This window comes from Solanum stenotomum, chromosome 9, assembly GCF_019186545.1.
Source record: "Solanum stenotomum isolate F172 chromosome 9, ASM1918654v1, whole genome shotgun sequence".
Lineage (NCBI taxonomy): Eukaryota > Viridiplantae > Streptophyta > Magnoliopsida > Solanales > Solanaceae > Solanum > Solanum stenotomum.
In genome coordinates this window covers 7,075,461-7,219,639 of record NC_064290.1, presented here as the reverse complement: position 1 = coordinate 7,219,639, position 144,179 = coordinate 7,075,461, and the positions used below count along the sequence as shown (strand labels likewise).

Here is a 144,179-nt window from a genome sequence, read left to right as displayed (position 1 = left end):
CTTCTCCTTATTCAACGTGTTTTGTATAGTTGCATTAAATAGCTAAGATCTTGCAAGACCCAAGACGTACAGAATTAGCTAATTTGGCAGCAGCAATACAGCCAAATTAGCTAATTCTTTGTTGATTGAAGAAGTTATGGCAATGCTAAGAATGTTGATGAGCTTGGCTGCTATAGCCATGCTGCTTGGTTCAGCCATGGCAACAAATTACACAGTGGGAGGTCCTAATGGTGGATGGGACCAATCTACTGATGCTCAAGCATGGGCTGCATCGAAAACTTTCTTCGTCGGAGATAATCTGAGTAAGCCATCTAAAAGATAGGCTATCTTTTTAGAACTTGTTGGCATCCATCCATCTAATGCCTTGTTTTGTGTTTTCTTGACAGTTTTTTCATATGCTCTAAGCCATTCTGTGCTAGAAGTCACAAAGGCTGGTTTTGAGACCTGCCAGATTACAGATCCTATTGCAATTTATACTGGAGGGATGACAGTAATCACTCTAGCTTCTGTAGGCAAGAGATACTTCATCTGTGGAACTGGTGGACATTGTAATGTAGGAGGAATGAAACTCGAAATCAACACTCTTCCCAAGGCTACCCCACCCCCACCAGCCAAACCGGCTACTCCACCAACACCAACCCCCAAAGCTCCACCACCATCAACTCCGTCAACTCCACCACCATCAACACCCAAAACTCCACCACCAACTCCCATGACTAAACCCCCAGTTGCTTCCCCTCCCTCTTCATCACCATCTCCCAAGTCTTCATCAGCACCCTCACCCAGAAACGTACATAAAATTTCCCCTGCAATGTCACCTTCCAAGTCCTCCCATGCTCACAGCCCAGCCATGCCTCCTACTGGCGTTCCAACATCCCCTTCTGTTGAAGCCCCGGGATTGCCACCTTCTGCTGAGGCCCCTGGTGCTTCTGCACCTGCCACATCTTCCCCATCATCGGCTGATAAAATCAGTGTCGTTGCTGGTTCTACTGTGGGATTTGGCTTTGTTGTTATGATGATGTTCCTTCTGTAAGCCTTCAAACAATATTTTGAAGATGTTGTCATTTTTTCGTTTTATGTTTCATTTAATTCTATTTTGTACCTGATTTTCCTCAGTCTTGGTTGTTTCTTCAACATTCCATCTTATGAATGTGCAAATTATTGACAGATATATAATGGAAAACATTGAGATTTTCTACCCTAAAGCATGAATACTTTCTTGATTCAGTAGAATCAGTAGAGGCAATAAATGTGGAGTCTTACACAGCCTATGCTGATGTCTAACAAAAGGTTCAAAGAAACTTAACTGTTGAAATTTCCTCAACATATTGCTTGTCACAGTGCAAATAGTCTGAAAATATGTGCTTCACAGAGTTTAGAAGCCCTAGATGTGAATTTCGGAACCACATAAATCGAACAGAGGTTGACCTCTTTCCTAACAAGTATACAGAGCAAACAAAGTATAATCTAGTACAAGCACCAGGGTATCAAGAAAACACGGAATAGTTAATCCTAGTGCAAGGAAAAGAATTCTGGTAGTGAGTGCAGAAAGTAACCAAAATGGCCTCTCAAGCAAAATAAGCCAAGTCTTCAGAGTCAATTCAGATGAGAATATACTACTGACTGCAGAAGCGCTTAGCTAAAACAGTGTATAATGTGCATACAACCAAGTTTAATTATTTCAGAAGGAATCCCATCTAGGGAATCATAATACGTAACTGTTTTTCGGGTGAGTATATACCCGTCATATACATGATTTAGCAAACCATCAAGACTGATTCATACATAAAAGCTAGACATATAGATACAACCAGCAAATTGTCTCAGTTGTTTGTCACCTTTAGCACTCACAGGAGCAACAAAAAGAACAAAGCTCCAGTAGCAAGTCACCTGGCAAATTCAGTTTAAGCAACTGGAGGACGGAGCACATGATCTTGAGATGTGTCAACAACAGCAGGTTGCATGAATTGCCACATTGCAACACTGGGATAACCAATGAAAGGCATCAATTTGTTGCCTGCAGCGACTTGTCCTTGTGCAGTAAATGAAGCTCCCATGGCAGAAGGATGGGAGAGAAACCCTGGTTTAGAGGCTAAGCTTTTAACCTGCTGCTCCAAATTCTCCTTTTCTTCCTTTAGCCTTTGCTTTTCATCACGGAGCTCATTCTTCTCTGCCTGAAGATACATAAGTTTTTCTTTTAGAAGTGCCTCAACAGAGAGCTAAAGAAAACTAGCACGAATGGAAGTTTAGAGAGTACAACTGACATTCAGTGGCACTATAATTAAAACTACACCTTAAGTTCTTTTATCTTCTCTTGCAGCTCCTTATTTGACTCCTTCAGCTTCTGGGTTTCAGTTCGCAGCTCAATCAGCATCCTTTGAGCATCACTCAGAATTGCAACTTTCTCAGTTTTTGGTGGCCTTCCAGGATCAAGGACAGAGCTCAATTCGAGGAACCTATATGATGTCAGATTTGGATGTGAGAATTCATAAGAAAGCCAATATATCACAAGAAAGAGATCTAGAGGGAGAGATCATGCCTCTCATTCAGTCTGTCCCTCCGCAATTTCTCTCGGCATGCCTTAGATCTCGGAGAGCTGCACCATTCACTTTTTAACCTGTACGTACAGTTAAGTAGATATACAAGCAAGAAATGAATGATACCAGTTCAAATGACATTTTTCTTTGATTAGAAAATGCTTTCTGAAACAACCAGTTTTAACATAAAAACTTTCTGTCTTTTTCTTTTTCATTTTTTTGTTTACTGGGGATGCAGGGAAGGGCTATAAGCTATTAGGAACTCACTTTAATGGCAAACCTTTTGAAGAATATTTTCATTGGAAAAAGTGACACTGGAAAAGGATATAAACAAGGATGGCTAGCAAGAGTACAGCCATGACCAATAGGAATCCTATGCGAAATTTATGTGATACACAACTCTAAAATTAAGAAAATTATGTTCAGGTCAACACTGTGAAAGTGAATTCATTCATTTCTCATTTTGATGGTGTACGTAGGTATAGAAGAACAAGAATCACATGTACAGTCATTCTAAAGTTGCTAAAACTATCTGTCTACTTTGAGCCCATAGCGAAAGGAAAATTACTCTGGAAACTTAATAAGCTGTATCCATCTTAGAAGCGCCAACAAAATGAATCAATTGAAAAAAGGTGTAATGTTAGAATCCCAATAGATAGGATGCAGTGTATTGAAGCTAAAATTTTATAACTGCCTATTGGAAAGGATGCATATTAATTGAAGATATCTATAAAGTTCCGTCAAATGTTAATGTTTCTTTTTAGCAATTAGATAGATTGGACTGTGAAACCTGAAACAGAGATTTCAACATAGACAGTTCAAATTTGAGATGATAGTCCTTCAAATGGAAATTATCAATTATAATAGTAAAACCCTTATACAGCCTTGAAACAAGAAAACACCAATCCACACCAGATTGGTACTCTAAATGGATTCTCCACAAAATAGGAAACTGAATGTAAAATTTTTCAATAAGTCACAGTATCTGAAATTCATGCCTGAGCTCAATAGAGATGATTAGCAAGAGAACCGGGATGAAAGATACTGCATAGAAACCCTATTTTGTAATAATTATACTGAGATCATTAATAAATTATCCTACTCTCAGCAACAAGAAGCAACAATAGTTTCTTCGTAAAAAAGGAAAAAAGAAGAAGTATAAAGAAACTAGCCAGCTGTGTTGTCTAATGTTTGTTATATCAGGATATCATTGTGCTGAAAAAGTTACTAGACTACAACCAGGAACCTCACAAGGAAAATAGGTTTCTTGAGTAATCAATAAACTTCTCTCAGTGAAAGACAAACATAAAACTTAAAGGAGTGATTGGGAGGAAGAGCCTTTAACTCTACCTATATGAGCTTTTGCTCATATGGCCGGTCTCGAGCCCATATAAAGGAGGAGGGTTGTGGTGTGCAGTGTTATCAAAAGCAAAAAGCACAAAAAATCTCTAAGATCAGTTGGGGTTTTTAAGCACAAAGCGCAAATAAAACGTGGACTTCAATTATTCTAGAACCAAGAGTTGAAGACAAGGTTGTAGAGGGAAAGCGTGGTGAGGATAGGGTTATCTCATTAAGTCTTGCATACGAAAATGAAACAATGATATCATTACTGCCTAGAACCAAGAGTTAAAGACAAGGTTGTAGAGGGAATAAAGTGTGGACTTCAATTATTCTAGAACCAAGAGTTAAAGACAAGGTTGTAGAGGGGAAGCGTGGTGAGGATAGGGTAATCTCATTAAGTCTTGCATACGAAAATGGAACAATGATATCATTACTGTCTATTCTCCCTAAATAGGACTACATGTGGAAACAAAAACTAAATATTTGGAAGATACGGGCACCTTGGTTCAAGGTATTCCAGGCGACCAACAGTTTTTTATTTGTGGAGATCTAAATGGTCATGTAGGTAAAGATAACGACATTTTGACCCAATACATGGGGGATATGGTTATGACTTATGATATTAGGAATAATGAAGGAACGCTATTCTAGACTTCGTTTTAGCCTATGACATAGTTGTAGCTAACACATATTTAGAAAGAAAAATTCTTAAATGAGTACATTTAAGAGTGGACAACCATAGTCAAATAGACTTTCTCCTTACTAGAACATAGGATATATAAACAGATCCAGATCTCTAAAACAAGAAGAATGTAATAAAAAGAGTTCACCAAACCTAACAAACCACAATATAAAAGAAATGGATGATTTATTTACCTCTTTCGTGAGCTTGCCTCCTTACTGACTTCTGAATCCGCAAATGTGTAATCTGTTTCAGCACTGAAAGAGATAGGTGACCATCAGAATATGGAGATGGTAAAAGCAAAACAACAGCTTCAGTAAAATGCTGATGTCCCACCACTTAGTGTCATCCTTTCAAGACATTAAACATGTACGTGCCCATAAGATTAGACACACATCTATCGTAGTTGTTACTTACAATTTCCTTGGTGGAAAAGCTGATGGTTATAAATCATACTAAACATAATTTCAGTCTTTCTATAACTTAAAGTAATGTAATCTAGAGAGGAATCTATAACCTCAACACAAACTGATAGCCGATAGACAGTTTCCTCATGCTCGAAACTAACAACTTTTCAAACTACAGGCTGGCTGAAGTGACACGTCCTTGTTGAAGCTACCCCTACCCCATACCACAACCTTCCTCCTTTATCTCGATTGCAAGGGTAGACCGATGCACTAAGCTCCCGCTATGCACAGGATCCGGGGAAGGGCTAGATCACAACACAAGAGTCTATTATACACAGCCTTACCCTGCATTTCTACAAGAGGCTAGCTGTTTCCACAACTCAAACTAACTTTACCAGTTATCTCAATTGCAACAGATTATAATATGCAAAGCTCACATGCTTGAAGTTATAAAGGAAGTTGTAATACCAATTCAGAGCGAACTCATAAAATTCACTTTATGAGTCCTTAGATCCAAAAAAAAAAAAAAAAAAGCGGAAGAGCAGACCCACATGAGATTAGAGGAAGCATAGATTGTTTGAGCAGGCCAGCTGAAATCAATAGTAGCCGGAGACTGAAAATCAGCGACGGTAACAGATGCAGCAGAAGTAATATCCGTCATCAACTCATAATCAAATAACCAATTAGGATTCCCACTAGAATCAACCTCCATGACCTAATTCCCTTTTTCAATTTCTCCCTTCCCTTTTGCTCTGCACACTACAAAACCACAAGTATAAACAATCATCTACTACACTAGCAAATAGCGCAATACAATAGTAGCAGTTGAAATAGCAACATCATATATATATAAAAAACAAAGTTTATTTTTGTGGATATGGATGGAGGAGAATTGACGGCAGCATCAATGGAAGAATTAACAAAGTTGGATTTCGTCATTACTGCATTTTTTAACTCAAAAAGTAAACGCTGTTTTGGATGGACAAGGAAGAGCAGCATGATTTGTGCTGTTTTTCACTGAACAAGTAGCTATCATTCATCAATCATCGTTTTCATTGGTATTATACTATTTGTTGCTGAGGAGGAAACTGCAACTAGAGTGGAACAACTACTGTAACTTTCTATTTGGAGGTTTCTCAAACTGCAACTACCTGTTTTAATATTCTGCACATATAGTATGGGCATAATAAAATGAAATACTTTGGCATCTTTAGTATTTTGATATTCAAACAACTACACCCTCTCTCCTTAATTACTTGTCCATATTTTTTTTTTAGTTATCACTTATCCATTTTGACAAATAAAAAAAAAAATTCTCAATTAATTACTTTGGAAAAGGTAGAATTTCTTGAAAATATTAAGTTTTTAATTCATCCGCTTCATAATTAATAGGAGTAAAACGATAAATTCACTATGTCAATTATTCATCTCTTAATAGGTGTGTCAATTCAAAAGTGGACAAGTAATTAGGGACAAATGGAATAGTTTTTACCTAGAATTCAAATATATAAATTTAATTTATAAAATTTGAAGATCTCATGTCAACATAAATTTATTAATTCTTGAAATTTGAACAATTCTGTATAAATTGAGACAAAGAAAGTAATATATAATACACATTAAAATTTGATCAAAACACTCTAATTTTGAGTTTGCATACACCTTGTTTGGATGGTTATTACCCGTTGTATTGTATTGTTAGTTTAAATTCAATTTTTGTTTTGATTGTTACTTAAATTCTATTGTATCGTATAGTTTAAATCCATTATTAGGTAACGACGAAAAAACTCATTTTATGTAACGGCCGATTTGGTGTAATGGTGTTGTTGCCTTAATATTTTGTTCTCATTTTATCTTTATTTATTATTTAATAATCATATTTCATCTTTTATCCTGCCTTTTCATAATAACTCTACCCCGTATCCTACTTTTTTTATAAGTTTATCTCTCAATTTATGAATATGTGACATTATGTAACGACACAGAATGATACAATCAATTCAAACATTGTATTCATTAAAATAATACAGTACGATACAATATAACACAATACAATACAATACACTATGAACAATACACAACAACTATCCAAATAAAGTGTAAAGACACCTTGATTCATTGCTAATATCTATTGAACACTTCAAATTTACAAAATAGTCAACTAGATACCGCCGAAATTTATAAATCACCTTAGTATATGATGTCCACATAATATTAAAAAAAATTAAAATATCTAATTATCAGTTAAAATCAAATTAATATAACTAGACATGCATTCTCAAAATAAAAATACTTATCAAATTAAGAACAAATTTAAATCTTATGTCTACTAAAATTTGTGCATGATTATAGAAAGATAGGTGCTCTGACTTGTAAAACGTTTGGGCGAAAAGGTTAATAAAATGATCTCACATAAACCATAACAATTTGAATTAAAAGAAAGAACATTGGCTAAATCTACCTAGACAGTTTTTAAATTTTTTCAGGAAACTTTATTTAAAAATTTGAGTGAATATTTATTTTAAATATTTAAACACATAACAAAGTACTTCTATTATACATTTTCAATTCAATTTGAAAAAAAGTAAAATTACACATATTCTCAAATATTTATGTATTATATAGATTATTATCGTCAATGTTTGGACAGGCCAACTAACCATATTTCGACTTTGCTTCGAGTACCAGTAATTAGAGTTATTCATGATTTGACTTGTCTTTCATCAAAATGAAAAAATAAGTAGGTGTTTGGTCATAAAGTTTAGGAGTAAATATCTTTTACTTTCCGAATCGAAAAATTATATATATAAATTTTATAATTATTTATATATTAATCATAAATAAAATATAAATATTTTGTTAAATTATAATTAACTTAAGTCGTTAAGTTTACCATTTTCTCAAGCCAACACTTAAATTTTAGCCCAACTATTACAATCATAAATCCAAGTCAATTAAAATCCATTACTTTAGTTTTTATCTACCCTACCTCACATAAGATACACACTTTCTCATAATTGAATCACTTTGTTCGGGTAATAATAACTTTCTCATAATTGAATCACTTTGTTCGGGTAATAATAACTTTCTCTTAATTGAATCACTTTGTTCGGGTAATAATAACTCTCATATTGCTTAATTAAATACACAATAGCTTTCCATTTTCTCAAGCCAACACTTAAATTTTAGCCCAACTATTACAATCATAAGTCCAAGTCGATTAAAATCCATTACTTTAGTCTTTACCTACTCTACCTCACATAAGATGCACATTTTCTCTTAATTGAATCACTTTATTTGGGTAATAATAACTCTAGTATTACTTAATTAAATTCACAATAGGTTTCCAGTGAATTGTTCATGTATTAGGTATCTGTGTCTATCGAGTTACGTATGTCCTCAAAAATATTATAACTTACAAATCGAAAAAACAAAATAAAATCGAACCAAACCGACAATTATTTTTTCATTTGGTTTGATTTTAGAAATTAAAAACTGATAAATTAATTTAATTTTAATTTTAACCAGTAATCGATCCAAACCAAACCACGAACACCGAAGAGCACAAAGCCAAGAAAAAAGTATACTAGAGGCGGGTAGGGGGAAGCTATGCTTGCAACTTAGTGAGTGACATCAAGAAAGTATTTTAAAGGATTTCAAGTCATACTTAACTCCTTTCAAGTTCTGTTACTTAAGAAGCCTCAATCTTATTGTTACTTAATATTTAATCTAAATATAAAATTTATAAGAAAAATAGGCAAAGAATAAAGTTTCTTCGACTCAGATCAACTCAAAAGAAAGATAAAAGAATTGGAGTGTGAAAATTCAGTCTAGAGTGAACAAAAATATGCATTCACCGCCCACCTAATCAAGTATAACCTTTTTTTAAAAGTATATTTTTTAAACACAATTTTTTAAAAATATTTGATATCCGTCAATTTAAAGAAGTACAATCACACATTTCCATAAACTGAATGTTTAATATGCTTAACCAAATAACACACGGATCAAAATCAAAATAAGGTAACAACACATGGATCAAAAATGCTATTTCCCCTTTTTAAATTGCTTTCCACTATAAATGTAAACAGTTTATCATTATATTTGTTATCTTGATAATGTTGCTACGTATTTGTACTATTTTTTTTTAAAATAGGCCAGTTGTGTTTTTTTCCCTAGAATGAATCACATATTGCTAGAAGTGCCATCAATTCAATTCATAGTTGTTACAAAAAAGGTCAAGAAACGTATATTTCAAAACTTCTATTTTATGTGTTTTGTAGTATCAATGTTGGAATTTGGTATTTCTACGTTGGATATGGGTATACAAGAATCAAATGTATGTTTCATAACTTGTTATGCTATTTCAAGTTGAGATCTTGATAATAGAGTAAATGTTATTTTAAGCTGATTTGAAGTTTTGATGATGTAGCAAACTTCCAAATCTAACGAGGGATCTGGTTGAGGACAAACTGCGTACATGAAAAAGTCAAAAGATAGATGTCTAAAAGTTGTCACATCTGACATGGTTGGTGCACAACTTTTCAGAATAGCAGGCTCTCAGCCAATGGCCTTGTCCGAAAGGTTTGTGTCCATTTGAAAATAGTCGCTTCTCCAAAGACACAACTCAAGATTTGGCAAACAAAGTTTTGAATTTCTGAAAATTCATAAACTCAAAAAGAAAAGGCCATCTTCAAGGAAGAACACTGTTCATGCTCAACAAGGGACCAAATGGAGTGCTGAACCGTCTTGTTGTATTTGAGCTTTGTGTCTTATGTGCTTATATTGTAAATCTACTCCTAAGTTATAAAGGATAGTAGATCGGTTGCTTGTCAAAGTCTTTAGTTTGAGTCGTATTAACTAGAGTTAGTTAGTCGAATCATCTATGTTTTAGTCAAGCCTTTTTTACATCATTGCTTTGATGTTCTCTTGGGTAGAGTTGCCTAGAAGTGTCAACTAGCTAGAGTTAGTTGATGTGTGGTGCAATAGAGTTGTTGCTTGTTTATGCTCTTATCGTCGAGATCAGAGTTGATGGCGAGAGTTAGCCTTGGTGAGTTCTTGAAGTCTAGATCAACTAAAGTTAGTTGGTTTAGTGGGCAATAGAGTAATTGTTTTGTTTCCCTTTGTAGTAGAGTTGCTACAGTAAGGGGGAAGGGATTAAGAGTTTAATTCCTAGGTTGCAAGAGTTTGTAATCTGAAACTTTGCTCCATTTGAGTGAAATGGAGTTTGGGTTGAAATTTTGTGAGTACAGATTGTGGTTTTCACCGCCTTTAAGCAAGGGAGTTTCCATATAAAATCCTTGTGCCTGATTTACTTTGAGCTATTTATTTTCTGCACTATTATTCTGTCTGGGGACCTGGACCTGTTCCTCAGAGGTGAAATTTTTCTCTCTGTGTCGCAGAGAAAACGCGGACTCCACTGTTTCAAAAATTATTTCGACCAAACATTAGAATTCATCTCCGCGTCGCGGACTTGCTCCCCAGGCATTGTTTTTCAACCGTTTCTCATGATTAACTATCTAAAACACTTTTAATCATCACGATATATTTCGTATCACAAATCATAACCTTGAATTCATAATTCAAATTCAAGGTAGAGCTAAGAGTTAAGTCTTGAGAGTTCTTTCGAACATTTTGAGAAAGTTCCTTCGAGTCTTTTGAGGAGTCTTCTACAATTTCAAATAACTTGTTTCAAGACTCGAGCAAGTGAGTATGAGAATGAGGAGAGTGTATTCATGAGTCTACATTATCATCACGAGATCCTTCATAACATGAATCATAACTCTTGAATTCATAATTCAAATTCAAGAAAGAGTTAAAAGTAAAGTTCAAGAAAGCCTTTGAGTTCAATTGTGAACTCCTTTGAGATCAACTATTGATTTGAGCTAGGTTTTGAGGAAGTAAGTATGAGAATGAGAAGAGTCGTGTACATGAGTTCCATATTGTTATGTAGACCCCCGAGTTGAGTCGTTCATGCCCATAAATTCCGCATGAACTTCATAAATTGAGCATATTTGAGAGTAGTAGTATCTTCAAGTTCTAAGTCTTGAGTAAGGAGTTTCTAACCCTTTTGAGATTATATTCCTAATCATGGGGCTATTATAGGTTACCTATGAAGTCCTTGAGTTGAGTTGTTCATGCCCATAATTTCGCATGAACCATATGAGTCAAACATTCTTGAGATGAAGTAGTACCATGAAGTCCTTGAGTTGAGATTGTTCATTCCCATGATTCCACATGAACCCTATGAGTTAAGTATTCTTGAAATGAGTATTACCATTGAAGTTCTTGAGTTCTGAGTTGTTGAGTCTTGAGTATTGAGTTCTATGTATGGTTATTGAAAATCTTGAATTAAGTCGTTCACGTCCATAATTCGTCTTGAATTTTATTCTGAGAAGTATTTTACAAATTTTTGTAAACTTGTTTTAAGACTTGAGCACTTGAGTTGAGAAAGAGTAGAGTCGAGTTCATTTTCTTTAAAATAATATATGAGAACTAAGTATTTCCAAAAGTAAATATTTTCACATTTAAAAAAGGAGGAAACTGAGATTTCCAAAAGAGTTTTGAGCAGTTTGAGTAACATCTCTTTTTAGAGAAAGATTTTGAGTAATAATCTCAAACCACAGAAAGAGTTATGTTTTTAAACATATGAGCTGAGTATATTTTTGAGAGTAGTATTGTGCACCGATATGGGGACGAGTTCAGATAACTCAAGTCTCCATAAATCATGTAGCCAACGTGGGTAGAAAGGGTCATACTTTTTAGATGATTCCTAAGTACTTTTTAGCATAGACTAGTGGATCCACTTAGTTGAGAGGTTTTATACCCCGGCAAAGTATATGACAGTTTTGGCAGCGTGGGCAAGACGATGTATCATCACATAGCTCATAGTGATAGTTGTCGGTTAGAGAATCTCCCACAAAGTTATATTATATTTTATTAGATACAAATTTAGTTGTTATTGTATTCTTCAATACATTGAGTTGCTATCTACTATTTTAAAAGCTTTCCATATATTGCATATTTTATTGTTGCTTTATTCTTGAGTATCTTGAGTTGAATTGTGCTTCATTGAGTCGAGTACCTTATTGTTGAGTTTAGCCCCATTTCACTGAGTTCAGAACCTTATTACTGAGTTGAGTATCTTATCCTTGAGTACTTCTGAATTGAGTAAGTTTGAGTAGTTTTGAGTATCATTGAGTATTCCCTGAGTTGAGTATGTTTGAGAAGAGGTAAGTATGTTTCTTTTCTACTAGTTCAAGCTTATGTTTTATGCTTTAGATTTCCCCTTACATGCTCATACATTCCATGTACTGAGTCATTTGGCCTGCATCGTTTCATGATGCAGATACATGTACTTAGGATCATCAACAGGCGTTTCGTTGATACCACATGCAGTTCGAGTTTGCTATGGTGAGCCTCCTTGCTTCCGGAGGGTTCCACTTGTACTTTCAGTTATATCAGTTGTTAGGATGTCGTGGGTCTTGTCCCGACTTCCATCTTTGTCAGTTAGAGGCTTCATAGATAGACAGTGGAGTTTCAGAAGTTTGTTCATTTATTTTGTTAAATGTTTTAAAGACTTAAATTGCCTATTTTATGGCGAGTTGAATATATTATTTTATTCAGAGTTATTCATTTGAGTTAAAGATTTGTAACAGAGTTCAATGTTTTTTATTCAGTTTTTAAGCTTTGTATGCTTGAGTTAGTCTTCCGTTTGTAGTCAGTCAGGATGAGGGTTCGCTTGGGGACCATCAATGGTTCTCGAGTGCCGGCCACGTCCAGAGTGTAGGCTCGGATCGTGACAAAATCACTCAACCAAATTTTTCAATAAAAAAATATTAACATAAATTAATTCTTATGCCATGTAAATATAAACCCCGCAAATAAAATTAGAATCACTGCCCACTAAAAAAGTTGTATGAATTTAATCATATTAAAACTAAAATCTGTCTGGACAACTAAGTCTGAATTTAATTAAAATCACAGCCTGCAAATGTATCTGGTTGAACGTCTAAGGAGTAAAAAATCACTGCCTTTTTTTGTACCATTTAGTTTCTCCGTTTAGCATTTAATATTTTTTTATTTGAATAGAGATAAGATATAATTGTTCTTTTTTAAAAAAAAAATCAACTTCTTATACTCAAACACATACTTTTAATTAAAATCGATGGGAGGTTGATTCTTTTAACACCAAAAACAAAACAAAATGCAAACCAATTTTCGGAAGTTAATTTGTTTTTGCTTTTCCGCAAAAATAAATAAATTTAAAGCGTATTGCAAAAACCCATGAATTTCCAAATTTATAATTTTGAGAATTGTGAAATTGTTGGTGGGTTGGGTTTAAGATATGAGTCTTCTTTAATTTTGTTTTATTTGTGGGGTCCATATATACATGACATAAAATTTAATTTATTTTTTTAATGATAAATTTGGTTGAGTAATTTTATTAAAGAAAATCTCTAAGTTGAGTGATTTTATTTAAAAAAATCTCTAAATAATTCTTCAAAATTGAGTGACCTTTACAAAAATTAATCCTGTATAATATAACTAGGACAAAAGATAAATTTCGAATGTTGAAATCTCAATAGGGTAATTTAGGCCAAAAAATAAGTTTTAAATGTTAAAATCTCAATGAGACAATTAGGACAAAAGATAAGTTTTGAAATGTTGGGTTATCGATGAGTTAACTATCACAAAAGATAAGTTTTGAAATGTTTGAAATATATTGACGAGATAATGAGGACAAAAGATAAATTTTTGTAGGGTGTTAAAAGAAGGAGTTGAATCGAAGATGAGAAAGAACTCAAATACTACCCAAGTTTCATTAAAGATATTGCAAAGGAAATAGACTTTCAAAAACTAAGCAAAAATAATAAAAATCACAAAAGATATGAAATATAAGTTACTTTAATTTTATTTAAGACCGGTAGGGTTTATATTTTTTTTAAAATAATTTATGGATTTGAAATGATATTTTTTCTGCTACAGTTGTTTGTAATCCTGCCCGTGTTGATATTAAATTCAGTTCTTTTCTTTTCGGTTCATATCGGCAATGGCTGATGAATTCGTTACCGGTTAGTTTTATACATGCATAATTCTGTTAAAAAGAAAAACAGATCTAATAAGAATCATGTTTGAAGATCCATATTCTGCACAAAAAAACTAACAAAAAGGATACCTCATTCAACTTTTTTAGGAATTAAATTATCATATAAACACATCGATAAAGATTGATTTTCTGAAACCATTAATTTATCTTGAATGCTAATTAGTATCTCTAAAATTTAGTTCGACTAATCATGTTGGGTAGACATAATCTATAGTATTGATAGTAAATTGTATAGTTAGTCATGAGTACGTATTTATAGTTATACGAAAAAGTCGTCTTATTATATAACTTAACAAAGATTGCCTTAACTTAATAAAATATTAGTCATTTTTTTGCAATATAAATCGTTGGTTCTTGTTCGAAAAAACGTTATTTGTAGATAATAAATTCTAAGTACTTTAATTCAAAATTTTAAATATTAGACAAAATTTTACAATCATTTAACTACAAATTTAAAATCTTGAAAAGAAAATTTATGACATTCCTAATGTGATCATATCATCACATATTTATAAGTGAAAAGCCCCAAAAGAAAAAATCGAATAACCAAATTACTCTTTAAAATTGAACACTATTTTACCTTTTTACTTGAAAACTCTTCGTATATTATTTATTTTGATCTATTCAATTTTCGAATTACGTTTATCTTCTACTACACTACAAATATACATTTAATAGATTATCTTAAGAATGTGCTATTGATTTTTTTTTTCTTTCACCTTCCCTCTCTAATTGTAAATTTATCAATTAGATAAATATTTATTGGATCAAAATTTCTTATCCAAAATTATAATGTTTGTTTATCATTAAAAATGACCATTCATCTTTGTTATTGCAGGTAGGGGTGTACATGATCGGGTTGATTCGGGGTTTTCAAATATCAAACCAAATCATTTGTATCAATTTTTAAATTTATAAACCAAACTAAACTAATAAAACTTGGGTTTTTTTCAACCTCGGGTTGGTTCGGGTTTTTCAAATACTAAATCAAACCATTTGTGCCAAATTTTTAAATCAAACCAAACTAATAAACCTCGATTTTTTTGGGGGGTTTTGGATTTTTCCGTTAAAATATTCACACAATTATATACCTCCAAATATTTTTTTAGTCGAACCAAAATACAACTATCTAAGGTGTTTCTTAAGAAAATAACACAAAATATGAAATGAGTGATGCCACTAAAATATTTCATAAAAAATAATAATGAAATCACATAAAATAAATATTGCAAATTGATAAGTCATAATGAGAATGACCACAATTTAAAAGTACTAAATCATGCTAAAATAAGTCTAATAAGTATTAATTATATGATTAAACATTAAAAAAATAATTAAAATTAGGTTATGTATTTAAATGTCTAAACCAATGTAAAACTAAAGAACAAATATTTAACATTATTATCATTCTTAGTGTTGAATTAATTTATTTTGTTAGTATTGGTATGGATTTGATTGAATTGAACTTTATTAGAGTTACTAATATCTATGAACTATATAACCATTATTGGACCATTCAAAATTCTAACTCTAAAAAAAACTCGAAACAATATGTTAAAAGATAAAAATTATGAAAACGTATGAGTAATATTTAGAAATTACATCAATGTAAATACTTTTATGTGTAAAATAAAATTTAAAAATTATATATATAATGTCGAGTTGGTTTGGTCTCTGGTTAAATGTTTTTTAGTTAAAACCAAACCAATTCAAGTATAATTGGATTGCTTTTTCAACACCAAACCAAGTCAAACCAAATCATTAATCGATTTTTTTTCCGGTTTAACTCAATTTGTGATTTAATTTGATTTTTGATTTAATTTTGTACACCCTTAATTGCAGGTGAAGTGCATCTTTGCACTGCTTCTCACTTCCTCTTCTCTTATTTTCTTCTTCTCCCACTCATGCTTCTCCTTCTCTTCATGCTTGTTCGATGCTTTTATCTATTATAATTTCTTCAAAACTCATTTTTAAAATATAAATATATCAAAAGATTCGATATACTAAGGGGAGCTCATATTTAAAATTTGGAACTGTCTAGAGGAGATTTAAGTTAGTTGGAATTGAAAGACTTGATTAGCCATTAGAGATTCTGCATAGCTCAATTTTAAGTTTGACTTGATGCAAACATGAACCATTTCGAGTGAATAGATATCAAAAGATTTGAAACATCGAAATGATCTCATATTTAAAAATTGGGACAATTTAATTAGAGGAGATTTGAGTTGATTGGGATTGAAATGCAAGGTATAGATATCATATAAAAACATATATGAATATATATATATATATATATATCTCTGATACATAATTATACATTATATGAACACATTATACACTCCATCAAACGACCCTTAGTATTTTTCCGTTCCTACCGCCTAATTTTGCAGTATTTTGTAGACGACAATTTTTTATTAAAAAAAATTGCAAAAGAAAAATGGGAAGCCCCTAAATGTAAAGATAGTTTATTAGTATACCCTTCAAAAGTTGAAGCACCAAATTAGCCTGTATCGAAAAATAAAATTACCTTAAACAATTTATTACTTAGAATCTGCTTGACATTGCTGCTAAAAACATCTTATTTTTAGAAATATTTTTTTAAAAATGAATCTTTAATTTATTTTTAAAAAAAACTTTTTAAAAATGACTTCTTTAGAAAAGTGCTTTCGAAAAAAGCAATTTGTGTTTGACTAATCTTTTTTGAAAAAATATTTTTAAGAGTCAAATTACAAAAAAAGACAACTATTAATGTACTTCTAATATTAAAGTTATTTTTATAGAGAAACTATTTTAAATATCTATTATAAAAAAGTTAATTAAATTTTTATTTTTTAAAATTAAAATTTACATGTTTAAATTTTTAATAAATATTATACCTTTTTGGGAGGCTGAAATCTTTAATTGTTATTTTTTTTCTTTTTTCTAATCTCGTAAAAATATTATTGTTACCTTTTTTCTAATTTTACAAAATAATACGCAAAATAATTATAACATATAAAATAATAATATATAAATGTAAAATAAATTATAAGATTTATTATATAAAAACAATAAAATTCTTAAATGAAATTTGACCAAATTTATGAAATATGCTATTTAATTAATAAGAAATATATTGGTAAGTATGTATATATGAAAAATGATATTTTAGTCTTGAGAAAAATAATTTTTGTTTATGCCTTTCTTTAAAAAACAGAAATTTTTAGTTTTTTCCAGCAGCAGAAAAGTTGCTTTTGCTTCCATTTAAAAACACTTTTATTGATTTGCCAAACACTTAATTTTTCAACAAAAGTGTTTTTTTCCTCAAAATAATTATTTCTAGCCTCCCAACAGCAATGCCAAATATGCTCTTAATAAAAAAGTTTTTGTTATGAAATAATTAGTTAGTGTGAATGTTTACTATTCTAGAAATAAACCATCCACTAATTCTAGTTCCAACCTCATATTCATATGAATGAATTGGAATCCAATCCATTTTTAGTTCATCCAAATTCAATATAATCCGTTCATTTGCTTTTTTGCGAAAAAAATATGATATTATGTGCCTAAATTTTCAAAACAAAAATAGTTGAGGATAGAGATGAAAAGGGATGTTGGAGATGCAAAAGAAATTTTGTGGCAAGGAAAAAAAATGATTCATCACTAAATAGAAGACACTTTCATAAGGCTGGGCACCGGAACGGGTTGTACCGGTACCATTCCGGTCCGTTCCGGTACCATTCCGGTTCGTTCCGGTCCGGTAGTATTCGGGACGGGATGGGATACGTTGAACCGGTACACGGAACGGAACGGTACCATGATTTGGTATCGATATACCGGTACCGGTTCATCCCGGTTCATTCCGGTTCCGTTCCGGTCCGTTCCGGTCCCGGTATATCATTTTTAATTAAAATAAAAAATAATATTTTTTTCATTATTTACTTTTATTAGCATTTATTTTTTGTTTATTTAATTTTTAAAAAATTACAAACTTAAGTTATTTAACTTACAAGTTATAAGTATAACTTAATAACTTATAAACTTCAAAAGATTCAAATCTTTAAAACTTATAACATAACTACATAAGCTCAAAAACTAAAAAAAAAAACTTTATTAAACTTAACTTACAAACTTATATACGTAAAAATTAAAAAAAATATCTTTAAAATAAACTTAAGTAAAATTATTATAAATTTTAAAACTTAATTACTATAAACGAATATAACTTAGAAAAATAAAAAAAACATTCGTATTTTCGTAATTCAAAATAACTCAAAAAAAATTATTATTTTTTGAAATAGCTATATGTGCCGTCCCGTTTATCCCATCCCGTTCCGTTCCGGTCCATTCCGGTCCGTCCCGGTTCTATCCCGGTATATAGTGGGACGGGACGGAACTGAGCCTCCATCTCGGTAGTTCCGGTCCGGTTCATCCCGGTACTGGTCAACAACCCGGTCAAACCGTCCCGTTCCGGTCCGGTACCGGTTCGTTCCGGTCCGGTGGTCCCATTCCGGTCCGGTGCCCAGCACTTTCATTGGATTCTCAACTTTGGCTTTCAACTGTTAGTACTTAAATCCAATTGAAGGACCATCAACCAACGCATCACATTTTTATTTAATTTTTTTTGTTTTTGGTCATCATTTTGAGGAAAATATATCCACATTTTCGTTTTTTTAAAAAAATTAAAAAAATTCTTGGAGTACAATTTTCTATGAAGGCATGAACCATATCATCCTTTTGAGTTTGATTATTACGACCCTTTGCTCCTCTATTTAATTTGATTAATAATGAGATTGACCTCTTCTAATTCTTCTTGATTATCATTATTATTAGTCCAAATAGAAACCATCCACACAAAACCACTTGATCATTTTTTTTTTTTTGGTTTGTGAATTTTAAAATTATAAGGTGGAGAATCAATCGTAAATGTTTTGATAGTCAAGCAATCGAGTTACTAAAATTTTCTCGGAGGAATTTATACAATAATTTTGTGAAGTAATCGAATGAAGAAGAACCAATGCTAACCCCAAATTCAATTCCATAAAAAGAATACTATTTTTGTCATCCCCAAATTCTCTCTTTTCCCCAATTAGAATAAGGAAAATTATAATCTTTGTTAATGTAAGAAAATTGTTCAATGGCTTAGCAGAATAAACAAGAATCAGATTCATGATACTAAAAATTACAATGGAAGACAAAATTGTCTGAAAAAAAAAATCAAATCTGCTACCAAAAACCAGTAGCAGCGAGATGCCAAATTTTTCTATACAAAACACTAAAATGTTAATCGAAATTAAGGGTAACAGATGAGAAGATCAGAAAAATCTAAGATTGCACTGGACCTGGCGACACCGTCACGGGGCTGGGAGGGCTCAATGTTGGCGGCGGAGTTAATGAGACAGCTGGCGGCGGAAGCGGCGGCGGAGTGGAGACCACGGTGTCTGGAGGCGGCGGTGGTGTTAAATTAGGAGTTTCAGGGGTAGGATTATCTGGTGGTGGTGGTGGGGGTGGGGGTGGGGGTAAGTTAGGATTTGGAGTATTAGGCTGTGAAGGAGTAGAAATTGGCAATGGTGAAATTGGGTTATTGGTGTTAGTGGAGGTAGTGGGGGGTGGGTAAACGATGGGGCTTTGGTACTGATTTTGGTCACAAGAATCACCAGAACATTTGTTTTCCCCCTTCTGATTGTGATGCCTAAGTAACCCAAATCCCAATATAAGACCAGTAACAACTAGAACAGTGACAATGAAGATGAAGATCTTGGTTGCTTTCCCTACATAACACATTTTCTTCTCTTTTTTTCACTTTTCTGGGTTTGGCTAAAGAAAATGATGAGTTACTGAGTAGTTGTTGTATATATGAGCTAACCTAGGCTGTTATTAGTAGTATTGTAACTTTTAGTTCTGCTTTTTCAATCTGTTGGCAGGTGAAACAGAGAGGGTCTGTTCCCTTGGCTTTTTTCACCTTTTGTATATTGTTTATTATACTACTCTATACTTCTTTTCCTTCTTGTCATAGTCTTTTGGGTAGTTGGGACCAATTTGGACTACATTTTGAGTGAGCTGTGACTTGTGAGCACTTGGGATGCAACAAATGTATAGGAATGAAGATTTTGAGCTGGGGTGGATGCACTATCGATATATGGATTCATTCAAATTCAATATTTTTAACATGAAATGTCGATTTATAAGTGCAAGAAGTAATTTCGGAAATACAATAGGATTGTGTACGCCTAACCCTTCAAGTGTACTGTTGATTTATCATACTTTCGTTCCCTATGTGCACCTAACAATGCATTTTCTTGAAGGATCTAGCACCAGTATTAAAGAGTCCAAACGACTTAAATTTGAATTATAATTTTAAAAATAGAGTGAGTTTAATACTAAAAAGTTTTAAAATTAAACCCATCAAATTAAGAGGTAAAGGTGGCAGTATGGCATGTGATGCCAATTAGGAGAGAAATCATTGTTTAATGTTAGTTTTGTTTTGATTGTTACATTTCACTTAATAATTAGCTGTTATGGCGCAATGAAGTGAATGTTAGTTGGTATGAGAATAATCGGATACCGATGGAAAAAAATGGGGCTGGTCTTTCTTGGTCAATTTCAGAACATTTTGTCTTCATCAACTGTTCTTAATTAGGACAAAATTCTCTTCAGTTATCCTTATTATTAGATTTTTTTGAGAATTGTACAAAAAAAATTTATTTCTTGTCTTGAATTTATAAAGTAAAAATATTTTGGGGATATTTTTTTAAATTAATGATACTTATTTTAAGATGGATGAGTATTAGTTTATTCCCAATCTCGTTAAGGAGGAGTTAATATCACAAAAGGTCACTCAACTTTGAGAATTTATCTAGTGAAGGCATTAAACTTTATTTTGTAGCAATAACATCATTCAACTTAGGTATTTGTATCAATAAAATTATTTAACTAAATTTATCATTAATTAAATATATGATATTCTTTTTTACCAAACAAAGTTTAATGAATTCTTAAAGTTGAGTGACCTTTTGGGATATTAATTCCGTTAAGGAGAGAGGGTGAGGATCTCTAAATTGATTTTTTTAGAAAGAGATATGATTAGTTTAATGCACTACAATACCATTATATATAATTTTAATTTTGATTGAAGATAGTTGACATATAGAAGTAGTGAAAATTAAATATTTCACCATAATGGCTTCTCACTTCTCTAATTAGATATAGATACAGACAGTGAGTACATATCTTAATCAGTGTTAAAAGTTAGAGGTGAGGCAGAGCATTTTACTTAGCATAGGATGAGGGGTAAGTCGAGATATGGGGTATTAAGTCTTATGAATCTTTAAAATCTTAATTTATAATATAGTATAATAATATAATAATAAAAAATTACAAAAACACATCAATTGGAAATAATCACAAACATGATTAAAAAAACTCATAGAAAATAAAATTTCTAACATGATTATATCAGTACAAATAATCTAATATATAAACTTTCTAATAGTAAAAGAATCATTATTTCTAAAAATATATTATTATCATACTATACAATTTAACCCCTAAAAGAAAATAATCAATAAAACTTATTAGTATTATAATAAAAACATCACTCCATCATAAATAAGAAAAAAATTACTTTCAAATAGTTAAATAAAATATGATAATTTTAATACATAAAATAAAATCACCCTAACTAAGATCCGCACTTGCAAAGGCGGAGCCATGATTAAGAGGTTGGGGAAACTAAATTTCTTTTTTTTTTAAAAAAGAGGGGGTTCGAACCCACAACTCTAGCGTGAAAAGTATTTCCACGTTCACTTTTTTACTCTGAATCATCAATCAATTTTGTTAGGAATTCACAAATTAATATACTTATATTTATTTAATTTTCTAGTACAACTATAGAGTAAAACTATTATATTCGTCTAAAATTACGAATCCCCACCTAACTTCACCTTTGCACACTTAAATCTTAGGGGATTTTGCTAGAGCCCCACTCTGAAACGACTCCCAATAAAGTCTTTTATAACACTGATCCTAATCCCTTATTAATAAACTAGACATCGAACCCCGTGCTAGCACGGGCCCAATGTGTATCATTTTTTGTTTCAATTTATGTGACAAAGACAAAATTAAAAAGTTAATCAAACTTTAATATTAATTTAAAATAGTTTAAATTTTTAATTATTGTTAACTATGGTAAAAATTTTTTTATGTCTTTTAACATTCTAAATTGCTAATTATTGTTGTATGATTTGTAATATCTTTTACGCAATTTTGAAATAATAAAGGTTATTTCTTCTTTCTCAATTTATGTGGTACTAATAAAAATTTCGAGATTCAATCAATTTTTTTTTGTCTTTAAAATATTCTATTGTTAATTACTGTAAATTATTGTACTTTCTAAGTAATTTTCAAATAATATATATTATTTCATTTGTCCAATTTATGTGTCACCGATAAAATTTGAAGAGTTAATCAGATCTTTTACATATTTTTATATCTTTTGAATATTTAAGTAAATAATTATTGTGATTTATAATATTTTATACAATTATTTTAAAAAAATTAAACAACAAACAAAACGAATTCATCATAGGAAAATTACCAAAGCATCCTTGAATACATCAATAATGGGTCCCACTTTTTGTTTAAAAAAATATGCATATTGGGAGGATATTTTTGTCCAAAGTGGAAATAGAATAAGTATAAAGCATTAAAGTCTTTTAAAATTTTAAATTGTTAATTCTTATTGTATGATTTGTAATACTTTTACGCCATTTTCAAATAATAGAGGTCATTTCTTCTTTCTCAATTTATGTAGTACTAAAAAAATTTTGAGATTCAATCAATTTTTTTTGTCTTTGAAATATTTCTAGCTGTTAATTACTGTAATTTATAGTACTTTCTAAGAAATTTTCAAATAATATATATTATTTCATTTGTCCCAATTTATGTGTCACCGGTAAAATTTGAAGAGTCAATCAGATCTTTTATATATTTTTATATCTTTTAAATATTTAAGTAATTAATTATCGTGATTCATAATATTTTATACAATTATTTAGTATAGTAAAATAAATTTAAAAGAAACAAACAAAACGAATTCATCATAGGAAATTACCAAAGCATCCTTCAATACATCAATAATGGGTCCGACTTTTTGTTTTTAAGAAATTGCACATTCGAAGGATATTTTTGTCCAAAGTGGAAATATTGTGTAAAAAATGTGTATTTATTGTGATTTTGAATGTTTTGTGGGGTAATAGGACGCACGCAAAGTTAAGGTCTTTTTTTGAAAATCTGGGACAACTTCAAGTATCACTTAATGTTTTTTCTCAACTTTCGTAAACTATGTGTCAGATCAAAATCAGATTAACAAATTCAAAAGGAATAATTAATAAATATATATAGAAATGACATATTTATTATTTTGTTAACTAAATAATAAATATGTAACTAAATATCTTGTTAACTTTTGATTGAAAGCTAACAAGATAGTTACATTCATAGTTGCATTGTGGCTTATTATATATAGAATTTCTATTTCTATTTCTATTTTAAAAACCTTTGATTAAGATGAGGTAGAAGATGTACATGTGCTCCATGTCTTACTCATGCTTTGACAACTACACCTCACTACCCACCCACCCCTAACCAAGACCCCAATCCAACCCAACCCATACAAGGAAAAGAAGAAAAGTTCAAAAAATTGCATATTGGCTAAAGTTACTTTTCACAAATTTCAACCCTCAACCATTAAACAAATAAAAATCTCACCCATTGTTGACAGCCTTAAACTCAACCTCTTCCATAGGCTCCACTCATACCTAAGTCTATTAATGCCCATACTCCAAAGCAGACCGTCTTTCCCCATGTTTTACTTCTTACCATCAATGGTTTTGTTCCTTGTCCATTTTTTCATTTTTAGTTGTTCTTAATTATTTATTTATTTTGACAAATCAAGAAAATATAAAATATTTTTACCTATTATACCCTCAATTAATTATTTTAAAAAAGGTAGAACTTCTTGAAAATCTTAAGTTTTTAATTCATGAACTTCATAATTAATAGGGATAAAATGGTAAATTCACTATGTCAATAATTGTTTACTTAATAGGTGTGTCAATTCAAAAGTGAACAAGTAATTAAGGACATAGGGAGTAATAACTTGGACAGTTGGACCGATACTAGTTCCGCATCTTGTCTCAATTTGTTTATTTTATTTTAATTTAATATAAAATTTAAGTAATATTTTTTTTGGAATTATATGATTATAAACTAAAGATATTTCAAACGTGCCAAAATGTCAAAATATTATGATCATAAACATATCATCTGAAAAGTTAAGAATAAAAGATTGCCAAAAAAAGGAGACATTTTTTATGAAATACAGTAAATTAAAATGGAAGAAGTACTAGAAATGTGATCAACAATGAATAATCTTTTCTATTTCTCATTCCGTGCTTGATATATTCTTCAAAATTCTAATTAACTTGAATTCATAACCTAAGACCCATAAAAAATAAAGCTCTCAAATAAAACTCGAAACTTATAATTAAAATCACTAATACAATTCATTTATCTCATTTTTTCTTCCATGAATGCGTAGGTGCGAATAAATGTGGAGGTGTTAGTAGGAGGATATTTGGGAAAACCAGCGTACCAGTATTGCCTGCCATGTCACCCTTAAATGAAGCTGGCAATGTCAGTGCCTTTTGGTCTTTTTCTTCATTGACCTCTTAATTTACATCAACGTCCTTAATATTTCCATAAACTAACAAAAATGCCCCCATTTCTTCTCTTTCTCTCTTTTCCCCCCTTCATCTCTATTGACTTTTCATTTTTCACCTTGTAACTTTGCGTCTTCGAGCCGATATGATTCACGGGAGTCCTGCTGCAGTTTGCCACATCACAAGTTGCAAGCGTGGCACCAACTCACTTGTTTGTCAATTAGTATCTCTTTTTAAATAGTTATAATCTAAAGGGATAAGAGTCTGAAAAATACTTCAACTTTGGTCGGATTTGTTGTTGCGATACTAAACTTTCATGAAAAATACGGTATTAAATAGTCTAGGGAGGTAATAAGTCCTTATGAAAGTTTAGTATCGCAACAGCAAATCCGACCAAAGTTGAAGTATTTTTCAGACCCTTATCCCTAATCTAAAAGTTACCTTTATAACTTTAAAAAATAATTTAACCATGCTTTATTATTATACTAGATACAGGACCCCGTGCCAGCACGAGGCCCAATTATTAATATTTTTTGTCTCAATTTATGTGATTTCATGGAACTTGAGAAGTTATTAAAAAATTTATACTCCTATAATTTTTAAAAATATTATAAGTTGTTAATTATTATAATTTATAATACTTTGTTTGTTTCGATTTATGTGGCATATATAGGATTTCAAAAATTAACCATTTTTTATGTCCTTTAAATATATTAAATTGTTAATTATTGTAATTTATAGCACATTTTTAATTTTCAAATAGTATATTACTTCCATGGCCCAATTTATGTGGCATTGATAGATTTTTTGGAGTCAAGTGATTTTCTTATATGTATTTTATTTTTTTCTAAATTGTTAATTATTGTGATTAATTGTACTTTTTATGTCAATATAAAATAATATATGTTTATCATTTAACCCATTTTATGTAGTACCAATAGAATGTCACGAGTCAGTCAATTTTTTTTTATATAACTTTTAAATATTTTCGTCGATTTCAAATAATATATGTTTATCATCTAATCCATTTTATGTGGTACCAATAGAATATAAGAGTCAATCAATTTTTTTATATAATTTTTAAATATTTATATTGTTACTTATTGTGATTTATAATATTATTTATATAATTTTTAAATCTATAACCAATAAAAAAGAATAAGAGATATAAATGTAATATAATGAAAAGACTAAATAGAAATATTACTATTCCTATTAAAGGAAAAACGGAATGAGGAGCCGACATAGTATTGTGAGCCCATCAGTTCAGCCCACACAGTTCAATAAAAGAAGAGTAACTTTCACATGTAGCAAACACAAAATTCATATTTGTATGTTATATCAAAGTTTACATAATTGCGCTTCATAACAAACATAGATATGTATATTTCGCTATACATATACAAAAGAAAACAGTTGTATAATCTGTTTTGGTATACATATACAAAAATATCAATTGTATAAAGTGAGAGAGGCGAGTGAGCAAACGAGATCTGGGAGAGGGGAGAGAGAGGAACGAAAATATATGTATATATACAATTTTCACGCATTTTATATATTTGCGTTTTTGTATAAAGTTAGAGAGGCGACTGAGAGAGCGAGATCTGGGAGGGGAGAGAGGGGAACGAAAATATATGTATATAAACAATTTTCTCCCGCTTTATACAAACACAAACACATTTTATACAATTTGCATTTTTTGTATAAAGTGAGAGAGGCGAGTGAGGGAGCGAGATCTGGGAGAGGGGAGAGAAGGGAACGAAAATATATGTATATATACAATTTTCTCTCGCTTTATACAAACACAAATGCACTTTATACACTTGCGTTTGTATAAAAAAACGAGAGAGGCGAGGGAGAGAACGAGAGTAGCGAGCGAGATTCACCAGGAGAGAGGTGAAATAGCAACAGTTTGCTATGAGGTACAATTAAATCAAACTATATTTATAACATTTAATTTGAATTAATAGTTTGTTATTATATACAATTTTCTCATAAAAGAATAACTTTTTGATTGGAAATATGAGTTATTAGGTAAATGTTGATTGTTTTTTTGGTCTAATAAAGAAAAAGTACATCCTTAAAGCAAGAGATTACAAAGAGTTAAAAGAAGGAAAAAGTAGAAAGTGCCGAAAATAGCCTTTGTCATACAAGCAGGCATGTTGACGAAGACATGCCTACTTGTAGACTCTTCTACTAAGTAGTAAGAAGAGTTTTAAGTTAAAATTTTAAAATTTGATTTATCGTAAATACGAATTATTTTAAATAAATATTATATCAAAAGAATTAAAATATTGAGAGGAGTTCATATCTAATATTTGGTCTGTTTAGAGGAAGATTTTGAGCTGATGTTCACTGAAATCCGTTATTGAAAAGATTTAAAGCTCAAATTTTAAATCTAGACCTATTGCAAAGGTGAACAATTTCGAGTGAATAATAAATGAAAAGACTTAAAACATCAAGAGCGATTCATATCTAAAATTTTGGACTATTTAGAGAAGATTCGAGTTGGTCTGGATTGAAAACAAAAAATTCAACACAAGTGCTCAATGAGAAAGATGAACTGCTGCAATATATAAATATTATTGTATAACAGTGTATATGAATGTATATACATTTCCGATACATAATTAAATAGCATATACACTATTTGTACAATATAGATATATTACATATATATTACGTATACATGTGATTATTTAATTGATTTTTTTTTATCGATGGTATATTTATGTAAAGAAGACCTATTAATTATATATGCTACAGTTAGTGTAGAATCAGAATATATGCCTTAAAGTGCATGCAGATTTGGAATTGAAACTCATCTATGTTGGATCTGCTGAGGATGATACATATGACCAACAACTAGAAAGTGTGTTTGTTGGCCCTATTTATCCATTTTTCTTTCCTTAATTAATTAATATATTTATGACAATTTTATAAAATATTGAATTTGATGAATATTAATTTTGTCTCAAACAAATGTATTAAAGTTTTTTAATGAATACAAACTAATATATAACAATGTAAAATTATCTAAATTTGTAAATGAATTTTGTTGTTTGCATTCTAAAGTTGTAATACAAACAAATGTATATCTATTTATTAGATCAATACAAACCAATGTATATCAATAAATACCAATTTTGATCTAAACAAATGCATATAAATTTGTTAGGTGAATACACATTAATGTATACCTACATAAAATTAGAAAGACACTAATACAAACAAATGTATATGTAACGATATGATTCTGTCGTTAGTAAAAATCCAATGGGAAAAGAATTGGGGCCAGAAAACTTTTGAGTAGTAACTTGAAATTTCCTAGCCTAGTCCAGATTTTGACAAAATCGGAGTCAGGCGAGTCTAGAGAAATCTGGTAACAATTAGGTGATCTAATTATGATTTTGATCACATGTGTAGATAACTAAGACGTTAAGAAACCCGTATGACTTTACGAAATTGAATTTGGGTGAGTAGAACTCCCATAAATGATCTTAGTGTGAAAGAGTGGTTTTTGAATGTCAAGGGTTGAAGGTGTGTTGTGAAATGAGGATTGGAATTCAAAAATTCCAGCATTCTGTCTCTGTGCATGCCGCTGTAGCGGGACAGACGCGACTTAAGTTGGAAATAAAACCCCAAAAATGTTTTATTCTGCACTTTTTGGCTTTGAAAGCTAGGAGACGACCCCAGACGAGTTCTTGAGGCTAAAGGTAAGATTTTAGCTCCCCGAATCCGTGTTTCGATCCGTAGAACTTAGTTTCTTGGGTAATTATCGATGAGGGAGGGTTTTGATTTGTGATTTATGGTGGGAAAAAGCCCTAAATTGGGTATTAGGATCTTGGGTTTGGTCTAGGGTTATTGGGTTTGTTATAATCCAGATAATTAGACCTTTGATTGTTGATCTTTGCGTTAAATGTATATTTTTAGACCACGAACAAGCGAGAAGAATCCGGAAAGGAAGATTCAAGTGCCTTAGGGGATTCAAGCTTGAATTCGAGGTTGTGATGATTGTGATTTCATATTGTGTGATGTATGTTTGTTCTTGATTCATTATAATACGTGTATGTATGTGAATGTTGCATAATTGATCACACTAATGTAATTGAGTATAAATGAATGATTGTAGCTATGAACCAACACTTGATTGCATGATTATGAGAATGTACATTGTGATTGTGATTGTGACTTGTTGAATGAATCAGGTGTTGCGTTCTGACACATTAACTTGGATCGGTTGCCACGTTCCGGCATAAACATTGGATCAGGTACCACGTTCCGGTATGCTAACAGTTTGGATTTGGGTTCCATGAGAGGACCATTGACTTATCGTAACTGTGTAATTGAGAAATGTGAAACTGCACCTTGTTCGTAAAGGATGATAATATTGTGTATGTTCGGTGTATGCATGTTATTATTATGTCGGAATAACTTATGTATGTTGCACTTAGTGGGATAGCCGTGTGATCCTACCATTACACGTGGTTGTGTACTGATACTACACTTGCTTGTTCTTTGTTGAGTACAGGGCATCTTCAGACAGCTATTAATAGACCTCAACTAGGTGACTATTGAGCGTGACCGGATTCAAGGGTGAGTCAGTTCTTTCAGGCTGCCATGGATCTTTCTCATTTAAGTCCACTCTTTTCAGACTCAGACTATTTGTTAAGGTGTTTGTTTAGTTTCGGGGTTGTACCCCTTGTTCTTAGACTTGTCATTAGTAGAGTTTTGGTACAATGACTTTCAGGTGTAGGGGTTGAATTTCTGCATTAGTTGGTTAGTTATTTGTTAAAACCTTGGAGTTTATGGGGACTTCATTTTTTTATTGTCATTTAAACCTGCTTCCGTATCTTCAAATGCCTTAGTTTTCATAAAATTTGTTAGTTTGGGTTGTAGTAATGGTTCTCCCACCGGAAGGTTAGTGTGAGTGCCAATCACGACGGTCTGGATCGTGACAGTATACCAATTTATTAATGATTACAAATGTATCCAATGCAAATGTATAACTATGTAAAATTAGAAAGATAATAATGCAAAATAATTTGTAGATAGTGGACTTCGTAGGAATAAAAGGAAAGATTAGTCATAATCAAATATCTTTGGCTAATTTTAAGGAGAGAGATAATTCCAAATAACCTTTTGCTAATTTTAAGGAGAAATGATTGGAAGTAGAATAGAGAGATGATAAATATCTTTTATTATTTTTAAAAAAAAATTGAAGAAAGATGAGTGTGAATAGAAATTCCTCTCCTATATTTGTGCAAAATACATCTTATCACTATTAATTACCAATTCTTTTAAGACATTCATTTGCTAAATGATTACTCTATTTAGCTAAAACATGTCAATTTAATCTAAGAGTTATATGTATGTATCAATTCCTAAACATATAATTTTGAAAAATTCCCCTTTTTTTTATACATAAAAAAAACTTGATATAATTTTGAAAAAGTTGCCCTTTTTATACATGAAAAAAAAAACTTGTGAAGTATATATATAGAGAGAGTATGTACATTAGTTGCTTGTATATTGGTTTAGCTAATAAAATGTCCTGCTAGCACGTGTTGTTAAAAGATGACAGAGTAGCAGTAGTCGAAAATCTCCTTCTGATATTATTATTTTTTTTGATCAGAAAGAAATTTATTTTATTTTTATATAAAATACTCTGATCACTCATTAGGGTATGATGAAATTTGTTCACTTCTACAATTCACGTGAACATGATTAGTGCAAAAGCTGAAAAAAGGGCAACTAGGAAAACGACACAAAGCAAAAAAAAACACGATTCAATGAAAAAGATGTACCTGCCTACTCCTTCCGTCCGTTTTAAATTAATTGTCATGTTTTTCTTTGGTATTTAACTCGAAACTAAATTGAATTAAATCATTTCGAACACGATTTGATGCCAAAAAAAAAAAGTATGTACGTGCATGAAACGAAACTCTATGCTACAGTTGTTTCGTTTTCAATGTTTTTGTGGTAATAGCTAGAACTAGAAGAATCCATTTTTTTTCAAAATCAAATTTTAGGATCCACACATACAAAAACATTGCAGTCCACAAAAAAGTGTTCCATAAGGATTATTTGATTCTGTGTGATGAATGTCTTTACACTAGATATTTTTAACATTTTTCTTTTGCAGTGCTATAAATTAATATTGTTCTGAATTTTTAAGCCAGAAACAGGAAGAAATTTGTTGATATTTTAGATGAATATCAGCATGGCTAGCGTTGGAACTTCAAATTTAGGTGTTTTGCCTGAGGTAATGGGATTTCCACACCAAGAATTGTCTCTTGTTATGATTAAGAAATTCAATCTGGCAAGAAAACAAGTTTTGCGGCAAAATGTCACATTTTCTTGTAATCGAAAGACTGGAATTACTCGTGCCATTGCACCAGAAGCAACAAAGGTAACAAATTTTTCCTCTGTTCTTTCAATTTTGAGTCTTTTGTGTGCCTGTTTTGTTGAGAGGTGATTAAACGGCACACGACACACCTATCCAAGGATATGACCTAGATAGGAGGTTTTGGATGTCGAAGATTAGGTAAAATGATTAGTAGCTAGTTGAGCATCGTCTAGTTTACCTTCTATGTATTGTTATTATTGCTTTCTTATTATTTTACTCTTCGATTGTAGTATTACCTGTTGTTGTCTTTGATTTGATTGTTATATTATTTGTTGTTGCTACTTCTCTTTTCTTCATTGTTTTTGTACCTGTTTTGAGTCGAGGATCTATTGAAAATAGTCTCTCTAGCTATCTTGACAAGGTAGGAGTAATGTTATGTATACTCTGTCTTCCAAGACGTTACTTGTGGGATTAGATTGTGTATGTTGTTGTTGTGTGCATAGACTGTGAATGAGAAGTGATTTATGTGCGCATTGAATGATTTTTGGCACTGATCGTCTACCCTTATGATATGTGTCTATGGTAGTTGTTTAAGAAACTGATAGCTTTTGCTAATTTAGGAGTAGCATTATCAATAGTAAAACACTTTCCTTCAATGGTGGCTTTGCAGTTTGAAGATGTTCTGTCATCGTCGAGGGGTTTATTGTTATGTTTTCTTAATCTAATCTTTATTTGGAGTAAATTCTGTTTGATAGTAATTCCTAGATAGTCCATTGTGGGCAAGTAGATATTTTGACTAGGCCAATCTTTCTGAAGATATCCAGTGAGGTAGAGAAACAATTATGCATATAGTTCACAAAACAGAACGGAGATAGAATACCAACCTGCAGCATCTACATTGTCTTTAGAGAATTCGATATTTCATAGAAGAATGACTTCTCTGAGTTTCTCTTTTTATGCAGGTTACGGGTCCAACATTGAGTAGTGTCCCTTTAGCTAACTATGTGCCTGTTTATGTAATGCTTCCAGTAAGTCATAAACCTTGTCATTGATCATGAAACTACATTGATGCAGATGCTAGTTTTAACATTGTCCGCTTCTTCTTTTCTGCTGGTGACAAACAGTTAGATGTTATTTCAATTGACAATGTTTTTCGGGACCAAGTTAAGTGTGAGAAGCAGTTCAAGGAGCTGAGAGAAGCCGGTGTTGATGGGATCATGGTGGATGTCTGGTGGGGAATTGTAGAGTCCAATGGCCCCGGGCAATATGATTGGTCTGCGTATAGGAGTTTGTTCCAACTTGTTCAAAAGATTGGCCTCAAAATACAAGCTATTATGTCATTCCATCAATGTGGTGGCAATATAGGAGACGATGTTTTCATTCCTATACCCAAATGGGTACTAGCTATCGGAGAAAACAACCCTGATATTTTCTATACTAATCGGACTGGTACAAGGAACAAGGAATGCCTCTCACTTGCTGTGGATAACCAACCTCTGTTTGAAGGTCGAACTGCTATCCAGGTAATTCTCAGAAGGATCAATCCAACTCTTATGCTCAGATATGGATAAACGTATTGATTTATGAGCTTAGGCTCTACTTAAAATTCCTGATGCATTTAGATTTACAGCGACTACATGAGGAACTTTAGAGAGAACATGTCTGACTTCTTAGAAGCTGGAAGCATAGTAGACATAGAGGTAGGACTTGGTCCTGCTGGTGAGCTTAGATATCCGTCGTACACTCAGTCTCAAGGATGGAAATTCCCCGGCGTTGGAGAATTTCAGGTCAGACTTGGCTCAAGCGGCTACTTAAAGATCAACCACTTTGTGACTCAAGATTCATAACTTCTTATTCATTTTGCTACTTTCGAGGGTGTTTGTCTAAGCTTATAAACTGGTCAGACTGGCTTATAAGCATTATTTTTATGCGATTGGCAAATACTCAAAGTGCTTATAAGTTGGTCACCCCCAACTCATGTTTTTTCAGCTTATAAGCACTTTTAGTTTGACCAAAATATTTACTGTTTTATCCTTATAATCCGCTAATCCAAATGGGCTCTAAATGTTGCAGTGCTACGACAAGTACATGAGAACAGATTTCAAGGAGGCAGCAACAAAGGCAGGCCACTCAGAGTGGGATCTTCCAGATGATGCAGGAACATATAATAATGTACCCGCTGAAACAGGATTCTTTGGATCAAATGGTACATACCTTACCGAGAAAGGGAAGTTTTTCTTGACCTGGTACTCTAGCAAGCTACTGCTTCACGGAGATCAGATCCTTGATGAAGCAAACAAAGCTTTCCTGGGATGCAAAGTGAAGCTATCAGCTAAAGCAAGTCTTCATCCACCTGGAAATTCTTTAGTCTTGGCATTATTGATCCCTTTCGAGTTTTGACAGCACAAGTTAACAGAATTTTCCCTTCTGTCAATTTTGCTCGAGCAGGTAGCTGGAATTCACTGGTGGTACAAAGATGCCAGCCATGCTGCAGAGCTAACAGCAGGATTTTATAATTTGGATGATCGAGATGGTTATAGACCAATAGCAAGGATGTTATCGAGGCACTATGGTACCTTTAATTTCACGTGCCTTGAGATGAGGAATTCAGAACAACCAGCTTATGCTAAGTCTGGCCCTCAAGAGCTAGTTCAACAGGTTAGAAAAGAGAGTTGCATGTTTTATGCCACTTTAACATCCAGTGTAGATCTTGGACAAACTGTGACTTAACGTTATACTCCCTCCGTCCCAATTTAAGTGTCCTAGTTTAACTGTGCACTAAGTTTATGAAAGGGGAGACACTGAATCTTGTGGTCTTAAATTAAAGATGCATGTGTGTAGTCCTTAAAATCTCATGGTCTTAATCTTGCCATGTAGAACGTTGGAATTGGAAAGCTTACTAAATATAGAAAGAGACACTCGTTTTGGGACAGATCAAAAAGGAAAGTAAGACCACTTAAACTGGGACGGAGGGAGTACCAGTTCTGAGAGACCTAATTTTACAGAGGAAAGACTTAACATTTTTTCGCGAACAACTAGCTAAGGACTGCTATTAACCAAGACTTTACCTGATTATGTACAGGTTTTGAGTGTTGGCTGGAAAGAGAACATTGATGTAGCAGGTGAGAATGCACTTGCAAGATATGACGGCTATGCCTACAACCAAATCCTTCTCAACGCTAGACCAAATGGTATCAACAAAAATGGTCCACCAAAACTAAAAATGGCTGGGCTGACTTACCTTCGATTATCTGAAAAACTCCTTCAAAGTAGGAACTTCAGAACCTTTAAAACATTTGTCAAGAAAATGCATGCTGATCTGGTAAGTAGCCTCTTAACTTTTCAGTGTTACTGTTAGAAAAGCGTTGAGTTTATAATTCCTGCGATTGGTGTCTTTTACAGGATTACTGTCCTGAATACGAAAAACCAGCTCCCCTGGGCAGATCAAAAGGGGAGATTTCAATGGATGAACTTCTTGAAGCAACTCAACGAACAAAACCATTCCCGTGGGATGAACAGACAGATGCAAGAATTGGCGGTATATTGGCTGAATACTGGGATAGGCTGCTTAACAAGTTCTTTCTATCTAACTGATGCTTACTTTGCCTTGAACTCACAAGCAGGGGAAGTCATATTATGCATCTGCATTTATATGTAAATTTGAATGAAAAGATATATAGGAGACTTTTATGTCCATATTACAATACTCATACATGCTGCTATGAAAATCTAAATGTCCGTCTTATATTAGTCAAAATACTAGGTGATGTCTTCCCATTTGTCATAGCCTTAGTGGACATAGTTACATGATATTCTGTAAAATTACTCGAGCCATGTGCAAACTAGCCCTCGAGGTATTTTTTCTTAAAAATATAAGGAAAAATACCTCTTTTTAAGCAGTAACATATATTGATTTTTCATAAGCTGAAAGAAGAATTACCTTAAATACTTTTCAAATCTTGATTAAATGCAAATTAATGTTCTATTATTTAAAAAAAAAATTTAATCGATTAACCAAACATAAACAACTAATTATTTAAAATGTATCAGGTTGCCCTGCTGGCTGCTATTATTGAACTCTCACTATAAAGTTTGAATTTTAGGCCCCAAACTTGTTGAAATGAAACAAAAATGTAGCAGCTTGTCCTGTAGGATGCTATTATTGAATTCTCGCTATAAAGTTTGAATTTAGGCTCACAAACTTGTTGAAATGAAACAAAAATGTATCAGTTTGCCCTGTTAGCTGCTATTATTGAATTCTCACTATAAAATTTGAATTTAGGCCCCCAAACTTGTTGAAATGAAACAAAAATGTATCAGCTTGCGCTATTGGCTGCTATTATTGAATTCTCACTATAAAGTTTGAATTTAGACCCCCAAACTTGTTGAAACGAAACAAAAATGTATCAGCTTGCCCTCCCACCCTTTTCTCATCTCATCCTCATTATTTTTTTTTCTTTTTTCTTATACAAAACTGAAGATCATCGAACTTAGCTTTATCATTATTGTTCCCAAATTGAAGTTAATTTCCTTCAACAATGGCAGTCAAAAGTAAAATTGAAGCTAATTTTTTTCAAAAATGGCAACCAAAAATTGAAGCTAATCCCTTTTAATGATGACATCTATAGCTATACCCTCAAGCTCCACATCTTTTATCAACAAGGTTTGTGCCTACATTAAAAGTAAAATTTTGATGCAATTTTCTTGAATTTTGGGTGATTCATTGTTTGATGTTTCATAATTGTGGGGCAAAAAAATATCTTTCAATAATAATAAAAAGAAAAAAAATAACTATTATTTTTTACGTGGCTCTGATGTAGGGTTGATGTGCCACTAATGTGGCGCTAACGAGAGACGTGTGTAATTCACTTTCCATTGTGAGTCTAGTATTGTAGTGTTAGAGTGAGATTAAATTCACTTGAAAGTTGTTAAGGTGTATTTAAATACCCTTATTTTTGAAGTGGTAAAGTAATTTTTCTACATAATTTGACATTCACGTGCAATGTACGTGTATCAAAACAAGTTTGAAATAAATAGAATTTTGGAGAATTTGACGAAAAAGACTATTATGTTGTAAAACTTGAGAACAAAAGAACAATATAAAGAGGAAGAGAAGAAGAATATAAGACAAGAGGAACAATATAAACTAACTTTCTTTCTTTCAAGTGTATTCAACATTATTCTCAACATCAGTATTTATAGGATTACATTGAGGAATACCAAAGGGTGTCATAAACATTACATTAAACATTGAGAATTACTACCCATTAAGGAGGAAATAAACCTAGGAGTTATGGTCATCCAATTAACCATATTATCAACAACATTACTACCAATAAAGGATGAAATTAACCTAAGAGTTATGGTCATCCATTTGACCACATTATCAACGACATTACTACTCATAAAGGAGGGAAATTAACCAAGGAGTTATGGTCATGCATTTAACCACCAAAATGATTTACAACACTCCCCCTTGGATGACCATTGATAGATAATATGCCTCGTTAAAACCTTACTAAGAAAGATCCCTGTGGGGAAAAAATCTTAGTGTAGGACAAAAGAGTACACATATCTTGTAATACGCTTTGTTTGCTGCCACGTTAAAAACCTTGCTAGGAAAACCTATTGGGATAAAACCTAGGTCAAGGGAAAAAGAGTGCAATGCGTAGTTTACTCCCCCTGTTGCGAACATCATTTAATTTCTTGGAGACGACGCATTCCAATCTTGAATATCAACTTTTCAAATGTTGAGGTTGGTAATGCTTTAGTGAACAGATCCGCTAAATTATCAACTGAGCGAATTTGTTAAACATTTATTTCACCTTTCTTCTCAAGATCATGAGTGAAAAAGAATTTTGGTGAAATCTGTTTTGTTCTATCTCCTTTAATATATCATCCCTTCAGCTGAGCTATACATGCATCATTGTCTTCGTACAATGTAGTTGGAATATCTTTTTCCATAGAAAAACCACATATTTCTGGAATATGCTGAGTCATTGATCTCAACCAAACACATTTCCGACTTGCTTTATGGATGACTATTATATCTACATGATTTGAAGAAGTAACAACTAATGTTTGCTTCATTGAACGCCAAGATATAGCTGTGCCTGATTATGCAAATAAATAGCATGTCTGAGATCAAGCTTTATGTGGATCAGACAAATATCCAGCATCTGCATAACCAATCATTTCTGACTTGAATTTATTAGAATAAAATAATCCTGAAGATATCTGAATATATGTTTGACTCTATTTCAATGTCTCTTTGTTGGGGACGAGCTGAATCTTGCCAATAAACTTACTGCAAAACAAATATCTGGTCGAGTATTATTAGCAAGATACATAAGCTCCCCAATGGCACTAAGATATAGAGTTTCATTGCCAAAAAGCTCTTCATCATTTTCTTGAGGTCGAAATGGATCTTTATGTATGTCAAGTGATCTCACAACCATTAGGGTACTCAATGGATGTGATTTATCCATGTAAAATCGCTTCAAAACCTTTTTTGTGTATGCTGATTGATGGACAAATATTTCATTTTTCAAATGCTCAATTTGTAGGCCAAGACAAAACTTTGTCTACCAAGATCTTTCATTTCAAATTCTTTCGTTAAACACTCAACAACTTTTCAAAGCTCTTTAGGAGTGCCAACGATATTTAAATCATCAACATACACATCTATTATAACAAAATCAGATCCAGACCTTTTTATAAAAACGCAATGACAAATAGGGTCATTTTTGTACACTTCCTTTAGCAAAAATTGGCTAAGACTATTGTACCATATTTCCCCTGATTGTTTCAATCTATATAAGGATTTCTGAAGCCTTATCGAACAATTTTCTTGCGAATTTTTATATGCTTCAGGCATATTGTATGCTTCAGGAACTTTCATGAAAATATCGTGGTCCAATGAGCCATATAAATAGGCTGTGACAACATCCATTAGATTCATTTCAAGCTTTTCATGAACTGCCAGATTTATTAGATATTTGAAGGTAATTGCATCTACCACAGGAGAATATGTTTCCACATAATCAATGTCAGGCCTTTGCGAAAAACCTTGTGCCACAAGTCGTGCTTTATATCTTACGACTTCACCTTTTTCATTTCATTTTCGCACAAAAACCCATTTGTACCCCACTGGTTTGACACCTTCAGGTGTTCGGACTATTGGTCCAAAAACTTCACGTTTTTCAAGTGAAGTCAATTCCGCTTGAATTGCTTCCTTTTATTTTGGCCAATCATTTCTCTGTCTGCATTCATTGACAAATTTTGGTTCAAATTGTTGCATTATTTCAACAACAACATTATAAGCAAAAATATTGTCTACCACAATACTATTTCGATTCCACCTTTTTCTCGTTGAGACATAACTTATTGAAATTTCTTCATTCTCATTATTTTCAGTTAGTTAGACCTTATTTGTGGTCTTATAATTTGTTATGTCTCAGAGCTCTTCTTGACCAATTTCCTCCATGGTATGATCTGCATGATCATTTGTTTCTTTTCTTTTTTGAGGATTTTTATCCTTTGAACCAATTGGCCTACCACATTTTAAACGTGGTTTAGACTCATTTGCTTTAACAATTTGTCCTATCGGGACATCAACTCAAACTGGAGCATTTACAGCTGGAATATAAGATTTAGTAACCCTTGGAAGGTTAGTAAATGCATCTGGCAGTTGATTTGCAAAATTTTGCAAATAAATCATCTTTTTAACATCTTGCTTACATTGATTTGTTCGAAGATCTAAATGATATAGAGATAATGAATTCCAATCTATCTCTTTTTTCAACTGCTTATGTTCTCCCCCTAATGTTGGGTATACTGATTCATCAAAATGACAATCAGCAAACCCTGCCGTAAATATATCTCCTGTCATAGGTTCCAAATATTTGATAATAGAAGGAGATTCATACCCAACATACACCCCCAACCTTCTTTGGGGACCCATCTTTGTGTGTAGCGGTGGGGTAATCGGAACGTATACCGCACACCCAAAAATTCTAAGATGGGAAATATTTGGCTCATGACCAAAAACCAATTGTAATGGAGAGAATTCATGATAACTAGTTAGCCTTATGCACACCAATGTTGCTGCATGCAAAATAGCATGCCCCTATATTGAAACAAACAATTTTGTCCTCATTAACAATGATCTAGCTATTAATTGGAGACACTTAATCAAAGATTCCGCTAGACCATTTTGAGTGTGAACATGAGCAACTGGATGTTCAATTGTTATCCCAGTGGACAAACAATAATCATTAAAGGCTTGCGATGTAAATTCACCAGCATTATCAAGACGAATTGTCTTTATTGCATAATCTGGAAATTGTGCTCTTAATCTTATTATTTGAGCCAACAACCTCGCAAAAGCCGTATTGCGAGTTGATAATAAGCACACATGTGACCATCTTGTAGATGCATCTATCAAGACCATATAATATTTAAATGACCCACATGAAGGGTGAATTGACCCACATATATCACCTTGTATACGTTCCAGAAATGAAGGGGATTCAATCCTAACCTTAGCTGCTGATGGTTTAATAACCAACTTTCCTTGAGAACAAGTAGCACAAAAGAATTTCTTTAATTGAAGAATTTTCTGATTTCTTCAAAGTATGCCCATGTGAATTCTCAATAATTTTGTGCATCATATTATAACCGGAATGGCCTAACCGGTCATGCCAAATGATAAAATCATTAGGATTAGTAAATCTTTTGTTTACTATGGCATATGATTCAACCATACTGATACTTTTATGGTACAATCTAGAAGAAAATGCAGGTAATTTTTCTTGTACATATTTTTGCCCCAATTTTACTGTAGTAATATAAAGGTATTCAACCTTTCCTTCATTGGCAGTCTCAACATGATAGCTATTTTGGCGAATAATCTTGAAACTTAAAAAGTTTCTTTGAGACTTACTACAGTACAATGCATTTTCAATAGTTAATATTGTTTCCCCAGGTAGTAGTAAGGTCGCTCTTCCAGAGCCCTCAATTAATTTTGCACTACCAGATATTGTATTAACATAAGCCTTTTTCACAATCAAATTAGAGAAATATTTCTTTTCTTTTAAAATAGTGTGAGTTGTAGCACTATCAAGAAGACACATATCTCCATTACTCATCTTGAACCAATTGTGAAGGGGGCATTGGGGTTAGACTCATGAGTGATATTTGTTAATCTTTCCAATACAAACAGTGGTGAATTTTTAGGTCCAAGCAAACTTTATGGGTGATTTCCTAAGGGCTAAATATTGTCAAAGATCTAACCCTGTGAGCAAAAAAAAGGGTTGTCAAGACTCCCATGCTAGGAGGCTAATGACAAGGAATACACACAAGGTGGAGACTCACATACGATGGAAAATCAGGTTTGGTTCATGCTCATTCTGGTGGGATAATTGGTTAGGGGTTGGCCCATTGGCTCAGTTCACTAAAGACAACAACATATTCAACAATGACACTGTCTCAGAATTTATTGAAGAGGGACAATGGAATATAAACAAGATCATTCAGCTAGCTCCTCTAACTCAGCACAACATCCTTGCTACTCAACTTCAACTTCAACAAGGTATTCCAGATCAGCCGGTGTGAAACCTTAACTGTAATGGTTTGTTCACTTGTACTTTTGCCTAGAACTCCATCAGAGAACAAAGAACCAAAACTAAAATTAACACTCACACTTGGCATAAAAATATTCCTTTCAAGTGCTCTTTTCTATTATGGAGAGCATTAAGAGGCAGGCTTCCTACAAATGAGAAACTCTCCAGTTTTGGCATAGAACCTGCATACTGTTTATGCTGTCATCCAACAGGAGTGGATACCATTGATCACATTTTTAATGCTGGAATATTTGCCAAAAAGGTTTGGAAATTCTTTGCTGACTCTCTGGGCATCCAAACTGATTATATTCCTCTTAGATATATGATTATGAGATGGTGGGAAAATAACTACAAAAATGAGTCCCATAAACTTATTTTTCAATCCACTCCAATATTTATTTGTTGGAACTTGTGAAAGAATATGTGTGCAATAAAATATGGGGGCAAGCAATCTAACATTACTAGGGTCAAGTTCTTGGTGCTTAAGGATACTTTCAAGTTACTATATACTTATTTTCCTTACATCACTTGACCATCAAGCTGGATGGAAACTGTCAGCCTTATTAAGAAATGCTTTCATGAAACCAAGATCACTCTTGTCCAATGGATGAAACCACCAGATGTGTGGTTTAAACTCAACACAGATGGAAGTGCATTGGATAATCCGGGCAACATAGGAGCATGAGGTATTCTCAGAAACTCCAATGGAGACTTAATATTTGCTTATTCTGTTCCTTTGGGGCATGTCACCAATAATTAAACAGAAGTGGAGGCAACTGTATTTAGCTTATTATGGTGTGTTCAGTTGAATTATCAAAAAGTGATACTGGAAGTTGACTCACAAATGCTGATGGACTGGCTTTTGAACAAATCAGCCCCTCCTTGGAACATCTCATCACAAATGCAACAACTTCACACCCTTACCACTCACTTCTCACACTTCAAATGCATTCACACACTCAGGGAAGCCAACTTTGTGGCAGATTCACTCTCCAAACACAACCATCAAGTCACCAGCCCCAACTATACTTCACCAGCCAACAAATTCCAAAAGAGGCAGCAACTTATCTTCAGCAGGACAAGGCAGGCATGGCAAGTTTCAGAAGAAAGAAAATGAAAAAAATTAAGAAACCCCCTTAACTTACTCAACAACATGGTGGACATATGAAGGAGCTTGAACTCCAAATGGTCCTTTTTGGTGATCTACCAGTCATCTTCACATAGCTATCTCTTTTTAAGTTATAGCTTTTATGAAAAGATTTTCTTTTTCTTGTAAAGGGAGAGTCTCCCTCATTTATGCTTTCCTAGATTCTCTGTATCAAGAAGAGTCCTCTCACATAGGTGCTTAGATGATAGGCTTCATTTCTAGTATGGGGAAGAGTTGGAGGACCTTAGTAGGCTACCAACTCTTGAACCACCATAGGATGGAGGTAAGGTCTATGCCCCTCTCCCTGTATTTTGCCTTGTTTATCTATGATAATGCCTTGGGGTGTTGCTTAGCCCTTGACCCAAAAAAAAAAAAAACCAATTGAAGATTGGAGAATTTTATTTATCTTCATAAAATAAAAGCACATCATAAGAAATATGAAAAATCAACAACTTTGCAAGAAAATAAAAGTACTTTTTTTCTGAATATAAAAAGCATAAGGAAAAACATAATAATAAAAAACACATAAATAAAACAACATAATTATTTTCCCCAATCAAATGATCAAACATTAGTTTTGATCTCCAAAGAAGTCTTCAACTTCCAAATGAGTAATATCATCAAGGTCATCAAAATCATCATCTTTTAAAGCCAAATTTGCTTCAATATTGTCATCATATTTTTGTGAAGGCCTAGCCTCGGCATCATTTTTATAAGTCAAGTGTGACTGCACCCGAGCATTAGAAGAAGATGCACCATTTTTATTTCCTTTTCTTTTCAAGGAATCTTGATAAAGCCTAACAAAATGCTCAGTTGCTCTACATTCATTCTTCCAATGCCCTTTCATGCCACAACGATGACAGTTGCCTCTTGAAGTATTGCTTTGAGAACCCATATTGTTCTCCCTTTTGTGGCGACCACCACCACGATGATTATTATATCGTCCCCTGCCATTTCCACGTTCGCGCACATTATTTTGGCCTTGATTTTTATTTTGTCTTCTCTCAGACTGGCCATGTGCTTCAACCTCATTTGCTTTTGGTAACGGAGCAGTTCTCGTGGGACGGACCTCATGGTTTTTGAATAAAAGAGTATTATGTTGCTCAGCCACAAGAAGGCATGAGATCAACTCAGAATACTTTTTGAATCCCCTTTCACGGTATTGCTGCTGTAATACCAAATTTGAGGCATGAAAAATTGTGAGAGTCTTTTCCAACATATCCTCATCTTTTATATCTTCCCCACATAATTTCAATTGGGAAGTAATTTTGTATACAACAGAATTATATTCACATATAGTTTTAAAATCTTGTAACCGTAAGTGAATCCATTCATAACGAGCCATTGTCAATACCGTTGCCTTAAGGTGGTCATATCTTTCCTTCAAAACAGTCCACAATTCAAGTAGATCTTTCACCGTAAGGTATTCAACCTTCAATCCTTCATCCAGATGATGACAAAGGAAAATCATTGCCTTTGCTTTATCCTGACTCGACGTCGTATTACCATTGGTAATAGTGGCACCAAGACCTTTAGCGTCAAGGTGAATTTCAGTGTCGAGTACCCATGACAAGTAATTATTTCCAGAAATGTCAAGTGCCACGAACTCAAGCTTTGATAAATTCGACATGATAAAACTATCATAGAAAATAATTAAATTAGACTAAAATAAATAGTGAGTACATATGTAATTAACAAAACTTTTTTTTATCAATGATAATAACGTGACACATGTTATTGTACAAAGTAACATCAATTAGTAAATTAATGTGTTAGTATCAAACTTCCGAGCAATTTAAATGAACATTCTGCCTAACATATTACTTAAATAATTTCTAGCAAAATTGCTAGACAAAATTAAAATTTAACTAATTTAAAATAGCATAATTCACTTGATGATTAGGTGAGAACATAAACTTTTTGGACTTATATATATTCCATTGTTTAACTACCAAAAATATACACACACTGTTTAACACCTAACCATTTCCTAATATGTAGTATATTATATTAGAGTGATTAATAATGAGAATTAAGTATATGAATACATACCAGAAGCTTAACTTGGAAAAATCGAAATGATATTAGAGTTTCGTGCTGATAACGTTTTGTAAAACTTAAGAACAAAAGAACAATATAAATAGGAAGAGAAGAAGAGTACAAGACAAGAGGAACAATATAAACTAACTTTCTTTCTTTCAAGTGTATTCAACATTATTCTCAACACCACTATTTATAGGATTACATTGAGGAATACCAAAGGGTGTCATAAACATTACATTAAACCTTGAGAATTACTACCCATTAAGGAGGAAATAAACCTAGGAGTTATGATCATCCAATTAACCATATTTTCAACAACATTACTACCAATAAAGGATGGAATTAACCTAGGAGTTATGGTCATCCATTTGACCACATTATCAACAACATTACTACTCATAAAGGAGGAAAATTAACCAAGGAGTTATGGTCATCTATTTAACCACCAAAATGATTTACAACATATTACTTCTATAATTGATTTTTTTCAAAATAGTCATTAATTATTACACCTCACTTTTAAGTTTATTTAACTCTCCTGTTAAATTATACTAGTATACGTTCTCGCGCGTTGCGCGGTTAGTTGATAAATGTTATCATAAATATTGATTTATTGAAAATTTCTAATTTTTATTTATCATAAGATAATATAGTAAATTTTATTTGAGAGAATGTTATTCAAAATTAGGGAAAATGCATAAGTACCCCCCAACCTATGCCCGAAATCTCAGAGGCACACTTATACTATACTAAGGTCCTATTACCCCCCCCCCCTCCCCCCCGAACTTATTTTATAAATAATTTTCTACCCCTTTTCGGCCTACGTGGCACTATCAACCAGATAGCTTGAAAAATTGTCAACACACGTTGGCCCCACAAAATAGTGCCACATAGGCCGAAAAGGGATAGAAAATTATTTATAAAATAAGTTCGATGGGGTAATAGGACCTTAGTATAGTATAAGTGTGCCTCTGAGATTTCGGGCATATATTGGGGGGATACTTATGCATTTTCCCTCAAAATTATTCAAAATCATACATAACCTATTCATATTATCGTCTTGTTAGAATAATAAAGATATAAGAAAATTTAATCGTTGCATTAAAACAAAATATAACTAAGAAAAGTCCTATCATCGTGATAATGTTAAGCATAAAACTAAAAAAGTTTTAATCACTTGAATATCAAATTGTAGGCATCTTATTCAATTTTTTAATTTTTATCTTTGAATTTTTCTAAATGTCATATACCAATTATATGATATTTTTTTTTTTATATATATAATTATATGCGATATTTTAGTACAATATGATGCTTACAACTGAATGATATTTTCATAAATCTGTATCAATTTCGGATAATACATTGAATGGATAAAGATATATAAGAAAGATAATCCTATAACGTTCAATTTTTATTACAATAAAAATTCATTAAGAAGATGGGTAAAATAGGTGTGTAAAAGAGTTGTTGCATATGAATCATTTATCAAAATTTTAAAAATTATTTTTTTATTTTATTCAGAATTAAAAGATAGCCACAATACGCTGAACAAATCCTGCAAAAAGAAAAAAACTTAAAATCATTAAAAATTATATAAAAAAGGAAAAATAATCAACAAAAGCGAACAATTTGCAATAATTACTAATCACTATATAAAATGCATACACAAATCTCATTGATAGTGTTAATATTCAAGTAAAAACTAAACTCAAACACCCAAATAAATAATAATATCTACATATGAAATTGATTATAGTGACTTTGTCTGAACAACTACAAAACATTTGAAGAAAAAAGAAAAAGTTAAATCGTCAAAAGAATTTATGAAGTTGATTGTATTCATTTTAAATAAGAATATGTGAATTTGATTATATTCCATTTATTTATGACAACTAAAAAAAAATTCACTAAAAAGTTTGAGTTTAGGCCCCCAAACTTGTTGAAATGAAACAAAAATGTATCAGCTTGCTCTGGTTGCTATTATTGAATTCTCACTATAAAGTTTGAATTTAGACCCCCCCAAACTTGTTCAAATGAAACAAAAATGTATTAGCTTTCCCTCCCACCCTTTTCTCATCTCATCCTCATTATTTTTTTAAAAATTTAAATTTAATTTTTTTCTTATACAAAACTGAAGATCATCGAACTTAGCTTTATCATTGTTGTTTCCAAATTGAAGTTAATTTCCTTCAACAATGGCAGTCACAAGTAATTGAAGCTAATCTTTTTCAACAATGACAACCAAAGATTGAAGCTAATCCCTTTTAATGATGACATCTTCAGCTATACCCTCAAGCTCCACATGTTTTATCAACAAGGTTTGTGCCTACATTGACAAGTAAAATTTTGATGAAATTTTCTTGAATTTTGGGTGATTCATTGTTTGATGTTTCATAATTGTGGGGCAAAAAATTGTCTTTCAATAATAATAAAAAGAAGAAAAAAAATTAACTATTATTTTTACGTGGCTCTGATGTAGGGTTGATGTGCCACTAATGTGGCGCTGACGAGACACGTGTGTAATTCACTTCGCATTGTGAGTCTAGTATTGTAGTTTTAAGAGTGAGATTAAGTTCATTTGAAAGTTGTTAAGGGGTTTTTTAAATACCCGTATATTTGAAGTGGTAAAGTAATTTTTGCTACATAATTTGACATTCATGTGCAATGTATGTGTATCAAAACAACTTTGAAATAAATAGACTTTTGGAGACTTTGATGTTAAATTAGATTTTAAGTCTATTTAACTCCCCTGTTAAATTAGATTAGAAAGTGGACAAACAAAGAATGTCAAATTTTGCCTCTTTGATCTTTATGACTCTCATCTATTTAATTTTTCCTTCTCAATTATGTATTCCTAATTTTCAGTAATTTCATTGCCATTGTTGGATCAACTGCTCTGCCAGGTATGCTTTTGTACTTCCCCTCTTCCTATTTTAATGGCTATTTGCATAGTTAATTAGTATTAATTTGTTACTTGAAATCAATTAGTAGTATTGTTATGTGTTGTTACCTCAAATATATATGTGTTTTCGAGTATAATGTTTTTGGAAACGCATCCAAGAGTGTAGTTTAGTGGTCAATGAACGTCTCAGGTTCAAATTCTACTTGAGAAGAAAAAACCCTAAGTGATTCTTGACGAAGGCTTATTAAACAAGTTCTAGTCTTCAGGTTTTTCCTGAATAATTAGTGGAACTAGTTGAATTGCATGAAAGCTGACCCAGAGACCTTGGGTATCAAAAAAAGGCTTTGGAAACTTTCTCCTTTAGTCAAAAACGACTCAGCAGACAGCAATGTCTCTTTCTAAGAGAGTGAGACTTTTGATTAGAATACTTGGTAAATAGAAAGACTTTTGTAGTGGCGGAACCAGAAATTTTAACAAAGGGATTCAAAAATATTGCAAATACTCCACAAATGGGTTCAAAATTGTGATGTAAATCATTTTTTGAACTACCCTTGGCACTATAAAGAGAGATTCTTTTAGGTCGAGAGGATTCAAAATTTATTTATGTACAAATACGACTTGTTATTGTCCTATTTCCTCTATATAACTCGAGGAAGTGGATACAATTAAACCCCTTTCATTTGTTGTGGCTCCCAACTGGTGAATACTAGCCATGGAGTGTTTTTGGTCCTATTCACTATCATTTTCATTACAACAACAAATGTGCATCAATTCAAACAAGTCGGGGCTGGCTATATTGACCTTCACTGACCATGTTTATCCAATCAAATTCTTCTCAATTCTCAAACCAATGTTATATAAAATGAAAAATATAAAAATAAGAAGTATTAGAAGTTATCTATACTTCCTACTTGCGTAAAAACATGTAATAGGACTATAAGACTCCTAGAAAACATACACCTAAACTACTAACATGACCAGAAAATGTTCCAAACATAATGATATCACCTGTATAGATCTTTTTTTCCATTGTGCCTTATCTTTCACTAAGTCAGCATAGATTCCAAGAGATTGTAGGTGTTTTGAGACACACTCGCTCTCCTTGTACATCCATCTATGATGGGTGCAAATATAGAAACCTGACAACAAATAGACAAGGGAATGGATGCATATTACACCTATATTTGTTGGGTTTTAGAGTTGAGTTTGTGTGAATAATGAGAAATGATGGGAGCTCTTTGAAATTTTGAGAAGTACCTGGGGTGGGTGGAGTACGTATACATAGGACGAATGCAGAAAAGAGAGAAAACCACACACACAAAAAAAGAATCTAAGCAAGTAAAGAATTTGTCGATGATAATAGAAAGTGATTGGAGCTCTTTGAAACATAGGAAAGTATTCGGGGAAATTTAATGTGTGGAGTAAGGCGAATGCAGAAAACAGAGAGGAAGAAACAAAAAAAGAAAGAATCAAATAAAAAAAAAAAGAAACTTCTTGATGATAATGGGAAGTGAACATTGAATGTTGCGAAGTATTAGGGGCAAATCTAATGTGTGGAGAATGACAAATGTGGGAAAGAAAAATCAAAGCATAGAAGAATCTTGTTGATGATAACCGAAAGTGATGGGAGCTCTTTGAAGCCTTGGGAAGTATCCTGGGAAATTTAATGTGTCTGAGTAAGACAAATGCGGAAAAGAGAGAGAAAGAACAAACAAGAAACTTGCTGATGATAAAGGAAATTAAAGTAACATGAGTCTTTAAGCCTTGGGAAGTATACAGGACAATTTAACACATGGAGTAATACTAATATGGATATATAGGATAGTGAAAGAGTTCCGATTTCGTTTTTAATCTCGAAAAGAGCACGCACAGTACGTATAAACTTTCCTTGAATTTGAGAATGTTTTCAGGTAGATTAGCTGTTAAACTATTACCAAGAAATGGAGTTGCTCTGTCAAAGCATTTATTGCCATATGGGAAAGGGTCGATGGCCTTGATGCCAACTAGCTTTACAACAATCCACAAATACTCGAGAAGATGGTGGCTTTGATGGCCAAGAATGGATCTAGTGCCATGCCACACGACGACAAGTATGCTACGGTGGGAAGACAAATTTGAGTTATTCCAATGCAAATGATCATTGCTTTTCACAAGGGGCTTACATAACTTTATTTGAACAAAGATCCAATTATTTTTTTGAGGTGCTCACCGCATCAGGTAGTTGAGTGTGAGGTTTTGAAAGCTGACCTTTTCTGGCTTATATGATGTCACTTCACATTCACTGTTCGAAAGTTCAATAATTCAACCTATGGACTCTATGAACCTCTATGCTTGTTGTTTTCATAAACGGCCAGTTAAAAGTGAAGAATTCTGGGTTTTCAACATTCCTTTTGGTATATAACCAATTATTTGCTTGCACCAAATGCATGTGTTTACATGCTGTGGAAGGCAGTGGCGGAGCCACATGAAGTTGAGGGGTGTCGACCGACACCCCTTCGTCGGAAAATTACATTGTGTAGTTAGACTAAAAATATTTTTTTATGTATATATATTACATATTGACACTCCTTGACTTCTACGCGATTTTACTTCTTTATAATTTGACATCCCTTTGTCAAAGTTCTGGCTCCGCCATTGGCGGAAGGTGAAGCTTCAAATAAGTAAACTTGGTCATGACAGTTAGTATTATTCTTTGCTTGTACATTCATATCTATGTGGTTTCCAGATACTAAAGAACAAATCATGTATGTAGGTAGGTAGGTAACCTAAGTTTGACAGAGAAATCAATTCGATATGTGTGTCTAAGAAGAAACCTGTTGTTGAGAATGTAAAATAATAGGAGCTCTTTAAAATCTTAGTAAGAATCTGGAGTAATTTAAATATTTAATGCATGGTGTAAAAGAAATGCCAAAAAGAGAGACAATTTAAAAAATAATAAAATTGTAAAACAAAAGACAATGTTTGCGACAAATATAACTTCCATAGAAGTTGTGGAAGTGTTTCAGGTAGATCAAGTGTTTAACTATTGTCAAGCAAGTGGAATTACAATATAGAAACATTTGAAAAAGAGTCAAAGGAAAGACATCTTCCTGCAGCCAATTGGCTTGACAACGATGCACGAATGCATGCCTAAGAAAATGCTAGTTTTGACGGCAACCTGCTATATGATAAGTGGGAAGACATGTTTGTGTTACTTCAATTCTAAAGACAATTGTTTTAAGAAGGGAGTTAACGTAGAATTATTTGGGCAATGATGATAGATGTTTGCATCTTGAGTAGTGAGTTTGTGAAGGTTGAGGTTTGCTGGCTTTTATGACTTTCTTAGTTCACATTCAATAATCTAAAGCTTGTCCGTTTCACTCATAAGTTCACCATTCAGTATGAGCTGATATTTGATTATATGGTATCAGGATCAAAGGGGGCCATGCTAAAGTCTTGAGCTATAATTTAAAGAGGTATATGAAGAACTCAATGTATGAATTGCCTCTGGGGGTTTGGTATAGTGGTCGGAGCACGTCATGTTATGAGTTGAGCGCACGATTCGAGTTTGAACCCTACCACATAAAAGGTCTGGTATTCAAAAGAGAAGGGATCCCAGGAGTCTCTAACTATGTGTCATTGACCCTTGCGGATTTCTCAGTTATTAAAAAAAAGAACGGAATATATGGACATCAATTTTTAATTTGAAGCTGTGAACATATATTTTATTGTTAGGTCAAGGGTAAAGCTGATAGACGAGAGGGGAGGAAGTCACTCAACCAAATGATATTACCTATTTTTCATTATACTATTTTATAGGTGTAGCATTATTAAGTATCATGTTTCATCATTAGTTGGGCGGATCTATGCCATAAGTTATGGGTCCGACAGTACCCAGTAGCTTTGTTTCAAACTCTATATTTGTGTCAAAAAATCCACGTGCCTTATCTTTCACTAAGTCAGCATATATTCCAAGAGATTGTAGGTGTTTTGAGACACACTCGTTCTTGTTCATAATATTAGTTTATTCCTTCCTGACAACAAATAGACAAGGGAATGGATGCACTACACCTATGTTTGTTGGGTTTTGGCATTGAGGTTGTGTGAATAATGAGAAATGATGGGAGCTCTTTGAAATTTTGAGAAGTACCCAGGGGTGAGGCTGGGGGCTGGTGGAGTAAGTATACGACGACTGCAGAAAAGAGAGAAAACCACACACACACAAAAAAGAATCTAAGCAAGTAAGGAACTTGTCAAGGATAATAGAAAGTGATTGGAGATCTTTGAAACATAGGAAAGTATTCGGGGCAATTTAATGCGTGGAGTAAGGCGAATGCGGAAATCAGAGAGGAAGAAACAAAAAGGAAAGTGAACATTGAATGTTGCGAAGTATAAATGCGGGAAAGAGAAAATCAAAGCATAGAAGAATCTTGTTGATGATAACAAAAAGTGATGGGAGATCTTCGAAGCCTTGGGAAGTATCCTGGGAAATTTAATGTGTTGAGTTAGACGAATGTGGAAAAGAGAGAGAAAGAACAAACAAGAAACTTGCTGATGATAAAGGACAGTAATAAGAGCTCTTTAAGCCTTGGGAAGTATACAGGACAATTTAACACATGGATTAATACGAATATGTATAGGATAGTGAAAGCGTTCCGATTTCGTTTTTAATCTCGAAAAGAACTCGCACAATACATATAAACTTCCTTGAATTGAGAATGTTTTCAAGTAGATTAACTGTTAAATTATTACCAAGAAATTGAGTTGCCCTGTCGAAGTATTTATTGCCATATGGGAAAGGGTCGATGGAAAGGGAAGACTTGATGCCAACTAGCTTGACAACAAATCCACAAATACTCGAGAAGATGGTGGCTTTGATGGCCAATAATGGATCTAGTGCCATGCCACACGACGACAAGTATGCTACGGTGGGAAGACAAATTTGAGTTATTCCAATGCAAATGATCATTGCTTTTCACAAGGGGCTTACATAACTTTATTTGAACAAAGATCCAAATATTTTTTTGAGGTGCTCACCGCATCAGGTAGTTGAGTGTGAGGTTTTGAAAGTTGACCTTTTCTGGCTTATATGATGTCACTTCACATTCACTGTTCGAAAGTTCAATAATTCAACCTATGGACTCTATGGACCTCTATGCTTGTTGTTTTCATAAACAGCCAGTTAAAAGTGAAGAATTCTGGGTTTTCAACATTCCTTTTGGTACATAACCAATTATTTGCTTGCACCAAATGCATGAGTTTACATGCTGCGGAAGGTGAAGCTTCAAATAAGTAAACTTGGTCATGACAGTTAGTATTATTCTTTGCTTGTACATTCATATCTATGTGGTTTCCAGATCCTAAAGAACAAATCATGTATGTAGGTAGGTAGGTAACCTATGTTTGACAGAGAAATCAATTCGATATGTGTGTCTAAGAAGAAACCTGTTGTTGAGAATGTAAAATAATAGGAGCTCTTTAAAATCTTAGTAAGAATCTGGAGTAATTTAAATATTTAATGCATGGAGTAAAAGGAATGCCAAAAAGAGAGACAATTTTTTGAAAAAAATAATGTAAAACAAAAGACAATGTTTCCGACAAATACAACTTCCATAGAAGTTGTGGAAGTGTTTCAGGTAGATCAAGTGTTTAACTATTGTCAAGCAAGTGGAATTACAATATAGAAAAATTTGAAAAGGAATCAAAGGAAAGACATCTTCCTGCAATCAATTGGCTTGACAACGATGCACGAATGCATGCTTGGGAAAATGCCAGTTTTGATGGCAACCTGCTATATGATAAGTGGGAAGACAATTCAAAGGACAATTGTTTTAAGAAGAGAGGTAACTTAGAATTATTTGGGCAATGATGATAGATGTTGGCATCTTGAGTAGTGAGTTTGTGAAGGTTGAGGTTTGCTGGGCTTTTATGACTTTCTTAGTTCACATTCAATAATCTAAAGCTTGTCTGTGTCACTCATAAGTTCACCATTTAGTATGAGCTGATATTTGATTATATTGTAGCAGGATCAAAGGGGGTCATGATGAAGTCTTGAGCTATAATTTGAATAGGTATATGAAGAACTCAATGTGTGAATTGCCTCATCCGGGGGTTTGGTATAGTGGTCGGAGCACATCATGTTATGAGTTGAGCACATGATTCGAGTTTGAACCCTACCACAAAAAAGGCCTGGTATTAAAAAGAGAAGGGATCCCAGGAGTCTCTAACTATGTGTCATTGACCCTCGCGTATTTCTCAGTTTTCAAAAAAATTAACGGAATATATAGACATCAATTTTTAATTTGAAGCTGTGAACATATATTTTATTGTTAGGTCAAGGGTAAAGCTGATAGACGAGAGGGGAGGAAGTCACTCAGCCAAATGATGATATGACATGTTTTTTCTTATACTGTTTTAAAGGTGTAGCATTATTAAGTATCATATTTCATCATTAGTTGGGCGGATCTATGCCATAAGTTATGGGTTCGGCAGTACCCAGTAGTTTTGTTTCAAATTCTATATTTGTGTCAAAAAATCCACGTAATAATTAAAATATCCCGGTCCCAATTATTGTCCTGTATTAGAATCCAGAACCTATAAACTTAAAATCTTTAATTCGACTTTGACCTAAACATCTTAGTTTCTCTATGGTGCAATGCTATAGGCATACTAAAAAGAAATAGTTTTATTCTGTACTGACATAAATTAGTTTTACTGATGTATTATCTTAGTTCTTTTTAATGTGATCTTCTCATAAACCTTACACTTATCTTGAGATATAAAAATATAAATTCTTCTATACATTGAAATTATATCATATTGCCATTAAAATTCTAGGAAATGTGATAAATAGGACTTGTCTAATATCATTATTTGAAAGAAAGAGCTTAGGAGTTATTGTTATTTTCCATTCAACAGGTTATTATAGCCCACATATTTATGTTCATTAACTGTTATTTTCCATTCCGCAGGTTACCGCCCACAGAAAAAATCTAGTGTTGACTAAAGATTAGCACTGAAAGTTGTTTTCTTCACAAAATTCTTCTATCTGATTTAATATTAGATTTTTTAAACTGGTTTGACTTAAGACTAGCACGTTAACGTATTAAATTCTTTGACCTATTTTTTTCCTTTTTTTTTCTCTGTTGATCTATATCTTTCTCAGTTCATTGAAGAACAACCTTGCATCTAACTTCCAGTTCTAGTTTGCATCTTCTCATGGGTCGCAATAAGCTTGTGATGAAGAAAATTGAGGATCCAATATCCCGTCAACAGTTCTATTCAAAGCGCAAGGATACCATTCTTAAGAAGTCAAATGAGTTGGCGGTCTTATGTGATACAGATGTTGCGTTGTTGATGTTTTCTCCAGCTGGTCAAGTGACCATCTATTCTAGCAAAGAAAGGTTAATGGAATTTCTAGAATGATCTTTTTGGTTTGAACATTCTATATTTTCTTTATGATACAAAATGTGATATGATTTCTTTTGGTTGCTTAGTGTTGAGGATATCATGGTCCGTGCAATGAACAAGTCTGTGAATCAGCGGTATGTTTATTTCAATATGCCAGATCCATGAACTAGACTTTGCCAATTCCATTTACCTGACTATCTCAAATGTTTTCTTTGTCGTCCCAATCCACATGATTGTTGAAGACTCATACCAAATCCAAATGAACAGGTACTAAGTTTTACACATCTTTTACTGATCAACAGCCTCTACCGGGAAGTCCTTAGAGTTTCATCTGACCTTAACATGACTTTTATTATGCAGCTTTTGATGCAGAGTCTCACACAGTCAAAATCTGAAGGCCAAATGGTTGGAAAGATAGCTATGTATGACACTCTCCTTTGGCACTCTGTTTATATGTATTAGTCTATTAGTTCGTCTGAGTGGATACATGACTTCTCTCTTTCTTTTCTTTTTTTCCTTTTTTTGGTTGGTATTTTCTACATGATCGAATAATTTTTTTCATTTTTTGCTGGGTTTACGATGCTGATGATTGGTCAACGTGCTTTAGTGCTGAGGTAAGATTTGATGCTTCCACATTAGTGTATACTTAAAAAAAACTCCAAGGATATATCACTTGGATTGGGTGATCTTAAGCCAGTAGTAATAAGCTCATATTTGTTATTACTGAAAACTTGTAACTTGATATATTTTCCATGTATTTCCATATTAGGCTCATGGGAAGAAGCTTAATGAGCTCAAAGAAACACTACGTGAAGCACAACAGAAAATAAGGTTAAAGAGTTCCTCTTTATTTACTTCTCGTCTTTCTTTTTTTGTCGTGCATCTCTTTTTTGATATTCTATTTCTAAAAAAGGAATAACGTTTTTCTTCCTTGGATGGGGCAGGTATTACAAACCGCAAGTGGAGAATATCAGCTCAGTCCAAGAAGCTGATGCATATGCGCAGTTCCTTAGGAGTAATATGGAACAGATTCAACAATCAAAAGTGAGCATATCTCAAGGCTGATGCAATTTTTTACTTCTATTTCAATAAATAGTAGCTGTTGGTTAGTTGAATTAGGACCGGCATGATCATGCTTTGTACTCTTCTTATCAGGCAAAACTCTTGGCTGTCCAAGGATTTCTCCAGAGAAATGAATATCCCGTGGTAAGCCATTTTTGATTGTTTCATATTTGGAAGGATGTTTAAATGTTTTACCGGCATCCAGTATGGAAAGTAGCTAACTGTTAGCATTATTATTTCTAGGTCAACACAGAGGATACGGCTGCTGCAGGTAACGTATCTTCATATTTAAATGCTTACTGGTAACTCTTTTGAGTGCTTTATATATGTTGTATTTCCTAAAGTTGTCAATCTCTGAATAAGAAAAAAATGGCACTACTATCTTCATATTGCAAAACATGAAATGATTGAAAGAATGTTCTTCTCTCGCTCCCAAAAGTTAACGAAGTCTCAAGAGGTCTTCTTTTTTCCCACTCCACTCATCAGGAGGATCAATAGTGTTCCACTTACCCTCCAGCATGACTCGGACCCTCAATCTACCGGTTCAGGAGGTCGTTTGACCATCTGATTTGCAGTGATCTAATTCAAGTACCCCTTATATCTGTCATATCATCTTAGAGAAAATTTCAGGTCAATACCTCAGGGTCATCTAGTTTACAAAATAGGTACACATGTATCTGTAGTGTGTACTCTATACTAATTGAAATATCTATACTTTATACTTCAGCCATTTTTGGTAAACTAGAAGGCCGAATGATATATATATTAATAAATATACATTATGATTTCTATGCCTCAGTCTCAAACAAGTTGATGTCGGAATCCACACTTCTTCATTTAAACTCATTTCATACCATCATTGTATTAATAAGTGAACTAGATCTATAGCAACTTTTTTTTTTATTTTCAAACACTTGCGTGTTACTCTGCTGAAACTTGCTTCTCTGGATTTGTAGGAACCAGTAGGGGATGGAAGTTTTGAGGAAACAGGCCGGATCACGGTGGAGAAGTAGCTGCGGGTGTCCAACAGCTGCAGCAGGAATATAATTATGTTAAGAACTTAGTAGAATAAATAACTTGTCCCAATCAGGCAAGCAAAAGTATGAATAATGTTGCATATAGCTACTATGTAATGCAACTTTTAGAATATGACATCAAAACATAGGTATTGTGTTTTGAAATAGAAAACAGTTTGGTTTTTATTTTGGTAACTTTTGCATCCTCCTAGTTCATAATGTTTTTGTTAATTTTCTGAATCTTTTAATTAGAAACTAGGCATAGTAGTAATGAAAAAACTACTTTCTTCTATTCATTTTGTAAGTGATCAAGAATCTTACTCTTCGACTTAAAAGTAATTCTACAAAAATGGACATGTTAATTATTTGAGGAGCAGAAGTTTTCTCTCAGATTCTTCAAACTTTTCAAAATGATTTTGCCTATAAAAATGTAATTTTAAGGTACTTTTTTACAGTATTGGATATGATAATACATCTACCTCATTCCCTCCACTTCCGTATAAGGACTTTTGTAATTGTGGAGTGAGAATTTTAACAAGGGGATTCAAAAAATTTGCAAGAATTCCACAAACGGGTTCAAAATTGCAATGTAAAACGATTTTTGAACCAGCGTTGACGCTTTAATGAAAGCTTTTCTTTGATCCGTGGGAATGAAAATTTTATATAATTGGTAAATACTAGCCATGAAATGTTTTTGGTCCTTTCCACTATCATTCTCATTGCAACAACGACTATGCCTCAAGAAGTTAACATAGTAAAGAACTTGATGATAATAGAAAGTGATTGGAGCTCTTTAAATGTAATATCCTATTCTGAAATAAGGGCATATATGCCATTTTAGTAAGTATTAAAAACAAATAGGAGACAAATTGTTTATTTGACCAAAAAGTATTTTTGAAAAAAATAATACAAATAAAATGAGAGGAAAGGCTGCAACCTGGCAGCAAACAAAAAAAAATAAAAATCCTAACCCTATTCCTTTAATTCACGTTGCAAGTAAAGGGAAAATCTTTGGAGTCTTTGTTGAAGGATTCTGTGGCTGCTATTTGTGAAAAAGCGAGAAGGAGGAAGAAAATCATGGATCTGCCATTCCATTCGAGTGAAGCTAAAGGTGTTGGAAGATATTTAAATGAGAGAGATAGAAGTGGTAGGTAACTTTTCTGAACTTAACTCAACTTAAAGATTTATATTTGTAGATTCCATGACTATAAAATTGGGATTGTAAGAGTTTAAGAAAATAAGGGTTAAAGAGATAGATGAACCTGTTAAATTCTTGGAATTCGAGTGGGTACCTTAGATGATTAGACTAAGCTCTTGTATTTCGGCATCTATGAAAGGAAATAGACGAACAGTAAGATTATATTAGTTTATTTCAATGTTATACTAATCAAGATAACACTGTTTTGTGCGATTTAAGCCCCAATTAGGCGACTTGGCGGATGAGCCAGTCATGAAAGGGCTGGGTTTAACTATAGTATGGATTACCTTAAACGCAGAAACTAACATGAAATTGATATGAACGTGATTATAGATTGATTGAAGGGAGCCATATGGATTGCTTGCGATGACAAGTTTGGTATTTCTACACGAGTACTGTGAATAGTAATCTTACCACAATTTGTATTTCACAAATTTCATGATTTTTACATGGTTTATAAAGTAAATGTGTTACCGACTGTTTGAACTTGCATGTGGGACAAGTCTTTTACTTGATATGATACTGAAAAGATTATTTGAGATGATCTCATTTTTTACAAGATATAATTACTGTTATTGAAAAGGTTTTACACTTATTTGAGAAATAGTGTTTTGACAGGTGATTGTTAAACTTTGAAATGATATGATTTGATAAGATTTAAATGCCCTGTTCGATTTTGAAATGCTTCTACTAATTACAAGAAAAGTATAAATGGGAGTAGACCTTGATGAATCCCGTAGCTAACGGCGGGGTCATTAGACCTGGTGCACCTTGTAGTACTGATTACTGATAAAGCCGTTGCTAGTGGGAAGGTAGAACTAGTATATTGTTACTGATATCCCTCGAGTAGGGATCTACTGATATGAATATTTAACTCCTTTATGAGGAGTTCACTGTTATTGGTTACTTCTTAAAGAGAAGGCCATTACATGATTCATCCTTGGAAACCTCCCAGATATAAGATTTGATATGAAAGTATTTTTCTGAGTTTACTATTAAGTATTTACATTGATTTTGCTTATATGAGGCACATAAGATTGAATATTGTATTGTTTTTGAAAGGGCATTATTTCATCATTTTGATTATTATACTAGCATGTTTTCTGACTTGTCCCTCATTAAAATGGTTGTGGTTAAGTATTATTACTCACTGAGCTAGCGTCTCACTCCTCGCTAATTGTTTTTACAGAGAACTCAGGTGGTATTGAAGAGGATTTCATTAACTAGAAAGTGTGATTTGGTAGCACCTGGTGAGCCTCGCATTGCTTCGCGTGGCAAGAGAACTATTGATTTGCTATGGTATTATTTAGTTTCTTCAAAAACTCTTAGAATCACTCCATTTTTCATTCCTTTGATTTGAGTCATGATTAGTCCTTCATATTGTAGTCAAGTGACTGGTTTGGAACTTCCTTTTTCGTAATTTGGAGATGAATTGGTTTTATTGCCTGACAATTAGATCATTGATGGATATTATGTGGTGGCTTATAGTTGCTATTGGCTGCGTTGTGAATTTCCGCGACAGGGAAAATTTAGTATAGGCCTAAAAACAAAGGAAACTCTACCCAATTTTCTGTAGATTTATGTTAAGGCTTGCTTTGGGATTCTTTCCCCTTAGCGCCGTCATGGACCTAATTTGGTCGTGACATTAAAACATTGGAATGTATCAAAACAAACAAGATACTTATTGATGATAATGGGAAGTGAACACTGAATGTTGGGAAGTATTGGGGGTAATTTAATGAGTAGAGTAAGACGAATGCGGGAAAGAGGAAATCAAGGCAAAGAAGAAACTTGTTGATAATAAAAAGTAATGGGAGCTCTTTGAGCCTTGTGGAAGTATCCAGGACAATTTAACACGTTTAGTAATACGAATGTGGCAAAGAAGTGGAATTACAATTCAGAAATATTAGAAAATGAGTGAAAAGAAAGACATCTTCCTGCAGCCAATATGCACAAATGCTTGAGAAAATGCTTGTTGGGATTTATTCAGTTTTGATGATTGACAAAGAATGATGAAATACGTCAGTCAACATGGTCTAAAGGTACACTGACACGAGCAATTGAATTCGGACAAGCTTTTTAAATGAATAAAGACAACAAAAATCAAGAAATGAATAATGCAATTTCATGATAAAACTCAAGGAAACAAACAAGTGATGAATTGAAAAGAAAGAATCAATGAATTTGATTTGAAGAGTCTAAAGAGGCAAGGAGTTTGAATTGAAGAAGGAGTACTCACTTGAAGTAGAACTCTTAAGTCGAGAGAGTTTAAGTCAATGTGGAGTTTGAAGTGAAGTATAACTCCATGAAGAATTGCGCTTAAATATAGATGAATTCGTTCAAAATAGGGTGCACTTATCGAGCAAAAAAGGATAATTGAAAAAATTGACTTCGTAAGTGTTACCAGCAAATTGAAGGAACACATCGAAGAACTTGGTCCTATTAGAGTTAATGCATTGTGAGTTCTTCTTTGTTATTGAGTCTTGATGTAATCTTAGTTCAGGGAATTGTAAACTGAATTAAGAGTGTTGTCTTCAAGTTGGGATAGCTCGAAGAGTTGGGAACACATACCTTGGAGATTTGTGTTGAAGTTTAGGAATTAGAGTTAGTTCCTAGGATTGCAAGAGTTGTAATCTGAATTTATATGTTTAGGAATCAGAAGTTCCTTAGATTGCAAGAGTTGTAATCTGAATCCATGACTTGAAATTTAAGAATTAGAGTTAGTTCCTTAGGTTACAGAGTTTGTAATCTTAAACTGTTAAGGCTCATTGATTCAGTGAAGTTGGAGTCAAATCATGTAGGGGTACAGTTCATGATTTTTTACACCTTTTGAGTTGGGTACAGTTCGTGATTTTTTACACCTTTAGAGTTGGGTATTCTCCACGTAAAAATGTTGTGTGTTTTTTACTTACTATTCTTACTGCTTTATTTGAACATGTTAGGCAACCTCTTTTACACTAAGACGAAAAGTTAAGTTAGTAGTTGAACTCTGGGTCGTGTAAAATATCAATGCTAATTTTGACGGCAACCTGGAACCTTGCAAAACAACCATATATATATATGATACATTGGGAAGACAAGTTTTTGTTACTTCAATTCGAAAGACAATTTCTTTTAAGAAGGGAGTTAAGATAGCACTATTTGAGTAGTAAATCCGTGAAGGTTGAGGTTTACTAGCTTTTATGATTTTCTCAGTTCATATTCAATAATCTGAAGCTTGTCTGTTTCAGTCATGAGTCATGACTAAATAAAAGAGAAGAATTTTTTGGGTTCACCATTCAGTATTAGTTGATACTGGATTCTACGTATCATGATCAAAGGGTGTATTGAAAAAATTTTGGGCTATAATTTGAATAGGTATATGAAGAACTAAATATATGGATTGCCTCCGGGGGGTTTGGTATAGTGGTAAGAGCACCGCATGTTATGTATGAGTTGAGTGCACGATTCAAGTTTGGATGAACCCTGCCACAAAAAAGCCTGGTATTTAAATAGAAAAGTGTAGTATGATAGACCTATTATCACAAAAGTGTCTAGCCATCTTGAGGATTTCTCGGTTATTAAGAAGGATAAGGCACAAGTACCCCCTAGACTATGGCCGAAATTCCATAGACACACCTTAACTAAACTAAGGTTTTATTACCCGCAAACTCATTTGTTTTGTAATTTTATACACCTTTTGGCTTACATGGCACACTCTGTGACTCCACATAGTTGAGGCGTGTGGGAGATGCTTGGATGCCACGTAAGCCAAAAAGTTGTATAAAATTACAAAAAAAATGGGGGGGGGGGGGTTAATAGAACCTTAGTTTAGTTAAGATGTGTCTCTAAAATTTCGATCATTGTCTAGGGGATACTTATGTCTTATCCCTATTAAGAAAAAGAACATAATATATGGACATCAAAATATTTCCTGGAACTTGTGAACATATATTTTATGGTTAGGTCAAATGATATGGACCTATTTTTTCTCATAACTATTTTATTGTTGTAGAGTTATTAAGTATCATGTTTCATCATTAGTTGGGTGGATCTTCCTCGTAAGTTATGGGTTCGGCAACACCCAGTAGCAGAGTTGTAACAAGGGTCGGCCCAAACCCGGCCAAGCCTCGCGGGCCAAGAAATTTGAAGGGCTAGGCCGATCAGTCCTTCAATTGGAAGGGACTGAAAATGCTCAACCCAACCCTAGAAGAGGGCCGAGGGCTGGAGCGGGCTAGCCCTTCTTTTTTTCTTTTCAAACAATGGTGTTGTTTCAATAACACTAGCAAAAGAATCTAGTATAATTAGTATGTATCTCGCATACCAGATACGCGAGCGAGATAAGAGAGTGACAAGCAAGGTGGGAGGAGGCGAGGGCGTGAGATTTGTCTATGTATCCTAGGTACATGCGAATTTACTTGGATAGAGTGTATCTAGAACAAATTAACCTAATTTTGAGTCCATATATTTTGAGATACATGTATCTGGACGTACCAAAAATTTGGTAAGATTCATAATATTACAACATAGCGTGTATTTAAGTATTAAATTATATACTAGTGAGATATTGTAAGTTACCCTTAAATAAAAAGTTTTGGCCCATGGGCCGACCCTGATCAAGCCTCAAGGGCCAAGAGCCTATATTGGCCGAGCTTATAAGCCCTAGTTTTAAATGGGCTTGAAAAATCCTATCCCCACCCTATCCCAATAACGGGTTGGGTTGGGCCGGCCCCATGGGCTTAGCTCGTTTTGATTTTAACTCTATATTTGTGTCAAAAATCACATAATATGTACAACTAATATATCCTGGTCCCAATCATTGACTTGTCTTAAAATTCAGAACCTATAAACTTAAAATCTTTAATCCAACTTTGACTTAGATGTCTTGGGTTTTTTTATGGTGCAATGCTATAAATTTGTTTTACTGATGTATTATTTTAGTTCTGTTTACTGTGATCTTCCCATACACCTTATACTTCTCTTCAGATATCAAAATATAAATTCTTCTGTAAGTTATAATTATATCATATACCCATTATAATTCTAGGAAAAATGATAAATAGGACTTGTCTAATATCATTATGTAAAAGAAAGAGCTTAGGAGTTACTGTTATTTTCCACTAAGCAGGTTAAACCCAACAGATTTCTGTTCATTAATTGTGTAGAAATTTTTTAGTGTTGACTAAGACTAGCGCTTAAACTTGTTTTCTTCTCAAAATCTTTTGATATGTGATTCAATATTAGATTTTCTACTCCCTTTGTCCCTAATTACTTGTCCATTTTGACAAATCAAGAAAGGACAAATTTTTTTTACCTATTATACCCTCAATTTATTACTTTGAAAAAGGTAAAACTTTTTGAAAATCTTAAGTTTTTAATTCATCCACTTCATAATTAATAGGGGTAAAATGGTAAACTCACTATGTCAATTATTGTTTTCTTAATAGGTGTGTCAATTCAAAAGTGGGCAAGTAATTGGGACAGAGGGAGTATTAGATTGTAAGTGTTTTGACTTACAAATAAGTCAATACATTAAATGCTTTGACTTTTTTTTTTCCTTTTTTTTTTTTGTTGATCTATATATTTCTTAGCTCATTGAAGAACAACCCTGCATCTAACTTCCAGTTCTAGTTTAATTTGCATTGTTCCATGGGTCGCACTAAGCTTGTGATGAAGAAAATTGAGGATCCAACATCCCGTCAACAGTTCTATTCAAAGCGCAAGGATACCATTCTTAAGAAGTCAAATGAGTTGGCTGTTTTATGTGATGTTGATGTTGGTCTTCTAATGTTTTCTCCAGCGGGTGAAGTGACCAGCTATTCTAGCAAAGAAAGGTGAATGAAATTTCTACAATGAACATTCTACGTTTCGTTTATAGTACATAATTTCATATGATTTGTTTTTTGGTTGCTTAGTCTTGAGGATGTCATGCTCCTTGCTATGAACAAGGCTGGCGAACTGAACAAGCGGTATGTTTATTTCAATATGCCAAATCCATGAATTAGACTTTGCCAATTCTAGTTTAACTGACCATTGATCTAATTTTATATTATTTTTGTTGAAGATCTCCTGAAAATCCAAATGAACAGGTACTAAGTTTTACACATTGATCAGCAGCCTCTTCCGATAAGTCCTTGGAATTTCATCTGATGTTTTATTTTGCAGCCTTTGACGGAGATTCTCACACAATCAAAACATGAAGGCAAAATGGTGGAAAAGATAGCGATGTATACCACTCTCCTCTTGCACTCTGTGTGTATATGTATTAGTCTATTAGTTTGTTAGAGTAGATACATGACTTCTCAAGTTTATTTCTTTTGCTTTTTGTATGGTATTTTCTACATGATTGAATAACTTTTGTCTCTTTTGTTGGGTATTTTTACAATGCTGATGATTGATCAACGTGCTTTAGTGTTGAGGTAAGATTAATATGTAGAAAGGGGATCACCTTCTGCCAATATTTGTTATTACTGAAAACTCGTAACTTGATTTATTTTTTATGTATTTCCAAAACAGAGCCATGAGGAGAAGCTTAATAAGCTTAAAGAAAGGCTAAGTGAAGCACAACAGAAAATAAGGTTGAAGAGTTGCTCACTCTATATTTCCTTCCTGTCTCTCTTTTTTGATATTTTAAAAGATTTCCCTCTTTTATAATGATTTTTTCTGTTGGATCGGGTAGGTATTACGAACCACAAGTGGAGAATATCAACTCTGTCCAAGAAGCTGATGCATATGAGAAGTTCATTAGGAGTGCTATGGAACTAATTCAACTATCAAAAGTGAGCATATCTTGCAATTTTTACTTCAATTTCTTAGGGCTAGTTGAATTAGGACTGGCATGATCATGTTTTGTACTCTTTTTACCAGGCAAAACTCTTGGGTGGCCAGGAATTTCTCCAGAGAAATGAAAATGTTGCGGTAAGACATTTTTGATTGTGTCATATTTGGAAGGATGGTTAACTGTTTTTCGAACATCCAGTATGGAAAGTTAACTGTTTGCATTGTAATTTTTAGGTGTCTTCTGTCAACGCAGAGGATATGGCTGCTGCAGGTAACGAATCTTCATATTCAAATACTTAGTGGTAACTTTTTGAGTGTATATGTAGTGTACACTCCGGCCATTTTTGGTAAATTAGATGGCCAATTGGTATATATATTAGTAAATATATACAATAACTTTTATGCCTCAGTCTCAAACAAGTTGATGTCAGAATTGGCACTTCTTCATTTAAACTCAATACCATCATCATACTAATCTGCGAACTCTATAGCCTCTTTTTTCCCAAACATTTACATGCTGAATTAGATTACACAAAGGAATCTACTGAATCTTGCTTCTCTGGATTTGTAGGAACCAGTAGGGGACGGATGTATTGAGGAAACAGGGCCGGATCGCGGCGGGGAAGTAGCTGCGAGTGTCCAACAGCTGCAACAGGAATTATGTTATACTAGTTTATAGGTTAAGAACTTGGTAGAATAAATAACTTGCCCCTATCAGGCAAGCAAAAGTATGAATAATGTTGCATTTGTCTATTGTGAATGCAACTTTTAGAGTTCTTGTATGGCATCAAAACATAGGTATTGTGTTTTGAAATAGAAAACAATTTGGTTTGGTTTCGATAATTTTTTGCATCCTTCTAGTTCATAAGGTTTTTGTTAATTTTCTGAACCTTTAAATTATAAGCTAAACATACGAGAGTGATCAATAGATCTTAATTCTTCAACTTAAAAGTTATATATACTACAAAGAAAAGAATGTGCATGGTAATCAATAAACTGAATTTTTATGTCATGTAGATTTGGACTCGCACTAAATAATGCAGTATCGAAAAATCGACTAAATAATCAAATATCTTTTTACGACATGGTAAATTATATTTATCGTGTAAATATTAACTTACACTTACATGAATATAAATAAATCATTTCTTCAAATTAGTAAGGTAATTTATATACTTGTGTCTTACAAAAATAGATATATTTGATTTCATGATTTACAGAATTTTAATCTAATTACAGAAAATAAAGTAAAATATGATTAATTACATAAATCTTTGACCATCCCTTGGTTGACCAAATTTATGGTCATTTCATCCCACAAGGAACAGCTAATTAGTTCAAAGTTATTGTTACAACATCTTCGTTTTTTCCTTAGTATAAATTTGGTAAAGAGAACTAAATAAAAGGAGAAGAAATATTATCACTATTAGTTTAGATAAGTCTTTCCACAAATAAAGTACTGAAATCACACAAATATATTTGTATCATAATGTAGTATAACTCATTTATATCATAATGTATAATCATTATTTATTATGACTTTTGACTATTTTTTATGTAAACAATATATGACTATATTTCTTGTAAACTAATTACTTAATTTTATATGTTTGAAACTATCTCTAAGAACTTTATCACATTTGAATCAAAACTCTGAGGCGACTATTACTGCACAACTCGGCATCAGTATCTTCCAAGCTTATACCAAATCTCCCATAGGACTATAGTGTGGCCTTCTTTTTTTTCTTTACATACTTGAGTTTGTAGAGAATAGCAGAAGAAAAGTATAATCAATGAAGCTTCTGCTATCTCAAGATCATTAATTAAGATCGAAAGATTCAACTAAAGAAGAGAAAGCTAGAATGGAGAGAGAGTATTTTGGATAAAAGAACTTTGTTATAGAAAAAGACTATTTGATTTGGGTTGTTCTAGGGTTGATTACAAATGTCTAATGTCGCCCCTATTTATACTTGTATAGGGATGCTTCTAGAAATTATTCTAGATATATGATATATCTACAAGAAATATCTAGATATCCTTATCTTCTAACTATGTAACAAGAATTTAGATATTTCTATACTTTGTAAAAATCCTATTATCTAGAACATCTAGATTTTTCTTAAGTATAAATATCAAAAACATTTACTCTACAAAATTCTAGAAAATTCTTCTAAATATCGAAGATATTTTGTACATTCAAAAAATCAACTTTAATTTTTCATAGAGAGTTTGATCATGAAATTTGATCAAATTATAAAAATTCAATCTTGAAATATCTTCAATGAACTAGTTTCGAAATTTCCACTCACAAAACTTTTTATTTATTTATTTTGTTTAAGTAAAATAAAAATATGAAAGGAAAAATAAAACCTTTCTTTAAGTTCAAGATAAAGTTTTAAAAAGGCCAAATTTCAAATCAGGTGTTCTGCCCCCTCTCTTATCTCAACTTTGTTCTCTGCACGTTTTTCCTATAAATATGTATAAAAAGAATTTGCCTCCGAAAAAAAATGAAATATTCCAACAAACAAAAATCCCAACTTGAATTTGACCCAAAAAAGTAGAAAATCTGAGAGTTTTTCTAAATAAAACTTGAGGGAACCCCTTAAAATAGAATTCTTGATCATACATAGAATTCATCTCTTTCTTGAACCTTTGCTAAATCATTCTTTTTTTCTCTCACTATTTGTTACAAAAGAAACCAAAATTTTGCATTTTAATAGCTAAAGATACAATTTTTATGTGCATACATATACATTTTAGGTGTAAAAATTGAATCTTTTAGTGTTTATAGGGGCCACAATCCATCTGATTTATATATATACATTTGTATTGTAATATACATTTGTATATATATTTCAATTCTCTCTTTTAGCTGAGAATTCTTTGAATTGGATTAAAAATAGAAGGTTTTATGGTTGTTTCTTGGATTGCATTGGGTGTTTCTTGAAAAAAAAAAAAAAGGAGGTTGTTGAATACATGCCAAATGCAATTAAAAGAAGGTCAGAAAATGGGATGATCAATATTATAATGGGAAGGGTAGCCTATGTGTTTGGTTTTGTTGCTTTGATTTGTCTTTGGGCAGCAAGAGATTCAGAAGGGAAAAGGAAGTTTCCTGGAAGCAATTTAGACTTAGCAGGTCTTTGGCAGGGTCCTGTGATAGACGAAGACACCGTATGGATTTCCTTTCACTTATATTCATATGGAGATAAATGTAATGTGCATTCATAAAATGTGTTTAGATATGAGTTGCTTGATGTATATGTTCTATGCATTTGTCTGCTGATAGCTAATTACTATTTTCTGATGAGTATTAGCAATTTCGTTGAAATTTGAAGTAGCTATTTCTAAAAGCTTAAGTTTTTAGATTAGATGGTCACACACTTCGATATGGTATCAAAGTAGGCAGACGTCCTAGTAATCGAATTTCATAGCAACCTATTATCTAAAAGAATTTTCATGTGTTTGGACCATGAAAAAGTAGCAGGCTTGCACGTGGTAGGGGCATGTTGAAAATACAATTAAATAATAAAAGTGTGTTCTCTTTCTAACAGCTAAGGTTTTAGATGAGATGATCACAGCCTTCAACAACTTTCATAAGAGGTTAACTTTTGGATTATGTAAATGAATTTGTGTTTTCGATTAAGAGTGGGATTTAACCAATTTGGTCTTTGCCCACAACCAACAAATATGGGCTTAGGAGTCTATGCCAAAGTTTTTAAGGTTTTTCATTTCCAAAAGTTCAGAGATTTAGTTGTTACCTAAGTTGTGCGGACTCTTCACTTTCGATGCCGCACCCATGTCGGCAGTGGTGGACCCAGGATTTTTGCTCAGGGAGTTCAAAGTGTAAAGAAGCAGTTCAGGTGGTAATGCAAGTGCGCGGTGAGAAAAAATTATATATACTACTGATTCTCCAAAAATACCCTACTTTTGGAGAATCCAACACACACCCGTTGACATTTTTGAAGAGTCCGAGCAACATAAGACTGTTAGTTGTAAAAATGGCTGATATTTGGAGGTTCATAGGAAACAAGAATTAAATCTGTATTTATAACAAAGACAATGCGAAAGGATCTCTTATAATCCACCTTGGAACTAAAATACTGTTGTTTTCCTGAAATCAGTAACCTTTTCAACCTATTCCTTTAAACATACATGTATTGCATCAAAGGTGTTTTCCTCGCATGGGCATTTTGAAGATCATTGTGCAAGAAAACTGGAGTCACCTTTCTGTTTCCCCAAACCAGCCTAGCATGTAAATCTGTATTCCCAAGCTGTTGCTTTTATCTAGCAAAATCTCTTGCTTTGTATCTTATTCCAACTGGAATAAGCGGAAAAAATTCTGACACACTTTTGTAGTCCAGTTTTCTTTATCTGGATTTGGACAGTCAACTACATAAGCTAACAAGTTTCAATGCTGCCAGTTTAGTTGTTGAATGTTTTGATTTATTGTACATATAATGTAGCCATCAAATTTGAATTTTCAAAAGATGCAAGATGGAGAAGCGTCTGTTGCATAATAGTGAAACAAAACAACTTTATATTCATATTTAGAACTCACTTCTCTCACTTGATTCTTGCCTTTTCAGAATACTAAAACTTGATGATCTTCTGTATGCAGGCCGAGCAGGTATGGATTCATTGCAGGGAAGAGTTAGAAGAGGGTACCGAAGCTGCAAAGTTTCTGGAATATTATATTCAACAGACAGCAACAGGAAGTTACAGTTACTTAAAGCAGGATATAGCTTTGTTGAGAAAAAGAACCTTACAAAAGGCTATTGAAGATTTGCCTCCCCGAGAAAAGCAGATTTTGTTGCAGTGCTTAAGAAGGAAAAATGTTCCAATTCATATTTCTGATAGTGACGATGCATCTAGCACTTGGTTTAGCAAGTACGAAGGGCTTTTTTCACAATTGTCAAGTGTTCCCAGGAGGTACCTAAGAAAAAGAAAGAATCCATTTTTGCCCAAAAAAAAAGCTCTAAGAAAAAGAAAGAAATCATTTTTGCCAAAAAAACATGCTCCAGTTCCATCCCTAGCACCATCTCACCCTGCAACTGTTCTGTCTACCGCTCCATCTCCAGGCCCTGCAACTGTTCTTTCTCCCACTCCCTCTCCAGGTCCTGCAGCAGTTCAAATGCTCGCTCCGTCTCCAGATCCTGCAACTGTATCACCAGTTTATGCTCCAGTTCCTTCTATTGAAGTGCCCACTAGCTCTCCTCCAACTGTGCAGCCTCCTTCTCCAGTTATAAAACCTCCTGCAAAGCGTCCAAATTCAACACCTTTACCTGCTAATCCTCCAGATAAACCGCAAAATGGTCCTAATTCTCAGGGAAATAATCAGCAGCATCGAAATTATTTAATTGCTGCAGTGGCTGGATGTTCTGTTGCAGGAATTGCCTTTTTAGCTCTGTTGATATTGTGTGTTAAGAATAAGAAGAAAGAAGTAGCTCCAGATGATGGGCAAAGGAATGGGAAATCCCCTCTGAATTCTAATGCAGGTGTCTATCTGCTGCTATTTATCATGATGGTTAATTAATCTCATTGTATCATTCTTTTTCATTACATTTCAGCAATTTGTATGATTTGTGTTGTCAGGTTCTTCTCTAAATGTCAAGAGTGCATCTGCTGTAAATAATGCTGATCCTCATAATTCTTCCGAAGCAGATGTGGAACTGTCAAAATCTGAGATGAATGCCAATGCTCATGCACCATTACCGCTTCCTCCAGGAAAATCTGCACCTCCACCTCCACCTCCACCTCCACCTCCGCCTCCTGGTCCTCCACCTCCTCCTCCTCCTAAACCACCTGCTCCGAGCCCACCTCCACCTCCAAAAGCTCGCCCTCCTAATCCACCAAAACCTGGTAATTTGCCAAAGCCTTTACCTCTTGGAGCACATCAGAGAGGACGTTCTTCTGAGGCCAGGGGAAGTGGCTCATTGGGTGAATCTGATGCTCCAAAAACAAAATTAAAACCATTCTTTTGGGACAAGGTTCTTGCTAACCCAGATCACTCTATGGTTTGGCATGAAATAAAAGCCGGCTCGTTCCAGTAAGCTTTGCACTGGTTTTTCTATTTACTTTGCTCGTGCGAGAGTTTAACTGTTTCTGCTTTTACCATTCTGATTGCTGAATTTTATTACAGGTTTAATGAGGAGATGATGGATTCTTTATTTGGATATATACCAGGAGACCAAGGGAAAGATGATCGAAGAAAAGCTTCCTCATCCTTTGATCAAACCTCACAGTATATTCAGATTATTGATCCTAAGAAATCACAAAATCTAGCAATTCTTCTCAAAGCCTTAAATGTGACAACAGAAGATGTTTATGATGCTCTCGAGGAGGGTAAATCTCTCTCTCTCTCTCCCTATAGTGGCTGTATGAATCCTTTTAGAAATTCCATTTGATTTGGTACATTTCATTCCAGTACTAAATATTTTATCTAAAAGGACAATTTTTGGATTATCTAATACAAGAAGACTGCCCATCTCACATTGATCCCTACGTTGATGTATATGTCTCTAATAAAACTAATAGGCTCTTGGCAAACATCTCACCTGAGTAGTATAACATCAATAAGTTAGCATAATCCTGACTAGTTGGTATCACCTATATAAATCATTTGCTTCATTTTGTTCTATTCTTAGCTACGTCCTCATTGATTTCGAGAAAATCTAGGGCTAACTTTCCTACATATGGTTTTAGGCTTACCTTGTTCTCTTTTGGAGCCTGAATTTATCATATTTTTTCACCTGTGAACGGTACATTTGGGAGCCTATGTATGACATGCTAAACCATCTCAGTCGACCTTTTTTAATTTTATCCTCTACATGTGATACTTGCACTCTCTGTCAGATCTGTTTATTTTGATCTTTTCAAATTTTGTACAATTGCATTTCTACAATGCTCAGATTGTGGATATTTTGGACCTTAGCAACCCAACATTCGCTTCCATATAACATTGAAACACCCTTTGTTTCAACCTTTAATATTTTAACGTAAATGTGATACATGTTCATTTATAATGACATTCTCCTGGAAAAGTGAACATTCTTTTGAATTAAATCGGCATCTTGACATCCGCACATGCTGTATTTACTCTTGTGTTTAAGGGAAAGAAAAAGTCCCATCTAAAATTTTCATTGTCTGTGTTGCAACATGTCAACGATCACCTAGATACCAATCGCAAAAGCTTGAAGGGATGAGAGGACCAGTTAGAAGAAAATGTAATCTTTGAATGATAGCATATGCTTATTTTGTTACAACTGGATACATTGAAAAGCATGTCCTAGACTCCTACTTCAGCTTGCAAAAAAAAAAAAAGCAAGTTTGTAGAGCATGAAATTAATTGGAAAACTATGGTATTACTTCAGTCATTTACATTTGGTATGGTACTTATTTGATTCGCTGATTTTTAAAAGATGCAAACAATCCCAAGGAAAACATTGAAGTTTCACGATGATAAAAATTCCTTTATTGTCATGTACCTTGCCACACACAATTGATCTTAACTGCTATTAATATTAAGTCATGAAAAAATTGACGTCTATCTAATTACTTAAGTCTCTTATCAGGTAATGAGCTGCCTCCTGAACTCATAAGAACTCTCTTGAAGATGGCACCAACAACGGACGAAGAACTAAAACTCAGATTATTTGCTGGAGACATTTCTCAGCTCGGTCCTGCTGAACGTTTTCTTAAGTCCATGGTTGCAATTCCATTTGCCTTCAAACGGATGGAAGCATTGCTACTCATGTGTTCTCTTCAGGAAGAAGTTTCTTCCATTAAAGAGTCCTTCATGACCTTAGAGGTAAAGTGTAATTTTTTTTATAATTTGATGGTTGCAGTGTAGGGTGAAATTTTTTTGTTATTCTGCTTTGGTCTCAGTTTTTAACTGTCGATTCTGTGCTTGGTGGTTTGCCAACTATTCATACATGAACTCAGATAAGAAAAGAAAGCAAATAACGGTGTTTATCTGGGTGAAGAGTTTAAGAAAGGATGATTTTGAAACTTGTGATCTAAAACAAGTCAGATGTATATGTCTAGAAATCGTCTCATTAAAATGAGAAGTTTATAGATTACATTAATTCTAATTATAGAAAGGTATTACTCATTATGGAACAAACAAAAAAGGAAAGTGTGCCACATAAAATGGGACAGGGGGAGTAACATATATGTGGTGTACATCATGTGACTGAGATATCATCTCTGGAGTATCATCCCCTTTGTTAAAAAGTGAGAACAATAAGAAAACAAATAAAGGAAATCAACTGTTCTTTTAGATTATTAGTGGCAAAAAGTATGTAGACATTAGACTTTTCTTAGTGAAGGGGAGGGGACCATTTCTTCGTGTAATTTATAATCAACAGAAATATAACAGTTAGTTGGACTCACCCGATTTTTCTTCTTAGATTCTTGGTTTCTCACCTTTTATATTAACATACGGAGTTTTTCAATTGAAGGGGGTCATTTCACTTTGCGTGAAATACTAAAGCTGAACGTTAAACAGTTGGATATGCAGTATCACCTGATTTTGAATTTTGATAGTGCCAGAAGATTATTTAAAATCTTTCTACCCTGAAATACCAGTATGAAGATGTGTATTGGCTAGTGATGCCAAGGGAATTATAGCCATCCTTGGGAAATTTTATTAACTTTCTACCTTTCGTGATAATATAGAAGAGCTTTTTACTCATCATTGTGACTTGCAGGTCGCATCTAAGGAACTAAGAAACAGCAGACTCTTCCTGAAACTTCTTGAAGCAGTTCTAAAAACTGGAAACCGCATGAACGATGGCACCTTCCGTGGTGGTGCGCAGGCATTCAAGCTTGACACACTGTTGAAACTCTCAGATGTGAAAGGAGCTGATGGCAAGACAACACTCTTGAACTTTGTAGTTCAGGAAATTATTCGATCTGAAGGATTAAGAGCAGCACGTAAATTAAGAGAGAACCAAAGCACTACCAGTGTGCAGACAGAAGATCTTGTAGAGGATCCTGCTCAGGAGTTGGCAGATTATCACCGTAACCTTGGTCTTCAGATGGTTTCTGGTTTAAGCAACGAGCTTGAGAATGTAAGAAAAGCTTCACTTATTGATGGCGAGAGCTTAAGTGCAGCTGTCATGAAGCTTAGTCACTCACTAGTGAAAACTAAAGAGTTTCTGGACACTGATATGAGAAGTTTGGAGGATGAAAGTAAGTTCCGTGATACACTCACAAATTTTATCCAACATGCAGAACAGGAGATGACTTGCATACTAGAAGAAGAGAAAAAGATAATGTCTTTGGTTAAGAGCACAGGAGATTACTTCCATGGAAATTCAGGGAAGGACGAAGGCTTGCGTCTCTTTTCAGTTGTTAGTGATTTCTTGATTATGTTGGACAAGGCATGTACAGTGGTGAGAAACTCAACGAAGTTACCAGTGAAGACTCCTAAAAAAGGGACATTAACATCTCCTTCCCAAGAATCCTGTCCTGAGTCTTTGCCAGACATGCGTAAACAACTATTTCCTGCAATCCAGGAGCGACAGATGCACTATTCTAGTTCAGATGACGAGAGCTCAAGCCCGTAGCTGTTTGTTTAGGTTTGTCTATTTGTAAAACTGAGTTTCCATGAAACTAATGTAAAGAGGGCTGATGAGTCATAACTTTTCTGTTTTTATGTGTAGGTGTCAGAGTACTTTGGAGCTAATATGGCTTGGATAATAGTCTACAGAAGTATGTATTTAACGACTATATGAGGCCTAAGGTGTGCCTCCTACGCCCCAGTTAGCGAACACATGCTCTTCGAGATAGAGGGAATAGACATTTTCTTCAATGCTCTCTTAGAGCCCTAGCACTAGCGGTAGGAAGAATGGCTATAGTATAGATGCCATAGTAGCTATTGCATGGTCTACTACAATGATCCACGGAGTTAAATCACAACCTCTCACTGTCTGTAGTCACCTTTGTCTATAACAATCCAAATATCGAGATGGTAATGGTACTGAAATCTCCTAAATATTTGTTAAATTATTTTTAGTATATATTGGAAGTTAGACCAGATTCGTATAGTTGCAGCTTTTTATTCTTCTAGTTTCAGCTTCTTTTTCTCGTCAAGATGCATGATTGCTAATTCATCTGTTTCTAATCCATTTTGTGTCTAGTTTCTTTGTTGGACACTCAACTTGGTACAATCTTTTAGTGTCATATCTTCCAAAACCAAGCTGTGCACCATCCGCTTTGCAACCCCTACTACTTCTGCCTTAACAACATTTACTAGATTACGTATGTTTCATTATCTACTAAACTGCCATATCCTTTGTGTTGTAATTGTCTACTCCTCATTCGATATTTCTGTAAATATGAATTTGTGAGTATTAGGATTGGCGTATAGCATTTCTAAGGACGTCCCTTCTGTATAAGCGTTTAATCTTTCTGCTGATTGATATTGGAAAAGATTGCACCTCCACGAGGTAGTAATAAGGTCTATGTCCTTCTGCTTTGTTTTACTATGTAAAGGTGAAGAATTTCAAGCTTTGGCAATATATTGACTTTATTTCTGGCTCCCATGGCTTAGTTCAAGTGACAAAGGTAGAGGGAGTCACAAGTTTGGTATTTAAGTGGAGAATGATAGAGGATAGATCTATTATCTCCGAGTTTCAAAGCATTGGTCCCAAACAATTAGTAAATGCATTTGGCATTGGCGATTGATTTGCAATACTTTGCAAATAATTTATTTTTTTAACCTCTTGTTCACACAGATTTGAATGGGGCTCCAAATGAGACAATGATAATTTATTTCAATCTATCTCCTTTTCTCTTTGCTTATTTTCTCCCCTAATATTGGCATCTTATTCATCTAAATGCCAAGTAGGAAATCTTATTGTAAAACTATCTTGTATCATGTGTTTTAGATATTTGATAATAGAAGGATACTCATAACCAACCTATATTCCAACATTCTTTGAGGTCTCATGTTTGTACATTGAGGTGGAAAAATTAGAACATATACCACATAATCAAAATTTCTAAAATAGCAATTAGAACATATTCTTGTAATCTTCAATTGAAAAAAGTTTGTATGTTTACGCACTTCATACATTGCTATTATACAACATATAAATTTACGCTACTTTTAATACATAAATAAGTCTTTTTCTCATCAGCATCCAAACAAGCCCTAAGAATATAATATTGCTAATGGAGATGAAAAGAATAGGGATAAGGCACACGTACCCCCTAGACTATGACCGAAATCTCAAAGACACGTCTTAACTAAACTAAGGCTCTATTACCCCCTGAACTCATTTTTCTTTTGTAATTTTATACACCTTTTGGCTTACATGGAAGACTCCATGACTCCACATAGTTGGGCACGTGGGGATGTTTGGATGTCATGTAAATTTGAAAAAATAAATATAATGATGTTATTTGGAGTTCTTGATCTTTGGAAGAATGAGAATTGGAGATTTTGAGAGTTGATATACGTATAATGATGTTGTTACATTGTAAGATGGACTTAGGGAAATTGTTTGAGGGTAAAAGGTCAAGAATACCTTTCTAGGAACGTAAGAAGACCATAAAAATCAAAGAAAACGATATTTTAATGAATCCTGTCGGCCAAAACGATGATCTAGAGGTCTCCTCACCGAAAATAGTTGGTGGATTGCCTAATGAGACTTTAGATCACCCAAATGGACAGAAACTTAAGGTTTTCAGGACAATTCGGCAATTCGCCAAACCATTCAACTGATCGTCGATTGAGCAGGTGACCTCGCCCAATTTCCCAGCCCGGGTTTGTTCTAGTAAAACGATCATAACTTTTTATTTCGAATTCGAAATAATTCAAACTATGTGGCGTTGGAAAGAAGACGCATAGACCTTTAATTTGATAGGTCATAGACCACCTAATTCATTATATGTTGAGAGGTATTAGTATTTCAAGTTGACCTTTATATGAACTCATGCGAGAACTTAGCCAACAAGAATGCTTTGAACTTGGCTTGGTGTTTGAGGTCTTTTATGACCCTAGATCACTTTAGATGTACTAGCACCGCATCTTTGATGCAGTCATCGATTCTCCCGAGAGGTCACAATTGCCTTATACACTTGGTAAAGAACCTTAAAACACATGAGCAAGTATGACATCATGTCATCACCCGGTTCGAGCTCATATACTTCCAACGAACGATTCAAAGTTTTAAGAGAAGAGTTGTGAGGTGTTATAGAATGATTCGGGTTTTAGCTTAGAAATTTCCATGGTGTTACAGTAAGGTAGGGATAAAACTGTGTACTCTCACTTCTAAAATTTCACTAGATATGTTTGTTGTTGTTTAAAACTGAATCTCCTTTTCCTAATTTAAGTTTATGAAATTTGAGAAAAAAATATATTATAATTTTGTCATTTTTCTATTAGGCTTTACAATTTAGCTATTCATAATAAAAGGCTCATTGAGTTTTTGAATTTCTTTTTAGTAATATTTGTTTGTCTTGTTCGAATAAAATAATTTAGAAATAATATCAACAAATACTACTTAAACATATATTGACATATCAAAATTCAATGTTACTTCCAAAATACAAACAATACAATAATTTTAAAAAATTGTTAGCAAATATAACTTAAACATATATTAACGTACCAAGTTCAATTTTATTTTCAATATCAAAATAATACAATACTTGAAAAATGATAGTAACAAATATTACTTAAAATATTGACATATAAAAGGTCAAAACATGTATCTTGTTTGAATAAAAAATGTAACATACAAATATAATTTTACTTTCAAGATTCAAACACTACAATACTTTGAAATGTTAGCAAATATTATTTAAATATATATAGACATATTAAATTGATTTATTTTTAAAATTTGGCAATAACTGGTTCTATTAAATGTAAATGTAAATGTCAATTCTATTATTAGAAATTTAAAAAAAAAAACACAAATTCCAAATTGGCCCACTTAACGCGTTAACTACACTAACAAAAGTATGGGGATGAGCCGGATGTCCTTTCATCGGGCTCTATTCCCACCCTTTAACATTAGCTACAGTTAGCCTGAGTTCTATGTGACCACATTTTTATGAATCGAATTGTCCCAGCCTAACCGGATGATATCCTTACTTCAATGTTCGAACTATAAGAATTAATAATCTCATTATTGACCAGAAAATAATATGGAATAGAAATTTATATTCAAAATATACGTAATCTAAGAATATGGTAAGTAATTTTATAAAATTTTCTATTTATTGCTACGACTTCTTCTACAATCTCAGACTTCTTCCTCCCTTTCTCTTTCTAGGTCTCTTGCGACCTCTTTGTTGTTGGTTTCGATGGGCAACAACTTTTGCAGGAACACTCGGCTTGACTGTGAAGTCTGATGCAGAAGGGGAAGGCAAGGAATAACCCGATTCCACTTCAAATTTGGATCCTGATCCATCTTCGTTTTCGGTATCAGAAGAAGATTAGAGTTTCTATAGGGTTTTGAACTGATTTTTGAGTGATGGATCTCTTTTTAACCGGATGGGTTATTTTAAGTCCTTCACCGCTTTTGGTGCTTGATATTTTTTTTTCAAATTCACATAGATCTAATTAAAAACAACAAATCACATTTTGAAAAGAGAATTCTTCCGATTAAAAATTACTAATAAGATGTGATTGCTCCGTCATCCTCCGACCATCCCCATTCCACATGTGCGTAGTGGTATTGGTGTGACTCATAAAACTCACGTGGAACACATGTCCAAATGGGGGAAAGTAATTATCCAATTGTAGAAGGCGCGACAATTGATGAAGACATTGGCTTTTTATATAAATAGAAAAACCCTACATAAAGCTTTCATCTTTTTGTCTTTGCTTCAACACTCACCATAGATACCGCTGACGGCCGAATAGCTCTCTTCTTGTTTGCTGAAGCAATGTCCCCCAAAACCAAATCCCGCTTAGTAGACCAGCCTCCTTCTGTATCCTCATCTGAAGAACAAGAACAGGTTGAAGAATCCCGGGAAGAAGAAGAACAACAATCGGGGGAGGAAGAAGGAGAAGAAGAATCAGGGGAAGAAACTGAAGAACCCAAGACAGCACATCCTGTTGTAAAGAGACCCATCACTCAGAAACTCCAATTTTCTTCTGAGTCCGGCAGTGAGAATCGGTCAGGATCCGAATCGGAAGCGGAATCGGGCCATTCCCTGCCTTCCCCTTCTGCATTGGACTTCACCGTCAAGCCCAGTGTTCCTGCTAAAGCTGCTGTCCCATCGAAACCAGCAGCAAAGAGGCAGCAAGATACCCAGACAGAGAAAGGGAGGAAGAAGCCCAAGATTGCAGAAGAAGAGGAGAACAAATCAGCTGCTACTCCTCGCAGTCTATGGAGCGATGACGACCAGCTTGCTCTACTCAAAGGTATTGCTGAATACAAGGCGGTAAAAGGTATGGAACCTAGTGCCGATATGTCTGTTTTTCATGAATTCATCAGGGGGAAGTTGCAGGTTGAAGTTTCAAAGAAGCAACTCCGTGAAAAGGTAAGGAGGTTAAAGAAAAAATATTTGACTAATGTGAAAGATGGTGAGGAGCCAGTTTTCATGAAGGGTCTGGATTTTCTAGTTTTTGAGCATTCAAAGAGGATTTGGGGTGCCCCTGGAACTAGCAATGGAGTTAGCACTAATGGCACAGCTAAAATTACTGTTGAGGTTAAGAAGAGTTCTGAACCTAAGAGAAGTGCTAAAGTCAGCAAACCCAAGGATGATGAGAAACATAAGGAAGAAGAGAAACATGTTGTTGTAAAAGAGGTGGTTAAGGTGGATATAGTTAAGGGCGATCAACAGGATTTCCAGTCCAAATATCCACATTTGACTGCTTCATTTGAAAGTATGGCTGGCTTGTCTACAATGTATCCGAATGGAACAAGTTTTTTAAAGGAGAAGATGAGTTTGATTGCTAATAACAAGGCTAAAGTGTTGGAGAAGAAGTGGAAGAAACTGGAGGATGACGAAGCTGCCTTGATGGTGAACCGCTTAGATTTGATTGCGGAGCATTACAGATTGGTGGTCGATGCAATGAGAGGTAACTAGATGCTGATGGATCATGTTCTATTCGATGCTACAAGTTCTGATACTGTTTCGGTGGAGTTTTAGATTTTGTTTCATAGTCTTGTTTCTCAAGACAATTTCTTCTCGCGTTGATGTACTTATGTTTAGTCTGCGAGGTAGATTTAGTTTATCAAGTTGATTCATACATTTTATTGCTTAATTAGTTTTACTAGTGAACTGGTTTGGATGATATTCGCCGTGTTGCTTCTTATATATGTTAGTGTTGTATGGAGTGATTGGCTCTATTACTGGGTTGCAATGAAATGCCTACACATTCCTATCATATAATGCCATGTATGGTGGAAGCAAGCTTAGGAATAGCTGAAATGGAATGTCTGGAGACGTTCTGGTTCATCCTTTGTAATATGTCATTTCCTAAACCAGATGGAAATATATTTAAATGCGATCTTTCTCAGTTTTTGCAGCTTGTGTTGATTTACTTTGTTCTCAATCGTTGTTCATGCCAGCTTATCATACCGGTTAATTGATTTGGGGAGGAGGTGGTGGGTTATTTACAGTTTCCTTGAGATATTTCTTTTGGTATAGAGTGCAATGTTGTTTCCTGCTTTTTAGGTGTTTCCTTTAACTGCTTATTCTCTCTTCTTTCCTAGTGAAGATATTCTGCAGCGCATGAATGCTCACACAACCTTTTATATGTGTGTGCATGTCTACACACTTGCATTTATCATCATTCAATCAACTATATTTCAATTCTGAAATCATTGAGGTCAGTTATTATATGAATTCTCAATATCCATTAGTTTTGTTCAGGTCCATTGCATTCCAATACTGATTAATTAGGTCTTAAAAGACAAATTAGGGGTTTCCTAAATCTCCCACACATCTCTATGGTATCTATTGTCTAGTTTAATCTCAACTGTTTGGCATAACTCATGCAGATCTCTTGGTTTGATTGTGTTCTGTTTTTAACCAAGTCTACATGGATTTCAAAAAACTTCAGGGATTGTAAACTATTTTTTCCGTGCGATTTTAGTTCACCTTTTAAAAATCTTAGTTATCGTGTTGTCAAACCTATAAACCAGTGTATTTTGGAGGTCTTAACACATGGGAAAGGCATCTAACTTTATCTTCTATATGTGCTACCTGCACTCTATTAGATGTAATAAGTTCTGGCATTTTCCAATTTACTTGTGTCTAAAAGTGTCGTCCAGTTTTATAAGATCTTAAATTTGTTTTAATATCAGTTCTTTGACAACATTTATCTTATGAACATCTTGAGCATCTTAGAAATGCAATTCACTCTTGTATAATAGTATGTTATACAATCATTCTATCCTGAATAATGTTTTTATCGCATGGAACCGCTCTAGGATTCTTTTGGTTTCAGCCCTCCTTATTTGGCTCTCTCTGTCATACCTTATTTTCTTGGTAGACTCAAAATAGATATCTAAATTGTTTATGTTGAGAATATAATTAAATAATAAAAGTATGCTCTCTCTAATAGCTTTATCTTTTAGATGAAATTGTCACATACTTCAATATGGTATCAGAGCAGGCAGAGGTCTTGAGATCAAATATCACCGCCACCCAAATAATCAAAATGAATTTCTGTGTGTTTGGCCCATGAAAAATCAGACTCGTCCACCCGCACGTGAGGGGGCATGTTGAGAACATAATTTAATAATAAAAGTGTCTTCTCTCTAAGGAGAAGACATTGTTGGAGCAGGTAATAAGTCACCAAGATTGCTTTGTGCACCTTTATATGAGTTGGAAATACCAAACTTGATTAGCAAGTTCAGTAAGAGGTTGAGGTCGTCGGAAATAGACCTTAAGATCTGGAGATGGAGTTGGGGTTGGAATAGTTTGAACGAGAAGGATTGCTATGGCCTTCTATTTCCGTATTAGGAGAAAAATACGGAGATGCCTCAAGAAAAGTAACATTCGTAGAGATCAAGCACTTATTGATAGAGGGATAAAAGCCATATGTAACCTTTTTGTAGACTAGAATACCCGAGAAAGACACATTTAAAGGTCTTGTGCTAAAGTTATCAATTAAAGTAACAAAATAATGAATGCCTAAGGAAAAATCACAGGACTTGCACCCCATATATTTGAATGAACAATTTCAAACATAGAGGTGGTCCGTTTATTGACGTGTTTTGGGAAAGAGGCACAAGTGTGCTTACCAAGCTAACACGACTAATAATTTAACGAAGATAAACTAGATAAACTTGGGACCATCTTTTGCAATTTCAAGAGACTTGGATAACCCAATTGACTATGGAGCAATTCAGAAGAAACAACATATAGTGTTGGGATAGAGAGCAAGTACAATCCCTGTGACTCATGTCCTTTTCCAATCACCTGTCTCGTACTCTGATGTCTGATCCTACACAAGAACATAATCATCAAAGAAGGTTACAACACATTTCAGGTTTTCTATTAATTTGCTAATAGAAATAAGATTATATAGACATTCAGGTGCAAAAAGGACTGATTTTAAAGGTATGGAATGATTTTGAGAATATAATTAAATAATAAAAGTGTGCTATCTCTAATAAGTTAAAACTTTTTATTTTGATAACCGAGAAATCAGTCTCTGACCTACCCTTTAGACCAATTATAACCTTCTAAACTCGGTGGATGATGGGTCTGCCCCTCTACCCTTCTCCACTTAATACTGGGCTTCACTTTGCATGGTGTGGGGCTTGAACCTGCTACCTAAGCCACAAATCCTCCACCTTTTGCCACTCGAGCTAGGCCTTGGGGGCTAACAACTTAAACTTTTAGATAGATGAGATGGTCACACACTTCAATAGTTTCATTATGCACCATAGCTCCATCTTATGGAACAATTTTAGCTCTGAAAGATGTTTCTTAGAGGACATCTCAGTAATATATAACTAAGGTTTATTTATTTCTGAATAACTTTAGGTATGTGGTGCTTAAATTATATATGACTAAAGTTTAGCTTTACTTAAGTTTAAGCCAAAATGATTCCGTTAATTCTTATGATTAAAGTTCAGATGAAAATGAATGTGCTTCAATTATATCTAACTTCAACTTTGAACTTATGCATTCTAAAATTATTTTATTAAATGAACAAATTTATAATTTTTTACATGTTATGAATATAACTTAAATGATAATTCTCTATTGGGCATCATAGCATATGGAGATTAATGCAATGTGCATCCATAAAATGTGTTTAGATATGAGTTGCCTAATGTATATGTCAACTATGGTTGTTATTGACATGTTTGCACATTTGTTTGCTGATACCTGATTACTATTTTCTGATGAGTATTAGCAATTTCGTTGCAATTGAAGTAGCCTTATTTTTGTTGAGAATACAATTAAGTAATTAAAGTGTGCTTCAAAAAGCTTATGTTTTTAGATGAGATGGTCATGAGACGGTTACACACTTTAACAGCTTTCATAAGAGGTAAACTTTTAGATTATTTAAATGAATTTGTGTTTTCAAGTAAGAGCAGGATTTAACCTATCTGGTCTTTGCCCAAAGTTCCTGAGGCTTTTCATTTCCAAAAGTTTATAGACTAAGCTATTAGTAGTAAAAATGGCTGAAATTTGGATGTTCATTGGAAATAAGAATTGAATCTGTATCTATAACAAAGACAATGCGGAAGAATCAATAATATTCCACCTTGGAACTTAAATACGGTGTTTTCCTGAAATCGGTAACCTTTTCAACCTATTCCTTTAAACTTATTTGTATTGCATCAAAGGTCTTTTCCTCGCACGAGCATTTTGAAGATCATTGTGCAAGAAAAACTGGAGTCACCTTTCTGTTTCCCCAAGCCAGCCTAGCATGTAAATATGTATTCCCAAGCTGTTGCTTCTATCCAGCAAAATTTCTTACTCTGTATCTTTTTCCAACTAGAATAAGGAAAAAACCATTCTGACACACTTTTGTAGTCCAGTTCTCTGTATCTGGATTCGGACAGTTCAATTACATAGGCTAACAAGTTTCAGTGCTGCAAGTTTAGTTGTTGAGTGTTTTGATTCATTGTCCCTATACTAAGGCCATCAAATTTGAATTTTCAAAAGATGCAAGATGGAAAAGCATATGTTGCATCATGAAAATCACAAAAGCAATGTTATGTTGGTATTTAGAACTTACATCTCTCACTTAATTCTTGCTTTGGCAGAATACTATTACTTGATGAAATATTCTGTATGCAGGCTGAGCTAGTATGGATTCATTGCAGGGAAGAGTTAGAAGAGGGTACTGAAGCTGCAAAATTTCTGGAATATTATATTCAACAGATAGCAACAGGAAGTTATAGTTACTTAAAACAGGATATAGCTTTGTTGCGAAAAAGAACCTTTCAAAAGGCTACTGAAGATTTGCCTCCTCGAAAATAAGCAGATTTTGTTGTAATGCTTAAGTAGGAAAAATGTTCCAATTCATGTTTCTGAAAGCTTTTGATGCATCCAGTACTTGGTTTAGCAAATACGAAGAGCTTTTTTCACAATTGTCAAGCGTTCCCAGGAGGTACCTAAGAAAAAGAAGAAGCCATTTTTGCCAAAAAAAAAGAAGGCTCTGAGAACAAGAAAGAAACCATCTTTGCCAAAAAAACGTGCTCCAGTTTCATCCCTCGCTCCATCTCCAATCCCTGCAACTGTTCAGTCTCCCACTCCCTCTCCAGGTCCTGCAGCAGTTCCAACCCTTGCTCCATCTCCAGGTCCTGCAACTGTATCACCAGTTTATGCTCCAGTTCCTTCTATTGTAAGTGCACACTAGCTCTCCTCCAGCTGTGCAGCCTCCTTCTCCAGTTCTAAAACCTCCTGCAAAGCCTCCAAAAGTTAGAACTCACACCAGTTCTTCTAAACCTTTGCCTGTTAATCCTCCAGATAAACCACAAAATGGTCCTAATTCTCCGGGAAATAATCAAGAGCATCGAAATTATTTAATTGCTGCAGTGGCTGGATGTTCGGTTGCAGGAATTGCCTTTTTAGCTCTGTTTATATTCTGTGTTAATAATAAAAGGAAAGAAATAGCTCCAAATGAATGGGAAACCGCCTCTGAATTCAAATGCATGTGTCTATTTGCTGCTATTTATCACGATGGTTAATTAATCTCATCGTATCATTACATTTCATTAATTTGTATGATTTGTATTGTCAGGTTCTTCTCTAAATGTCAAGAGTGCATCTGCTGTAAATGATGCTGATCCTCATAAATCTTCTGAAGCCGACGTGGAACTGTCAAAACCTGATATGAATGCAAATGCTCATGCACCAATACCACTTCCTCCTGGAAAATCTGCACCTCCACATCCTGGTCCCTCCTGGTTCTCCTCCTCCTAAACCACCTGTTCCGAGCCCACCTCCACCTCCAAAAATTTTCCCTCCTAATCCACCACAACCTGGTAATTTGCCAAAGCCTTTACCTCTTGGGGCACATCAGAGAAGACGTTCTTCTGAGACCGGGGGAAGTGACTCATTGGGTGAATCTGATGCTTCCTAAAGCAAAATTAAAACCATTCTTTTGGGACAAGGTTCTTGCTAACCCTGAACACCTATGGTTTGGCTTGAAATAAAAGCCAGCTTGTTCTAGTAAGCTTCGCACTGATCTTGCTATTCACTTTGCTCCTGCGAGAGTTTAACTGTTTCTGTTTTTATCTTTCTGATTGCTGAATTTTATAACAGGTTTAATGAGGAGATGATGGATTCTTTGTTTGGATATTTACCAGGAGACCAAGGGAAAAATGATCGAAGAAAAGCTTCCTCATCCTTTGATCAAACCTCACAGTACATTGAGATTATTGATCTTAAGAAATCACGAAATCTAGCAATTCTCCTCAAAGTCTTAAATGTGACAACAGAAGAAGTTTATGATGCTCTCGAGGAGGGTAAATCTCTCTCTCTCCCCCCCTTATGGTGGCTTTATGAATCCTGTTAGAAATTCCATTTTGGTCCATTTCACTCCAGTACTTAATATTTTATCCTAAAGGACGGTTTTTGGATTATCTAATACTAGAGGACCGTCCGTCTCACATTGACCCTACGTGATATCTATGTCTCTAATAAAACTAATAGGCTCTTGGCAACCACCTGAGTAAATATAACATCAATATGATCCCGACTAGTTGGTATCATGTATACACTATACGTATGATTTGATTCATTTTGTTCTTGTTAGAATAGGAATAAGTAATACAATCCTCCTTAGAATAGGAATACAAATAGGAAAAGGAATAAGAATCTAATCGTTGAAAGAGTCTAATGTAGTGTCTATAAATAGAGTCTCAATGTTATAATATATATACACAATTCAGTAAATTCTATTTCTCACATGGTATTAGAGCATTGGTGAGAAACTTTAAGTCAGCGTGTCAAATTCCGGCGACAGTTGAGGCTGATTTGTGTCATCTTTTGTTCTAAAGGTGTTGTGCGAAAATCAACACCATCACGAGGTTCGAGAAGCTCAAGCAACCAAACCCCAGCCAGAACCATCGGAAAACAACCCCTCACGCATTCTCACATGCCGTTTGAAGGTGGAAGTTTTCCGGCGCGATCTGAATCACGCACTGGCGCGGAGGGCTGCTCCGGTCATTTATTTCGAGTTGTTTTTCTTCTGTTGGGGTCATCCAGTAATTCCGATCAAAACCCATCCAGTTTTCTCCGGATCTGATAACTGGAATTAGGTTTTCCGGCGATTTCCAGGCTGTTTCTGGCAAGCTCCCAGCGAAATCGGAATTTTTCAGAACTTACAGGCACTATAGGCAAACTCTAGCAGTTTCCAGCAAGTCTTACTATTTTTAAGTCAAATTTAGAAAAATGTCTTTTGGGTGTGATGTTTCTGGCTTAAAAAATATGGGTATTGGAAGTTCAAGCCCTATAACTACTTCAGAACCCTTAATGGTAAGTTCAAACTATTTGGCTTGGGCTTCCTCAGTTGAGTCGTGGTGCAGGGGTCAAGGTGTTCAAGATCACTTAACAAACAATGCTTGTGTGGTAGATGGAAAGACACTCTAGTGATGAAGATGCAAAAGTCAAAGCATAATGGGAGAACATGGATGATCAATTATGTAGTATGACTGTACCGCCCCGCAAGGAGCTACGTTAACTTTCAGCAGTTCCGGGGGCGACGCGAGTTCAGGTTGCGCTTCAGCGAGTCTCGGGCAGCGTATCAATTATTTTCCCGCTTGCGGAAGTGACTTAGAGACGTTTGAGGAGCAGGTGGCAGCCAAGACTTTCCAGCCACAAAAGGGCCCTAGACAAAGGGGCAAGGCTTCCTTAAATTAAGGAACACTCCACTTTCTTCCCACCTTACCTTTGACTTGCAAAGTCATACTTGTAGTCCATTATTTTTAGGGAACTTGTCCCCAACGTTTTTAGCTNNTCTCTTTCCCCATTGATTTGAGCTTCAATATGGGCTAATTGTACCGCCCCGCAAGGAGCTACGTTAAATTTCAGCAGTTCCGGGGGCAACGCGAGTTCAGGTTGCGCTTCAGCGAGTCTCGGGCAGCGTATCGATTATTTTCCCGCTTGCGGAAGTGACTTGGAGACGTTGGAAGAGCAGGTGGCAGCCAAGACTTTCCAGCCACAAAAGGGCCCTAGACAAAGGGGCAAGGCTTCCTTAAATTAAGGAACACTCCACTTTCTTCCCACCTTACCTTTGACTTGCAAAGTCATACTTGTAGTCCATTATTTTTAGGGAACTTGTCCCCAACGTTTTTAGCTTTCTTTTCAGCTTTTAGACATATATGGTAGTGTTTCATTTGTATGTAGAACACTTGGAGAAAATATCAAGAAAATTGGCACTTGCCTCCCAAAGCTTGTTTCCTTTTTATTGCTTTCTAGTTGGCTGTTTTAGTAGACTGTTTCAGACGATTTGCTGCTGCACGTTTGAGTGCTAGTTTGTGTTAGGACTGAACATCCGAAGAGCTGTGCAAGCCTTCATTTGTTGTCCCACGAGCCCTTGAAAAATAGGCCCGTGACAATGACTCTCTATTGTTTCAAAGTTGATTCCCTTGTTTCACCCATTCGAGACATGTTATTCAGTTTGGGAAAAAGCACATGCTTTATACACTAATGACATATCTAGATCTATGATGTGATATCTTGAATGACCAACTTAAGAAACAAGAATCTGATGTCTACTTACTTGGGACAGGTACAAGCAATCATTGAGGAATTTGAAACGTTGAGGCTAGTCACTACAAACGTGGAAAAGCAGCAAGAGCATAGACATACATTATTTCTATATCTTACACTTGTTGGACTCCCTACTGACCACAATTCTGTGCGTGACCAGATTCTAGCTAGTCCTATCGTTCCTACAATTGATGAATTATTCCCTTGTCTACTTCGTCTTGTTGCGTCTCCTAGTCACAAAGTAGTTTAATCACCCACTGTTGACTCATCTATTCTCGCATCTCAAACCATAGAAAAATGAACATATTAGTGTATGGACAATCGGTGAGGAGGAGAACGTTTTGGGAAACATTGATCCTAGTGTAGTTATTTTCATGAACTTGGACACACTCATGACATAAGTTATACTTTGCATGGTCCACCACCCAGCTATGATCCCATTACTCTCAAGGAATATAATGAGCTCTTTCAAAATTGAGCAGGTAAGCACACATCTCCACAAGTATCATTTGTTGCTTAGCTTGATCGACCATCCAGTAATGCTCATATTGCTCAGACAAAATATAATGCGTTCTTTCAATATCGAGCAAGTAAGCAGACACCTCTGCTAGTGGCTTCGGTTGCTCAACCTAATCTTTCTGTTGTGGATAATTCTTTTGCTTGTGTTTCACAATCTAGTTCTCTTGGATTAAGGGTAATGGACTCGGGCGCTTCGGATCATATTTCTGGTACCAAATCACTTTTGTCTGATATTATTTATTCACAATCTCTTCCTCCTATTACTTTAGCCAATGGGATCCAAACAAAACCAAAAAGGGTTTCAAAAGCCGAACCCCTATCTTTTGTCACTCTCGACTATGTTCTTTATATCCCTGGTTCTCTTTTAATCTGGCATCTGTTAGTCATTTGACACGTGCCCTACATTGTGGCATAACATTTTTTGATGATTTTTCTCTCTTGCAGGACCACAGTACGAGATAGATGATAGGCAGATTGAACTATTTTTTAGGTTTTGAGATTGCTAAGTCTAGATTAGGTATTGTTATTTCTCAATACAAGTATGTCGTAGACATTCTTGAAGAGCCGAAATGATGGGATGTAGACCCATTGACACTCATATGAATCCAAATGTTAAATTCCTTCTAGGACAGTGGGAGCCACTTAGTAATCCTGAAAGTTATAAACGACTGGTTGGAAAGTTGAATTATCTTACAGTGACTAGACCTGGCATTTCTTTCCTTGTGAGTGTTGTAAGTCAGTTTATGACTTCCCCTTGTGATAGTCATGGGATGTAGTTGTTCGTATTTTGCGATATATGAAATCTGGTCCTGGTAAAGAACTACTCTTCGAGGATCAAGGCCATGAGCATATCACTGGATATACATACGCTGATTGGTCAGGATCACCCTCTCATAGACGTTCGACATCTGGATATTGTGTTTTAGTAAGAGGTAATTTGGTGTCGTGGAAGAGTAAGAAACAAAGTGTGGTCTCGATCTAGTACAGAATCAGAATATCGAGCAATGGTTGCAACAACTTGTGAGCTAGTTTGGATCAAACAGTTGCTGAGAGAGCTAAAATTTGGCGAAATCAGTTAGATGCAACTTGTGTGTGATAATTAAGCATCCCTTCATATCACATCAAATCCAGTGTTTCATGGAAGGACTAAGTATATTGAGATTGACTGTCACTTTGTCAAAGAAAAGATACTCTTAGGAGATATTGGTATGAAATTTTGAAGTCAAATGATTAGCTTGTAGATATCTTCACAAAGTCCCTCACCGATCTTCGTATTAATTATATCTGAAACAAGCTAGGCACATATGATTTGTATGCACCAGCTTGAGAGTGAGTGTTAGAATAGGAATAAGTAATACAATCCTATTTAGAATAGGAATAGGAATCCTAATTGTTAAAGGAGTCTAATGTAGTGTCTATAAATAGAGTCTCAGTGTAATAATGTAGATACACAATTCAATAATATTCTATTTCTCACATGATATTAGAGCATTGGTGAGAAACGTCAAATCATCGTGTCAAATTTTGGCGACAGTTGGGGCTGATTTGTGTCATCTTTCATTCTAAAGGCGTTGTGCAAAAACCAACACCATCACGAGGCTCGAGAATCTCAGGCGACCAAACCCCAGCAAATATAAACTTAAACATATATTAACATACAAAGTTCAATTTTATTTTCAATATCAAAATAATAATACTTGAAAAATAATATTAACAAATATTACTTAAACATATATTGACATACAAAAGGTCAAAACATGTATCTTGTTTAGACCAAAAGAATTAACATACATAAATAATTTTACTTTCAAAATTCGAACACTACAATATTTTGAAAATAATGTTAACAGATATTATTTAAACATATATAGACACATCAAAATGATTTTATATATATATATATTTATTTTTATTTATTTATTTTTATTTTATTTTTTTTACTTTTTTTTTTTTATAACCGAGAAATTCGTCTATGACCCGCCCTTTGGACCAATCATAGCCTTCTAAACTCGGTGGATAATGGGCCCGCTCCTCTACCCTTCTCCACTTATATATATATATATATATATATATATATATATATGTTTTGATAACCGAGAAATTCATCTATGACCCGCTCTTTGGACCAATCACAGCCTTCTAAACTCGGTGATAATGGGCCCGCCCCTCTACCCTTCTCCACTTAAATACCAAGCTTCGCTTTGCTTGGTGTGGGGCTTGAACCTGCGACCTAAGCCACAAATCCTCCACCTTTTGCCACTCGAGCTAGTCGTTGGGGGCTATTTATGTATATCTTGTATATGTTATTTGCATGTATATATTTTTTTTTGAGTAGCGACTCATTTTTTAGATTTGACAAGAACTAAACAACTGGTTCTATTAAATGTAAATGTCAATGCTACTATTATAAATTAAAAGAACAGGAAATCCAAACTGTGAATCCAATCTGGCCCATTTAGCCCGTTAACTACACTAACAAAGGTATGATTCTAAGACGAACATCCTTTCCCCCGGCCCCATTCGCACCCCTTAACATTAGCTACGGTTAGCTCGAGTACAATGTGACCACATTTTTGTGAATCAGATTGTCCCAGCTTGACTGGATGATATCCTTACTTCAATGTTCGAACTATAAGAATTAATAATTTCATTTATGACCAATATAAATTATGGAATAGACATTTATATTCAAAATATACGTAATCTAAGAATATGGTAAGTAATTTTATTAAATTTTCTATTTATTGATACAACTTCTTCTGCAATCTCAGGCTTCTTCCTCCCTTTCTCTTTCTAGGTTTCTTGCCGCCTCTTTGCTGCTGGTTTCAATGGGGCAACAACTTTTGCATAAACATAAGGAAGAAGAAAAACAGGTTGCTGTAAAAGAGTTGATTAAGGAGGATATAGTTAAGGGTGATCAACAGGATTTCCAGTCCAAATATCCACGTTTGGCTGCATCTATGGCTGGCATGTCTACAATGTATCCGAATGGAACAAGTTTTTTGAAGGAGAAGATGAGTTTGATTGCTACTGACAAGGCTAAAGTGTTGGAGGAGAAGTGGAAGAAACTGGAGGATGACGAAGCTGCCTTGATGGTGAAGCGCTTAGATTTGATTGCGGAGCATTACAAATTGGTGGTTGATGCAATGAGAGGTAACTAGATGCTGATGGATCATGTTTTATTCAGTGCTACAAGTTCTGATACTGTTTCGGTGGAGTTTTAGATTTTGTTTCATGTAGTCTTGTTTCTCAAGACAATTTCTTCTCGTGTTGATGTACTTATGTTTAGTCCGCGAGGAAGATTTAGTTTATCAGGTTGATTAATACATTTTATTGCTTATTTAGTTTTACTAGTGAACTGGTTTGGATGATATCCGCTGTGTTGCTTCTGGTTCATCCTTTTTAATATGGCATTTCCTATTCCAGATGGAAATATATTTAAATGCTACTTTCTCAGTTTTTGCAGCTTGTGTTGATTCACTTTGTTCTCAATTGTTGTTCATGCCAGCTTATCATACCAGTTAATTGATTTGGGGAAGGGGTGGTGGGTTAGTTACTGTTTCCTCTAGATATTTCCTTTGATATAGAGTGCAATGTTGTTTCCTAATTAGACAGTTGTCCTATCCTAGAGGTTTAAGTCCTGCTATAAATCTAAAAGAACTTAAATTATGATAGAATTTTTTCTTACAGGCACTGCTACTTAGGTGTTTCCTTTAACTGCTTATTCTCTATTCTTTCCTAGTGAAGATATTCTGCAGCGCTTGAATGCTCACAGAACCTTTTATGTGTGTGTGCATGTCTACACGCTTGCATTTATCAACATTCAATCAACTATATTTCAATTCTGAAACCATTGAGGTCAGTTATTATATGAATTCTCAATATCCATTCGTTTTGTTCAGGTTCATTGCATTCCTATACTGAATAATCAGGTCTTAAAAGACAAATTAGGGGTTTCCTAAATATCCTACACATCTCTCTGTGGTATCTACTGACTAGTTTAATCTCAATTGTTTGGCATAACTCATGTAGATCTCTTGGTTTGATTGTCTTCTGTTATTAACCAAGTCTACATGGATTTCAAAAGACTTTAGGGATTGAAAACGTTTTCTCCGTGCGACTTAGTTCACCTCTTAAAAATCTTAGTTATTGTGCTGTCAAACCTATAAACCAGTGCATTTTGGAGGTCTTAACACATGGGGAAGCCATCTAACTTTATCTTCTATATGTGCTACCTGCACTCTGCTAGATGTAATAAGTACTGACATTTCCAATTTACTTGCGTCTAAAAGGGTTGTCCAGTTTTATAAGCTCATAAATCTGTTTTAATATCAGTTTTTTGACAGCTTTTATCTTATGAACATGTTGAGCATCTTAGAAATGCAATTTACTGCCGTATAATGGTCTGTTACACAATCATTGAACTATGTTTTTATCGCATGGAACCGTTCTAGGATTCTATTCGTTTCAGCCCTCCTTATTTGGCTCTCTCTGTCGTACCTTTTTCCTGGTAGACTTAGAATAGATATCTAAATTGTTTATGTTGAGAATATAATTAAATGATAAGAGTGTGCTTTCTTTAACCGCTTAGGTTTTTAGATGAGATGGTCACAGACTTCAATATGGTATCAGTGTATGCAGAGGTCCTGAGATTCAATCTCACTACCACCCAAAAATCAAAAAGATTTTTCACGTGCTTGACCCATGAAAAATTAGGCCCGCCCACACGCATGTGAGGGGGCGTGTTGAGAACATAATTAAATAATAAAGAGTTAGAAATACCAACTGGATTAGCAAGTTCATAAGGAGGTTGAGGTCACCGGGAATAGACCTTAAGAGTTGGAGGTGGAGGTGGGTTGGAATAATTGAATGGGAAGGACTGTTATGGCCTTCTTAATTTCCGTATTAGGAGAAAAATACGGAGAAGTCTCGAAAAAAGTCACATCTGCAGAGGTTAAGTACTTATTAGTAGAGGGATCAAAGCATTTGTAACCTTTTTGTAGACGAGAATACCCTAGAAGGACACATTTAAAGGCCTTGTGTTGAAGTTTATCTTTTTTCAGGGGTAAGGTTATGAACAAAATAGGTGCAACCAAACAAACGTGGAGGAAGGGGAAAAACAAATTTTGGTCCGGATAGAGGACTGAGTGAGAACTCTGATACTGAAGAGCTTTTTTCACAATTGTCAAGTGTTCCTAGGATCGAAATTATTTAATTGCTTCAGTGGCTGGATGTTCTGTTGCAGGAATTGCCTTTTTAGCTCTGTTGATATTCTGTGGTTACGAATAAAAGGAAAGAAATAGCTCCACATGATGGGCAAAGGGATGGGAAATCGTCTCTGAATTTGAATGCAGGTGTCTATTTGCTGCTATTTATCATGATGGTTAATTAATCTCCTTGTATCATTCTTTTTCATTACATTTCAATAAATTTGTATTGTCAGGTTCTTCTCTAAATGTCAAGAGTGCATCTGCTGTAAATGATGCTGATCCTCATAAATCTTCCGAAGCAGACGTGGAACTGTCAAAACCTGAGATGAATGCAAATGTTCATGCACCATTATCGCTTCCTCCAGGAAATCTGTTCCTCCACCTCCTCCTCCTCCTAAACCACCTTCTCTGAGCCCACCTCCACTTCCAAAAGTTCGCCCTCCACCAAAACCTGGTAATTTGCCAAAGCCTTTACCTCTTGGAGCACATCAGAGAGGACGTTCTTCAGAGACCGGGAGAAGTGACTCATTGGGTGAATCTGATGCTCCTAAAACAAAATTAAAACCATTCTTTTGGGACAAGTTTCTTGCTAACCCTGACCACTCTATGGTTTGGCATGAAATAAAAGCCGGCTCGTTCCAGTAAGCTTTGCACTGATCTTGCTATTCACTTTGCTCCTGCGAGAGTTTAACTGTTTCTGTTTTTACCATTCTGATTGCTGAGTTTTATTACATGTTTAATGAGGAGATGATGGATTCTTTGTTTGAATATATTCCAGGAGACCAAGGGAAAGATGATCGAAGAAAAGCTTCCTCATCCTATGACCAAACATCACAATGTATTCAGATTAATGTGACAACAGAATCTGAATATAACCTTTATGATCAAAAGCATACAATAAAAATATAACCTTTATTATGATTTCATTCTCAAAGAAAAGTTTTTAATTATAATCCTCATAGAAGTCTTCGATTCATTATATTCATAGGCAATATTTGTATCAACTTCATCATCGTCTTTATTAGCACATTGAATTGATGGAAGAATAATAGAAGATTATAATTGGCACATTTAACAATAACGATAGTTGTGTTAGATATTTTAATACCAACTGTGGCATCAAAAATCACATTTAATTAGCCAATAAAGAAAGCAGCTCAGAAATAACATATACTTTTTGGAGAGCAATGCCATAAATGTTCTAGTTTGTTTTAGAGATTGGATTAGATCAAAGCAAAGAAACAAATGAATATCATACAATCTACGAGAAGACGAAGAACTTAAAAAAATAATATCACTTGTAGTTCCACTGATACAATCAACTCCATGTCTCCAAGATATTGACTATGAAAAATTTGTCAATCTATCCTAATATATTTATATAGAGGAATTGAAAAGAAAAAAATTAAAATATGTAGATTTAAAATTGAAGATTTAATCAACAGTTATAAACTCTCCAAATCTCATATAAGTCAACATTCAACATAGTTAATTAAGCTCTGAATTGACAAGTTAGCGAAAGTAAATACTTGTTTCTTCATATAATTTTTTTGAAATATTTGATTTGTTTAATTTAGTTTAGGGGTATATCTGAAACATTCTTTTTACCTTTACAAGGTAGAGATAAGAATGTCATTTTATTCTCTCCAAACCCCACTTCAAAAATTTCATTAAACAAGTTTGTTGTTTTGTAAAACTGAATCTCCTTTTCCTAATTTCAGTTTAGAAATTTGAGAAAAAATATATTATAATTTTGTCAGTTTTCTATTGGAATTTACAATTTAGCTATTCATAAATTAAAGGTCTCATTGAGTTATTGAATTTATTTTTAGTAATATTTGTTTGTCTTGTTCGAATAAAATAATTTATAAATAATATCAACAAATATTACTCACATATATTGACACATCAAAATTCAATGTCATTTCCAAAATACAAAAAATACAATAATTTAAAAGGTTTGTTAACAAATATACATAACTTAAACATATATTAACATACCAGATAATTTTATTTGCAATAACAAATAATGCAAATACTTGAAAAATAATATTAGCAAATATCATTTAAAAATATATAGACATATCAAAATAATTTTATTTGTGTATTTATGTATATCTTGTATATGTTATTTGTATATATATATTTTTAGCTACAACTATTTTTAAAATTTGGCAACAATTGGTTCTATTAAATGTAAATGTTAATGCTATTATTAGAAATTAAAAGAGAATGAAATTCAACCTATAAACTCTATACGGCCCATTTAGCCCGTTAACTACACTAATCAAGGTAGGAGGCTAAACCGAACGTCCTTTCCCCGAGACCCATCGGAAGTCAGAAATTACCGACTTCCATTGGAGGTCGGTAGTTTTGAGATCGGTATTCACAGTTTTTTAGTAGTGCCTTGATATTAACTAGGGTTAGCCCAAGTTTTGTGTGACCACATTTTAATGAGTCGGATTTCCCCAGCATGATCAAATGATATCATTACTTCAATGTTCAAACTATATAAATTAATAAGCTCATTCAAGTGATACATAAATGACCAAATTTTTTTTTAAGAAATAGACATTCATATTCAAAATATACATAATTTAAGAATATGGTAAGTATTTTATAAAATTTTCTACTTATTGATACGTCTTCTTCTGCAATCTTGGGCTTCTTCTTCCCTTTCTCTTTATGAGTCTCTTGCAACCTCTTTGATGTTGGTTTCAATGGGGCTACAACTTTTGTAAAAGCACGCGGCTTAATTGTGAAGTCTGAGGAAGAAAAGGAAGGCATGGAATGACCTAATTCCGCTTCGGATACGGATTCGGATCCTGACCCATCTTCGCTTTCGAAATCAGAAGAAAATTAGGGTTCTATAGGGTTTGAACTAATTTTTGAGTAATTGGTCTCTTTTCAACATGAGGGACTATCTCGAGTTCCTCACCACTTTTCTTAGGTTCAAAACTCTTCGTAACCTCAACAATGTTTTTAGCTTTGCCATTAATGCTATTGGTAACAATCTCCTTAACTCCATTACTAGTTCCAAGGGCACCCCAAATCCTCTTTGAATGCTTAAAAACTAAAAGATCCCGACCCTTCGTGAAAACTAGCTCTTTACCATCTTTCACACAAGTCAAAAATTTCTTCTTTAACCTCATTACCTTGTCACCATGTTGACTCTTTGAAACTTCAACCTACAACAACTTCCCCCTTATGAATTCATGAAAAGCATACATATTGACAATATGTTTCATATCTTTCACCGCCTTGTATTCAACAATACCTTTGAGTAGAGCAAGTTAGTCGTCATCGCTCCATAGACTGCGAGGAATAGCAAATGATTTTTTTCTCCTCTTCTTTTGCAATCATGGGCTTCTTCCTCCCTCTCTCTTTCTAGGTCTCTTGCGGCCTCTTTGTTGCTCATTTGGATGGGGCAAAAACTTTTGCAGGAACACTCGACTTGTCTGTGAAGTTTGATGCAGAAGAGGAAGACATGGAATGACCTGATTCCGCTTCCTATTTAGATCTTGACCCATTTTTTTATTCCGGACTCTGATGAAGATTGGGGTTGATGTGGGGTTTTAATTGGTTTTTGATTAATAGGTCTCTTTTCAACTGAGGGGTTGTCTCAGGTTATGGTGTTTCCTCATTGTATTCAGTACTTGATAAATTTTTTTCGAATTTACATAGATTTGATTAAAAATGACAAATCACATTTTGAAAGAATATTTATTTCGATTAAGAATCATGAATAAGGAGTGATTATTCAGTCATCCTCCGACCATTCCCATTCCACATAAAACTCATGTGGAATAGATGTCCAAATGGGGAAAGTAATTATCCAATTGTACGAATTGTATTTTTAACACTTTTAACTTGAAACACCACCCGAAGCATCAAGCACAAGATCATAGATTAATTCTAAAGAATAAAAACTCCAAACGGATAAGCGGTAGGTATGGCAAACGGGGCGGGATGGGGCGGTTGCGGGAAGGAAACAATAAAGAAAAATAGGAAGGAAAGAAACTGAGTGTACCTTATGTATGACATTAAGGTAGGGGAGCTCAAGCACTTCTGTGGTCTTTCCTCTAGAAAAGTTTGTTCTTCTAATAAAAATTTATATGCAAAATTAGTAATAATTTTCATATTTTTATATATTTTTTAAAAAAATTGTATGATATTACAATAAATTCATTTAATTAATTTTTTTTTTAGAATTGTTGACCTTAGGTAGATGTTTTTATTTGAATTTTTAATTATCCATTTTGTTTTTTTTATATTCCTATATTTATTCTCAATATTATCAAGCTATATAAAAACTATTAAACTTGACTGCATTACTTATATTTTTATTTAGGGATAAGGGTCTGAAAAATACCCCAACTTTGGTCGGATTTGCTGTTGCGATACTAAATTTTCATAAGGACCTATTACCTCCTTAGACTATTTAATACCGTATGTTTAACCCCCTGAACTATTTAATAGTGTATTTTAAAGGTATATATGTGTCCACGTGGACACATTACTATTTATAATTTTGCATTACTTTTTATATCCACATGGGCAAATATATATGTTTAAAATACGGTATTAAATAGTCTAGGGAGGTAATAGGTCCTCATGAAAGTTTAGTATCGCAACAGCAAATCCGACCAAAGTTAGGATATTTTTCAAACCTTTATCCCTTTTATTTACATATAAGTAGTGAAATAGAAAGAAAAAAACACGGAAACATTACAACAAAATGATTAAATATATAATGAAGAAGGGATATTACTCCCTCCATTCATTTTTACTTGACTGCAATACTTATATTTTTATTTACATATAAATAATAAAAATAGAAAAAAAAACACAGAAACATTACAACAAAACGATTAAATAAATAATGAAGAAGGAATATTAGTCCATCGGTTCACTTTTACTTGTGTTTGGCACACTCATTTAGAAAATAATTAAAAGTGAAAATCTATTTTTATAACTGACAACTAAAAGTGAACGGATGTAAGTTTTTTTTTCTACAAATAACATATACTCAACATTAATGTGTTAAAAATACAATTCGTATAATGGTAAGTATATGTTAAGACATTGGTTTTTTTGTATAAACTAGTTTTTCGACACGTGCGTTGCACGTGATTATCAATTCAAAATATTTAAGTGAAGATTTGAATAATAAGTTTTGCACAAAATAATATTGTAGATTCTTTTGTGAATATTCAATATGGATTATCATATATATCTCTTATTCACATGAACCTATCAAGATGGTCAATGTAAAATTTTATTAGTTAAATGCAATAATATATATATTTATTTCAATTTTATGAGGTACAATCATGTAATTAGTTGTATCTCACTAATATTACCTTATAAATGATATTTGTTGTGTATTTTTCTTGTCATCTTACCAGATCTGTTTGCACGTGTATTCCACTTAATTTGTTTAGATGTCATATGAACATGAGGAGAACAACTACATTCTATTTTTTAGAACTATTTTTGTATATTATTTTTAATTTTATAAGCTATAACATAATAGATGACGTTCTTTGGGTGGATCTCTTATTTGACTTGTCGATTGACTCTGTACATAAATCAAAGATAGTTATCTGACTGTCCATAGTTAACTGAGAAAGGTTTCCTTTTTTTTTACCGAAAAAACTAAAAAATAAAATTAAAGAATATATTCTATCTGTGAAATCATATATATAATCGCTTGTTTATCTTAAACCCAACAAAGATATAGTCCATATACTTGTAAACAATTTTCAATTTATTCAACTAAGCATGATTCGTCTAAGGAAAAATAATAACACCGTGTTATCACAAACAGGGACAATATAATAATTTGAAAAATTATTGGTCAAAAGTAAATATAAGGAAAGATGAACGATAGAAATAATTAATGTAATAATTATGAGAATTCTTAATATTATAACTAAAGAGTATAAGAGAGTGTGAATAACATTTGCAATAATTTGTAATAATTAAGAGAGTTTATAATGTTATAACTAAAGAATTAATGTGAAATACATGAGTTTCTAATAAATTTTATACTTACATAAATAAATAGGATTTTTAATTAATGTTACAATCATTTTTTTATAGGTATTAGATTTTAATTTACTGTAGGGACAAAATGAAAATGCTTATTCCATATTACTAAATATAAATTTATTTTGACAATGATAAATTTTTAATGATTCATATATATTCACATATTTTCACATTTGTTGTGAGTTTTTTTTTTTATTTAAAAAAAGTATCGGAAAATTTTAAAATAATATATTTTGAAGTTAGAAGATCTTGTTAACTTGATAATACATTCGTGACATATATAAATACCTACACAAATATATATATATATATATATATATATATATATATATATATATATATATATCTCACATAAAAATTAGCTATTAAATAAATAATAAAAATTGAACTAATATAGACTTCCACTGGCGTTATTAGAAGTCATATGAATTTTTCTTCGTCGAAAATACCGAAATATTAAGAAATAGTAAATTAGTAAAACAAAAGGGCAATGTTTACATAGTAATAACTATTTTGAAGCAAACTTCCTGACAATCGAAATCACATAAGAAACATTGATAAATAAAGTCATTCTTTTGTCTTGAGCATCAAAAAAATAAATCGTGACAATTCTCTAACTCTTGAGAAGTTTAATAATTTTGGGAAAAGATATTCAGAAACATATATCTACATCACAAGAGAAATTGTTAACAAAAATAAATGAATTTATACTATAATAAAAATTAAACTAATACAAGCTGCAACTGGCGTTATTACAAGTCATATGAACTTTTCTTCGTTGAAAATACTGAAATATTAAGAAATAATAAATCAGTAAAACAAAAAGGCAATGTTTATATAGTAATAACTATTTTGAAGCAAACTTCTTGACAATCTAAATCACAGAAGTAACATTGATAAATAAAGTCATTCTTTTGTCTTGGGCATCAAAAAAACAAACTATGACAATTCTCTAAATCATGAGAAGTTTAATAATTTTGGAAAAAGATATTCAGAAGCATACATCTACATCACAAGAGAAAATGTTAACAAAAACAAATGAATTTAGATTACAATAAAAATTAAACTAATAAAAATTTCAATTGGCGTTATTACAACTCATATAAACTTTTTTTCGTCGAAAATACTTAAATATTAAGAAATAGTAAATCAATTAAACAAAAGGGCAATGTTTATATAGTAATAAATATTTTGAAGCAAACTTCCTGACAATCTAAATCACATAAGTAGCATTGAAAAATAAAATTATTCTTTTGTATTGAGCATCAAAAAATAAATCGTGACAATTCTCTAACTCTTGAGAAGTTTATTAATTTTTGAAAAAGATATTCATAAGCAGATATCTACATCACAAGAGAAATTGTTAACAAAAACAAATAAATTTAGACTACATCAACGTTACATACTAATGTATATATTAAGCAAAAAAATAATTATTATATCATCAAAATTATTTTCATTAAGTACTTGAGGTTAATGAATATACCCTCTTAGGATAGAACAATTTACTTCATCAGAATAGTGGTACCTCATATTTCGTGAAATTTTGAACTCACTCAACAACAATAAATCACACGAATTTTTTTAAAATGCAAGAAGAAGAAGAGTACAAGAATAAAAAAAATTGTGGTTGGAAAATGAGAGGAAACCCCTCTATTTATAGTCAACAAAGGATAGTATGAACAAGTATTTTTTGTATCTTATCTGAAAAGTTATGACCTTTCCAAAAATTCACAATCCTTTTGAAAAGTAACAACTTATTGAATAAGTCATAACTATTTGGAAAAGTCACAACTATTTGAACGGTCACAATTCTTTGAAAAAAGTCACAACTCATCAAAATAGTCACAACTTAAATTAGAAATATTATAATAAATTAAAGGAGTTCATGTTTATAAGTTAATATATATACATATATATATATATATAGAAGGCATATAAAAACCCTACACAGAGCTTTCATCTTTTTGTCTTTGCTTCAACACTCACCATTGACACCGCTGACAGCCGAATAGCTCTCCCTTCTTGCTTGCAGAAACAATGGCCCCCAAAACCAAATCCCGCTTAGTAGACCAGCCTCCTTCTGCATCGTCCTCTGAAGAACAAGAAGAGGTGGAGGAATCCCAGGAAGAAGAAGAACAGCATTCGGGGGAAGAAACTGAAGAGGATGAAGAACCTACGATAGTCCCTCCAGTTGTGAAGAGACCCATCACTAAGAAACCAGTCCAAACCTCTCAGAAACCCCAATTTTCTTCTGAGTCTGGCAGCGAGAATGGGTCAGGTTCTGAATTGGAAGCGAAATCGGGTCATTCCCCGCCTTCCCCTTCTGTATCAAATTTCACCATTAAGCCGATTGTTTCTGCCAAAGCTTCTTCCCCATCGAAACCAGCAGGAAAGAGGCCGCAAGAGGCCCAGAAAGAAAAAGGGAGGAAGAAGCCCAAGACTGCAGAAGAAGAGGATAAAAAATCAGCTGCTACTCCTCGCAGTCTATGGAACGATGACGACCAGCTTGCTCTGCTCAAAGGTGTTGCTGAATACAAGACGGTAAAAGGTATGGAACCTAATGCGGATATGTCAGCTTTTCATGAATTCATTAGAGGGAAGTTGCTGGTTGAGGTTTCAAAGAGTCAACTCAGTGAAAAGCTAAAGAGGTTAAAGAAGAAATTTTTGACTAATGCGAAAGGTGGTGAGGAACCAGTTTTCATGAAGGGTCAGGATTTTTTAGTTTTTGAGCATTCAAAGAGAATTTGGGGTGCCCCTGAAACTAGTGATGGAGTTAAGGAAATTGTTACCAATAGCACTAATGGCAAAGCTAAAAAGACTGTTGAGGCTAAGAAGAGTTCTGAACTTAAGAGAAGTGCTAAAGTTAGCAAACCCAAGGATGCTGAGAAACATACGGAAGAAGAGAATCAGGTTGCTGTAAAAGAGGTGGTTAAGGAGGATATAGTTAAGGGTGATCCACAAGATTTCCAGTCCGAATATCCACGTTTGGCTGCATCATTTGAAAGTATGTCTGGCATGTTTACAATGTACCCGAATGGAACAAGTTTTTTGAAGGAGAAGATGAGTTTGATTGCTCCTGACAAGGCTAAACTGCTGGAGGAGAAGTGGAAGAAACTGGAGGATGATGAAGCTGCCTTGATGGTGAAGCGCTTAGATTTGATTGCGGAGCATTACGGATTGGTGGTTGATGCAATGAGAGGTAACTAGATGCTGATGGATCATGTTTCTATTCGATGCTACAAGTTCTGATACTGTTTTGGTGGAGTTTTGGATTTTGTTTCATATAATCTTGTTTCTCAAGACAATTTCTTCTCGCGTTGATGTACTTATGTTTAGTCCGCGAGGTAGATTTAGTTTTTCAGGTTGATTAATACATTTTATTGCTTATTTAGTTTTACTAGTGAACTGGTTTGGATGATATCCGTTGTGTCTCTTCTTATATATGTTAGTGTGGTATGGAGTGATTGGCTCTTAAAAGGGGTTGCAATGAAATGCCTACACATTCCTATCATATAATGCCATGTATAGTGGAAGCAAGCTTAGGAACAGCTGAAGTGGAATGTCTGGAGGCGTTCTGGTTCATCCTTTGTAATAAGTCATTTCCTATTCCAGATGGAAATATATTTAAATGCGATCATTCTCAGTTTTTGCAGCTTGTGTTGATTCACTTTGTTCTCAATTGTTGTTCATGCCAGCTTATCATACCAGTTGATTTGGGGAGGGGGTGGGTTAGTTACAGTTTCCTCTAGATATTTCCTTTGGTATAGTGTGCAATGTTGTTTCCTGTCTAGACAGTTCTCCAATCCTAGTGGTTTTAAGTCCAGCTATAAATCTAAAAGAACTTAAATTATGATAAGAAAATTTTCTTACAAGCACTGCTTCTTAGGTGTTTCCTTTAACTGCTGATTCTCTATTCTTTCCTAGTGAAGATATTCTGCAGCGCATGAATGCACACACACATACACCTTTTATATGTGTGTGCATGTCTACACACTTGCATTTATCATTACTCAATCAACTATTATTTCAATTCTGAAACCATTGAGGTCAGTTATTATATGAATTCTCAATATCCATTCATTTTGTTGAGGTCCATTGCATTCCTATACTGAATGATTAGGTCTTAAAAGAAAATTAGGGGTTTCCTAAATCTCCCACACATCTCTCTATGGTTTCTACTGTCTAGTTTAATCTCAACTGTTTGGCATAACTCATGCAGATTTTTTGGTTTGATTGTGTTCTGTTTTTAACCAAGTCTACATGAATTTCGAAGGACTTAAGGATGGAAACCATTTTTCTCCGTGTGACTTAGTGCACCTCTAAAATCTTAGTTATCTTGTTGTCAAACCTACAAACCAGTGCATTTTGGAGGTCTTAACACATGGGGAGGCCATCTAACTTTTTCTTCTATATGTGCTACCTGTACTCTGTTAGATGTAATAAGTTCTGACATTTTCTAATTTACTTGTGTCTAAAAGAGTCGTCAATTTTATAAGATCATAAATCTGTTTTAATATCAGTTCTTTGAAACTTTATCTTATGAACATGTTGAGCATCTTAGAAATGCAATTTACTGTCGTATAATAGTTTGTTATACAATCATTCCATCTTGAACTATGTTTTTATTTCATGGAGCCGTTCTAGGATTCCTTTTGTTTCAGCCCTCCTGATTTGGCTCTTTCTCTGGTAGACTCAGATTAGATATCTAAATTGTTTCTGTTGAGAATATAATTAAATAATAAAAGTGCTTTCTCTAACAAATTAGGCTTTTAGATGAGATGGTCACACACTTAAATTCAGTATCAGAGCATACCGAGGTCCTGAGATTGAATCTCACCGCCACCAGGAAAATAAAAAAGAAGTTCCACGTGCTTGGCCCATGAAAAAATCAGGCTCGCCCTCACGTGAGTGGGCTTGTTAAAAATATAATTAAATAATAAAAGTGTGCTTTGTTGGAATTGGAAGGACTTCTATGACCTTTTCATTTTCCGTATCAGGAGAAAAATATGGAGAAGTCTCGAAAAAAGTAACATATGCAGAGATCAAGTACTTATTGGTAGAGGGATCAAAGCATTTGGTATCTTTTTGTAGACGAGAATACCTGAGAAAGACATATTTAAAGGCCTTGTGCTTTGTTTATCTTTTTCGGGGGTAAAGTTATGAACGAAACAGGTGCAACCAAACAAATGTGGAGGAACGGGAAACAAATTTTGGTCTGGATAGAGCACTGAGTGAGGACTTTGGTACTCCAAAATAGATGAAGGCATGCGATTGATTAAATAACAAGCAGTTATTATGACATCACCCCAAAAACGTAAAAAGACATGAGTGTGAATGAGCATTGTTCGGGCTGTTTCAATTAGATGTCTGTTCTTTTGCTTAGCAACTCTATTTTGTTGAGGAGTTTGTGCACAAGAAGACAATTGCATTTGTCATGGGATGACAATAAAGAAGAGAGAGAAGTAGAGAAGTATTCTCGGGCATTATCATTGATTAACTTCTTAATGGAAATACCAAATTGATTGCGAATTTCAGCATTGAATTTCCGATAGATAGAGAATAGTTCAAATCTACTTTTCATTAATAATAACCACGTGCACTGAGCATAATCATCAATAAAAGTAACAAAAGAATAAAAGCCTTAGGAAAAACTAACACGATTTGGACCCCATAATTTGAATGAACGATTTCAAACATAGAGGTGGCCTTGTTATCAACGCGTTTTAGGAAAGAGGCATGAGTGTGCTTACCAAGCAGACACGACTCACATACTAACAAAGATAAACTAGATAAACTCCAACCATCTTTTGCAATTTTAGGAGACTTGGATGACCAATTTGACTATGGAGCAATACAGGAGAATCAACGGAAGTAAAAGCAACATGCGGTGTTGGGATAGAGAGCAATTACAATCCATATGACTCATGTCGTTCTCCAATCACCTCTCCCATACTCCGATCCTGCACAAGAACATAATCATCAAAGAACGTTACAACACATTTAGTTTTTTTGTTTATTTGCTAATGGAAATAAGATTATATGGACATTCAGGTGCAAAAAAGACTGACTTTAAAGGTATGGGATGATTTTGAGAATATAATTAAATATTAAGAGTGTGTTCTCTAACAACTTAAGCTTTTAAATGAGATGATCACACACTTCAATACTTTCATTATGCACCATAGTTCCATCTTATGGAACAATTTTAGCTCTGAAAGATGTTTCTCGGAGGACATCTCAATAATATATAACTAAAGTTTATCTATTTCTGAATAATTTTAGGTATGTGGTGCCTAAATTATGTATGACTAAAGTTTAGCAAAAATGTTCAGTTTATTCATATGATTCAAATTCAGATGAAAATGAATGTACTTCAATAATATGTAACTTCAACTTTGAAGTTTGCATTCTAAAATTATTCTAAATGAACAAATTTATAATTTTTTACGTGTTTTGAATATAACTTAAATGATAATACTAAAATTGGGCATCGGAGCATATGGAGATGAATGAAATGTGCATCCATAAATTGTGTTTAGATATGAGTTGCCTAATTTGTATGTCAACTATGGTTGTTATTGGCATGTCTATGCATTTGTTTGCTGATACCTAATTACTATTTTCCAATGAGTATTAGCAATTTCGTTATAGTTACTTAAAACAGGATATAGCTTTGTTGAGAAAAAGAACCTTACAAAAGGATATTGAAGATTTGCCTCCCCGAGAGAAGCAGATTTTATTGCAGTGCTTAAGAAGGAAAAATGTTCCAATTCATGTTTCTGAAAGTGACTATGCATCCAGTACTTGGTTTAGCAAGTACGAAGAGCTTTTTTCACAATTGTCAAGCGTTCCCAGGAGGTACCTAAGAAAGAGAAAGAATCCATTTTTGCCGAAATAACAGGCTCTGAGAAAAAGAAAGAAACCACTTTTGCCCAAAAAACGTGCTCCAGTTCCACCCCTCGCTCCATCTCCAATCCCCGCAACTGTTCAGTCTCCCGCTTCCTCTCCCTCTCCAGGTCCTAAAGCAGTTCTCACCCTCGCTCCATCTCCAGGTGCTTCAACTGTATCACTAGTTTATGCTCCAGTTCCTTCTATTGAAGTGCCCACTAGCTCTCCTCTAGCTGTGCAACCTCCTTCTCCAGTTCTAAAACCTCTTGCAAAGCCTCCAAAACTTTGAACTCATACCAATTCTTCTAAACCTTTGCCTGTTAATCCTCCAGATAAACCACAAAATGGTCCTAATTCTCCAGGAAATAATCAGGAGCATCAAAATTATTTAATTTCTGCAGTGGCTGGATGTTCTGTTGCAGGAATTGCCTTTTTTACCTCTGTTGATATTCTGTGGTTAAGAATAAAAGGAAAGAAATAGCTCCAAATGATTGGCAAAGGGATGGGAAACTGTCACTGAATTTGAATGCAGGTGTCTATTTGCTGTTATTTATCATGATGGCTTATTAATCTTATTGTATCATTCTTTTTCAGTACATTTCAGTAATTTTTATGATTTGTATTGTCAGGTTCTTCTCTAAATGTCAAGAGTGCATTTGCTGTAAAATGATGCTGATCCTCATAAAATGCGGAACTGTCAAAACCTGAGATGAGTGCAAATGCTCATGCACCATTACCGCTTCCTCTAGGAAATCTGCTCCTCCACCTCCTCCTCCTATACCACCTGCACTGAGCCCACCTCCACTTCCAAAAGTTCGCCCTCTTAATCCACCAAAACCTGGTAATTTGTACTCCTTTACCTCTTGGAGTATTAACTATCTTTATTTATCCGTTTTTACTAGTTGTTATAGTATCCTGATGGTTGGAGCATATTTAGGAATTGGTAGTTGTTAGCTTCAGTTAGTTGTAGATAGTGGTCTGCACTTTAGGTCCAATTAGTTGTATATTTTGTATTTAAAGGCTTGCTTCCAGATTTAATACTATTATCTTTTTGACCTTCTCATCTGAATCTTCATATGGTATCAGAGCGAGAATGAACCTCCTGCAAGTATTCTGCAATGGTTTTAGAAGTCTTCTTGGTATTTTGCAATCGATCTCGCAAGCTAAGATGCGAGTATGACTTTTGTTGGCGTAAGCTGTGTGAAGGAATTCCCACACTTTGTTAGCAGATGGTGCTGCGGCAACAGTTGGTGCAATAGTAGGATCGACCGACGCCATCATTGCTTGTTGGATCAATTAATCTTGAGAGAACCAAATCTAATAATTGGGATTTGGTACAGTAAGATTATTTTGGGTACTAGTAGGTGATGGAGCTCTTGTGGTTCCATCAAGATATCCTATGAGTTGATGCCCATTTAGTAGCATCACAAGTTGTGCTTTCCATGTTGAAAAATTGAGGTTACCTTGTATCTTGAGAGGTAACTGTGCAATGGGATTAAATTCCACCACATGAGTAGTGGCAGAAACTGCAGAACTGACTGGAGCCATAGATGAGAAACCTTTAAAAGAATGAGATGGATCTAACTCGGTGGAGCTTATGTTGCTCTGATACCATATGAAGATTCTGATGAGAAGGTCAAAAAGATTCAACTTGATGTCAATAATGCTTTCCTACACGGAAAATTGGATGAAGAAGTTTTTATGTCTCAACCCCGAGGCTTTATTAATCCCTAATTTCCAACTCATGTCTGCAAACTGAAGAAGGCTATCTATGGCCTCAAACAAGCCCACCGAGCTTGGTATAATTCTCTGCGTGAACATCTGCTGAAAATGCACTTTGTCAGAACAGAATCTGACACCTCTTTATTTGTATGGAAGCATCTGGATGTAACCATTTATGTGCTTGTCTACGTTGATGACATCATAATCACTGGAGACCGTCCACAAGTGACTAAATTCGTCATCAATTTCTTGGCAAAAAGATTTTCATTGAAGGATCTTGGATATCTAAACTACTTCTTGGGTGTTGATGTTAAGCAAGTACCAGATGGCCTCATTCTTTCTCAATAAAAATACATACTGGAAGTTCTTCCTGAACTGGACATGGACAATTGTAAAGGTGTTTCCACTCCCATGTGTTCCAGTGTACAACTTTGAGTAGCTGATGGCTCGCCACCTATGGATGCTACGCGCTATAGGCGCACCCTTGGAAAATTGCAGTATTTGTCCCTCACTCGGCCTGACATATCTTATGCTGCCAATAAATTGTCGCAGTTTATGCGTACTCCTGGAAAGCAGTTAAAAGAGTACTACGGTATCTCCATGGAATTGCAAGTTCGGGACTTCACATCGTTCGGAGCTCTGACTCCAATTTGTATACGTATGTTGATGCTGACTGGGCTGGCGATCCGAATGACAGAATCTCTACATCAGGTTACATACTTTTCTTTGGACCAAATCCAGTTAGTTGGTCATCAAGAAAGCAACGTGCAGTGGCTCGCTCGTCTACTTAGGCAGAGTACGAATCAGTCGCCAATGCACTTGCAGAGATCACGTGGGTGCGAAACTTACTTCATGAATTACATGTCACCATCTCGAAGACATCAACAATCTACTATGACTATGTCCGGTGTTCCATACCCATATGAAACACGTTGCTGTAGATTTTCCATATGTTCGTGACCAGGTTCGAGCTCATCGAGTTCATGTTACTCATACTCATGCTTGTGATCAACTTGTTGATACCTTCACCAAGCCACTGCCTAAATCAGCCTTTACTAGGTGTCGTTCCAAGTTAGCCATTGTTGCACCTTGCCTAACTTGAGGGGGTGTATTAACTATTTTTATTTTTATCTGTTGTTACTAGTTGTTATTATAGGTTGACTAAGTCTCCTGATGGTTGGAGCATATTTAGGAATAGGTAGTTGTTAGCTTCAGTTATTTGTAGATAATGTGCAGCTAGTGGCCTGCACTTTAGGTCCAGTTAGCTGTATATTTTTTGTATTTAAAGGCTTGCTGCCAGATTTAATACAATTATCTTTTTGACCTTCTCATCTGAATCTTCATATGGAGCACATCAGAGACGACGTTCTTCTGAGGCCGGGGGAAGTGACTCATTGGGTGAATCTGATGCTCCTAAAAAAAAATTAAAACCACTCTTTTGAGACAAGTTTCTTGCTAACCCTGACCACTCTATGGTTTCGCATGAAATAAAAGCCGGCTCGTTCCAGTAAGCTTCTGCTTCGCACTTATCTTGCTATTCACTTTGCTCCTGTGAGAGTTTAACTGTTTCTGTTTTTACCATTCTGATTGCTGAATTGTATTACAGGTTTAATGAGGAGATGATGGATTCTTTGTTTGGATACATACCAGGAGACCAAGGGAAAGATGATCGAAGAAAAGCTTCCTCATTCTTTGACCAAACATCACAGTGTATTCAGATTATTGATCATAAGAAATCACAAAATCTAGCAATTCTTCTCAAAGCCTCAAATGTGACAACAGAAGAAGTTTATGATGCTCTCGAAGAAGGTAAATCTCCCCCCACCCCCCACCCCTCTTCTCCCCCCACCATGGTGGCTGTAGCCTGCCTGTATGAATCCTTTTTGAAATTCCATTCGATTTGGTCCATTTCATTCCAGTACTATATATTTTATCTTAAAGGACAGTTTTTGGATTATCTAATACAAGAGGACTGCCCATCTCACATTGATCCCTACGTTGATATATATGCCTCTTAACAAAACTAATAGGCTCTTGGCAAACACCTAACCTGAGTAAATATAAGATCAATAACTTAGCATAATGCCAACTAGTTGGTATCACCTATACAAATCATTTGCTTCATTTTGTTCTATTCTTAGCTATCTCCACATTGATTCTTAGAAAATGTAGGGTAACTTCCCTACATATGGTTTTAGGCTTACCTCATTCTCATTTGGCGCCTGAATTTATCTTTTTTTTTTTACCTGTAAATGGTACATTTGGGAGTCTATGTATGAAATGCTAAAGCATCCTAAGAACCTTTCCTGATTTTATCCTCTCTGTCAGATGTGTTTATTTTAATCTTGTTAGATTTTGTACAATCGCATTTCTACAACGCTCAGATTGTGGATATGTTGGACCTTAGCAACCCGACATTTGCTTCCATATAACATTGTTAGATATTCCCGATCTGCGTAATTTTCTAGTAACACCTCTCTGTTTTAACCTTTTATATTTTAAGTAAATGTGATACATTTTCATTTATCATGACATTCTCCTGGAAAAGTTAGCATGGATTTTGAATTAAATCGGCATCTTAGCATCCGCACATGCTGTATTTACTCTTTTGTTTAAGGGCAAGAAAAAGTCCCATCTAAAATTTTCATTATGTGTGTTGCAACTTACCAACGATCACCTAGATAGCAATCACAAAAACTTTAAGGGATGAGAAGACCAGTAAGAATAAATGTATTCTTAAATGATATCATATGCTTATTTAGTTACAACTGGATACATTGAAAAGAAAGTCCTAGTTCAGATTGGAAAATAAAACATGGCAAGTTTGTAAAGCATGTAGTTAATCGGAAAACTACACTATTAGTTTAATCATTTACATTTGGTCTGCTACTTATTTGATTCTCTGCTTTTTAGCAGATGTTCTAACCAATCCCAAGGAAAACATTATCGTTGCACGATGACAAAAATTCCCTCATTTTCATGTACCTTGCCACACAGAATCAATCTTATCTTCTATTTAATATTAAGTCGTGAAAAGTTTGACATCAATTGGTACTTCAACTTAAATATTGAAAATTTCATGCTGTTATAATTATGTATTATTTTCATCAAGGTTTCTGAAGCTTAACTCTAATTACTTATGTCTTATCAGGTAATGAGCTGCCTCGTGAACTGATACGAACTCTCTTAAAGATGGCACCACCAACGGATGAAGAACTAAAACTCAGATGATTTGGAGACATTTCTCAGCTTGGTCCTGCTGAACGTTTTCTTAAGTCCATGGTTGCAATTCCATTTGCATAACGGATGGAAGCATTGCTGCTCATGTGTTCTCTTCAGGAAGAAGTTTCATCCATTAAAGAGTCCTTCGCAACCTTAGAGGTAAAGTGTAAAATATCGGGTTTCTTATAATTTGATGGTTGCAGTTAAGGGTGAATTTTTTTTGTTATTCTTCTTTGGCCTCAGTTTTTATATGTTGATTCTCTGCTTGGTGGTTTGCCAACTATACATTCCTTTAACTGTTTATTCTCTATTCTTTCCTAGTGAAGATATTCTGCAGCACATGAATGCGCACACATATACACCTTTTATGTGTGTGCATGTCTACACACTTGCATTTATCATCATTCAATTAAACGATATTTCAATTCTGAAACCATTGAGTCAGTTATTATATGAATTCTCAATATTGATTTGTTTCGTTCAGGTCCATTTCATTCCTATTCTGAATAATTAGGTCTTAAAAGACAAATTAGGGGTTTCCTAAATCTCCCACACATCTCTCTATGGTATCTACTGACTAGTTTAGTCTCAACTGTTTGGCATAACTCGTGCAGATCTCTTGGTTTGATTGTGTTCTGTTTTTAACCAAGTCTACATAGATTTCAAAAGACTTCAGGGATTGAAAACTTTTTTCTCCGTGTGACTTAGTTCACCTCTTAACAATCTTAGTTATTGTGTTGTCAAACCTATAAACCAGTGCATTTTTGAGGTCCTTAACACATGAGGAAGCCATCTAACTTTATCTTAGAGCCTGTTTGGATGGGCTTTTAAGCTGGTCAAACTAGCTTAAAAGCCAGTTTTTGACTTATTAGAGTGTTTGGCAATTATCAAAGTGACTTATTTTAAGTCAAAAATGACTTATTTTAAGCCAAAAGCTAAAAGCTAGGGGAGGGGAGCTTTTTTTTTTTTTAACTTAAAAGCACTTTTGTGTTGACCAAGTATATTACCTTTTTGCCCTTAATTCTTTTATACAATTTCCAAATTGCCCATATTGAATTATTATTATTATTATTATTATTATTATTATTATTATTATTATTATTATTATTACTACTATTACTATTATTAGTATTATTATTATTATTATTATTATTACTATTATTATTATTATTATTATTATTTTATTATTATTATTATTATTTCTGAAATATGAATTTATATTCCTCTTATAAGGTGGTAAAGAAATATGTGAATGATAGAAAAATATTATTACTTATGGATGTAAAATATAAATTAATTTTGTTTTAATTTTTTTTTTAAGTATAAAAACCTTAAATTAATCAACTTTTTATCATGTTAACAGCTTAAAGGGTATTTTAGACATTTTGATAAAAAAAAAGTGTTTACCAGCACTTATTTGCCAAACACATCAACAACTTTTTTTTCAACTGCAGCACTTTTATCCAAACACATAACTACTTATTTTAAAAATAAGTTCCAGCACTTTAAAAAGTTACTTTTTTGAAGTCAATCCAAACGGGCTCTTATATTTGTGCAACCTGCAGTCTGGTAGATAATTAGTTCCGACATTTTCCAATTTACTTGTGTCTAATAGGGTCAGTTTTATAAGATCATAAATCTGTTTTAATGTCAATTCTTTGACAACTTTTATCTTATGAACATGTTGAGCATCTTAGAAATGCAATTTACTACCTTATAATAGTCTGTTACATAATCATTCTATCCTGAACTATGTTTTTATTGCATGGAACCGTTTCAGCCTTCCTTATTTGGCTCTCTCTCTCTCTCTGTCATACCTTTTTCCTGGTAGACTTGGAATAGATATCTAAATTACTTTTGTTGAGAATATCATTAAATGATAAAAGTGTTCTCTCTCTAACAACTTAAACTTTTAGATGAGATGGTGACATATTTCAATATGGTACCGGAGCAGGCGTAGGTCCTGAGATCGAATCTCACGGCCACCCAAAAAATCAAAAAGAATTTTTACGTGCTTGTCCCATGAAAAAATAAGTCCCGCTGCCCTCACGTGAGGGGGTGTGTTGAGAATTTAATTAAGTAATAAAAGTGTGCCTCTCTAAGCAGAAAACATTGTTGGAGTGGGTAATGAGTCACCAAGATTGCTTTGTGCACATGTATCAGAGTTAGAAATACCAATTGGATTAGCAGGTTCAGAAAGAGGTTGAGGTCGTTGGGATAGTCCTTAAGAGTTGGAGCTGGATTGGAATAGTTGGAATATGAAGGACTGTAATGGTTCTTATTTTCTATATTAGGAGAAAAATACGAAGACGTCTCGAAAAAAGTATTAACTGCAGAAATCAAGTACTTATTGGTAGAGGGATCAAAGCATTTGTATCCTTTTTGTAGACGAGAATACCCAAGAAAGACACATTTTGAAGGCCTTGTGCTGAAGTTTATCTTTTCCGGAGGTATGGTTATGAACAAAATAGGTGCAACCATTCACATGTGGAGAAAGGGCAAACAAACTTTTGGTCCAGATAGAGGATTGAGTGAGGACTCTGGTACTGCAAAACAGATGAAGGCATGCAATTGATTAAGTAACAAGCACTAATAACGGCATCGACCCAAAAACATGAAGGGACATAATTGTGAATGAGTATGTTCAAGCTGTTTCAATTAGATGTTTGTTCTTTCGCTCAGCAACTCCATTTTGTTTAGGAGTATGTGCACAAGAAGACAAGTGCAATTTGCCTTGAGATGACATAAAATAAGAGAGAGTAGTAAAGAAGTATTCTCGGACATTATCACTGATGAACTTCTTAATGGAAATACGAAATTGATTGTGAATTTCAGCATAAAATTTCTGAAAGATAGAGAATAGCTTAGATCTACTTTTCATTAAAAATAACCACGTGCATCGAGAATAGTCATCAATAGAAGTAACAAAATAATGAAAGCCTAAGGAAGAACTGACTCAACTTGGACCTTATATGACGCGTTTTGGGAAAGAGGCATGAGTGAGCTTATCAAGCTAACACGACTCATATTCTAACAAATATAAACTTGATAAAGTGGGAACCATTTTTGCAATTTCAAGAGATTTGGATGACCCAATTGACTATGGCAGAAGTAAAATCAACATATGGTGTTGGGATAGAGCGCAGGTACAATCCTTGTGACTCATGTCCTTTTCCAATCACCTGTCCTGTACTCCGATCCTGCACAAGAATAGAATCATCAAAGAAGGTTACAACACATTTCAGTTTTTTTGTTAATTTGTTAATGGAAATAAGATTATGTCGACATTTAGGTGCAAAGAGAACTGATTTTAAAGGTATAGAATGATTGTGAGAATATAATTAAATAATAGAAGTGTGCTCTGTCTTACAACTTAAGCTTTTAGATGAGATGGTCACACTTCAATGTTAGCAAATATTATTTAAACATATTTAGACATATCAAAATGATTTTATTTGAATATTTATGTATATTTTGTATATGTTATTTGTGTGTATATATATATATATATATATATTTTATTTTATTTTTTAAGCAGCGTCTCAGTTTTAAAATTTGGCAACAACTGGTTCTGTTAAATGTAAATGTTAATGCTATTATTAGAAATTAAAAGAACACGAAATCCAATCTGTAAATCCGATCTGGCCCATTTAGCCCGTTAACTACACTAACAAAGGTATGGTTCTGAGCCAGACATTCTTTCCCCGTGCCCAATTCCCACCCCTTAACATTAGCTACGGTTAGCCCGAGTACTGTGTGACCACATTTTTATGAATCAGATTGTCCCAGCGTGACCGGATGATATCCTTACTTCAATGTTCAAAATATAATAATTAATAATCTCATTAATGACCAATAAAAATTATGGAATAGACATTTATATTCAAAATATACATAATCTAAGAATATGGTAAGTAATTTTATGAAAATTTTCTATTTATTGATACGACTTCTTCTGCAATCTCAGGCTTCTTCCTCCCTTTCTCTTTCTAGGTCTTGCCGCCTCTTTGCTGCTGGTTTCGATGGGGCAACCACTTCTACAGAAACATAAGGAAGAAGAGAAACAGGTTGTTGTGAAAGAGGTGGTTAAGGAGGATATAGTTAAGGGTGATCAACAAGATTTCCAGTCGAAATATCCACGTTTGGCTGCATCATTTGAAAGTATGGCTGGCATGTCTACAATGTATCCGAATGGAACTAGTTTTTTGAAGGAGAAGATGAGTTTGATTGCTACTGACACGGCTAAAGTGCTGGAGGAGAAGTGGAAGAAACTGGAGGACGACGAAGCTGCCTTGATGGTGAAGCGCTTAGATTTGATTGCGGAGCATTACAAATTGGTGGTTGATGCAATGAGAGGTAACTAGATGCTGATGGATCATGTTCTATTCAATGCTACAAGTTCTGATACTGTTTCGGTGGAGTTTTAGATTTGTTTCATGTAGTCTTGTTTCTCAAGACAATTTCTTCTTTCGTTGATGTGTTTATGTTTAGTCCGCGAGGTAGATTTAGTTTATCCGGTTGATTCATACATTTTATTGCTTATTTAATTTTACTAGTGAACTTGTTTGAATGATATCCGCTGTTTTGCTTCTTTTATATGTAGCAAGCTTATTAGGAACAGCTGAAGTGGAATGTCTGGAGACGTTCTGGTTCATCCTTTGTAATATGTCATTTCCTATTCCAGATGGAAATATATTTAAATGTGATCTTTCTCAGTTTTTGCAGTTTGTGTTGATTCACTTAGTTTGCAATTGTTGTTCATGCCAGCTTATCATACCAGTTATTTAATTTGGGGAGGAGGGGGTGGTGGGTTAGTTACAGTTTCCTCGAGATATTTCCTTTGACATAGATGCAATGTTGTTACCTGCTTACCTGCTTCTTAGGTGTTTCCTTTAACGGCTTATTCTCTATTCTTTCCTAGTGAGGATTTCTGCAGCGCATGCCTACACACTTGCACTTATCATCATTCAATCAACTATATTTCAATTCTGAAACCATTGAGGTCAATTATTATATCCATTCGTTTTATTCAGGTCCATTACATTCCTAAACTGTATAATTGGGTCTTAAAAGACAAATTAGGGGTTTCCTAAATCTCCCACAATCTCTCTATGGTATCTACTGACTATTTTAATCTCAACTGTTTGGCATAAGTCATGCAGATCTCTTGGTTTGATTCTTTTCTGTTTTTAACCAAGTCTACATGGATTTTAAAAGAATTCAGTGATGGAAAACTTTTTTCTCTGTGCGACTTAGTTCGCCTCTTTAAAATCTTAGTTATCGTGTTGATAAACCTATAAACCAGTGCATTTTGGAGGTCTTAATACATGGGGAAGCTATCTAACTTTTATCTTCTATTTGTGCTACCTGCACTCTGTTAGATGTAATAAGTTCTGACGTTTTCCAATTTACTTGTGTCTAAAAGGATCGTCTAGTTTTATAAGATCATAAATTTGTTTTCATATCAATTCTTTGACAGCTTTTATCTAATGAACATGTTGAGCATCTTTAAAATGTAATTTACTGCTGCATAATAGTCTGTGACAATCATTCTATCCTGAACTACATTTTTATCGCATGGAACTGTTCTAGGATTCTTTTCGTTTCAGATTTCCTTATTTGGCTCTCTTTCTCTTCCTGTAGACCCAGAATAGATATCTAAATTGTTTCCGTTGAAAATATAATTAAATAATAAAAGTGTGTTCTTTCTAACAGCTTAAGCTTTTAGATGAGATGGTCACACACTTTAATATGGTTTCAGAGCAGGCAAATGTCTTGAGATTGAATCTTATCGCTATCGAAAAAAATCAAAAAAAAAATTCACATGCTTGGCCCATGAAAAAATCAGGCCCAAGTCAGCAAGGGGGGTAAGGTTATGAACAAAACAGGTGCAACCAAACACACGTGGTGGAAGGGGAAACACATTTTTGGTTTGAGCTGTTTCAATTAGATGTCTGTTCTTTCATTCAGCAACTCCATTTTGTTGAGGAGTATGTGCACAAGAAGACAAGTGCAATATTCCTTAGGATGACATAAAAGAAGAGAGAGAAGTAGAGAAGTATTCTTTGGACATTATCACCGATTAACTTCTTAATGGAAATACTAAATTGATTAGGGAATTTCAGCATGAAATTTCTGAAAAATAGAGAATAGCTCAAATATACTTTTCATTAAAAATTACCATGTGCACCGAGAATAGTCATTTATAAAAGTAACAAAACAATGAAAGCCTAAGGAAGAACTGACATGACTTGGACCCCATATGTCTCAATGAACAATTTCAAACATAGAGGTGACCCTATTATTGACGCGTTTTGGGAAAGAGGCATGAGTGTGCTTACCAAGCTGACACGACTCACATTCTAACAAAGATAAACTGGGGATCATCTTTTACAATTTTAAGAGACTTGGATGACCCAATTGACAAGCAACAGGAAGTTATAGTTACTTAAAGCACAAGCAGTGTGCAGACAGAAGATCTTGTAGAGGATCTTGCTCAAGAGTCGGCAGATTATCACTGTAGCCTTGGTCTTCAGGTGGTTTCAGGTTTAAGCAACGAGCTTGAGAATGTAAGAAAAGCTTCACTTATTGATGGCGAGAACTTAAAGTGCAGCTGTCATGAAGCTTAGTCACTCACTAGTGAAAACTAAAGAGTTTCTGGACACTGATATGAGAAGTTTGAAGGATGAAAGTAAGTTCTGTGATACACTCACAAATTTTATCCAACATACAGAACAGGAGATTACTTGAATACTAGAAGAATAGAAAAATATGATGTCTTTGGTTAAGAGCACAGGAGATTACTTCCATGGAAATTCAGAGAAGGACGAAGGCTTGCATCTCTTTTCAGTCGTTAGTGATTTCTTGATTATGTTGGACAAGGCATGTACTGTGGTGAGAAACTCAACAAAAATACCAGTTAAGACTCCTAGATAACATCTCCTTTCCAAGAATCTTGTCCCGAGTCTTTGCCAGACATATGCAAACAACTATTTCCTGCAATCCAGGAGAGACAGATGCACGATTCTAGTTCAGAAGATGAGAGCCCAAGCCCATAGCTGTCTGTTTAGGTATGTCTATCAAGTATAAATCAGTTTCCGTGAAACTAGGCAAAGAGAGCTGATGAGTTATAACTTTGCTGTTTTGATGTGTAGGTATCGGAGTTCTTTGGAGCTAATATGGCTTGAATAATAGTCTACAGAAGTATGTATTTAACGACTGTATGGGCCTAAGGTGTGCTTCCTATGCCCCAGTTAGCGAACACATGCACTTCAAGACAGAGGGAATAGACATTTTGCTTCAATGCTCTCTTAGAGCCCTAGTGCTAGCGGTAGGAAGAATTGCTATGGTATAGATGCCATAGTAGTTATTGCATGGTCTACCATCCACGGAGTTAAATCATGACCTCTCAATGTTTGTAATCACCTTTGTCTGATGGTAGACCAGATTTGTGTAGTTGCAGCTTTCTATTCTTCTATCTAGTTTCAACTTCTTTTTCTGGTCAAGATGCATGATTGCTAATTCATCTGTTTCTAATCCATTTTATTTCCTAGTTTCTCTGTTGGACACTCAACTTGGTACAATCTTTTAGTGCCATATCTTCCAAAACCAAGTTCTGCACCGCCCAGGTTTGCAACCCTTACTACATCTGCCTTTATGATATTTATTATATTTCGTATGTTTCATTATCTACTTTCATGTTTTTTGGGTTGTAATTGTCTACTCATTCTTTATTTCTGTAACTATGAATTTGTTAGTATTAGGATTGGTGTATGGCATTTCTAAGGACATCAGTTATTTCTGCCGATTGATGTTGGAAAATTGCCTTCTGCCATCTATGTAAATTTGAAGAAATTTCAAAAATTGCTAGTATTTCATTGATGTCCTCCTGCTTTGTTTACTGTGTAAAGGTGAAGAATTTCAAACGTTGGCAATATATTGACTTTATTTCTGGCTCCCAGGCTTTGTTCAAGTGACAGATCATTATGTTCGAGTTTCAAAGCATTGGTCCTAGACACTTAGTAAATGCATTGGCAATTGATTATTTTGCAAATAATATATTTTTTGAACCTCTTGTTCACACAGATTTGGACAGGGATCCAAATGAGACAAGATAATTCATTTCAGTTTATCTACTTTTCTTATTGCTTATTTGGAATTTATTCATCAAAATGGCAAGCAGGGAATTTGATGTAAAACTATCTTCTATCATGTGTTCCAGATATTTGATGCTAGAATAATATTTATAACCAATATATTTATCAACATTCTTTGAGGTCTCATGTTTGTAGGTTGAGGTGGAAAAATAAGAAACATATACCGCATAAACAAAATTTCTGAAATAATAATTAGAACATCTTTTTGTCATCTTCAATTGAAAAAGTTTATATGTTTACGCACTTCATACATTGCTACTATGCAATGTATAATTTACGCTACTTTTAATACATAAATAATTCTTTTCTAACCAGCATCCAATTTCTAAGCCTTTGCCTGTTAATCCTCCAGATAAACCACAAAATGGTCCTAATTCTCAAGGAACTAATCAAGAGCATCAAAATTATTTAAGTGCTGCTGTAACTCGATGTTCCGTTGCAGGAATTGCCTTTTTAGCTCTGTTGATATTCTGTGTTAAGAATAAAAGGGAAGAAATAGCTCCAAACGATGGGCAAAGGGATGGGAAACCGCCTCTGAATCTGAATGCAGGTGTCTATTTGCTGCTATTTATCATGATGGTTAATTAATCTCATCGTATCATTCTTTTACATTACATTTCAGTAATTCGTATGATTTGTATTGTCAGGTTATTCTCTAAATGTCAAGTGTGCATCTGCTGTAAATGATGCTGATCCTCATTAGTTTTCCGAAGCAGATGCGGAACTGTCAAAAACCTGAGATGAATGCAAATGTTCATGCACCATTACCGCTTCCTCCAGGAAAATTTGCACCTCCACCTCCACCACCTCCTCCTCCTAAACCATCAGCTCCGAGCCCACCTCCACCTCCAAAAGTTCGCCCTCCTAATCCACCAAAACCTGGTAATTTTCCAAAGCCTTTACCTCTTGGAGCACATCAGAGAGGACGTTCTTCTGAGACCAGGGGAAGTGGCTCATTGGGTGAATCTGATGCTTCCTAAAACAAAATTAAAACCATTCTTTTGGGACAAGGTTCTTGCTAACCCTGACCACTCTATGGTTTGGCTTGAAATAAAAGCAGGCTCGTTCCAGTAGGCTTCACACTGATCTTGCTATTCACTTTGCTCCTGTGAGAGTTTAACTGTTTCTGTTTTTGCCATTCTGATTGCTGAATTTTAATACAGGTTTAATGAGGAGATGATGGATTCCTTGTTTGGATATATACCAGGAGACCAAGGGAAAGATGATCGAAGAAAAGTTTCCTCATCCTTTGATCAAACCTCACAGTACATTCAGATTATTGTTCCTAAGAGATCACAAAATCTAGCTATTCTCCTCGAAGCCTTAAATGTGACAACAGAAGAAGTTTATGATGCTCTCGAGGAGGGTATATCTCTCTCTCTCCCCCCCCNCCCCCCCCCCCCCCCTCCATGTTTGTTGTATGGATCCTTTTTGAAATTCCATTTTGGTCCATTTCACTCTAGTACTAAATATTTTATCTTAAAGAACAATTTTTGGATTATCTAATACTAGAGGACTGTCCGTCTCACATTGACCCTACGTTGATATATATCTCTAACAAAACTACTAGGCTCTTGGCAAACACCTAATTAAGTAAATATAACATCAATATGATCCTGACTAGTTGGTATCACGTATAGACTATACGCATGATTTGATTCATTTTCTTCTATTCTTAGCTAAGTTTGCATTGATTTCGAGAAAATATAGGGATAACTTTCTTACATGTGGTTTTAGGTTTACCTTGTTCTCTTCTGACGCTTAAATTTACATATTGTTTCACCTGCAAACGTACATTTGGGTGTCTATGTATGACATACTAAACATTCTCAGTCGACCTTTTCTAATTTTATCCTCTGCACGTGCTACTTGCCCTCTCTGTCAGATGTGTTCATTTTGTAAAGCGCATTTCTACAACACTCAGATTGTGGATATATTGGACCTTAGCAACCCAACTTTCGCTTCCCTATAACATTGTTAGATATCCTTCGATTTCATAATTTTCCAGTAACACCCATCTGTTTCGACCTTTTATATTTTAAAGTAAATGTGATACATTTTCACTTATCATGTCATTCTCCTGGAAAGGTGACATGGATTTGAATTAAATCAGCATCTTAACATCCGCACATGCTGTATTTACTCGTGTTTAAGGGAAAGAAAAAGTCCCATCTAAAATTTTCATTGTGTGTGTTGCAACATGCCAACGATCACCTAGATACCAATCACAAAAACTTCAAGGGATGAGAAGACCAGTAAGATGAAAATGTTTTCTTTGAATGATACAACAACAACAACAACAACAACAACCCAGTGAAATCCCACTAGGTGGGGTCTGGGGAGGGTAAATAGTACGCAGACCTTGCCACTACCTCATGGAGGTAGAGAGGCTGTTTCCAAGAGACCCTCAGCTCAATAGCCTTCTTTGAATGATAGCATATGCTTATTTAGTTACAACTGGATACGTTGAAAATAATGTAGTTGAGATTGCAAAATTAAATGTGGCAAAGCTTATAGAGCATGAAGTTAATTAGAAAACTATGGTATTACTTCAATCATGTACATTTGGTATGGTACTTATTTGATACACTGCTTTTTAAAAGATGTTCTAAACAATCCCAAGGAAAATATTGAAGTTTCACGATGACAAAATTCCCTTATTTTCATGTACCTTGCCACACACAATCGATCTTATCTGCTATTTAATATTAAATCATGAAAAGTTTGACGTCAATTGGTACTTCAACTTAGATCTTGCAAATTTCATGCTGTTTCAATTATGTATTATTTTCATCAGGAAGATTTCTGAAGCTTAACACTAATACTTAATTCTCTTATCAGGTAATGAGCTGCCTCCTGAACTCATACTAACTCTCTTGAAGATGGCACTAACAACAGATGAAGAACTAAAACTCAGATTATTTTCTGGAGACATTTATCAGCTTGGTCCTGCTGAACGTTTTCTTAAGTCCATGGTTGTAGTTCCATTTGCATTCAGACGGATGGAAGCATTGCTGCTCATGTGTTCTCTACAGGAAGAAGTTTCATCCATTAAAGAGTCCTTCACAACCTTAGAGGTAAAGTGTAAAATATTGAGTTTCTTATAACTTGATGGTTGCAGTTTAGGGTGAATTTTTTTTGTTATTCTTCTTTGGCCTCAGTTTTTATCTGTTGATTCTCTGCTTGGTGGTTTGCCAACTATACATTGCGACTTGCAGGTCGCATCTAAGGAACTGAGAAGCAGCAGACTCTTCCTGAAACCTCTTGAAGCAGTTCTATAAACTGGCAACCGTATGAATCCTGGCACCTTCCATAGTGGTGTGCAGGCATACCGCTAGCGCTAGGGCTCTAAGAGAGCATTGAAGAAATTTGTCTATTCCCTCTATCTCGAAGAGCATGTATTCTCTAACTGCGGCGTAGGAGGCACACCTTATGCCTCATATAGTCGTTAAATACATACTTCTGTAGACTATTATCCAAGCCATATTAGCTCCAAAGTACTCCGATACCTACACATTAAAACAGCAAAGTTATAACTCATCAGCCATCTTTGCCTAGTTTCACGGAAACTGATTTATATTTGATAGACATACCTAAACAGACAGCTATGGGCTTGATCTCTCGTCAGCTGAACTAGAATCGTGCATCTGTCGCTCTTGGATTGCAGGAAATAGTTGTTTACGTATGTCTGGCAAAGTCTCGGGACAAGATTCTTTGGAAGGAGATGTTAATGCCCCTTTTGTAGGAGTCTGAACTGGTAATTTTGTTGAGTTTCTCACCACTGTACATGCCTTGTCCAACAAAATCAAGAAATCACTAATTAATGACTGAAAAAAGACGTATGAATTTACATGGAAGTAATCTCCTGTGCTCTTAACCAAAAGCATTATTTTTTTCTCTTCTTGTAGTATGCAAGTAATCTCATGTTGGATAAAATTTGTGAGTGTATCACGGAACTTACTTTCATCCTCCAAACTTCTCATATCAGTGTCCAGAAACTCTTTAGTTTTCACTAGTGACTAACTAAGCTTCATGACAGCTGCATTTAAGTTCTCGCCATCAATAAGTGAAGCTTTTCTTACATTCTCAAGCTCGTTGCTTAAACCTGAAACCACCGAAAGACCAAGGTTACGGTGATAATCTGCCAACTCCTGAGCAAGATCCTCTACAAGAACTTCTGTCTGAACACCCGTAGTGCTTTGGATCTCTTGAAATCTACGTGCGGCTCTTAATCCTTCAGATCGAATAATTTCATGAACTACAAAGTTAAAGAGTTTGGTCTTTCCATCAGTTCCTTTCACATCTGAGTGCCATAGTATCTATTGCACGGTGTACTACAACTACCTCTCAATGTTTGTATGTCTATAAGAATCTAAATATCGAGATGTTAATGGTACTGAAATCTCCTTCATATTTGATAATTTATTTTTAGTATATGAAGGAAGTTAGACCAGATTTGTATAGTTGCATTCTTCTAGTTTCAGCTTCTTTTTCTGGTCAAGATGCATGATTGCTAATTCATCTGTTTATTGGACACTCAACTTTGTACAAATTTTTAGTGTCATATCTTCCAAAATTAAGTTGTGTACTGTCTGATTTGCAACCCCTACTACTTATATATTACGTATGTTTCATTATATACTAAGCTTTCATATTCTTTTGGTTGTGATTGTCTACTCCTCATTTGAATTTTCCATAAACATGATTTTGTGAGTACTAGGATTGAGCGTATAGCATTTCTAAGGACATTCCTTACGTATAAGCGTTAAATCATTTTTCTGCTGATTGGTGTTGGGAAAAGAATACACCTCCACCAGGGGAGGATCTACATGGAGGTTAGGGGGGTCACCCGACCCCCCTCGTCGAAAAATTACACGGTATATATAAGGTCAAATTCTATTTTTATGTGCATATATATTAAAATGAACCCCCTCAACACATGTAAAGAGGCTAGCTCAGTGGTAAAGGGGGTTCAAGAATTTGCTTGGACGTCATGGGTTCGATTCTGCGCAACAACACTTTCCTAAAATTTTTCTTGTTTTCTTCATTTGGAAAATCAAATAGCAAGGCTGAGATGGGCTCAACATTTTTGGGCTGGAGCTTTATTGTTTTTTTTTTTTTTTCATTTTTTAATGTTATTTCTCCTTTTCAATATTCATTTTTTCGAATTTCTAAGGCACATTATTTTCATTTTTGTATTTTATTATTTTTGTCTTCATTACTCATTTTATTTTTACGTAACTCTCTTTTTATATACTAATTTAAAGGAACTTTTTAAAAAACTGTCAATTATTCTTAAACTTGAAATTGAGATAGAGAAAAAAAACTTTAAAGATAAGTTAAACTTAATCGAACGAATAAATTTGAAAGACATGATTATTCATCATATTTCTTTCTCATTTTTTCAGTTCTATTCTAGAAAGACGTAAACTACATTGATATGATTTATTCATTTTTTTTACCGATGGAAAACCTTAGAAATTGAATAAATGAACAAAAAATTGGCGATGCCATTTATTTATCCTTTTAATATGCATTATAATATTAGTAACTCAATCCCCACACATATTAAAGGGTGTTAAACAATTTTTAAAGTAACATATGATTGAATGAACACTAATTTAATTTATTTTAAAAATTCAAAATAAAGTAAAATAATAAAAAATTAAAGAAAAAAATCATTTTAAAAAAAAAAGAATCAATGAAGCATAGTAAAAGTAGGAAGAAACGCTAAATGCGGCATGACAAGGCAAGTTATATTTAATGGATTAAGGATAATTTTTTTCTTTCGCGATCCGTTTTGCTCCATTTTCTTATTTACTTCTTATAAGTTGAACCCCTCCACGAAAATCCTGGCTCCGCCACTGACCTCCACGAGATAATAATAAAGTTTGCATACACTCTACCCTCCTTAGACCGTACTTAGTGGGATTTCATGTGATATATTATTTTTGTTGAAGTTGTGTTGGAAAATTGCCTTCTGCCACAAGGTCTATGTAAATTTGAAGAAACTTCAAAGTTTGCTAGTATTTCATTGATGTCCTTCTGCTTTGTTTACTATGTAAAGGTGAGGAATTTCAAGCTTTGGCAATATATTGACTTTATATCTGGCTCTTTTGGCTTTGTTCAACTGACAAAGGTAGAGGGAGCCACAAGCTCGGTATTTAAGTGGAGAATAATTAAAAAATAGATTTATTATTTTTGAGTTTCAAAGCATTGGTCCCAGATAATTAGTAAATGCATTGGCAATTGATTTGCAATATTTCACACATAATATATATATATATTGGTATCATCAAGGTTTCTTGTTCAGAATTACTCATTACTCAATGATTCAATAAGAGTATGTGTATATTGTTGTGGTATCATTAAGATTTCTTGTTCATAAATTACTCTTTATAGTATCATTGACTAATGAATAATTTCTGAACAAAAAAACCTTAATGATACCAATATAGTGTGTGTATATATATATATATATATATATATATATATATATATATATATATATATATTGATTTAGTATCAATTAAGCAAAATGATCAACCTTAATAATACCAATATAGTATATGATACGAATTTAGTATCAGTTAAGCGAAATTAGTTGAGGGGTATATAATGTAATTATTTAGTGGGGTATGAATGTAAAAGGGTATATGTTTGTAATTATTTTATTTTTATGGGGTATTTGCTTAGCTTCCCCAATATATTAACATACAAAGTTCAATTTTATTTTCAATTATTATATCAAAATAATACAATAAGTAAAAAATAATGTTAGCAAATATTACTTAAACAACATATAAAAGGTCAAAACATGTATCTTGTTGGAATAAAAATAAGGGAAAAGGGCCTGATATACCCCTCAACTTTGTCATTTGGAGCTGATATGCCCCTCGTTATGAAAGTGGCTCATATATACCCTTACCGTTATACAAACGGCTCACATATACCCCTACAGTTACAAAATGAGCTCACATATACCCTTTATTTAACGGAAGTGAAAAAGTTAGTTTTAAATTTATATTTTTGACTTTTAATTTTCTTAAAAATTATTTAGGGGTATATATGATTCTTCTAGCAAAGTTCAAGGTATATTTTAATCTTTTTTATTCATAAATTATTTTTTGACTTCTTTTATTATAATTATTTGAGTTTCTTATTCTTATTTTACTTTTTTCTTTCATTCCTTAGTGTAAAGAAAAAAATTTAAAACTATTTTTTTGTGGCCATACTATAATTTAAAATTTTATTTTTTTGGTCTATATTGTAATTTAATTTTTGTATTTGAAGAAAACAATTTGGTCATCTATAATAATAAATCTAAATTAGTCATTGAAACCAAAAATAAAAGTTAAAAAAATATATTTGTTTGAGGAGGATTAAATATACTCATATGGGATTATATTTTTTTAAAAAAATAATAAAAAATTAGCCTGAAATTAATTTTTTTCATTTCCGTTAGAGGAAAAGGGTATATGTGAGCCATTTGTATATAAGTAGGGGTATATATGAGCCACTTTCATAACGAGGGGTATATCAGCTCTAAATGACAAAGTTGAGGGGTATATCAGACCCTTTTCCCTAAAAATAATAATTTTACTTTCAAAATTCAAACACTACAATATTTTGAAAATAATGTTAGCAAATATTATGTGAACATATAAACATCTTGTGTATGTTATTTGCATATGTATTTTTTTTAGTAGTGACTAATTTTTAAAATTTGGCAATAATTGATCTATTAAATGTAAATGTCAATGCTATTATTAAAATTAAAAGAGCATGGAATCCACTCTACAGACTCTATTTGGCCCACTTAGCCCGTTAATTACACTAATCAAAGTAGGGGCTAAGCCGGACATCCTTTCCACGGGCCACATCCCCACCCCTTAACATTAGCTAGGGTTAGTTCGAGTCCTGTGTGACCATATTTAATGAGTCGGATTTTTCCAGCCTAATCGGATGATATTCTTACTTCAATGTTTGAACTATAAGGGATCGTTTTATTTGAATATGAGTTATGATGTATAAGTTATGATGAGATAAGTTATGCTGGAATTAGTTATGATGGATAAGTTGTCCTGAGATTATTTCTTATTGAGTGTTTGGTTTGTTGTATTCAAAATAATATATATTGATAAATTTTAAGAACAAGTTGTTTGTTTACAAAATTACCCTTCACTTTATTTAAACTTTTTAAATTTTTCTTTGCGAGCTTTAGTTATTCATTTTTTAAAATAAATTTTTTTATTTTATTTAACTTAAATATTTTTGTTTATGTATCCCCATGATAAGTACCATGTGTATTTAAAAATATAACTTTTTTCTTATTTAGCTTAAAAATAGAACTTCCCTCTTAAGTTTGTTAAAGAGAAGAAAATTTATGAGAAATCAAAATAAAATAAACATAAGAATTAGTCAAATAAATTCATAAATAAAAATTATATTTATATAGTGTAATTTTTTAATAGAAAAATATGTATAATTATCATAAAAATAAAGAGTAGTAAATATTATTATACATGGTATTAGAAATAATGTATAAATATACATAAATGTGAAAAATAATGTATAAAAAGGATTTAAAGGGATATATTTGTCATTTACCTATTTTATTCCGGGATAAGTTATCCCAGGATTACTATACCACCCAATGTGAGGGATAACTTATCCTGGTACTAATTCATAATCCTGATATAAGTTATCCCAAGCTTTGCAACCAAACAACGAAATAAAGGGTACTTAAAATTTATCATGGGATTAACTCTCCTTATCCATCACATTAAACGACCCTTAAGTATTAATAATCTCATTCAGTTGATACATAAATGACCAAAAAAAATATGAAATAGACATTCATATTCAAAATAAACGTAATCTAAGAATATGGTAAGTAATTTTATAAAAAAATTTATTTCTTGACACGTTTTCTTTTGCAATCTTGAACTTCTTCCTCCCTTTCTCTTTCTGGGTCTCTTGCGGCCTCTTTATTGCTCGTTTCGATGGGGCAACAACTTTTACAGGAACATTCGGCTTGATTGTGCAGTGTGATGCAGAAGGAGAAGACATGGAATGACCTGATTCCGCTTCCAATTTGCATCCTGATCCATTATCGCTTCTAGACTAAAAAGAAGATTTTGGGGTTTCTGTTGGGTTTGAACTGGTTTTTGAGTAATGAGTCTCTTTTCAACTGGAGGGACTGGTTCTTCACCGCTTTAAATATTTGATTTTAAAAAAAAACTCACATAGATCTAATTAAAAACGATAAATCACATTTTGAAAGAAGATTTCTTCCTATTAAAAAGCACAAATAAAGCGTGATTGCTCCATCATCTCCCGACCATCCCGATTCCACATGTGAGTAGTGGTGTTGGTGTGAGTTGTGACTCATACTCCCTCCGTCCACAATTAATTATCATGGTTTCCTTTTTTAGAGTCAAACAATAAGAACTTTGACCAACATTTTATGATGTATATTTTCATTATATTGATATGCAAAAAATTGCAACTTATAGTACTTTTCGTATAATTTTTGAATATCTAATTTTTTTATAAAAAATATCAAATTAACGTAATCTAATTTAACTTTAAAAATTAATCAAATTGACTTTTGAAAAGCGCAATATGACAAATAAAAATGGACAGAGGGAGTAAAACTCACGTGGAATAGATGTCTAAATGGGGAAAGTAATTATCCAATCGCAGAAGGCGCGGCAATTGATTAAGACATTGCTTTTTTTTATACATCAAAAAGCCCTACACAAAGCTTTCATCTTTTTGTCTTTGCTTCAACACTCACCATAAACACAGCTGACAGCCGAATAGCTCTCTCTTCTTGCTTGCAGAAACAATGGCCCCCAAAACCAAATCCCGCTTAGTAGACCAGCCTCCTTCTGCATCGTCCTCTGAAGAACAAGAACTGGTAGAGGAATCCCAGGAAGAAGAAGAACAACAATCGGGGAAGGAAGAAGGAGAAGAAAATGAAGAACCCAAGACAGCTCATCCAGTTGTAAAGAGATCCCTCACTCAGAAACTCCAATTTTCTTCTGAGTCCGGCAGCGAGAATGGGTCAGGATCCGAATCGGAAGCCGAATCGGGCCATTCCCTGCCTTCCCCTTCTGCATCGGACTTCACTGTCAAGCCCAGTGTTCCTGCTAAAGCTGCTCCCCCATCGAAATCAGCAGCAAAGAGGCCGCAAGAGGCCCAGAAAGAAAAAGGGAGGAAGAAGCCCAAGATTGTAGAAGAAGAGGAGAAAAAATCAGCTGCTACTCCTCGCTTTCTTTGGAGCGATGACGACCAGCTTGCTCTGCTCAAAGGGATTGCTGAATACAAGGCGGTAGAAGGAATGGAACCTAAAGCCGATATGCCTGCGTTTCATGAATTCATCAGAGGGAAGTTGCAGGTTGAAGTTTCAAAGAGTCAACTCAGTGAAAAGCTAAAGAGGTTAAAGAAGAAATTTTTGACTAATGTGAAAGGTGGCGAGGAGCCAGTTTTCATGAAGGGTCAAGATTTTTTAGTTTTTCAGCATTCAAAGAGGATTTGGGGTGCCCCTGGAACTAGTAATGGAGTTAAGGAGATTGTTACCAATAGCACTAATGGCAAAGCTAAAAAGGCTGTTGAGGTTAAGATGAGTTCTGAACCTAAGAAAAGTGCTAAAGTTAGCAAACCCAAGGATGATGAGAATCATAAGGAAGCTGTAAAAGAGGTGGTTAAGGAGGATATAGTTAAGGGTGATCAACAGGATTTCCAGTCCGAATATCCACGATTGGCTGCGTCATTTGAAAGTATGGCTGGCATGTCTACAATGTATCCAAATGGTACTAGTTTTTTGAAGGAGAAGATGAGTTTGATTGCTACTGACAAGGCTAAAGTGTTGGAGGAGAAGTGGAAGAAATTGGAGGATGACGAAGCTGCCTTGATGGTGAGGCGCTTAGATTTGATTGCGGAGCATTACAGATTGGTGGTTGATGCAATGAGAGGTAACTAGATGCTGGTGGATCATGTTTCTATTGGATGCTACAAGTTTTGATACTGTTTCGGTTGAGTCTTAGATTTTGTTTCATATATTCTAGTTTCTCAAGACAATTCCTTCTTGCGTTGATGTACTTATGTTTAGTCCGCGAGGTAGATTTGGTTTTTCTGGGTGATTAATACATTTTATTGCTTATTTAGTGTTACTAGTGAACTGGTTTGGATGATATCCCTGTGTTGCGTCTTATATATGTTAGTGTGGTATGGAGTGATTGGCTCTTTAAAGGGGTTGTAATGAAATGCCTACTCATTCCTATCATATAATGCCATGTATGGTGGAAGCAAGCCTAGGAAAAGCTGAAGTGGAATGTCTGGAGACGTTCTGGTTCATCCTTTGTAATATGTATTTCCTATTCTAGAAGGAAATATACTTAAATGATATCTTTCTCAATTTTCGCAGCTTGTGTTGATTCACTTTGTTCTCAATTGTTGTTCATGCCAGCTTATCATACCAGTTAATTGATTTGGGGAGGGGGTGGTGGGTTAGTTACAATTTCCTCTATATATTTCCTTTGGTATAGTGTGCAATGTTGTTTCCTGACTAGACAGTTCTCCAATCCTAGAGGTTTTAAGTCCTATAAATCTAAAGAACTTAAATTATGATAGAAAATTTTCTTACAGGCACTGCTTCTTAAGTGTTTCATTTAACTGCTGATTCTCTATCCTTTCCTAGTGAAGATATTCTGCAGCGCATGAATAGGCACACACATACAGCTTTTATTTGTGTGAGCATGTCTACACACTTGCATTTATTATCATTCAATCAACAAACCATTGAGGTCAGTTATTATATGAATTCTCAATATCCTTTCGTTTTGTTCAGGTCCATTGCATTCCTAAACTGAATAATTAGGTCTTAAAAGACAACTTGAAGGTTTCTTAAATCTCTCACACATCTCTCTATGGTATCTACTGACATAGTTTAATCTCAACTGTTTGGCAGAATTCATGCAGATCTCTTGGTTTGGTTGTGTTCTGTTTTTAACCAAATCTACATGGATTTCAAAAGACTTCTGGGATTGAAAACATTTTTCTCCATGCGACTTAATTCACCTCTTAAAAATCTTAGTTATTGTGTTGTCAAACCTATAAACCAGTGCATTTTGGAGGTCTTAACACATGGGGAAGCCATCTAACTTTATCTTCTATATGTGCTACATGCACTCTGTTAGATGTAATAAGTCCTGACAGTAGTTGTGTTTGAAAGAGTCGTCCAGTTTTATAAGATCATAAATTTGTTTTAATATCAGTTCGTTTACAACTTTTATCTTATGAACATGTTGAGCATCTTAGAAATGCAATTTACTGCTGTATAATAGTTTGTGACACAATCATTCTATCCTGGACTATGTTTTATTGCATGGGATTGTTCTAGGATTCTTTCGTTTCAGCCCTCCTTATATTGGCTCTTTCTTTGTCATACCTTTTTCCTGGTAGACTAAGAATAGATATCTAAATTGTTTCTGTTGAGAATATAATTAAATAATAAAAGTGTGCTTTCTTTTACAATTGAAGCTTTTAGATGAGATGGTTACACACTTCAATATGCTCTGCAGAGGTCTTGAGATCGAATCTTACTGCTACCCAAAAAATCTAAAAGAATTTTCACGTGCTTGGCCCATGAAAAAATCAGCCCCGCTTGCCCGGACGTGAGGGGGCATGTTGAGTATAATTAAATAATAAAAGTGTGTTTATACGTGAGGGGTGTGTGCTGAGAATATAATTAAATAATAAAAGGGGGGCATGTTAAGAATATAATCAAATAATAAAAAGTGTGTTTATACGTGAGGGGATGTGTTGAGAATATAATTAAATAATAAAAATGTGTTCTCTCTAAGCAAAAGACATTGTTGGAGCAGGTAATGAGTCACCAAGATTGCTTTGTGCACCTATATATCAGGGTTACAAAATACCAACTAGATTAACAAATTCAGAAAAAGGTTGAGAATACGGAGAAGTCTTGAAACAAGTAATATCAGTAGAGATCAAGTACTTATTGGTAGAGGGATCAAACATTTATAACCTTTTTGTAGACAAGAATACCCGAGAAAGACATTTAAAGGCCTTGTGCTGAAGTTTATCTTTTTCGGGGTAAGGTTATGAACAAAACAGGTGCAACCAAACACACGTGGAGGAAGGGGACACAAATTTTGGTCCGATTAGAGGTTTGAGTGAGGACTCTAGTACTGCTAAACATATGAAGGCATGTGATTGATTAAATAACAAGCAGTAATAACGGCATCACCCCAAAAACGTAAAAGGACATGGTTGTAAATAAGCATTGTTTGGTCCGTTTCAATTTGATGTTTGTTCTTCCGCTTAGCAACTCCATTTTGTCAAGGAGTTTGTGCACAAGAAGACAAGTGCAATATGTCCTCGGACATAAAGAAGAGAGAGAAGTATCCATTCTAAAAAAAAAGAAGTAGAGAAGTATTCTCGGGCATAACTTCTTAATGGAAATACCAAATTGATTGCGAATTTCAGCATGGAATTTCGGAAAGATAGAGTATAGCTCAAATCTACTTTTCATTAAAATTAACCATGTTCACTGAGAATAGTCATCGATAAAAGTAACAAAATAATGAAAGCCTAAGGAAGAATTGACACGATTTGGACCCCATATATTTGAATGAACTATTTCAAACATTGAGGTGGCTCTGTTATTGACGTGTTTTGGGAAAGAGGCACGAGTGTGCTTACCAAGCTAACACGACTCACATACTAACAAAGATAAATTAGATAAACTGGGACCATCTTTTGCAATTTCATGTGACTTGGATGACCAATTTAACTATGAAGCAATTCAGAAGAAACAATGAAAGTAAAAGCAACATGTGGTGTTGGGATTGAGAGCAGTTATAATTCCTGTGATTTATGTCCTTTTCCAATCACCTGTCCCATACTCCGATCTTGCACAAGAACAAAATCATCAAAGAAGGTTACAACACATTTCAGTTTTTTTGTTAATTTACTAATTGAAATAAGGTTATATGGACATTCAGGTGCAAAAAAGTCTGGCTTTAAAGGTATGGAATGATTTTGAGAATATAATTAAATATTAAATGTGTGTTCTCTCTAACAACTTAAGTTTTTAGATGAGATGATAACACACTTCAATAGTTTCATTATGCCCCATAGCTCCATCTTATGGAACAATTTTAGCTTTGAAAGGTGTTTCTTGGAGGACATCTCAATCATATATGACTAAAGTTTATCTATTTCTGAATAACTTTAGGTATGTGGCGCCTAAATTATATATGACTAAAGTTTAGCTTTACTCAAGTTAAATAAAAATGTTCAGTTTATTCATATGATTAATATTCAGACAAAAATGAATGTACTTCAATTATATGTAGCTTAAAATTTGAAGTTTGCATTCTAAAAATTATTTTAAATGAACAAATTTATAATTTTTTACAATGTTATGAATATAACTTAAATGATAATTCTAAAATCGGGCATCATAGCAAATGGAGATGGATGCAATGTGCATCCATAAAATGTGTTTAGATATGAGTTGCCTAATGTATATGTTAACTATGGTTGTTATTGACATGTCTATGTATTTGTTTGCTGATACCTGATTACTGTCTTCTGATGAGTATTAGCATTTTCGTTGAAATTGAAGTAGCATTGTTTTTGCTGAGAATACAATTAAATAATTTAAGTGTGCTTCAAAAAGCTTATGTTTTTAGATGATATGGTTATGATACGGTTTCACACTTCAACAACTTTCATAAGAGGTAAACTTTTGGGTTGTTCAAATGAATTTGTGTTTTTAATTAAGAGCAGGATTTAACCAATCTGGTCTTTGACCACAACCAAGTAATATGGGTTTAGGGGTATAAGCCAAAGATCCTGAGGTTTTTCATTTCCAAAAGTTCATATACTAAGCTATTAGTTGTAAAAATGGCTGAAATTTGAAGGTTAATAGGAAACGAGAATTGAATCTGTATCTATAACAAAGACAATGTGGAAGTATCTCTAATAATCCTCCTTGGAACTTAAATACAGTGTTTTCCTGAAATCGGTAACCTTTTCATCCTATTCCTTGAAACATATTTGCATTGCATCAAAGGTTTTTTCCTCGCACGAGCATTTTGAAGATCATTGTGCAAGAAAACTGGAGTCACCTTTCTGTTTCCCCAAACCAGCCTAGCGTGTAAATCTGTATTCCCAAGCTGTTACTTTTATGCAGCAAAATTTCTTGCTTTGTATCTTTTTCCAACTAGAATAAGGAAAAAAAACATTCTGACACACTTTTGTAGTCCAGTTCTCAGTATCTGGATTCGGACAGTTCAATTACATGGGCTAACAAGTTTCAATGTTGCCAGTTTAGTTGTTGAATTTTTGATTCATTGTGCCTATAATATGGCCATCAAATTTGAATTTTCAAAAATGCAAGAAGGAGAAGCATATGTTGCATCATAGTGAAATTCACAAATACAACGTTATGTTGGTATTTAGAACTCACATCTCTAACTTAATTCTTGCCTTGTCAGAATATTATAACTTGATGAGATCTTCTGTATGCAGGCTGAGCTAGTATTGATTCATTGAAGGGAATAGTTAGAAGAGGGTACTGAAGCTGCAAAATTTCTGGAATATTATATTCAACAGACAGCAACAGGAAGTTATAATTACTTAAAACAGGATATTGCGTTGTTGAGAAAATGAAACAAAAGACTATTGAAGATTTGCCTCCCCGAGAGAAGCAGATTTTGTTGCAGTACTTAAAAAGAAAAAAATGTGCCAATCCATGTTTCTGAAAGTGATGATGCAATCCAGTACTTGGTTTAGCAAGTATGAAGAACTTTTTTCACAATTGTCACGCGTTCCCAGGAGGTACCTAAGAAAAAGAAAAAACCATTTTGCCAAAAAAAATGTGCTCCAGTTCCATCCCTCGCTTCATCTCCAATCCCTGCAACTGTTCTGTCTCCCGCTCCCTCTCCAGGTCCTGCAGCAGTTCCAACCCTCACTCCATCTCCGGGTCCTGCAACTGTATCACCAGTTTATGCTCCAGTTCCTTCTATTGTAAGTACACACTAGCTCTCCTCCAGCTGTGCAGCCTCCTTCTCAAGTTCTAAAACCTCCTGCAAAGCCTCCAAAAGTTAGAACTCACACCAGTTCTTCTAAACTTTTGCCTGTTAATCCTCCAGATAAACCACTAAATGGTCCTAGTTCTCCGGGAAATAATCAAGAGCATCGAAATTATTTATTTGCTGCAGTGGTTGGATGTTCCGTTGCGGGAATACCTTTCTAGCTCTGTTGATATTCTGTGTTAAGAATAAAAGGAAAGAAATTACTCCAAATGATGGGCAAAGGGATGGGAAACCGCCTCTGAATTCGAATGCAGGTGTCTATTTGCTGCTATTTATCATGATGGTTAATTAATCTCATCATATCATTCTTTTTCATTTCATTTCAGTAATTTGTATGATTTGTATTGTCAGGTTCTTCTCTAAATGTCAAGAGTGCATCTTCTGTAAATGATGCTGATCCTCATAAATCTTCCGAAGCAGACGCGGAACTGTCAAAACCTGAGATGAATGCAAATGCTCATGCACCATTACCTCATCCTCCAGGAAAGTCTGCACCTCCACCTCCTGGTCCTCAACCATCTCTTACTCCTAAACCACCTACTCCTTGCCCACCTCCACCTTCAAAAGTTTGCCCTCCTAATCCACCAAAACCTGGTAATTTTCCAAAGTCTTTACCTCTTCAAGCACATCAGAGAGGATGTTCTTCTGAGACCAGGGGAAGTGACTCATTGGATCTGATGCTCCTAAAACAAAATTAACACCATTTTTTTGGGACCAGGTTCTTGCTAACCCTGACCACTCTATTGTTTGGCATGAAATAAAAGCCGGCTCATTCCAGTAAGCTTCGCACTGATCTTGCTATTCACTTGCTCCTGTGAAAGTTTAACTGTTTCTGTTTTTACCATTCTGATTGCTGAATTTTATTACAGGTTTAATGAGGAGATGATGGATTCTTTGTTTGGATACATACCAGGAGACCAAGGGAAAGATGATTGAAGAGAAGCTACCTTATCCTTTAATCAAACCTCACAGTACATTCAGATTATTGATCCTAGGAAATCACAAAATCTAGCAATTCTCCTCAAAGCATTAAATGTGGCAACAGAAGAAGTTTATGATGCTCTCAAGTAGGGGTGGCAAATGGGTGGATTGGATCGGATTTGGATGGATTGACTTAAAATGGATTGATCACAATCCACCCATATAAAATATGGGTAAATATGGATTTGGTCAAATATGGTTTGGCAAAATGGTTGTAACCCACTTTAATCTCTTAAAGCCAAAAAATATTAAATCAAAGCTAAATTGTCAAAGAGTAAACTCCATGACAAGGTAAGGAGGTTAAAGAAGAAATTTTTGACTAATGTGAAAGATGATGAGGAGCCAGTTTTCATGAAGGGTCAGGATTTTGTTGTTTTTGAGCATTCAAAGAGGATTTGGGGTGCCCCTGGAACTAGTAATGGAGTTAAGGAGATTGTTAGCAATAGCACTAATGGCAAAGCTAAAAATACTGTTGAGGTTAAGAATAGTTCTGAACCTAGGAAAAGTGCTAAAGTCAGCAAACCCAAGGATGTTTGAAACATAAGGAAGAAGAGAAACAGGTTACTGTAACAGAGGTGGTTAAGGTGGATATAGTTAAGGGTGATCGACATGATTTCCAGTCCGAATATCCACATTTGGCTGCTTCATTTGAAAGTATGGCTGGCATGTCTACAATGTATCCGAATGGAAAAAGTTTTTTGAAGGAGAAGATGAGTTTGATTGCTACTGACAAGGCTAAAGTGTTGGAGGAGAAGTGGAAGAAACTGGAGGATGACGAAGCTGCCGTGATGGTGAAGCGCTTAGATTTGATTGCGGAGCATTACGGATTGGTGGTTGATGCAATGAGAGGTAACTAGATGCTGATGGATCATGTTCTATTTGATGCTACAAGTTCTGAAACTGTTTTGGTGGAGTTTTAGATTTTGTTTCATATAGTCTTGTTTCTCAAGACAATTTCTTCTCACGTTGATGTAGTTATGTTTAGTCTGCGAGGTGGATTTAGTTTATCAGGTTGATTCATACATTTTATTGCTTATTCAGTTTTACTAGTGAACTGGTTTGGATGATATCCGTGTGTTGCTTCTTATATATGTTAGTGTGGTATGGAGTGATTGGCTCTATTAAGGGGTTGCAATGAAATGCCTACACATGCATATCATATAATGCCATGTATGGGTGGAAGCAAGCTTAGGAACTGCTGAAGCGGAATGTCTGGAGACATTCTGGTTCATCCTTTGTAATATGTCATTTCCTATTCCAGATGAAAATATATTTAAATGCGATCTTTCTCAGTTTTTGCAGCTTGTGTTGATTCACTTTGTTCTCAATTGTTGTTCATGCCAGCTTATCATACCAGTTGATTTGGGGAGGGGGTGGGTTAGTTACAGTTTCCTCTAGATATTTCCTTTGGTATAGTGTGCAATGTTGTTTCCTGACTAGACAGTTCTCCGATCCTAGAGCTTTCAAGTCCTGCTATAAATCTAAAAGAACTTAAATTATGATAGAAAATTTTCTTACAGGCACTGCTTCTTTGGTGTTTCCTTTAACTGCTTATTCTCAATTCTTTCCAAGTAAAGATATTCTGCAGCATATGAATGCGCACACACATACAGCTTTTATTGTGTGTGCATGTCTACACACTTGCATTTATCATCATTCAATCAACTATATTTCAATTCTGAAACCATAAAGGTCAGTTATTATATGAATTCTCAATATCCATTCGTTTTATTCAGGTCCACTACATTCCTATACTGAATAATTAGGTCTTAAAAGACAAATTAGAGGTTTCTTAAATCTCCCACACATCCCTCTATGGCATCTACTGACTAGTTGGATCTCAACTTTTGGCATAACTCATGCAGATATCTTGATTTGATTGTGTTCTGTTTAACCAAGTCTACATGGATTTCAAAAGACTTCAGGGATTGAAAACTTTTTTTCTCCGTGCGACTTTTGTTCACCTCTTAAAAATCTTACTTATCATGTTGTCAAACCTATAAACCAGTGCATTTTGGAGGTCTCAACACATGGGGAAGCCATCTAACTTTGTCTTCTATATGTGCTACCTGTGGTCCTGCAGTCTGTTAGATGTAATAAGTTTTGACATTTTCTAATTTACTTGTGTCTAAAAAGGGTTGTACAGTTTGATAAGATCATAAATCTGTTTTAACATTAATACTTTGACAACTTTTATCTTATGAACATGTTGAGCATCTTAGAAATGCAATTTACTATCGTATAATAGTTTGTTACATGATTATTCTATCCTCAACTATGTAGTTATCGCATGGAACCGTTCAACCTTCCTTATTTGGTTCTCTCTGCGTCATACCCTTTTCCTGGTAAACTCAGAATAGATATCTGAATTATTTTTGTTAAGAATATAATTAAATGATAAAAGTGTGCTCTCTTTAACAGCTCAAACTTTTATATAAGATGGTGACACACTTCAATATGATATCAGGGCAGGCATAGGTCTTGAGATCGAATCTCACCGTCACCCAAAAAATCAAAAAGAATTTTCATGTGCCTGTCCCATGAAAAGTGCAGCCCTCCTGTTCGTACGTGAGGGGGCATGTTGAGAATATAATTAGTAATAAAACTGTGTTCTCTCTAAGCAAAAGACATTGTTGGAGTGGGTAATGAGTCACCAAGATTGCTTTGTGCACCTATTTTAGAGTTAGAAATACCAATTGGATGAGCAAGTTCAGAAGGAGGTTGAGGTTGATGAGGTCACCGGGAATAGTCCTTAAGAGTTGGAGGGTGTGCTCTCTCTGAGCAGAAGACATTGTTGGAGTGGGTAATGAGTCACCAAGATTGCTTTGTGAACCTGTATCAGAGTTAGAAATACTAACTGGATTAGCAAGTTCAGAAGGAGGTTGAGGTCAATGGGAATAGTCTTTAAAAGTTGGAGGTGGAGCTAGGTTGGAAAAGTTGGAGTGTTGTTATGGCCTTCTTATTTTCTGTATTAGGAGAAAATGCGGAGAGTCTCGAAAAAACTAACATCCGCAGAGATCAAGTACTTATTGCTTTGGTAGAGAGATCAAAATATTTGTATCCTCTTTGTAGACGAGAATACACAAGAAAGACACAATTTGAAGGCCTTGTGTTGAAGTTTATCTTTTCCGGGGGTAAGGCTATGAACAAGGTGCAACCAAACATATGTAGAGGAAGGGAAAACAAACTTTGGTCCTGATAGAAGACTGAGTAATGACTCTGGTACTGCAAAACAGATGAAGGCATGCGATTGGTTAAGTAACAAGCACTAATAACAACATCAACCCAAAAACATAAAGGGACATAGTTGTGAATGAGCGATGTTCGAGCTGTTTTTGTTCTTTTGCTCAGCAACTCCATTTTGTTGAGGAGTATGTGTACGAGAAGACAAGTGCGATATGCCCTGAGATGACATAAAAGAAGAGATAGAAGTAGAAAAGTATTCTCGGACATTATCACTTATTAACTTCTTAATGGAATACCAAATTGATTGTGAATTACAACATCAAATTTCTGAAAAATAAACAATAGCTCAGATCTACTTTTTGTTAAAAATAATCACATGCACCAAGAACAATCATCAATAAAAGTAACAAAAAAATAAAAGCCTAAGGAAGAACTGACACAATTTGGACCCTATATATCTGAATGAATGATTCCAAACATAAACGTGGCTCTATTATCAATGCATTTTCGGAAAGAGGCATGAGTGTGCTTTCCAAGCTGACATGACTCACATTCTAACAAAGATAAACTCGATAAACTGGGGACCATTTTTGCAATTTCAAGAGACTTGGATGACCCAATTGACTATGGAGTAATTCAGATGAAATAGCGGAAGTAGAAGCAACATATGGTGTTTGGGAAGAGAACATGTATAATCCTTGTGATTCATGGCCTTTTCCAATCACATATCCCGTACTCCGATCCTGCACAAGAATAGAATCATCAAAGAAGGTTACAACACATTTAAGTTTTTTTGTTAATTTGCTAATGGAAATAAGATTATATGGACATTTAGGTGCAAAGAGGATTGCTTTAAAAGGTATGGAATGATTTTGAGAAGACAATTAAATAATAGAAGTGTGCTCTGTCTTACAACTTAAGCTTTTAGATGAGATGGTCACATACTTAAATGATTTTATTGTACATTTATGTATATCTTGTATATGTTTTTTTTTTTTGAGCAAAAAAAAAAAAAAAAAAAAAAAAAAAAAAAAAAAAAAAACCATATACAAGATATACATAAATGTACAATAAAATCATTTAAGTATGTTATTTTGTATATACATTTTTTTAAGCAGCGACTCAGTTTTAAAATTTGGCAACAACTGAACAACTGGTTCTATTAAATGTAAATGTTAATGCTATTATTAGAAATTAAAAGAACATGAAATCCAATCTGTAAATCCGATCTGGCCCATTTATCCCGTTAACTACACTAACAAAGGTATGGTTCTGAGCCGGACATCCTTTCCCCGTGCCCAATTTCCACCCCTTAACATTAGCTACGGTTAGCCCGAGTACTGTGTGACCACATTTTTATGAATCAGATTGTCCCAGCGTGACCGGATGATATCCTTACTTCAATGTCCGAAATATAATAATTAATAATCTCATTAATGACCAATAAAAATTATGGAATAGACATTTATATTCAAAATATACATAATCTAAGAATATGGTAAGTAATTTTATGAAAATTTTCTATTTATTGATACATCTTCTTCTGCAATCCCAAGCTTCTTCCTCCCTTTCTCTTTCTAGGTTTCTTGTGGCCTCTTTGCTGCTGGTTTCGATGGGGCAACAGTTTTGCAGAAACACAAGGAAGAAGAGAAACAGGTTGCTGTAAAAGAGGTGGCTAAGGAGGATATAGTTCAGGGTGATGAACAGGACTTCTGGTCCAAATATCCACGTTTGGCTGCATCATTTGAAAGCATGGCTGGCATGTCTACAATGTACCCGAATGGAACAAGTTACTTGAAGGAGAAGATGAGTTTGATTGCTACTGACAAGGCTAAAGAGTTGGAGGAGAAGTGGAAGAAACTGGAGGATGACGAAGCTGCCTTGATGGTGAAGCGGTTAGATTTTATTGCAGAGCATTACAAACAATGGCGAATTTATGTGTAAAAATTGGGTCAGCTGAACCCGTGGTCCTCCGACTAAAATCGATATATTACTTGTATAATTATTAAAGAACATATTAAATAAACACTTGTTGAACCCATTCTTAAAGTTGTTGGATGGTTTACTGGTTTGACAGCCAGATTTTAACACCAAGGTCCTGAGTTCAATCCCAGCCAGCCACAATTCACTTCACTTTTTTTTAGTAACTAATAACACTCGTTTTGTTAAAAAAAAAACGAAATTCTAAAGCAATAGCGCACCCGTTTTCTTGAAATCCTGGATTCGCCTCTGATTACAAATTGGTGGTTGATGCAATGAGAGGTAGCTAGATGCTGATGGATCATGTTCTATTCGATGCTACAAGTTCTGATACTGTTTCGGTGGAGTTTTAGATTCGTTTCATATAGTCTTGTTTCTCAAGACAATTTCTTCTCGTGTTGATGCGCTTATGTTTAGTCCGCGAGGTAGATTTAGTTTATCAGGTTTATTCCTACATTTTATTGCTTATTTAGTTTTACTAGTGAACTGGTTTGGATGATATCCGCTGTGTTGCTTCTTATATATGTTAGTGTGGTATGGAGTAATTGGCTCTATTGTTGGATTGCAATGAAATGCGTATACATTCCTATCATATAATGTATGGTCGAAACAAGCTTAGGAACAGCTGAAGTGGAATGTCTGGAGACATTCTGGTTCATCCTTTGTAATATGTCATTTCCTATTCCAGATGGAAATATATTTAAATGCCATCTTTCTCAGTTTTTGCAGCTTGTGTTGATTCACTTTGTTCTCAATTGTTGTTCATGCCAGCTTATCATACCAGTTAATTGATTTGGGGAGGGGGTGTTGGGTTAGTTACAGTTTCCTCTAGATATTTCCTTTGGTATAGAGTGCAATGTTGTTTCCTGACTAGACAGTTCTCCGATCCTAGAGCTTTCAAGTCCTGCTATAAATCTAAAAGAACTTAAATTATGATAGAAAATTTTCTTACAGGCACTGCTTCTTAGGTTTTTCTTTTAACTGCTGATTCTCTATTCTTTCCTAGTGAAGATATTCTGCAGCACATGAATGGGCATACACATACACCTTTTATATGTGTATGCGTGTCTACACACTTGCATTTATCATCATTCAATCAACTATATTTCAATTCTGAAACCATTGAGGTCAGTTATTTTATGAATTCTCAATGTCCATTCGTTTTATTCAGGTCCACTACATTCCTATACTGGATAATTAGGTCTTAAAAGACAAATTAGAGGTTTCTTAAATCTCCCACACATCCCTCTATGGCATCTACTGACTAGTTGGATCTCAACTTTTGGCATAACTCATGCAGATATCTTGATTTGATTGTGTTCTGTTTAACCAAGTCTACATGGATTTCAAAAGACTTCAGGGATTGAAAACTTTTTTTCTCCGTGCGACTTTTGTTCACCTCTTAAAAATCTTACTTATCATGTTGTCAAACCTATAAACCAGTGCATTTTGGAGGTCTCAACACATGGGGAAGCCATCTAACTTTATCTTCTATATGTGCTAAGTGCACTCTGTTAGATGTAATAAGTTCTGACATTTTCCAATATACTTGTGTCTAATAGTGTTGTCCTGTTTTATAAGATCTTAAATCTGTTTTAACATCAGTTCTTTGACAACATTTATCTTATGAACATGTTGAGCATCTTAGAAATGCAATTTACTGCAGTATAATAGTTTGTTACACAATAATTCTATCCTGAACTATGTTTTTATCACAAGGAACCGTTCTAGGATTCTTTTCGTTTTAGACCTCCTTATTTGGCTCCCTCTCTGTCATACCTTTTTCTTGGTAGACTCAGAATAGATATCTAAATTGTTTATGTTGAGAATATAATTAAATAATAACAGTGTGCTCTCTCTAACAACTCAAGCTTTTAGATGAGATGGTGACACACTTCAATAGTTTCATTATGCACCATAGCTCCATCTGATGAAACAATTTTAGCTCTGAAAGATGTTTCTTGGAGGACATCTCAATAATATATGACTAAAGTTTATCTATTTCTGAATAACTTTAGGTATGTGGTGCCTAAATTATATATGACTAACGTTTAGCTTTACTTAAGTTCAAGCAAAAATGATTCAGTTTATTCATATGATTAAAATTCAGATGAAAATGAATGTATTTCATTTATATGTAACCTCAACTTTGAACTTTGCATTCTAAAAATATTTTAAATGAACTAATTTATAATTTTTCGTGTTATGAATATAACTTAAATGATAATTCTAAAATTGGGCATCATAGCATATGGAGATGAATGCAATGTGCATCCTTAAAATGTGTTTAGATATGAGTTGCCTAATGTATATGTCAACTATGGTTGTTATGACATGTCTACACATTTGTTTGTTGATACCTGATTACAATTTTCTGATGAGTATTGGCAATTTCATTTGAAAATGAAGTAGCCACAATTTTCTGATGAGTATTGGCAATTTCATTTGAAAATGAAGTAGCCTTATTTTTGTTGAGAATACAATTAAATAATTTAAGTGTGCTTCAAAAAGCTTTATGTTTTTAGATGAGATGGTCATGAGACAGTTACACACATCAACAACTTTCATAAGAGGTGAACTTTTGGATTATTTAAATGAATCTGTGTTTTCAATTAAGAGCAGGATTTAATCAATCTAGTCTTTGCCCACAACCAAGTAATATGGGTTTAGGAAAAGCTCCTGAGGTTTTTCATTTCCA

At 34.2% G+C, this 144,179-nt stretch overlaps 10 protein-coding genes across 42 annotated transcripts; 7 read left to right on the top strand and 3 right to left on the bottom strand.

Moving 5' to 3' along the window:
- Positions 1–7: 7 nt before the first annotated feature.
- On the top strand, positions 8–1,190 carry LOC125876613 (uclacyanin 1-like). Its single transcript, XM_049557833.1, has 2 exons — positions 8–302; positions 387–1,190. Exons 1-2 carry the CDS (start codon positions 137–139, stop codon positions 1,031–1,033), a joined length of 813 nt encoding a protein of 270 aa, XP_049413790.1. The 5' UTR covers positions 8–136; the 3' UTR covers positions 1,034–1,190.
- A 443-nt stretch (positions 1,191–1,633) lies between these two features.
- On the bottom strand, positions 1,634–6,089 carry LOC125876759 (transcription factor ILR3-like). 4 transcript variants are annotated; one of them, XM_049558004.1, is made up of 6 exons: positions 5,910–6,089; positions 5,519–5,726; positions 4,755–4,817; positions 2,540–2,617; positions 2,294–2,456; positions 1,634–2,174 (listed from the first exon to the last, which is right to left on the bottom strand). In XM_049558004.1, exons 2-6 carry the CDS (start codon positions 5,677–5,679, stop codon positions 1,905–1,907), a joined length of 735 nt encoding a protein of 244 aa, XP_049413961.1. In that variant the 5' UTR covers positions 5,680–5,726; positions 5,910–6,089; the 3' UTR covers positions 1,634–1,904. The 4 variants fall into 4 exon arrangements, with proteins under 4 accessions (XP_049413961.1, XP_049413962.1, XP_049413959.1 ...); XM_049558005.1 differs by lacking the exon at positions 5,910–6,089 and adding an exon at positions 5,865–5,889; XM_049558002.1 differs by having other exon boundaries at positions 5,519–6,086.
- Positions 6,090–19,380: 13,291 nt separating this feature from the next.
- Positions 19,381–19,839, bottom strand: LOC125876215 (leucine-rich repeat extensin-like protein 3). Its single transcript, XM_049557328.1, has one exon. The coding sequence runs from the start codon at positions 19,837–19,839 to the stop codon at positions 19,381–19,383; it is 459 nt and encodes a 152-aa protein (XP_049413285.1).
- Positions 19,840–30,797: 10,958 nt separating this feature from the next.
- Positions 30,798–34,873, top strand: LOC125876882 (beta-amylase). 2 transcript variants are annotated; one of them, XM_049558141.1, is made up of 8 exons: positions 30,798–31,188; positions 32,088–32,153; positions 32,250–32,648; positions 32,748–32,912; positions 33,199–33,466; positions 33,578–33,783; positions 34,208–34,447; positions 34,528–34,873. In XM_049558141.1, exons 1-8 carry the CDS (start codon positions 30,988–30,990, stop codon positions 34,717–34,719), a joined length of 1,737 nt encoding a protein of 578 aa, XP_049414098.1. In that variant the 5' UTR covers positions 30,798–30,987; the 3' UTR covers positions 34,720–34,873. The 2 variants fall into 2 exon arrangements, with proteins under 2 accessions (XP_049414098.1, XP_049414099.1); XM_049558142.1 differs by having other exon boundaries at positions 33,199–33,462; positions 33,574–33,783; positions 34,528–34,868.
- A 7,593-nt stretch (positions 34,874–42,466) lies between these two features.
- On the bottom strand, positions 42,467–43,525 carry LOC125876214 (uncharacterized). Its single transcript, XM_049557327.1, has one exon. The coding sequence runs from the start codon at positions 43,523–43,525 to the stop codon at positions 42,467–42,469; it is 1,059 nt and encodes a 352-aa protein (XP_049413284.1).
- A 10,271-nt stretch (positions 43,526–53,796) lies between these two features.
- LOC125877465 (agamous-like MADS-box protein AGL66) lies at positions 53,797–56,496 on the top strand. Its single transcript, XM_049558752.1, has 10 exons — positions 53,797–54,225; positions 54,319–54,366; positions 54,475–54,499; positions 54,593–54,654; positions 54,840–54,846; positions 55,002–55,063; positions 55,177–55,276; positions 55,388–55,438; positions 55,538–55,565; positions 56,251–56,496. The coding sequence occupies exons 1-10, from the start codon at positions 54,041–54,043 to the stop codon at positions 56,274–56,276; spliced, it is 594 nt and encodes a 197-aa protein (XP_049414709.1). The 5' UTR covers positions 53,797–54,040; the 3' UTR covers positions 56,277–56,496.
- Positions 56,497–57,269: 773 nt separating this feature from the next.
- Positions 57,270–65,133, top strand: LOC125877466 (agamous-like MADS-box protein AGL104). Of its 23 annotated transcripts, XR_007447606.1 has the most exons (13): positions 57,270–57,457; positions 57,842–57,912; positions 58,698–58,807; positions 62,935–62,986; positions 63,079–63,321; positions 63,403–63,456; positions 63,552–63,576; positions 63,653–63,906; positions 64,004–64,065; positions 64,167–64,266; positions 64,355–64,405; positions 64,502–64,538; positions 64,839–65,133. XR_007447606.1 is itself a non-coding variant. In XM_049558753.1 (11 exons), the coding sequence occupies exons 1-10, from the start codon at positions 57,440–57,442 to the stop codon at positions 64,565–64,567; spliced, it is 648 nt and encodes a 215-aa protein (XP_049414710.1). In that variant the 5' UTR covers positions 57,274–57,439; the 3' UTR covers positions 64,568–64,569; positions 64,839–65,131. The 23 variants fall into 23 exon arrangements, 1 of the variants encoding a protein (XP_049414710.1); XR_007447615.1 differs by lacking the exon at positions 57,842–57,912 and having other exon boundaries at positions 58,698–58,748; positions 63,119–63,321; positions 64,839–65,132; XR_007447609.1 differs by lacking the exon at positions 57,842–57,912 and having other exon boundaries at positions 58,698–58,748; positions 64,839–65,132.
- Positions 65,134–67,228: 2,095 nt separating this feature from the next.
- LOC125877735 (formin-like protein 3) lies at positions 67,229–74,316 on the top strand. Its single transcript, XM_049558968.1, has 7 exons — positions 67,229–67,438; positions 68,886–69,762; positions 69,860–70,313; positions 70,407–70,609; positions 71,839–72,074; positions 72,976–73,848; positions 73,933–74,316. Exons 1-6 carry the CDS (start codon positions 67,244–67,246, stop codon positions 73,834–73,836), a joined length of 2,826 nt encoding a protein of 941 aa, XP_049414925.1. The 5' UTR covers positions 67,229–67,243; the 3' UTR covers positions 73,837–73,848; positions 73,933–74,316.
- Positions 74,317–78,091: 3,775 nt separating this feature from the next.
- Positions 78,092–136,639, top strand: LOC125877732 (STOREKEEPER protein-like). Its single transcript, XM_049558958.1, has 4 exons — positions 78,092–78,653; positions 129,518–130,180; positions 135,686–136,111; positions 136,204–136,639. Exons 1-3 carry the CDS (start codon positions 78,173–78,175, stop codon positions 136,030–136,032), a joined length of 1,491 nt encoding a protein of 496 aa, XP_049414915.1. The 5' UTR covers positions 78,092–78,172; the 3' UTR covers positions 136,033–136,111; positions 136,204–136,639.
- On the top strand, positions 101,165–142,200 carry LOC125877733 (STOREKEEPER protein-like). Of its 7 annotated transcripts, XM_049558959.1 has the most exons (3): positions 101,165–102,409; positions 106,728–106,939; positions 109,427–109,556. In XM_049558959.1, exons 1-2 carry the CDS (start codon positions 101,248–101,250, stop codon positions 106,766–106,768), a joined length of 1,203 nt encoding a protein of 400 aa, XP_049414916.1. In that variant the 5' UTR covers positions 101,165–101,247; the 3' UTR covers positions 106,769–106,939; positions 109,427–109,556. The 7 variants fall into 7 exon arrangements, with proteins under 7 accessions (XP_049414916.1, XP_049414922.1, XP_049414920.1 ...); XM_049558965.1 differs by lacking the exons at positions 106,728–106,939; positions 109,427–109,556 and adding an exon at positions 141,907–142,200 and having other exon boundaries at positions 101,165–102,554; XM_049558963.1 differs by lacking the exons at positions 106,728–106,939; positions 109,427–109,556 and adding an exon at positions 141,925–142,200 and having other exon boundaries at positions 101,165–102,572.
- Positions 142,201–144,179: the final 1,979 nt, after the last annotated feature.

What these genes read in the sequence shown, in the direction of transcription:
- LOC125876613 (XM_049557833.1), top strand. Translation starts at nt 137, where the DNA reads ATGGCAATGCTAAGAATGTTGATGAGCTTGGCTGCTATAGCCATGCTG. An exon ending in CTTCGTCGGAGATAATCTGA is followed by an intron (nt 303 to 386) that starts GTAAGCCATCTA and finishes TTTTCTTGACAG; the next exon opens with TTTTTTCATATGCTCTAAGC.
- LOC125876759 (XM_049558004.1), bottom strand. Translation starts at nt 5,679, where the DNA reads ATGGAGGTTGATTCTAGTGGGAATCCTAATTGGTTATTTGATTATGAG. An exon ending in TATGCTTCCTCTAATCTCAT is followed by an intron (nt 4,818 to 5,518) that starts GTGGGTCTGCTC and finishes TATCTCTTTCAG; the next exon opens with TGCTGAAACAGATTACACAT. An exon ending in AGAAGATAAAAGAACTTAAG is followed by an intron (nt 2,175 to 2,293) that starts GTGTAGTTTTAA and finishes ATGTATCTTCAG; the next exon opens with GCAGAGAAGAATGAGCTCCG.
- LOC125876215 (XM_049557328.1), bottom strand. Translation starts at nt 19,839, where the DNA reads ATGTGTTATGTAGGGAAAGCAACCAAGATCTTCATCTTCATTGTCACT.
- LOC125876882 (XM_049558141.1), top strand. Translation starts at nt 30,988, where the DNA reads ATGAATATCAGCATGGCTAGCGTTGGAACTTCAAATTTAGGTGTTTTG. An exon ending in TTGCACCAGAAGCAACAAAG is followed by an intron (nt 31,189 to 32,087) that starts GTAACAAATTTT and finishes CTTTTTATGCAG; the next exon opens with GTTACGGGTCCAACATTGAG. An exon ending in CTGTTTATGTAATGCTTCCA is followed by an intron (nt 32,154 to 32,249) that starts GTAAGTCATAAA and finishes GGTGACAAACAG; the next exon opens with TTAGATGTTATTTCAATTGA.
- LOC125876214 (XM_049557327.1), bottom strand. Translation starts at nt 43,525, where the DNA reads ATGTCGAATTTATCAAAGCTTGAGTTCGTGGCACTTGACATTTCTGGA.
- LOC125877465 (XM_049558752.1), top strand. Translation starts at nt 54,041, where the DNA reads ATGGGTCGCAATAAGCTTGTGATGAAGAAAATTGAGGATCCAATATCC. An exon ending in ATCTATTCTAGCAAAGAAAG is followed by an intron (nt 54,226 to 54,318) that starts GTTAATGGAATT and finishes TTGGTTGCTTAG; the next exon opens with TGTTGAGGATATCATGGTCC. An exon ending in AACAGATTCAACAATCAAAA is followed by an intron (nt 55,277 to 55,387) that starts GTGAGCATATCT and finishes TCTTCTTATCAG; the next exon opens with GCAAAACTCTTGGCTGTCCA.
- LOC125877466 (XM_049558753.1), top strand. An exon ending in AACTAATTCAACTATCAAAA is followed by an intron (nt 64,267 to 64,354) that starts GTGAGCATATCT and finishes TCTTTTTACCAG; the next exon opens with GCAAAACTCTTGGGTGGCCA. An exon ending in AGAGAAATGAAAATGTTGCG is followed by an intron (nt 64,406 to 64,501) that starts GTAAGACATTTT and finishes TGTAATTTTTAG; the next exon opens with GTGTCTTCTGTCAACGCAGA.
- LOC125877735 (XM_049558968.1), top strand. Translation starts at nt 67,244, where the DNA reads ATGCCAAATGCAATTAAAAGAAGGTCAGAAAATGGGATGATCAATATT. An exon ending in CCCTCTGAATTCTAATGCAG is followed by an intron (nt 69,763 to 69,859) that starts GTGTCTATCTGC and finishes TTGTGTTGTCAG; the next exon opens with GTTCTTCTCTAAATGTCAAG. An exon ending in ATAAAAGCCGGCTCGTTCCA is followed by an intron (nt 70,314 to 70,406) that starts GTAAGCTTTGCA and finishes ATTTTATTACAG; the next exon opens with GTTTAATGAGGAGATGATGG.
- LOC125877732 (XM_049558958.1), top strand. Translation starts at nt 78,173, where the DNA reads ATGTCCCCCAAAACCAAATCCCGCTTAGTAGACCAGCCTCCTTCTGTA. An exon ending in CCAGCTTGCTCTACTCAAAG is followed by an intron (nt 78,654 to 129,517) that starts GTATTGCTGAAT and finishes CTCTGCTCAAAG; the next exon opens with GGATTGCTGAATACAAGGCG. An exon ending in GGTGGTTGATGCAATGAGAG is followed by an intron (nt 130,181 to 135,685) that starts GTAACTAGATGC and finishes TTGTATTGTCAG; the next exon opens with GTTCTTCTCTAAATGTCAAG.
- LOC125877733 (XM_049558959.1), top strand. Translation starts at nt 101,248, where the DNA reads ATGGCCCCCAAAACCAAATCCCGCTTAGTAGACCAGCCTCCTTCTGCA. An exon ending in GGTGGTTGATGCAATGAGAG is followed by an intron (nt 102,410 to 106,727) that starts GTAACTAGATGC and finishes TTGTATTGTCAG; the next exon opens with GTTCTTCTCTAAATGTCAAG.